Genomic DNA, 121723 nt, shown 5'->3' with positions numbered 1-121723 from the left:
TCTTCATTACTTTTGTAAAAAAGTCTGATTATTAATTACCTCAGCACAGTGGAGAAATACGAAAAGTCCATGGAGTTGCACCTTGTATCATTATGTTATGGGTACATACCCCTTCAGTCCATGGAGTTGCACCTTGTATCATTATGTTATGGGTACATACCCCTTCAGTATAGAGTGTCCCTGCTTTACAAAATTAGGTTGAACTTTACAAGAGGTCCTACTGGCAAACAAGGATAAGTTGGACCAGCGCAGAGAACGCATTTTACGAGAAGTAGGTGGTGCACGGCAATGAGCAAATCTATTTGGTTTGTGAAAGGGAGATCAGATGTAGGCTAGTGCACGTGCAGTGTATGACGATGAAATTGATTCCGCGCTGAGACAGGCCATGCACATCACCCATCGCATTACACTTGATCGCGGACAACCTGGGGCCCCTTCGCTCACAATGGCAAGCACCAGTGGGTGGCACTCATACATTTTAATATGGGTCAATTGTCAGGTCGGTGCTCAACTTATCCTTGATTGCCAGTAGGCTCTTATGAATTGAGTCACGGCAATTTTGATCAAATTAATACAATTAATGTTTTGTCTGCTGACTTCAATTTAAGTAATGATGACTATCTACACATTGGCAGTGACAATATTCACTCACGTACAAATTACATGGATAGTTCTGGACTGGAATGACAAGACACTTGGCCCATCATTTGCTGGTTTAGACAAAGTACATGATAATGATGTAATTGTTGACAAAGTTCACTCAAAGGTTGTGTCATGTATGAACTCTTGAGATGATGCATTCTAATCTACAAACTCAAATTCCGAACCATGTGTATCAGCAAGAATGGACTAATATGTTGTTTGCACACATACAGTACACCAGTTGCACAGATTGATGCTCATGCTGTTGATCACTGGATTGTCTGGTCCAGACTTGATTATTTACAGACCGCTGCCATATAGCTGGAATATTGCTGAGTGCTAAAATTAAACACTCACTCACTCATACATTTATATACATTTGTTTATTTATAAAACTTTATACTTTTGAGCTTCATCTGGGCTAGTACAAGCAGCCGCACATTCATACACACGCATGCATCTTTTGAGCATCAAAACCACACAGTTGTGATACATGTACATGGGTGATGGTGCACCACCTTGTCAGGAGCTTTTACAGTTTAAGAAACCACACTGTCACAGTATTTGCAAACCTCTGCCATAGAACCACTTACAGTTGATTTATATATATTTAACAGTTGTGTATTCAAGAAAACAGTAACACTTCACTGTGATTTCCAAGTTGTTTTGTAAAATCTAAAATGTGTCAGGAATGTGTATGGAGTGAAAATAAAATGCATTTATTATACAGAATTTTGATATTTTATTCTATATTTATTGATATGCAGGGTATAGATCCACAAAGCGTTCATAATGTTGGGACCTGTCGTAACTCTATAGTTTATCATAGGCTTACGAATGTCGTAGCACTGCGAACGTTTTGTGGATCGGAACCAAGCGCACCGTCCCACAAAGCGGACGTAGCGCTAAGATGATCGTAACTCCCACACTTTAACATAGACTTACGAATGTGGAATGTCGTAGCAATGCGAACGTTTTGAGGATCGGGACCCAGGATGCTTGTGTGCTGTCTGGGCTGTATGTATTCTCTGCACACACAGAGCAATGTTTCAATACGTAACTGCATCATGCCAAATGATGGTATTTGTTGTTGCCCTGCCTGCTGCTCAGCATTATGAGGACATAATTTGCCTACGGAGTGTCACATTGTGCTCGTAGAATTCATTTTGTACTCGTGAATGTACCATGATGTCTGGTGTCGTGGTAATCTACAATTCTTGCAGTAACTAACGTAGATAGAGTAGATTTCAACAAATCAACAATGCGATATGAAGTGAAAGTCCCTGCAGAAGTCATTAGCAGAATCAAAAGTTGCATATGATAGACTTTAATTTCGTTTGGTTTTACTTGTGTTTGGCGCTATTCTCGTTGCCCAGCGGCACCTATCGCAGATCTAGAAGTTAATTTATGTGCACATATTCCAGATAATGTCAGAATGTGTTCGTGGAATCATTTACTAGAAGCAAGCAATTTAAAGTGTGCATTATTTGGGGTATTGCGACAAGGTTGAAAACTGCTAAACGTAACCCACTCAGTGACTGGCTGATCAAGTTCAATCAGTGGTTCTGGTTGTTGCTAGCTGTTATTTAGAATAGGGTCCCTTAGCTGTGCCAGGATGCGTTTTCTTTTATAATCCTACATTCGTCCTGATGATGATCTGTCAACGACATATTCGTGTGCGTTTATTTTACTTAAGTCGTAATATGTAAGAACAATGTCACGTTTTGCTCTTCAACTTCATCCGAGACTGACACGTCCAGATCATACGCCATTCAAGGTGACATTAAACACAAATCATCCTCAAGGAATGATCACGATCTACTTGTCCCGACTCGCATTATGTGCACACCATCTAGACAAGCGTTGGACGAATGCACTGTCCTGCGGTCACAACTGGATAAAAGTAGTCACAACTGGATAAAGGTAGTTACAACTGGATAAAGGTAGTCACAACTGGATAAAGGTAAAGTCACAACTGAATTGTGAGAGTCACAACTAAGATATCCCGTGAAGATACGGGTTAGAATTGGTCTACAGCAACCCATACTTGTCGTAAGAGGCGACTAACAAGGTCGAGTGGTCAGGCTCGCTGGCTTGGTTGACACATGTCATCGTATCCCAACTGCGTAGATCGATGCTCATGATGTTGATCACTGGATTGTCTGGTCCAGACTAGATTATTTACAGACCACCGCCATATAGCTGGAATATTGTTGAGTGCGACGTTAATCATATCAAACAAAAAAACACGAGAGATAACAGGCCCCAATTTCTCGAAACAAACTTAAGTTTTTACTCAAATTTCAAACTGAGTTTGACAAGTTGAAACAGCTGAATTTTTAATTCAACTGCATTTTTAAATTAAAAAAGGGGCAAACAACTTAAGTATTGTATTCACCAAACTCAAACCGTCTACTATGTTTGAGTTTTATATCGATTTCAGTTCATTCTGAGAAATGCGTTTTCTCAAATTTGAGTAAAAACTCTAACTTAAGTCATAACTCAGACTTAAGTTTGTTTCGAGAAATCGGGGCCAGGTCACGTCGAAAAAAATACAACACAAATCTGAAATTTTCGTTCTTTATTCCCCGTTAGAACAAAAAGCAGGGATAGTCGGTCACACAGATTGCGTAACATTCCCTGCACGGGAGCAGGGCGCCCAAACACAACAAAATAAGTTAACCTGAACTAATCTCTTAGGGCATGCTTCCTGTAAGCGGAGATTAATTGAATGCATTTATACAGTCTACTGCAGCTATGGTACTGATTGCAGCTGCCCGTATTATGGATAATGTATAATTATTTCAAAGTTTACATACGTTCTCAAGCACTATATTGTATTGGGGTACAAATATGCAACGAAAGAGGTTCTCAGAAATATTCTTAAGGCTGTGGCATATTTTACTGAGAAACGCCGTTTCCTGATTTGTCGAGCTGACAAAAGACAGAAATTACAATTGATAAAGGCTTTCACTGTGCATGTTAAATTATCGTTGTTCAATCCTAGCTGCTGTTCGATAGGTACAAATCCTTATGTACACGTGATTACACGGGTATATGGCACAGCAAACGATACAATTCAACACAAAGGTTTGTACAAGACACACAGACTTGCGTAAACAATCACAGTTAGAGCATATGTATTATTAGTAACATGTAGAGACAGTTTCACAGTCATTGCTTGGTAAATGTAAAATGTAACACAAATGCTTTTGATAGGCAGAACGCGATATATACGCTACATAAGTACATACCAATCGATAAAAGGTACTGTTACACGCCAATCGAAAAAGAATATTGTGCCGGCAAAACGGCATAATCGACTGGTACGCCTTGTCCAAGGTTCCAGTAGTGGGTTCTATCTATAATTGTGTACAGGTATATGAACAATGTATTTTCAGATTTACGAAAAGTGCTTGTGCTGTAGCTTTAACTGAAGTTACGAACACAAGATAATGTCAATTTCTTTTTACCACTCCACACGTATACCAGTATAGTTAAAGATATTGTTCATTTTGAGGGTTCCCGTTTTGGTGCGCGAAGAGGTTTGAGGAACTATTAATCATTTGTTGAATGACAGTGTGACACACCTGGGCAGGTGAAAGACACCGTGACACACCGTGACACACCCTGACATTGCAGTACAAACGACGTACATATGTACATGTGCACAGCTCAACAGCTTCACAAACTAGAACAGCTACCGAAGTACTAACTGTTTAAATTACTGCACTGCACACTAATTCTTGCATATCCACAAATGATACAGTTTGTATTCACTGACGGTTCGAAAATGTCTCTGGCAATGTTGTCGCCATGTTAATGTATTGGATGGTTATAAACCGCTGCTTTCTTCTTAAGTTCATCTTGCGTATCACTTCAAACCGAACGAAATATATATTCTTTTAACTAGATTTGTCCACTTGGCGAAATGTTGATGACTGATAGTTCTTAATATTGCTATGTTGTAACACACAAACGCTGGCGAAATCAGGGTTAGTTCAATCATGAACCCTCTGAATATGTACAAACCCCATCTATTCCAAACACTCATGTCATCCACCACTTTCATCAGAACCGCGAAGAGTTACCTCCCCATACACAAACATCCTTACAGGCCTATTTCTATCGCGTGTCTCCGACAGCACGTTTCTGACGATGTAATCCATGTGTACGTCTATCTCGATGCCAATACTGGGAGGGAAAGCCTGGGTTCAAAGCGCTGAATGAACTCTATTGGAATATGATGCAAGTCTGAAGAGTCTAGTCTAGTCTTAAGTGGATATACGAACCCAAAACACAGCACATGGTGTCTCTGGTTCATATATTTTTTACCTGCACTGGGTATTTTGTGAATCAGAGAATTACTTCCGTGAATAATTAATAAGGTTTACCGATATAAACTGGCTGTGGGATTTATGAAAACAAAAATATAGAGATCGAGGAGGAAGCACCATGTGACAATTAACTAATGGTATGGCATAATCCACGGCAGCAGCACCACCAGAACATGGAACCATGCCGGATCCATTCTCCAGCGCCAAGAATGGTACACCACCAGGTGTATAGCTTCAATGGCAATGACAGAAGCACCAATGGCGATGACGTTCGCATTGTCCTGAACATCCACTGCAGTACATCCAGAATGACAGAAGAACACCATGATGATGGTCAAATCACCTCCAGTGGTCAAAACTGGTCTTGCAATTCACTATCGCAGGACCCTTTTGACGTGGTGAAATGTGTGACGAGAGTATTTCCTTTTGATGTCCATCTGAAATGGATCCAAGATGGCGACCAGGAGGCTTTAGACCACTAGTCCTGTTTGCGGTTTTTAGAAATCCGTGGCCCCACTGGCGGTCGGGGGAGGCTGGGTGATGACCTTGATCTTCGGCCTGGAGGAACCCTGGCTCGGAGTCTGGTTGTGATTATTCTGGGTCGGAGGATCTGTGGAAGAATGATACACTGAAGCATACTGACTGCATCATCATGATCAACATAGGTATAGGTGTACGACAGCAGTGTTCAAGCAATATCATTCCCTGAAGTCTCTCGTTATGACAATCACCAAATAAACTCTTTTGCTTGTATGAAAACCTTATGTCATATGTACCCTGACGGCGCGGGACGTTGTTCATGTTATCAACCACTGGTTGTTGGCCTGGTGTAAATCCCACCCCACCACACCCCAACACCCATTCATCCACTTTCGAAATATCATCCTGTAAATACCACCTTGTCTCGATGACACTCCACACTAATGCTTAGTCTCTGAATATATATATTTTCGATAGAAACATGTAATTCCTTTAAAACAGAAAAGGAGCGCCAGTAAGATGGGAGAGTCACTGACAAAATCTAAATCTAGACATGCTTCATTTAAGTCTTTAGCATTGCAGAAAAACTGCGGTACAGGGACTGTGAGGCGACTCCTCTCAAAACCGTAATCGGTGAACCTGAGGTGATCTAAACTTGCTTTCTTTCTGGCTTTAGCATTGCAGAAAAGGCTGGGCGGAAGGGAAAATTCTACGGTTCAGACAAGACAGAGTTGCATACAGCGAAAGAGTGAGTAGGTCAGCAGGTTTCCAATATATCACAGTCTGTGTTCAGGCCTGGATCGGCCAACCTAGCTACAGGTGTGGGCATGTGGTAGGTCTGTCAGAACACTTAAACCTGAATACCCCAAAGGCTCTGAATCATGAAAATCCTTAAACTTGTAAGTTTTCCCTCACTAAAAGTCATGCATCCCCAAAGAGAATGATTCCGCTGTGACAGCTCCTTCACCCACCCGTACACAAACTGCAGTGAAGTATCCACACTTACCATTAGGATTCTCGGGAGTATCATCCCCTACGGCCCTCTGCAGGGACTTGAAGACGCGGGAGGGGATATGACCCCCCTTATAACGGACATCCCTGATTTCATCTGGGTTGAGCGTCTCTGGAAGACCGTCATCCTCATCCTCATCCTTCCGGGACGACTTCACAGGCATTTCTGGAACGTTGATAACACGCTAAAGACATGTTGGGATGTCAATTGATAGTAAAGGCTCTAGAAGAAATGGCCTTTCTACAATGTTTATCTCTCTTGATCATACGATCTGCAATTCGGCTATATTAATGAAAAATATATTTTAGTATTTTTAAAACAAATGCAAGAAATGTTCACTGTAAATTGCAGTAAAACATGTTCAAAGCATTTCAGTTTCAAAGTCAAGCATCACGCACACACGCGCATGCACACACTTACGTTCTACTTGTGTATCGAGCTCAGCCCATGATTTAAGAACGCGGAAGGAGGGAGAAGGAATGTGTTTTCCTTTGTATCGTATAGAAGTCTCGTCATAGTTGCCCACTCGTTCTGGTTGCTGCTCTGTAACTGTATAAACACAATATAACACCATAGTACAATCACAATATGGCGACACTTAACAAACATACATCTATCAACATTTTACAAACAATATATCAACAAGAATGAGGACAATTTTTATGGATATACAACTTCTTTATTCTGTTTAGGCGACGTTTTGAGATCGATTCTAATGTCGTTGTTAAGCAAGTAGTGTATATAGAATAAAGAAATTGTATAAAAATAATTGTCCTCATTCTTCATCTCCTCAACTTCTAGAGTGCCAATCAAAGACATATATACAAACTCTCTACAATCACAATATACCACCACTTTACAATCACATAATATCAACATATTACAAACAATAAAAACCTTACAATCACAATATACAAAGCTTTACAATCACACTATGTGAACACTTTACAAACAATATTTCAACACTATACAAACATATGGCGACGACATTTAGTGTAAACTATAACCTAGTGCCTTAAGTACAAAGAGAAGACAGACCGACTATCATTACCAATAAGGAATATATCGTGAATGAACATCGAAGTTTTGTTACACTTATTGTTTATTCAGTCGGACACATACATTTGTCTTCTTTGAAAGGAGGAGTTCATTTATTTTCATAACATCCTACATGATAAAGAACCTAAATTTGTTTCGATATTTTGCAAAACACTACACAAAAATATATTTTCAGACTTTCTGGCACACATTGTTCTCTTTAAAAATTCCAGGCCCCTCTCCCGATTTTCAGATGGTCGGTTCCTTATATTTAACATAGAAACGTCCCTGGACAAGAAGATCAGAACAAGAGAAAAAAACACGAAAAAAAAGAAGAAAAAACCAACATGGCAGCCAGGTACAATTATGAAGCAAAGCGGAGCATGCGCATTGTTAGTCTACAACTGATGATCAGTCACTGTTGTTACGAGCCTCACATGTGATAACATTACACATATGACGATTTCACGTTTCCAAGCGGAAATGACGTAATGGTGACGCCGTCAATGACGTGTCCTAACCTGATTGGTCCTCTTCACTTCCGCCTTGACTGTCAGTACCGTTTTTGGTAGCATACTTATGGAGCTTCTGGAAGGACCGTGACGGTATGTCGGTCTCGTTGTTGAGTCCTGAAAACCTCATTTCATCATCTTCAGAATTGTGGCGCAACAACGGGTTCCTCTGTCGTCTAGGCTTGTCTGTGGGGAGTTAGCCGAAAGGTAAGAATAAGTTCAAGCAGGACGGCTCCAAGTTAAGACGATATGAACATTTCAGGCATGGGGATATATACGTGAATATGGTAATTTGAATATAACAGTTAGTAAAACATAACACCATGCTTGAACCACACCAAGACAGCCAAACTTTGTTTGTCTCTATGTGAGCTTTTACAACGAGTATTATATTACAACAGTTTTACTAGGATATAACCTCTACGGTATTACTGGAACACTTCTAACTAATGATCCCAAATCTAACGTTGGACATACTTTTCGGCATATCTGAGATCTGACCTACACCACCTTATCTGAATGACACAGGGCCAAATTCTCAATTTCAGGAGAGAAATGATTCCAATAATTAAATCTAAGCCATAATCATATCTCACCACCTGTTTCCTGTGATTGGCAAGAGTAGAACCGTAGCACATGCTAATACAACACGAGCCGTTACCATGGATACTACACTAAATGGCACTCTGATGATTACGATCATATTTCATCAAAAGTGTTTCCACTGAATGGCCAGTCTCATCTGCCATCACCCTTGTCTATTTAACCAGCTGCGCATGACGCATCTGCCGGCTCTCAACTGCTGAGATATTGTCATTCCTGCTATGAACATTATTCACTCACTCACTCCGATACCACAATGCTGAACTCGAACTCTCAAGACAACCCTCATACTGTCGAATTTAAGGACTGACTGACTGAGTTTGATTTTACGCCGCTTTTAGCAATATTCCAGCAACATCACGGTGGGGGACACCAGAAATGGGCTTCACACAATGTACCCATGTGGGGATTCGAAACCGGGTCTTCGGTGTGACGAGCCAACGCTTTAACCACTAGGCTACCCCACCGCCCCGAATTTAAGGAAATGTGTGTGCGCACGCGTGTGTGTGACGATAAAGAGGATAGAAGAAGATATAAAAACATCAAACCAGTGAATGTAATGATTAGACAATACAAATCTACCCAAACGTTTAACCGAAAATGTTCCGAAGGCCATTTAAATTAATCCCGAGGGCCTATGTAACGTCGATTTATGCAAAAAAGAAGAAGTTGTTATCCATAAAGTCGTACTCAAAGTAACACCCTGGCAATGAACTTATGATTTAGACATGCATTTTAAAAATGAACTTATTTACCCCGAGGAGATCGTAACTCTTGCATATACCTTGCATACACAAGAAACCCAAAAGGGCCCCAAACGTACCGGAACATCAACAACTCTTGCATACAACTGACTCACACAAGAAACCCAAATGGACCCAAAGCGATCTGGAACATCAACAACTCTTGCATACATCTTGCACAAAGAAGAAACCCAAAAGGGTCCAAAGCGAGCTGGAACATCAACAACTCTTGCATACATCTTGCACAAAGAAGAAACCCAAAAGGGTCCAACACGAGCTGGAACATCAACAACTCTTGCATACATCTTGCACACAGTAAAAACAGAATCCCAAAACGTGCTGGAACATCAACAACTCTTGCATACATCTTGCACAAAGAAGAAACCCAAAAGGCCCCCAAAACAAGCTGGAACATCAACAACTCTTGCATACATCTTGCACAAAGAAGAAACCCAAAAGGGCCCCAAAACGTGCTGGAACATCAACAACTCTTGCATACATCTTGCACACAGTAAAAAAACAGAATCCCAAAAGCCCCCAAAACGTGCCGGAACATTAACAACTCCATCATCAACATCAACGCAGTCCTCACCTTCTTCTACTGGCCCCTGTTCATCCTTCTCTGTATCAGTCATCCACTGCAGCACCTTGAAGGACTTGGACTGTTTGTTCGGGTTGGAACCCACGTTGAACCTGACTGGAGTCTCCTCATACTGCACTGGCTCAGGCTGCTTGCGGCCCTCGTTCTCCTGGAGGAACCGGTACGTTGGGGAGTCGCTGAACTCCTTCTTTGGCTTGTTGGGGAGTCTGGAGGAACAATCAACAAATGTGGGAATAACAGTTGATGCCGTTGTCGCATATGAAGTTTGGCCATCTCTTCTGAAAGGTTAGTTGCTTGGTTGTTTAACGCCGCACTCGGCAATATTCCAACTATTTGGCGGCGGTCTGTAAATAATCGAGTCTGGACCAGACAATCCAGAGATCAACAGCATGAACATCGATCTACGCAATAGGGAAACGATGACGTGTCAACCAAGTCAACGAGCCTAACCACCCGATCGCGTTAGTCGCCTTTAGGCAGAAGTTGCTGAGGAACAAGGACCAAATGCTTGATAAAGGTATAAGAACCTAGCACCTATACTTTGTAAGAATATAGAAGTTGAAATGCATATGTCTTCTTGGATGCTACAGCTTACGACAAAAAGATGTCCATCTACATTCAAGTACTCAAAAAACCCATTTGTAACGTTTAACGTTTTGACTACCCGAAATGCAATTACAAGGATGAATAGTTTAGCGCGAACAATATCTTTTTTCGACACAGACAGTCTTATCTAAAGTTTTATCATGATAGCCTAGACTGTGGTTTAGGGTATAGATGGCACGAGTTGCGACCATTATGGTTCATCATGGCCATCACGGTACCATGAAACATAATCATCTCAAACATTGTAACTCCTGTCGGTCTGTCCTTCCGACAGGTAGGAGGTACATATAAGGGGAATGTTATTCTGACATGGAAACCCCAAGGTACTTATGCCTAAGACACCCTCCTTGTTAAATAAACAATTTAAGGGGCATCATTGGACCTGGTCAGACAGATAATCCACGGACCTTTGTTTCCATGAAAAGTCTGACAATCCTTTTAACATTTAGACTAGTTTTGAGGAAACAAGTTTCACATTTCATCAGCAAACCTTCACGAAATAGAGGTACAATGTTACGTTGAATCCCATGCCACTAGAAATGCGCCCCAACTGATCACTGGCCAACAGACATCTGGTATACGTCAGGGTAATAGTGGCCTGTACACAAATCTTCCCTGTGATCGTTATGTAAGTACATATACATTTCATGTTCCTATCTTGACATTTACCTGAAGCTCAAAAATGTTTATACACCTGCACATGAATTGCGGCAGCTAAAAACGATCATAAAACAATAAACCAGATTATCACACTTCATATTATGCCTATGATCCTAAACCACGTAAAAACGTCCCTAAAGTCTATGTTTTATTTTTATAAATAGGTGACTACATTGAGCAAGAGGTCGACGACGTGATTGATTGCGATTTATCGTACCCCAACGGCGTTGCTCATAACATCAACCACTTGTTTGTCTGGGCCAGACTTGCACATTAGTGAGTGAGTGACTTTAGTTTTACGCCGCTTTTAGCAATATTCCAGCAATTTCACAGTGGGGGACACCAGAAATGAGCTTCACACATTGTACCCATGTGGGGAAACGAACCTGGGTCTTCGGCGAGACGAGCGAACGCTTTAACCACTAGGCTACATTGCCCCTACTCGCACATTAATAGGTCGTTGGATGAAGATGGACTGTAACGTTTCCTCGTAAACCTACAGATGCTGTCCCATAGTAAAGATACTCTAGTTCATACATGCTGCTCTCGGGGAAAAGCACACGGTGTTTTCTATGCTGTTTTCTAGTAAATGTACATTGGGTCGTATCCGACGATCTGTTTCCACAGGTACTCTACATACTCAAGCAAATGTCAGACCAGGTTCAGCAGCGAGATTGATATCAGACGCCATCCTACACCATCGCTCTTCTGGCACATCTCCAACATGCCTACGCAGTCACACGTTTAGCCTTACTCAAAGTCGTCCCAAACTGACGAATACCATTTTATCCCTCTAATTCCTTCATCACGAGTTATCTTTGGAATAAAGAAAAACGCACATCTACACTCAAGATTCACCGGTCAGGTTAGTATAAATAAAATGAGGTCGGTGTTTTATGGAGTTGGTTCCTAATGTTAATTGTGAAAGTCTAAGTACGTTTCACTAAAAGATTGAGTATTTTCCATATTCCATCATTTCAAAGGAATGTAGTTTTATTTCCATCCCACGTTTTTGGCAAGCATCTGTTTCTCCCAGAGATAGCACCCCCCTTCTTCCCCCTACGTCTCTGCCCCCACGTCCTAGATTGATACTAGGACGTACAGATAAGCAGGGGTGGTTCCACTGACCAAATTCCTCCATGTCAGCACGATCGTTTAGATGTGCATAAACTTGACTACTTTATGACTTCAAGGCAACCAAAAATACATGAAAATGTTGCTCTGATCGATAACCAAGTTCTCTTTAGATGGAAGGAGGGGAGGGTTAGACTCGACACCCATAGCTACAGGCGATGAGTTCAGCAGCCCTATCCATATCTCAGATAACAGTAACGTGTTCCTGTAGGTTCAGGACCGCACGGAGCACCTCCACATAACTCTGGTTTTACGTCGTTTTAGCAACATTTAAGCAACATATCTCCTGAACAAATGCATTGAAAACTGTGACTCCACCGCCCTTCAGATTTCGACATTATATACTAAATACAAACAATCAATATTTTCATGACGTTCATTCTACAAGGTTATAATACAAATTCTTCATAATTGTCCTGGTTCAAGAAAATATATACAACTAAAAAATTATTTAAATAAAACAAAGCAATAACAAAAAAGAACCCCCAAAAAGAAGAAAAAAACAAAACAACCCAAACTCACAAAATTAACAGTTGATAACGACGTTGTGTTGTTGAGGGATTTTATGAGTGCTTTAATGGAACGGATTCTCACTTAATTTATACATGCTTATACCTTCAGAGTCATGACCACCTCTTGCGATCAGTATAGGTTGTAGGAGGGCAGTTCTAACCCGGAATCCCAGCGGCAACATTTTTATAGTGTCTTCATGACAATGACAATATACAAACATAAAAGACGACTTTATTCGTGATCAAACTCCACTGGTCTAACCAGTAATACATTTCACATGGAACGAATTTATATAAGACACATATGAGGGGCTGAGAGAGAGTGACCCTACAGCCAAACCATCTTTCCACATCCTTATCTGAATGTCTACTTACCCGCCAACTCCTGTGATGACCCCACCAGACTGCCCCTTGAACGACTCCGCCACGTTGTCGTTGGAGTACATGTGCAAAGGGGAGTTGTATTGGGCGTGAGAAAACACTGCCGTTCCGGGGCCTGAAGGGGCCGCCATTTGGGGATTCTGACCTTGACCTTGACTGCTCTCCACTGGCTTCTTCTTTTTGGGAGCAACTGGGGGAGCTCTGCGTCTACAGGAAAAACATGGAGGTCAGTTGGTCCCCATCATATTTGTGTAAACATTCTGTAAACCAACTGGTTGCAGAATTAAAACAAATCGCTCCAAGTCATAGCACTCTATCCGCGACTGGTAAACTCCTTGAGGTACAAACTACATGTACCTTGTACCGTCGTCATTTAGGTACTGTTATCTTTCAATAAATACAAGACCTTGCGCTTGGAGGGAGTAAGAGGGAAGTTTCTAAGCATGTATCTCACAAATTCATCTTCTGGACAACTCGTAGCTATATTTATGGCTCAAACAATACCGAAGCGACGATAAATTTTGACTCACGCTGGACAAATAGGCCTTTCAGGGCAGATCAAACACAAACATCCACAATACAATAATAAAATACCCATAAGATATTTGGCCTACGTTCTGTCCATCATCCAAAACCTAGAGCTTATGTTCCGTGATGAATGGTCACATGGTAGTCAGGATAGTGAGATCAATGCCTACTGGAAACAGGATTGACCTTAGATGTTTGGAGCTTTATCTTAGTCATAGAAATCATCCTCAATGATTCATGTGCACCAAATATTTCCAGCGTCAAATCACCGAATAAATATACATACATTAAACGAAAAATAAATCAAACGCACCTGTTGTTTAAAGAGGACGTTGCTGGGTGGATATACCTCAAACAAATTACGCTGACGGACAAGATGAATTACAGAATCAATCCAAGTCGCCATTTACTCGGCGATTAGCAGTATTTTAGCCTTGCTCCAAGGCTGTACTGAATGCTGTGAGCACGGATGCATAGTAATTCTACTCTTTAAAGAGGCAAGACAAGATAAGCGGACAGTTCAGTCTTTAAGTCTGTTTGAGGGACACTGAGGGAAATTATCATTCAAACTATTAACTATTACCTTAGAGACCTGTGGACGTTTACAGTCCTTTGGATTCACGTCCATGAAACACAATTATGTGTTTAATCGCGGGTATTTGTCCAGCATTAAAGAAAATACGTCGATATTGAACAATAAGTAATTATAGCGATTAGATGGGCCCTTTCTACTCGTCAAACAATGTTAAGATTTGTTTGAACGAATCTGTTTTGATGAAGAGTGTAGACAGTATTTCAGTTACATCACATCGTGTCAGCTTGACGTGGGATTTAAACCCGAAGTAATGCAATTTTAGAGTGAGTGAGTGAGTGATTAAGACTTTTAGCAATATTCCAGCAATATCGTGGCGGCGGGAGCTAAAAACGATTATAAAACAATAAACCAGATTATCACAATTCATATGCTGCCCATGACCCTAGACCAAGTAAAAACGTCCCAAGTAATCTATGTTTTTATAAATAGGTGACTACATTGAGCAAGAAGTCGGCGCTGGGCGCTGCTCGTGATATCAACCACTTGTTTATCTGGACCAGACTCGCACATTAGTGAGTGAGTTTACTTTTACGCCGCTTTTCGCAATATTCCAGCAATATCGCGGCGGGGGACACCAGAAATGGGCTTCACACATTGTATCCATGTGGGGAATCGAACCTGGGTTTTGGGCGTGACGAGCCAACGCATTAACCACTATAATCTACCCCACCGTCCCAATAGTTAGGCGTTTACAACTTAGATGAAATCCAAGAGCACTAATATGGTGCTGACCAACTACGAAACATAATTCGGGCGAATACTGGACTCGAACCAACGATCATAGGTTTCTAGGATGCCCAAGGGACGCAACTCTGTTTAGGGACTGAAAAACCTTCTTCCCGACTCTGCCACGAACTACTTGTTTAATGCTATATATAAATATATTGTAAATAGAAGCAATATAATCCTCATATAAACCAACTTAGTAACCCGATGAAAACATTTAATCGGATATGTTAACATTGGACACGGGGCCACTTTTCAAAATTGTTTTGGGCGCGGTTAAATTATAACTAACTTTAACATAAGTGCAGTAATTTTTAGAAATAAAGCATATCAAATAAGGCTTGTCCACATTCCAGCTGTTGTAAGCGCGTTATCTAAACCTCATTTAATGGCTCCTCGCTCTGCAACAAAGGAAGCACTTGACAGGTGCCTGCCTCGCCTTTCATTCAAACAAACGGCATACAGCAGTTATTATGTCACACTGAACATTTTGTCTTTGAACCATCATATTTCAAGAGGAGTGTTTCATAAACGACTGTCTGATACGTGTCAAGACCACCAGTCCCTTAGACATTTCACATAATGTCTGTGATTTCCCCTTGACACAAATTGGAAAACTGTTACAATACCGGAAACGAGTGCTTTAAGCAACAATTTCTGTTATAAGCCACAGGGAGCATGTTGTCCATATGTCTGCTCTGGTTTTGAATGAGGTAAACATAAATCGTAGCAAAGCGGGTATGTTGTTTTACGCCGCAACCAGCATTGTACTTCTGCTGTGAGTGAGTGAGTGGGGTTAGTTTGACGCCGCTTTTAGCAATATTCCAGCAATATCCCGGCTGGGGACACCAGAAATGGGCTTCACACTTTGTACCCATGTGGGGAATCGAACCTGGTTCTTCGACGTGACGAGCGAACGCTTTAACCACTAGGCTACCCCTACGCCCTATTTCTGCTAACCAGCATGTAAGTCTATGGCGTTAGTTTTAGCGTCTTGCTTTTATAATATGCTCAGAACGAAGCTTTGGTAGAAAATGGACCCAGGGTATTTATCAAAATTGAAACGGGAAAAACATTAAATACACTAGATAACCGAGGATGGTAAAGTGTGTGAGTGAGTATGGTTTTACGCCGCTTTTAGCAATATTCCAGCAATATGACGGCAGGGGACGCCAGAAATGGGCTTCACACATTGTACCCATGTGGGGAATCGAACTCGGGTCTTCGGCGTGACGAGCGAACGCTTTAACCACTAGGATACCCCACAGCCCCGAGTATGGTAAAGATATATATCCTGATTAAAAAACATTTCTATCCATGATACTGCAGTCTGTACATAGTGTTCATCTTAATAACTCACTGAGTCTTTAGCTTGAGTTCGTCCAAATCTATTCCATACGAGAATGGTTTAGCCTGTCCAGGTTTGGACATAGCATTCAACACGCCATCAGGGATTTTCTGGCCTCCACCAGACTGACTGTTCCTGTCATCGTTATTCTGAAAGAAATACGCCATGACTGGGTAACTTAGAAACCAATACATCCATCGTTACTCATTGTCATAACACTCTTCTTAAACATGGGATGTTTCTTTTGAGATTTAAAGGACTATGAACCAGCATGCCTTTTATTTGAAAATGAAAAGAGACGTTACTTTATTGTTAAAGTACAATTAAACAAAATCGGTATGAAGGTACTATTTACGGACATGCGAAATCATTCTAACGAGCAGGTCTACATGTCAAGACTTAGGCAAATACTACAGCATGGGTGGCAAGTAAGAGGGCGGCTTGATGTGAAAGGCAGGGGTAAACATCAGATAGTATTAGGACTATTCAAGACTGAGGACATTCATGCAGGAACAATAATTCAGGTGTTGTGCAAATAGTGAAAATATGTGCAAATACGTTGAGAATGAGGCGTTGGGAGTTTCACGTCACCTGTCAGAATCACACGTTTACTGTCCATGTCTTTTGTTGAGCAGACGACATTTGGCGGCCATTTTGAAATACCACATTTCATGACATCTTTTCATTAAAGTACAAACGACAAAGATCGGGATCAGTGGGGCAGCTATATTATTACTTTATGGATTGACTCTCAATCTATTTAATATCAATTTCGCGGTGTGTGGATTTCAAAATAAATATCCAAAGCCTCTTGCAATATAATGGCTCTGAAAGAGAAGTACTGGGTGTGGCGATATGGAGTATAGGAAACCCGGCATTATCAACTCGCCTTTAAGTCCTAACATCTGAATAGCATTATTTCTCCTTAATATCATGTTCTAATAATAAATAAACACATGGATAGAGCTCTGTTTCCACTGATCGCAACACGCTCAAATATAGCCGTGCTCAATAGCTGGTCTTTACACAATGTGCGGTATTTCGGCAAGATTGCTTCAGATATCTCGGTGTCTATTACTCATAAGGCCAAAACATATTGACATATCCCACCGGGACGTTTTTAAAGAAACTATCACTGCATCGTCTTTGTGTTTCCAAACACCAACAGCGACGCAAGACCCGCGGTGATTCAATGACTTCGTTGGGGGTAATAACATCTATATAATGTTGACAGAGGCAACAAAACAAACAAATAATTCTCGGATGTGTCACACACAGACATGCGCGAAAGGCTAACACAACCATAGTTTGGCGATACTTGTACACCAGGGACATTTCGCTCCTGGCGTTTCTTGAGTGCAGAGAAATATAAATGTGAGCGAGTGAGTGAGTTGGGTTTTACGCCGCTTTTAGCAATATTCCAGCCATATCAGAAATGGGCTTCACACATTGTACCCATGTCGGGAATCAAACCCGGGTCTTGGGCGTGACGAGCGAACGCTGTAACCACTAGGCTACCCCACCACCCCGAGTAATATGTTGTGACGGGGTATTGGTGGTGCATGTACGTGTGTAGCGAACATCACCCGGAGGTACAAACATATTTATGAATATTCGCATATTCAAGGGTGTATTGCAACCTATCATAATTACACGTGTACATACCGTTTTATCATTTACTATATTAGTCTGCTTTCGTGTCTTCTATTCTTCTGATGAGTATGATAATCTAATTATCATCATTAGTATTATTTCATCATGACTGTCATCATCTCCGATCGTCTTCATCATCATTAATGACTGATTACAACTTCGTTTTTAAACGATACTACCGTTTCGTGGATTGTTAACACAAACTTGACCCAAAGTGAGTGAATGAGTTTAGTTTTACGCCGCTTTTAGCAATACTCCAGCAATATTACGCCGGGGACACCAGAAATAGGCTTCCCACATTGTACCCATGTGGGGAATCGAACCTGGTCTTCGGCGTTACGAGCCAACGTTTTAACCACTGGTCTACCCCACCGACCCCTGAGCCAAAGATGATAAGTGGTAATATTATCATGTGACAAATCAATAAACACGAAAAACGCCGTCCTACAAATAAAAGTGCATTCACAGCTATGTAGGCATGTAGGCTTGTAGGCATGTAGGCATGCGCCAAGTAGGGATACACTGTGCTACTTCAACACTGCATGTCAGCAAGTAACGCAGCTCCGCCTTTGAGCCTTCAACGATGTATTTAGGTATATCCTCTGATGTTCGGGACATCCCTACAACGTCCTACAATAACATGGGCGGTACATACTCGCTCATAATGAACCGGCCTCTCACCAGCAATACGCCATGTTCCAATTATTAACATGCTCACGGCCAACTCACTTTCCACAGCATTTCTCAATGAATGTATACAGGTGTACACGCTCAAATGAGTTCCTTAATTGAAGATACTTTGTGACATTAAAGCCCGTGAGAAGAAAAATATCAGATGCTGGAATGCCATGCCAGAATGCCATGCTATTGATTACATGTCACATAAGCTACGTTTAAGCTGAAACCAGGGGCGTGGTTTTTCTGAATCAGTTTATTTATACGTTTATGGCAGATTACAAAACGTTTAAAGTTCTCTAAATTTAAGAAAGTTTAGAAAAGTTACGAAAGATTCGTTATAAGACATTTATAAATAATAAGTAGGAATCTCACTAACAAAATATGTGTTTTGGAGATGTGAAAAATATCAGCATTAACATAAACCCAAAAATCCATCATGTACATACATACGTAACATACATGTTCAAAACAGACCTTTAAATAAAATAATAATAAACATGAAATAAAAAAGCTATAAAAATATCGGATTAGCTATCATGTAAAAATCCAAATCCCTTACCGTTGAAACAGAAGCTGAATATGTGTATGCACGGAAGATAACGACACAATGAATAAGCACTGTCCAGAAAGTTGTGTGAGCTTCCCAGAGCTCAAGGGTCGAGTTTAGAAAGTCGCTGACAAACGTCTTAATAATGCGTGTGAAGAAAACCCTTGTGAGGTACGTACACAAGAGCTGTGTTACACGGGTCGTGTTGTATCCTGCCACGCCAGCCAGTGGCTAGACCGCGGGGAGGGCAGTTATGGGAATTATTTCCATATCAGTAAACATGTAGACCAGGTTAATATGACATGGGCTGAAAAGGATTTCAACGCTATCAATCATGTGTATGTGTTTTGTATACATGTTTTATCATCAAAGACTGGACAGCTGTGTAATAAAACGATAATTTCTTTAATCCTTGGATCAGCTACCGGTGATGACTCATGCACGTATACCATGACAGGAGCTCGTATATATTTCCTTTTAAAGGACTATCGTTTTATCAAGGTTTCCGAAAGTAAAACGCCCGTCTCGTAGTTCATCGTGAGTAATACTGTCAAAACAGGAACTTGGCTATTTAACACCGATCTCCTGCAGTGAGAGGCAGTATGGAGACAGCAATCTACATCAGTGAAATAACACTGTTGTGGAGTCTCGCGAGATTTAAATCTTGTATGACGTCACTACATGGCAAAACGTCCTCAGGGTAGTTAGCGTTCACAATTAGTTGGTTAATTATAATTATTCAAACCGTGAACTTAAATGGATTGTAAAATGCAATGATCGGAGGGAGAATTGGGAGGGTTTGAATTAAACTTGTTTCAACTTATCACACCGTGTCTATTAATTTGTCTGAAGGTCCAAAGTGATAGCAATCGTGTACATTTAATGCTATGATGGAACCAACGAACACGATCATGTTGAGAACAAATAACTGAGTATTAATGTGGTGAAGTTGGATTGGAAGCCATGAGCATCTGATTTTGAGAAGGAGCATGGTAAGAATCTTGGTGTTTACGATATTCGTCATCAATATTACCTTCAGAAAGCTTTTTCATTTTTGAAGTCATGAAAAGATGCCAAAAGACATTGTCCGTATGGTATTTGAACAATGACCGAAAGGGAACGTGGGATATTTTACTATTATTTTTTGGGGACATGACAATGAGGGAATATCAACTATCTAGGGAAACATCACCCCTTACCGTACCATCCTAGCTTATTCCACTGAAGATCTGAATCCAGTGTTTAACGGAATACAGTACATGGACGCTGGGCGTCGGCCACTGAAGGGAATGATATGTGTTTCTTTCTGTTATGGTTGGAAAGGGCAGAGCGCTTCCTCAAAAGCGCGAGCCTGGCATGCGATCAGCGACTCGTGCCGAATGACGACATGGGAGCCTGTGATTCATTCAAGCCAGCTGCCGGGCTAGTTGGTTCCATCCCGTATCATACACGTAATAACATCGCATACGATGTTCATCTTATAATGGGTGGTTTGTGTATGGAAGGCGAACGACAGTCTCAATGGAAGCCATGGAAACTGGTGCACCGGAAGTTTGATTATCGTCACTTCCGGTTGAGGCCAATGGTTGATTTCATTAGAGTTTGTTTGATTTTTAGGGTGAATCGGGTTCAAATGAATGTTTCTGAATGGCTCCCTGATTCTGTGGATTGAGGCCTGGCTGAAAGGTTGAGGTCACCTTTCACATATGTATGGGATCGTTCCACTATTGACGGGGTCTGATGGCCGGCTGACGTATGGATCATACCACTATTGAAGGAGGGGTGTGATAATGGGATGTGAGTGAATCTATCCGAAAACACTACAGGTGAGTATGTTATTATGTCAGTATCTTCTTGCCACGTATCTGGTATAGATCTTGAATGAGTTTGTGAGGACGTAAAAGTAAAGGTCTCTCTCAATCTGTCATAAGAACAATGGGTCATACCTTCTGTTTTCAATGATCACAAGAAACAAAGTTTCAACCTAACTCGCGAAAACAAATAATATCTCCATTGTCTCACTATTGGCCCATAGCTAGTGATTAATTAGGTGGACCTATCTAAATTAATACAAATTCAGGCATAAGCGGGAACATATTCAGTCATATCTACAAGCAGTCTATATCAATCTGGCAGTATATTTAGAATATCAATGGGACTACACAGACGAGGTAATATAAGGTGCCATGCCTATATATCTAGCACAGCGTCTACTTACAACCATACGATGCCATCACAGGTTGGTACAGGCACTGGAGTCTATAAGACACGAGCAAGCAAAGAGACGGAAAGTCTTACCTGTGAACTGTAGTCAGATGCCTTTGATGGCCAGTCGGAAGTAGGTAGCGGTGGTGGGGGTGGTGGTGGTGGCGGCGGTGGAGGTGGGGGAGGCGGAGGGGAGCCACAGGTGGAGGTGGGGGAGCCTCTGACACAGGGGAAGACATTGACAGACCAGACAAATCGGCACTTACAGAAGCAAAGGGGTCTGATTGTGTTCTAGCAGGGCTAACAGGATTAAACACATTAGAGCCATCGAACGACGATACCGGCGGACTCCTGGGAGTTGAGGCAATTCTGGGAGAGCCGAAACTATCCGCTGGTTCCTGTCTGGACGCTGACGGAGAGTAGGTGGAGCTGCCGTAGCTCATGTCCTGGCGGGACTGTGGGGGAGAGTAGGAAGTTCCATACCCCATGGATGGTTCTTGTGACTGAGAAGGGGAGAAAGTCGTGTTAAAGCCAGAAACAAATTGTGGAGGCTCCGACCTCGTATAGGGCGAGGTCGGCTGAGACTCCCTGGCCGGGCGACTGCGGTAGCTTGACTCAAACTGAGGCGTGTCATCAGTCTGGCCATAGCTTGTCACTGGCTGGAACTCCCTGCTGGGCCTGTAGGCCGACTCAAAGGATGGCTGATCATTTGATTGTGAGTAGGGAGAGAAGGGTTGAGCTTCTCGACTCTGGCTTCTGCTGTAGGCTCTCTGGGGTTGAGCCTGCCGATACGAAGGTTCCTCAGCACCGTAGCTCTGACTCTGAAACGACGCCGGTAACGTATTGTAGTGCTGGTTGTAAGACGGCTCGGAACTGCCGTAGGACGTATTTCCATAGGAATTGGTTTCATACACAGTCGAAGGAGCAACAGACCTCGCATAGCTTGGAGCACTGGTCTGAGCAGACGACGGACTAAACGGCTGTCCGGAATAGTATGTATCCGAATACTGTGCAGGCGAGTCTCTGGAGGTATACTCATACGAACTGGGACTATATGGTCTCGGCGCAGAGTTCTGTCTCCCATACACTGATTGCACATTAGAAGACTGACTGGACAACACCCCCCTCGATGTCTGTCCTACGTCCCTCGGGAGGGACATTGAACTGCCCACTTCATAGGCAGGTTTATACTGAGCTTGGTATGTGTCCTGACTACTCTGTGACTCGTAGGGGGCGCTCCTATAGCCTGCAGTGTAATCCGGGTAGGCGCTGGAGCTAGAGTAGGTCTGACCTTGTACATCCTGGTCATAGTAACTCCTTGTAGGTTCACTTGGGTAGGATGGTGATCGGCCCTGTTGAGCAGAGATTCTGTTGCCATAGGGATCTGACGTGTTGAGATTTGATTGGCTGTAGGTGTTTGTCTTTGGTGTGTAGTCGTAGAGCTGAGCATTGGCCTGACTTCCGTGGTAGGCGTAGTTGGAGTCTGGGGGAGCAGCTGAAGCCTCACTAACTCTGCAACAAAAACAAGAAAGTTAAAAACCATCTCGTCTTCTAAAAGGGACCCTTCAAGCGATATTCAGCGACTGGGGGACATACAGTATCACGTTATCGAAACGCAAGACAATTGGATTCCCATAATGGCATATGTAACAGTTTGAACTAGACGTAGAAAAGGATACAGAATCGATGTGAGAAAAGCAGCGGTTGCAATGAACGCTCGAAGGCAACCTTTAGGTCACACTAATCAGCTGATCTTACACTGGCCATAAAAACTCAAATTTACAGTGACAACCTATTGGTTCATTCGTCAGTTACTCGTGTCTCCGACCCGTGAAGATCCGGGTTAGAATTGATCTTCAATAAACCATGCTACTCGTTTCACACGACTAACGGGATCGGGTGGTCATGCTCGCTGACTTGGTTGACATATGTATCACAGTTGCGTAGATGTATCCCCGATGCTCATGCTGTTGATCACTGGATTGTCTGGTCCAGACTCGATTATTTACAGACCGCCGCCATATAGCTGGAATATTGCTGAGTGCGACGTAAAACTAATCTCACTCATTCGCTCGTGTCTCCTCAAACCTAAGAAACATCTCAATGTCTCAAACGAGGTTCACCATTTTACACATTAACAGATTTTACGCGTACGGTGCGGATTTTAAATGATATGACAGATTATACGCAACAAATATCACATAGATGCACTCAATCACTTCATAGATCAATGAAACTGATAGATATGCTTTACAATGTATGTCAACATATAGGTGTACTAAATATCACCTGTATCATTAACATAGATCTACTTAATGGCGTCAGTCTGATGATATTGATGGATGTACAAATGTTCATATAAATGTTCATATATAAAACAGATAGATGCGCCCCGCGGCGCCTGTTGTATTGATATAAATGGACATTATAGATCTACACGAGAAGTGTTTAATATAAACGAAGTAGCCGATGTTGTTTACGAGTGAGAACAATGACTAACGACACAGTGTCCGGAGAGTTTTCTTCTGGTATACGGTATATTCTCGTACATTTTGTTTACACACATGCGTTCTACTTGTGGAGGTTCGCCACACTTTAACAGGACAATAACCTACTTTACACTGTATTTCACGGGTCGTTTTGTCAGGTACATGTGCAGGAGATTGTATCTGAATAATCGCTGTAGGGGAAACATTACATAGAGGCCGGGTGTTGTGCAGAGAAATAGCCAAATAGGTCATTCTAGGGCGTGATCGAAAGTTCGTTTTTGATATAAACTGTGACATTTAATATTTTACATCAGTCCATGAATGAGCAAGATTCTATCGCAAAGTGCTGACATGGTACTTTTCGACCAAGGAAATGTTAGGTGTAATTATTGTGCCTTAGCCTCATGGAGGGGTATGGTTCATATAAGAACATCTCAAACATACTTTAATTAGTTGTATATATACTTACATTTCCAAATGTGTTTATGTTTGTTCCTCGACAGTTTAGAATTTATTGAGTTATTGAACATTCACGATGCGATTTTATCCCGCATCATGCATATGATAAAAACGAAAATATACCTGAAACTTTCTGAATGCCAAAGAGTTGATACGCGAGAATTGTCGGATACTATTTGATAGCAATCCAATTAAACACATCGTAATAACGTTAATACACATTGAATCACAGATGGGTAGGATTGGGCTCAATGTTCATACCCGCAGATGTGTTATTCAGCATCGAGTGCAAGTGCAGGGAAAAACATACCAGTTTGTACAGAAACTTAAACACACAACCTATAACCCACTTAAGAACATACCAGTTTGTACAGAAACTTAAACACACAGCCTATAACCCACTTAAGAACATCCCAGTTTGTACAGAAACTTAAACACACAGCCTATAACCCACTTAAGAACATCCCAGTTTTGTACAGAAACTTAAACACACAACCTATAACCCACTTAAGAACATCACTTACAGAACATACAACAGGTCAGAAACTTAAACACACAACCTATAAACCCCTTCAGTTTGTACAGAAACTTAAACACACAACCTATACCCACAGGTCCAGTTTGTACAGAAACTTCTTCTTGGGTATAATCATAAGATTGAGCAACCTGATGAGACCTTTCTTTATTCATAACCCACTTAAGAACATCGTTTTGTGAAACTTAAACACACAACCCCTTAAGGATTGTAATCCCGACAGGTCCCCACGTACAATATTCCTGGGACAACAATATCCCTGGGACAACAATATCCCTGCACGGCGCTCGCAGCCAACCTGCATCTAATTTTGGGGTGACGCCAACCAAATGACTGAATGGCTGACATATGGTTCTAGTTGAAGAAAGGTCCTCAAAAAGGCATCTAGGGACGAAATATGTTCGTGGATTTATTTTCTTTGGAATATTTTTGATATAGAGTTATTAAACTCTAACCCGCGTTTGTTGATGTGGGTGCGTTTTTGTTCCATGTTGCTTGTATTATGGAATATACTATCAAGGTTTAAACAAATATGTAAAGAGTGAATACAACATGTAACTTTTGATGATATTTGTTGTGACCTGAAAATTAACATACCTGGTTAACAGCAAAATTTTATTTTAAATTGTTTTTTGAATATGAAAAAATTTACACTTTTTTTGGCATATAAATTAAAAATACTCATTTCAGCCTTTTAAAACAAACAACCGCCGCATTGTATCCATATGGGGAATAGAACCTTGGTCTGTGACGAACGTTACGATTCAACCACTAGGCTACTCCACGGTCCCCAAACTAACACACGGCCACTTCAACTCGGGTTCTGTATATATTACCGGGTTAGATTTGATCTTCACCAACCCACGTTTGTCGTAAGAGGCGACTTACGTGATCGGGTGGTCAGGCTCGCTGACTTGGTTGACACATGGCATCGTATCTCAACTGATTAGATCGTATCGATGCTCATGATGTTGATCACTAGACTGTCTGGTCCAGACTCGATTCTTTACAGACCGCCGCCATATAGCTGGAATAGTGCTGAGTGCGGCGTAAAACAACAAACAAACAAAACAGACAAACAAACGGGGTCTGTATACTGCCAGTGAGCAGTTTGACTGCCATGTCAGTGCTCAATACAATACGGGGCGGTAGGTTAGCCCATTGATTAAGGCGTTCGCTCGTCACGCCGAAGACGCGTGTTCGATTCCCCACATGGGCACAACGTGTCAGTCCATTTCTGGTGTCCCCCGAGTGATATTGCTTGAAAATTGCTAAAAGCGGCGTAAAACTAAGCTCCTTACTCACTCACACAATACAATACGTTATGCAAGCTGCATACACATTTAGTCATTCCATTCCCTGTACGAGTCAGAGTGACTCCAGCTAATGATATACGTGTGTGTTACGGACAATGGAGTGTGTGGGGGTAGGTGAGGACGGGATGCGTTGCCGTCTGTTGTCGTAACCTTTCTACGGGCTCCCTGCCAGGATCCAGGATCCTCTACCCTGAGAGCCGGGGCGCAGGGGGCCTACAGGTGTGATGGTATTCCTTCCCCTGCATATGGTTGAATTGTAAAAATACCGGGATACAGACACGAAAAAATAACCATTTTGGCCAAAAATAGATTAGCGCGATCACACGTGTTGAAACTGGACTTTAAAACAAACCGTTACATGGAACTCTCGACGAATTAAGGTCTAAAGGAGTACATTTATTCCTATATTTATCATTTAACGCCATCGTATACATATATTTAACTACAGAAATAACAAACACACGCATCTCTTCCATTTGGTGTGGGGCAGGTGGGTAGCCTAGAGGTTAACGCGTTGGCTCATCACGCCGAAGAACTAGGTTTGATTCCCACATGGTTCACCCATGGGTAATATTGGTGAAACCCATTTCTAATATCCCAAGCCGTAATGAAGCTGGAATATTTCTAAAGGAGCGCAAACCCCATTAACTAGAACTACTTGTATAATCTATGATAACGATGATAACGTGGGATACTGGCCGCACTTGCATCCGAATTACCATGAAGAATGACCATGACCTTGTCATCATCAAGGTCACACGACATCTCACGATCATCTAATATCCCAAGCCGTAATGAAGCTGGAATATTTCTAAAGGAGCGCAAACCCCATTAACTAGAACTACTTGTATAATCTATGATAACGATGATAAACGTGAGATACTGGCCGCACTTGCATCCGAATTACCATGAAGAATGACCATGACCTTGTCATCATCAAGGTCACACGACATCTCACTACTTGTATAATCTATCATAACGATGATAAACGTGAGATACTGGCCGCACCTGCATCCGAATTACCATGAAGAATGACCATGACCTTGTCATCATCAAGGTCACACGACGTCTCACTTTTTGAATATATCCAACTTGCTCAGTCACAAACAAAACACGTTCCATCATTCAAATACCTGTCTGCACTCACATAGAAACTCAGGCCATGAAACGAGGGACTTTTTCAGACAGATTGATAATTTTGGTTCTGTCCAGGTAAAAATCAGGGTTTACAAACACCTAGATACTCCGGGTATACATGGAGGAATTTCCATTCGTGACCAACTCATGTTATTCTTCTTGCAGTTTACGGAAAGGGGCGAAAGGTTACCAAATACCTTATATAACCTATGCGGCAAGTGATTCTATTGTTATGCCATCGCCTGTATCTCCAGGGCTCGTGTTTAGGTAAACCTACACTATGTTTAACGTGAGCCGTGGTGATATATAGGACGCTGTTATGTATAATGAGATGTAAACAGGGGAAAACAAAGCCCGGTACACGATGTATCTGGCGTGATGCGGAATGGCGCACTTACTTCTTGATAGTGAGCTGCAGCAGGTTGCCTGCTCCTCGGATCAACTCCTGGCCTTCGTTGTGGGAGAGGTTCATGGCGTTGACGTTAGCAATTTTCATAATGACGTCACCACACCCTAGACTGCTGGCAGCAACGCTCCCGGGGGTTACCTGCAACACAACACAGACATTACCATGACATTACATACAGTACCATGACATTACATACAGTACCATGACATTACATACAGTACTGTGACATTACATACATTACCATGACATTACAGACAGTACCATGACATTACATGCAGTACCATGACATTACATACAGTACCATGACATTACATACAATACCATGACATTACAGACAGTGCAATCACATTACATACAATACCATCCCATTACATACAATACCATGACATTACATACAGTACCATGACATTACATACAGTACTGTGACATTACATACAGTACCGTGACATTACATACAGTACCATGACATTACATACAGTGCAATCACATTACATACAATACCATGACATTACATACAGTACCATGACATTACATACAGTGCAATCACATTACATACAATACCATGACATTACATACAGTACCGTGAAATTACAGACAGTGCCATCAAATTACATACAATACCATGACATTACAGACAGTACCGTGAAATTACAGACATTGCCATCACATTACATACAATACCATGACATTACATACAGTACCGTGACACTACATACAGTACCATGACATTACATACAGTACCATGACATTACATACAATACCATGACACTACATACAGTACCATGACATTACATACAGTACCATGACATTACATACAGTACCATGACATTACATACAATACCATGACATTACATACAATACCATGACATTACATACAGTAACATGACATTACATCCATTACCATGACAAAACATAATATGCCATGACATTACTATGATGTTACTTTTGACATTACGGACACATCCGTGACATTACATACCATGTCATTACATACAATACTATGACATTACATACAAAGGCATGACATTAAATACAATACCATAGCCGTGTAGACATATCCGTGACATTAGATACAATGCTATGGCATCACTGGCAATGCCTTAACATTACTATGACATTACAGAACATATCATGGCATCAGAGAGGGGCATCCATGACATTAACTGCAATGCCATGACATTAGAGACCTTACCATGACATTATCATGACATTACTGACAATAACATTGCAACAGAGACAACCAACACAGTGGTATTACTGTACAATTACTATACACATTACTATTACAGTTCACACCAGAAATTGGCTTGACACCTTGCACCGAAGTAGGGGATCGAACCGGGGAGTTCGGTATGACGCTTTCAACACTGACCTACCCAACCGCCCCTCACATGTTTAACTCTACGAGTAATTACATAGTAATCACTTATGATGGGCATGTAAACCAGGGCCTAGATTTTCGAAGCTCTCTTAGCGCTAAGATAGTCGTAAGTTAATGTTAATGTATGGCACTTACGACTATCTTAGCGCTAATAGTGTTTCGAAAATCTAGGCCCTGAGCTCAGGCTCTCCGCTGTCGCCATGGCAACACTAACAACGAAATCGAGCAGCATTACTCCACTCAGACAGGGGAGCCACTTTGTTTGGAGGGGAGGCGAAGTGGGAGTTGCAGGGGGAGGGTGTATGAAGGGGTGGATAACCTTGAGGGAGATTTCATCGGGGGATAATGTATGTGTGATGTTTGGCAAGTGAAACGCGATAACATGCCTCTCAACAAATGTTTTCTTTTAAAGTTAAAGTATTTACTTTTGGATGACGATTGTCTTACAATGGTATTTGTCTTGTAACCAGTGTTTACTTACCGATCCTGGCACTCGAACAAGGCGTAAGAGCAATAACACAATAACACAATTAAGATTCCGGACATGGAATGCAATTGTCGGAGATGTCGATAACCTCATTACATGTTCCACGATCTATTTGGGTCTTTCATTTATGAAAAAAGAACACGAATGCTATATATGAATGTAAGATTAAATGAAGTTATGTCAAACAGACATTACTCCATTCGGTCTGTGTATGATTCTTGAAGCCCTTGTAACATAATACAATTTTTTTGGAATACACATGTTGGAATTTAGACTATTCCAGATGCTGCCAATCCAGACTTGGGGGTTGGTGGGTGCACAAGGGTTCGAATCACTGGTTTTCCATTCACCTTCCATTTTATGTAATAAGGGACCGTTCATAATTTATGGCTGGGGGTGGTGGTGATGATTTTATGGAGAAGCATGTACAATGTGAATGACCCCCCCCTAAAATTTATGCACAAATAAGTGACCCCCCTGCATGTCATGTACAAAATCAATGACCCCCCTTCCCTTCCCATAATTTCTAAGCATAATTTTAAACATATTTGTATGTTCAAAATTGCTGACCCCCCTAGTACGTGTGTACAAAATTTCTGATCCCCCATAGCTCCCCAGAACAAAATGGGTGACCCGCCCTTAAAATCATCCTCACCCCCCCTAGCCATAAATTATGAACGGTCCCTAAGTGCGGTAGAATTTTCTAAAATCTTTACTTCTTCACCGATTTCGTTCAAATTTGAAATATATGTTAATGATAACATATAAAAACAAATACATGATTGCAAAAATCTAGATTTTAATTGTGTGGGTGTGTTATCGGGTTTGATTGGGCCGGGATGAACGCTAGTCAAAACTATCATGTCATTGATCAGATATGTTTTAATGTAAATCACTTTTACACGATTACCATTACAGATGGAAGATAAACACAGTTTAAGCATTCAACCTTCAGTGATATGTACATCTTGGCAAGTCACTTCATGTTGATATATTATGTGATTCTCATACTTTGAGACGTTAGATATAGTATGACCAGAAATTATTGAGAATTTTAGGAATATGTTTAATTGGATTTCTAGTATAAACAACCTTGACCATGGGTTGGCAGAAAAGTCGAGGAATTCCATCACCGATCATGAAACCTGAACAAAACGGTTGAACTGGTGCTGACAGCATAGAAATTTTAACTGGGACAATGTGATTTTCTCAGATGAAAGTTCTGTGTGGGTGTTTCCTAATACACTGAAATTCTGGACCAAACAAACTGAAAAATCTTTGTATCAGCGCCCAAAGTACAGTCCGAAATTTAACGTGTGGGGTGGCATATCTGTGTTAGGGGCAACGCCCTTCTGTGTATTTGAAGGGAATATAAACAGTGACCGGTACACAGATATTCTCGAGGGACATTTACTTCCATCTGCTCACGAGTTCTATGGAAATGTTTGGATTTCCAGCAGGACAACGACCCAAAACATCGTTCAAAGCATTCACAGACCTGGTTTCGGACCCAAAATAAGACATTATTAGATTGTCCAAGCTATTGCCCTGGCCTAAATCCAATAGAAAATGTTTGGGGACTGATGAAGGACAGTGTCAATACGAAAAATCTGACAAATATTGCTGAAATGAAAGAAGAGGTGGTCCGATATTGGGACAGCATGGACCACGACTTTCTAACTTCTTTGATCAGTAGTATGCCCCGCCGCATTGAAGCCTGCATTGCTGCCCATGGTGACTTGACAAAATACTAACTGTTCGCTTGCCTTTGAATCTGGAGTTATGTTCTGCTAATATTCACATTTAATACGTGAGTAATGAGTGAAATTTTTTAAAAATTACAATCTTTAAATTCTCAATAATTTCTGGTTGTACTGTACTAAGCGAGTATACCCACTACAGTTTGTTGCTTGATGCTTAATTCACAAACTGTTCAGCAACATGTCGAGTCTTCACATCACACTAGCTTAGCCAGATGGTTAACATGCACGTAGATATTGTATCAGTCATGCTTTAAGCATCCGCTCAGGTGAAATCCCTTTTCTGGTAGCCATGGCAACAAGATGCATTCCCCAGTCAGATGATTCGACGAGAACTCTTCACCAGCGAGTAAACAATCTGGAGAGCTGTAACCCACTTAGTCGCGCAGAAAGTAGTACCATGTCAGAACAAAAGGTCAACCATTCTCCTTATTTCACCGATGGAGAACGGGCACTATTTTTTGGTAGGAGCGTGTTACTTTACTATAGCAGAGTACAGTTGGCGCGGTGCCTCACTTAGCGAATTATGTCACATGACGGTGCCGTTAAATAAACGTTTTACTACGGACTAATTTTAAAGGAGACAATCATACGGTTTCTTGCTGCATCAGTATAAAGGTTTTGTTACACTTTTCACTCAGTTTTGTGACAATATAATTTGATTTCCGAGGCAACAATGTCAGTGGCTGTTTGTATACTCACCATCAAAAGTTTAGACTCACAAGTGTAAATGTAGCCATTTACTTAAGTCAACTCTTCTAAACTAGATTGTGCAAAATTTTCCATACTGTTTAAAGGTACTGTTTACACATGAACTGATGTATTGTAAAACAAATTCGTAACGTTGAAAAGATTATTATCATGGGTTTAAAAACTGGTGAAACTGTGTGAAAATTGGCGAATTTTTAACAAAGTTTTACACCTCAACACAGCTGTTCATATGTACGATATTGCACATGCTTTTTAGCAATTTAATGTATGATCCTCGTGCAATTCATCTGCATAAAGTTTGCAGTTGGTTCCCCAAAGTTAGTGGAGAAATTCATCTTCGATGTAACCACACATATATGCATAACATATAGTGAGTGATTTAAGTGAGTCTAAACTTTAGATGGGTAGTATATAAAGTGTATGCAGTATGTATAGCCACAAAAGTCACGCTATACACGGTCTGTAAATAATAGGGTCTGGAGTCTGGACCAGACAAACCAATGATTATTATTAGCGATGTCCGTGTTGTATGATCAAACATTCAACCAAATCACTGGTCTGACCATCCGATCCATTTAGTCTCCTAGTGCAAGAAGCATGGGTACCCAGGGACCACTTCTAACCAGGAATTCCTACATTGCAGACACCAATGAACCTCCTGTTTAGCAACTTAACAGATTAGATTATATCATTCAAAAAGAAACTGTTGCTATTTTCCACAATAAATAATCCCTATGAATTCTGAAACGCATCTATATCAAAGACGTTCTGGTTGGAGAGTATTTCTCAAAATGGCGCCGTAATCACGGATAATGCACCGGGTATCAAATATAGGAACTATGTTATTTACATCATCTTGTACAAGCAGTCAAAGGAAAGACTTGACCGAGATAAGCTGACCCAATGTCCGGGCAACAGGAATCGTCTGCTCGCGGTGGTAGGTATCCATCACGTGGGTGTACGACAGCGCATGTGCAATGGCGTCTGGCAATACTCATATATACAGATCAAGTTGCTGATGGGAAAGTTCCCCACCTCGTGTGGAGAAAGCACACATAAGTCATGAAGACGACAGTCTGGAGGTATCGCTGGAGTTGAAACCGAGCTATGCCAGTTGGAATTGGTAGAATAACACTTTGTCTCAAATATGAAGAAAAGAAAGTTTATTCGTATTCAAGGCCTCGTGGCCAAAAGTACAAAGGTGTATATACATAATTTCAGTGCGCATGGACATCGAAGTGATTATTTACATGTAATACAAATCAAATTGGTAGATTTCGTTTCAAAAAGATTGCAAGATTTTTTAAGCATTCTAGATTTTGCGAAGACATTAACAAATTAACCTTTTCATGAGTGGGATAGGTATAAAAATAACTTGGTAACAACAGTTTTCTGCTTTCATCATAGTATGGACAGACCAATAAATAGTGAAATTCATCTTTGATGACATTATAATTACATTTTGCACACTTCAGTAATTCAGTATTTACATTTTATCATATCGATATTGCTGTACATTAAGTTTAAGGCTCATGCATCTAAACTTACACAGAATACGTAGTAGGTCTCATTTCGGAGTTAGTTTCAAAATTTACAGCTCCGGTTCAAGAACAGTCAATATGAGTCTGATAGAAACAAATAGTTCCATTAATATTGCAAATGAGCATCAGGGAGATGGGAGATTCACTGATGAAATCTAGACTTGCTTCATTTAAGGCTTTAGTATTGCAGAACTAATGTGGTTAAGGGACTGTGAAACGTAAAAGCCGTAATCGCTGTCCGGAAATAGCTGATGCAGCCTGAGGTGGATTACCGTCACCTTTACAATGTTTTGTAATATCGAGTGTTCCATCTGATCCTCGATCCAGCCCAAGTTCAAGTTTAAATTCAACAGGGAACAATGTGGAAGCGAGTTTTGTTTGGTTGAGAACAATATACCCTTCATATTACTGTCACTTCAGTGGCAACCAAGATATGTTTTACAGAACACCTTCTTTTAACGATAAGTCTATGAAAATATCATATATTTTGAAACAAACAAATAGTTTAAATGCCCAGGAACCCAGTGAGATGGGAGAATTAGACCTGAACATCTAGATTTGCTTCATTTAGGACTATGGCAATACAGTTAGGGCTGGACAGTTGGGAAATTATGGGTTCAGAGACTGATAAACTAACATCTAGTCTCTGAAATGAACATATTTTACAGAAATAATGGTTTCTAAATAATGTCCATAAAACATGAGTAAAGGAGCCCAGAGGGTTTCTTCATTTTCAGAAACTGTGCTAATCTAGACTTGCCAAATATTGTAAACTTGCATGGGCTGCATTGGGTATATTGGTTTCAGGGTCTGTTTGGTAGACTATCAAAGGGCATGTGATCAGAGTGTAAGCAAGCACCAAGAACATTCAGGGGTCCAATATACTTAAAAATTAAAGAAACAACAGATCCGAACTACCCAGTCGGATCAGAGTCTCTGGCATGAAAAACCAATCACCAGCTACTCAATCTGGTTATAAACTATAAGGCTACCATATCAAACTAGCAAGTCTGAACAACTTGGGTTTCATTCCTATAAATCATAATTATATTGGAAGCTACAAAACATTTTCCATATTAATTCCTTTGAAATCTATAAAATCAGTCATGTGTTTGTCATCGCTAGTATCAAATTGTGATGATAAAAGGTGTTCGCGAATGGGGAGCGATTTCAAACTCGTCACAAACTCATGCAAAGGCACGTCAATTGTTGGAAACGGAGGGAAGATATTGTACAAGTTAAAACAGGGAAGTGCATCTGACACATTTCTGAACGTTCACGAAACACAATAGAACACGGCGATACGACATTTTCTTATTCGTATCTGAAACAAGCGATTATAAACAAACTGAATCATGGAGAAACGTACAGTTCGCCATATCAGCGAAACCTTACATGCCCCAGCTGGAGACGGACATATGCCCACCGTCTGCTGAAACTGTCTGAATGTGACATGGTGCAGACTGAAGGGGTTTATTTGTTTTAAGTAAAACTGTTGCCTCCTGGTATACATCGCGTCCTGTGAATTGATGTCGCAATTTTTTTAACAACATTATTTTTCCTACTGCTCAGCAATGCTAAAGTCCTAAATGAAGCAAGTCCAGATTTCCTCAGGTTCTGAATTCCCATCTCAATGGGGCTCCTTTTAAATTTAAATGGGTTTATGTGTTACTATTATACATATTCAGGGACTAAGTGTCAGTCTAATGAGGTACCTAAGGCGCTGCCTAACTTACCCCTGCCCTAAATCCGATGTATGAAGCCATAATGGCCATATGTCTTATGTATAGTGAAGCGGTATCAGAGACCCGTCAGATGTCGTGATACCGGACTTTTAATGAAGCTAATCTCACAATGGAGTATTCGCTGCACTATACACAAGGGTTACAAGGCTGGTCTATTTGGAGCTGTGATCCTGTTCACTCAGAAGGATTCTGAAGTAGTGTTGGGAAATGTGTCATGAAGTCGATACCGAAGACATTCTTAAGGGGAAATGCTTCTTAAGTTTTCCCTGGCTTTTGGGAAATCCTACATATTGCGGTATGCCAAGATATTACATATGTGTCATTGCGATATCTCAATGCAGCGATTGCTACAATTCAAGTAAGAGTTAGCATTCCTTTAAACGTGTGTGTTTGCGTGCGTGCGTGCATGCGTGCGTGTGTTTTGAATGGGGGTGAGGAGGGTAGAAGGTAGGGGTGAGGGTATCAATAGGCGTCGCGATTCTCTGTGCAGGGTTGTGTCCCTTAGACAGCGCAGAAGACCCTTAATCGTGGGTTCGAGTCCCGGTTTGCCTCGAATATGTTTATCGTCGATTTTTCACCACCACATTCGTGTTCGAGGCTTTTACCAAAGTTACTTAAGGATCTGCATCACTTCGGGCTTTCTTGACATCTGGCCGCAATATAACTGATACACTGTTAGAATTAGGTGGTCAGTTCACTCTCGGCAACAATATTAATCCAGGGTATTGTATCTCCATTATTTTATGACAAATAGTTCATCAATTACCATCCACTGTAAAATCGATGACTATAACCCTACATATTCGCGGAAGCGAACCTGGGTGTGCGGATTCGCCTAACGCGGTCACCGGTGTTTCTATTCTCAACATATTCTCGTACTATTCGCATACATTGTCCTTCAAAAGAAATATCAATAGAGAAAGTTTACTTTCACAGTGAATGTATTGACACACACCTCTCCATAAATAAAGTGAGTGAATATAGTTTTACCTCGCATTTAGCAATATTCCAGCAATGTCCCATTGAAACCATTGAACCCAGGAAATAGAACCCGGAACTTGGCGTGACGAACAAACACTTTAACCACTACGCTACACAACACGACTCATATATATATATATATATATATATACACGACTCATATATATATATATATATACACGTTATGGCTCTACATATTCTCTGTCGTCATAAACAATCACAACGAACAGGAATTTACCTATTTTAAAAACAATTTGACCTTGATTTCGATGGCAAATTTTCAGCCGGCAAATGACCAACATGATAAACACACACAAGCAACAGACTACATGAAAACACTCACACAGGAAGGAGAAGTAATCCTCTGGCGGTTCACGGGGAATGGTGGTAGAGGTGGACACGAAATATTAAACTGGTTCCTTGTGAGCACTGCGCCAGCTAATAAACTCACTGGTTGGATGTTACAATGGTGTATATAACCCTCTTACGCCACTGAGCCTAACGTTAACATAATAACACCTGATATCCGTGATATCATCATAATTATAACCATCTGTTATGAGAAGCAACCCTGCAGCCCGTAATAACAGTGCTCGTGGCGCAATCAGATGTCTGCCTTGTGTACAATATAGTCAGTTAACCCACTGCTGCCTCCTCTGTAGTGTATCTCCACTGTTGGAGTACGCAACTCGATGTAATTTGTATGAATGTGTCCGATCGCTAGATATTAGTTGATCCTGTTCCTATTACAGACCAAACATTCACCCCGGCCATATGCTGGAAGCGGCATCATGGTGTTTGTTCATGATCTGTTGTTTGTTATGACCGGTTAGTCTTCCCCAAGACCACCAACGTTGCCAGTCCGTGGTTTACCACTTAATACCGAGCAGATTCTTGACATTGAAAAATGACCATTTGGCTAGAATTCCTCAAGTATCATATGTTTCGTTTGGTCACTTTCTAAATGGCATTGTGTATTCATAGAAGTTCTTATTGCTGAGTGCGGCGTAAAACTAAACTCACTCACTCATAGAATTTCTGTATAATTAATTGAGATGGACACGTAGTCTCTAAAACAGACACTGAAAAAAATATCCAAAAATTCTCAAGACAAGTCTACCATAATTTGGCAGTTTAAATTCTTCAGTTCCTGGGGATGAAGAGGGATATAAACAATCTTAAAAGATAATTAAGAAAACGTTTTAAAATATATTCATTTCAGATACTTAAAGTTAGTCTAATGCAAATGTTGCTCATGACACAATCAGAGTTGTTTCAGTGGAGTGTAAACAACCCAGTGGTTGATAGCATAAGCACCGATTCGGGTCGACACAGCCACGTAACACAGTGCAACCACCCACTGCACATTATCTTATATGACCCAGAATCTCCAACACGGAGATAAAGCATGGAGTGCTTGAAAGATTATTCTGACCCCGACTACAAGACGGAGACATGGCCGGTACTAAAGTAAGGCCAGAAATGCTTGGAAAATGCCTTTTGGCAATTATTTGATAATGGTTGATATTTCAGATTCAAAACTCATATATAATCATTCATACCACCTCGACCTAATATGGTATATGAGTAATCTACAGTTTGTACTTAAAATATTTACGAATGTTGTTGAAACGCCAAAATTTCCTCCTGTGAAGTCACCCCCATCTGAGCTTTAATATCCAACTAGGTAGAGTCGTACATGTATCATATATGTGCTTTTATCTTGTGTCAAATTCATCCCTATTATTGATATTGAAGCCAAAAAGCATTTTCCAAGCATTTCTGGCCTTACTTTAAAGAGAGTATTCTGCCACCGAATCTCCAAGACAGAGTAAAGCATGGATACCCGGGTTCCTGGGATTAACTTTATCCCAGATTCTCTACAGAGGTTCAAATACCACCATGGTGAAGTACTTCCAGGTACTCAATTAACGGTCAACTGAAGAAACCTTTTCTCCAAACATACAGTCCAAATTATGAAAAAAGACACCATACCGAACGAACTAACAGTTTGTTACCATTTTACCAGTGCCTGTTTAATACCAGTGACAAATATGAGAACGATTCCTATTTAGGTCCGAGGCTGGATGATGATGTTGTCTCATGGAATCAGATCCACGTGCATTCCATGTTGCACGCGCTGATGACGCAGTGCACCCAATGACCCTAGCAATTAGCCCATAGTGTAAACATTCTCGCAGGATGTTAGTCAAGCATATGATGTTATGTACTGTTGAATGTTCCTATAAATGTCAGATGAATTGAATAATTCCGGCCATATTGAATAAGCCGAGGTGCATGGAGATGACTGAAATATGAGAAAGTCAAAATGCCTCGCCAAGAATGTGTTTTCAGTTGGAACAATTTATGAGGCATTGTATTTTTTAATTTGCTGCAACTATTTTTATGCATATGAGTGTGGTTTTTTCGCAATCAGAAAAACAGATAAATATTTTGGGTATGACAGATTTAATGATCGACAAAAATGACTACTTGCTACAATATTTCTATAGATTTATACCAAGTTATCTCACGACAGCAACGTAAGGGAAATGGTAAACAAATGAATTAGACACCAGTTACTCCCCTTTGTACAAGGATACCAGTAGGTTCATGACCTCACAAAACCACGTTGGGCCTGACCTTGACAGCTGGTATACCTGTCAGTGGACCATACCCAATGTTTATATACATTCATCACCTATACATGGTCAATACAGTGATAGTAATGTCAGGATAACTATTGTCATGGTGGTTGCTAGGTATGAGTTCGTGGTTTATATGGTAAAGTTCCATCCTCAGTTCAGTCTGTTACCCGCTAGGATGTTTGTGATCGGTTGTGTCATCTGTATGAAAACATTTCACATGTGACCAGTGAGAGCCTTTGTTAATTATGAGTGATTATTTGTGCATTAACATTAGTGAGTGAGTTTAGTTTTACGAGGCACTCAGCAATACTCCTGCTATATGGTGGCGGTCGGGAAATAATCGAGTTTGGACCAGACACTCCAGTGATTAACGGTATGAGCATCTATGCAACTAGGATACAATGACATGTGTCAACCAAATCAGCGAGTCTGACCACCCGATCCCGTTAGTCGCCTCTTACGACAAGCATGGGTTACTGAAGATTCATTCTAACCCGAATGTTCACGGGTTGTTAACATAAGACAAATCAAATCACGGCAGGGGACACCAAGAGTTGGGTTTGACATGTATTCAGTTTTATCATGGTAGGTCAAGTGAATGTGGGGAAAACACCTCTTTGATGAAGCGTACGAGGAGGGATATGGTGCTGACAAACTTGGAAACATTTTCAGAGAAAATCTGGCTTAAAACCAAGAATGTAACTCACTTATCTCACTGTATCCCCACTAACACGTGTTACATGTATATCGTTCATAGGAGTCCTCTCTGACCCCGTCCAATATATAGTCATACATGTCGTCCTTTACTTCAAATGCTTGTCCAGAAACATTTGGCAATAGGCAATGTGCCCAGCAGGTGTTCCGTTAATCACACATCCTCCCTCTGTGCTGAGGAGGACTCGCCACGCTTCCAACCCTGATAACACCCCTCGAGAACTATTGTTAGAACTCGTGATATACGAGAGCCACCTCGCTCCTCGGATATATATAGTTCCCACTTGAATACTTTTAAACATGTTTTTCAGGACACTGTGGATGTAGTGGTAACCACCCTTCCTGCGGTAGAGGGTGGTGCAGGCACGACACAACTCATCGTAGAGATATGCACTGGGTTTTGCTGAGTATTTGTAGATATGTTTAACTTCCTTGTATACTCTGTGTATAGTTATCTACATGCAAGCCATTAACATACTGGGCGTTGCGGTCTTCAGACAGATTACATGCATGTAAGTTTTAACGGACAAAAAAATCGTATCAGAGTTTTATCTTTTACATAGCTGCTATGGATGTATATGTGTTGCGTAGTTGGAGATTTAGATTTGTGGGCAAATACAGAAAAATGTAATCATAAATTGGTATGTGAAGACTCATTTTGGTGAATTTACGAAAGACGAGAGAGAGAGAGAGAGAGAGAGAGAGAGAGAGAGAGAGAGAGAGAGAGAGAGAGAGAGAGAGAGAGAGAGAGAGAGATTGAAGTGAATATGTACAGGTTTGAAAGAGATTAAGTTAGAACGGGTGATGATGTCAATGGTGTACAGACATATATAGCTCTGCACTTAACCATCATAATTCATGCAGACGTAGCTTCTATATCAAAACATTCAGTAGGTTAAACGATTCGCCAAATTCACAAGAAACCGAAGCATTAACAACTTCATGTTGCAGTTACTTTTTGCGATGTGAAATCTATTCCTGTATGACCTAGATGACTTTTGCTTATCGTTTGCAGCCAAAAGCGGCTGAACGAGTGGGACATAGATTCAGATAAAAGTCTTACCTTGAGCAAGATGAATTTCCCCCATGATCCAAACTTGTTCAAAAGTCAAAACAAAAACCGAAATCTTAGTTTGAATTTTCTTCTTGACAACCCTTCTAATGGAACCTGTGCCCCTGCTTTTCTACAAGGAAATGTTTCTCTGAACTTAACTCTGCTTACGTCACAGCCGCGATTGTTGCTGCCAGCTCACCGCCTTCTGAAATCACTCCGCACATTCCTTCACTTTCATCTAACAGCGAGCTGTTGATTTTTTATCATGCCTAGCAGAGTCTATCATCCGCGCCCGTGCTACAACTTAGAAGATCCCACTTGTTTCTCTAGTACTGGGTTTTATTACTCGGGTTTTATCTATAAGTGTGAATAGCATTACCAGCTAAAGACTACCAGAACATTATCATAGAAGAACATCTGCCGGTGCAGGCAGATCAACACGTTGTATCTCCACCGTTAAGGTCACCTTGCCTGAGGGTGAGGACAAGCGGCCCGTGGGTAGTTGGTACATACGGTTTGACAGTTTTGTCAGTAGTCATTGCAAACCATTGTTTCCAGCAGCTAACCAATATATAAAAGGTTGACCAGTAAGCGAGTGTCCGGCGGAGCACAATGCGATAACGGCCTAGTTCTTTGGGAGTAGATTCCAAGCATACGTTTCGAAATGCCACGAAAACAAAGGAGATTTGCATAAATCGTGTTATGGGCTACGTTTGACCCAGGAGTGTACTTTTTACTAGAGCTATATTGTACCGCCATACCGACGCTGAAACATGCAGACGGATCATCGACAGTACAAACAAAATATCAGATCACTATCCATAAGTCCAACATTACGACATATTTATCTCATGGGATTTGGAAGTGGTTTCTCTATCTTTTTACGAATATTGTACGGAGCACGATCTTCTCGTTTAAATTGCCATTATTCCCGTCTCAAAATTTCTGAAAGTGGCATACAAATAAACGATCTCGGAAATATGTTATATATCATTACTATGTTTATGTTTGGTTTGTTTGTTTGTATTTGTGAGTGGACTCAGCTTCGTCATGTGAAGCATGCCATTTATGCGAGAAATGTGTACATACAAGCGGTTATAGGGAGTAGTTGGAATGTTAAGAACCGGCACTCGTCACACGTGATCATTTGTTTTATTTAAAGAAAATGTTTGGTTAGTTTGTCCTGGCATTCCAACAGTTATTTAAAACATATTCGTTAAACGTTTTTCATCTTGATACCTTTGGGGCGGTGAGGTAGCCTAGTGGCTAAAGCGTTCAGTCGTCACGCTGAAGTTCCGGGTTCGATTCCCCACATGGGCACAATGTGTGAAGCCCATTTCTGGTGTCCCCCGCCGTGATATTGCTGGAATATTGCTAAAAGCGGTCTAAATCCAAACTCACTCACTCTTGATACCTATTGGGTAGGTGACACTTCGGCTAGTTTAAACTATAGTTTGCATACAGTAATTATCTACCGAGCATACATCATCAGGAGCACTGGCACTACCGCCATATATGTATACATGACGACGATTGCTATGTATTGACAAACACTATTTTTCGTCGTGGTTATTAAGAAATCATGACCCTGTTTGAAAAGATATAATGGTCCACAAAATAAGTTAAAGATCATGTCGACACGTGCGGTTGTAACTTTGAAACAATCATAAAGATCGGGTCAATATGGACCGTGTACAACATACAACAGACTGACTGACTGAGTTTAGTTTTACGCCGCTTTTAGCAATATTTCAGCAACATCACGGCGGGGGACACCTGAAATGGGCTTCACACATTGTACCCATGTGGGGATTCGAACCCGGGTATTCGGCGTAACGAGCCAACGCTTTAACCACTAGGCTACCCCACCGCCCCGTCACCAACAGAATACGTGTGAATAAAACAGAGTTGAATGCTAGTGAGTGACTGTGGTTTTGCGCCGCTTTTAGCAATATTCCAGCAATATCACGGCGGAGGACACAAGAAATGGGCTTCATACAGTGTACCCATGTCGAGAATCGAACCTGGTTCTTCAGGGTGACGGGCGAATACTTTAACCACTAGGCTACCTCAGCGACCGTGGAATAATAAGTTCTAAGAAACGTAGATGATAAGTTTACTTTGAAACAAACACAAACACTCTGGACAGACAAAAAGTCCTTATGATGAAGTGGAACAAAAAAAGACTAAAGTTATAGGAGAGAAGGTTATACCTTGAAAGAAAACATTCACATTTATGTACAGTTCATAGACACGAACACTGTGATCTGTAACCAAGGTTACCGAATACACTGGATGAAGTAGGATAAAGCCGATTTCAATCTTCTGGAAATACTGGTATGTAAATTAACATATTAAACGTGGCGGACCCAATCTTGCAAGCTTTGAGCTTCTGATGTGAGCTTAAAAATCTCCTGAAAAATCGAAACTCATAAATTTATTCAAGTTCCATTTATCAAATAAACTTAAAGCCTGTGAAAAAACAAACAAACTTCATACGGTTATTGACATAAATGATGGAGTGAGGTGAAAGCTGACTAAACTTGACACCTCCGTTTACAATATATTGACACAGACACAATTTAACTCATATTTACAACACATATGAGGAAATAATATGAAAAATACATAATTCTCATTGCCCACAATGATAGATAGGCGGTTTTACGCTTGATCAGCCTTCTATCACCAGATACAATCGTGAACGCATGTCCTGTGTACCAGGATCAGAGGGTGGACGAGGATTGAAGGGCCGCATCACCCATCTCGCGAGGCCGCTGTCGACAGAGGTTTGTTCGCATTGGGATAATCTACAACGTTATATAGTCTCCCTGGTGTAACATTAGACAGGTTTGTATAAAACGTATTATTGATAAGAGTTAACAAAGATCATGTCAGTCTTTACAAGTGTATTTTGATTAAATTGTCTTTTAATTTATGACATAAAGAAGCCTATATAATCTTTTCATATTCAGAAACTGTGAATAACTAAACTTTTTAGAATCATTTTCGGATGTTCGGTTTCACTCTCTGTGTAAGAGGTAATAATTTCTGGCTTCCCTCCCACGTCAAACTGACACACAGTAATATAAATATTGTAATTCTGTTCAAAGCAGTGTTAAATCTACCTCACTCACTCACTAACTCGGGGAAATAAGTATCATCGACATAAACGAAATTGCCTGTATGGGGGATGTTAGCCTTACTCCAAGGTTGTCCTGAATGCTAGGCCCATGGATGTAAAGTACTTATGTCTTTGTAAAAGGCAAATCTAAATAAGTGGAGAGTAAACTCTAAGATACTTTTGACAGAAACAAATAATTCCTTTTGAACTCAAAAGGAGCCTCTGTGAGGAGTGAGGAAGAACCTGGGAAGTCTAGACTTGCTTCATTCAAGGCTGAAGCAATGCAGAAAGGGCTAGGCTGGTGGGAAATTATTGTGGTTCAGGGACTGTGAGATTAACTCTCGTCTCTTATTGTGACTTGTTCATTTTCTATATATTTTCTAGAAATTATTATTTAAACAAATGCCTTAGAGACTTACGCAAGTCGACGTAAATGTCTAAATCTCTCCATATACGGGTCAAGGTCTTAATGTGTTTTAAACGGGCGAATTCACCTTGCCATGAACACAACCCCATTCAGCACCTGGTGATTCTCTTGGCGTTGAGTGTTATTTGAATCACGGTATCCAGTAATGGACGAATAGTGCTTGGCAATACTACCAGGTCTCGGTGACCGCTGTGAAGGAATTTAGATTGGCACCTTCGCCCTTAATTAGTTACTTACTTCTGGCTCCTATCCCTGACTTTTACAATTTACAACTTCTGGCACTGTTTCAATATGCAGAGTTTATGGATGGATAGATGGTTTGATGGGTGGATGCCAGCATTGTCTCCCATACCCCAGAACATACGTTAACACATTCAATAAAACATTCACAACAATCCACTCTCCACCCATTTTGAGTTCCCTTAATACTCGTGGGTTTCCTTGGCTCGTGATTTTACCTAGCTATTCCAGGAATATTGTTTTAATAATTGTTTTTGCTTCCTGTTAAATTTTTTAAAACTATATTTTCATATTAATGTACGTAGCGCCGTGAACAGGCGGCAATGAGCATGAATAAGCGGACTATTATTTGCACTGAATCGGTATATCCCCTGGGAGACCAGAGATTCAGAACCTGGGGAAATCTAGACTTGCTTCATATAGGGTTTTAACATTGCATGGAGGGCTAGGCTGTAGGGAAAATAATATGATTCAGGGACTGTGAGACGGACTTGAATAGTGTGTGTTTGTTTGTTTGTTTGTTTGTTTGTTTGTTTGTTTGTGTGTGTGTGTGTGTGTGTGTGTGTGTGTGTGTGTGTGTGTGTGTGTGTGTGTGTGTGTGTGTGTGTGTGTGTGTGTGTGTGTGTGTGTGTGTGTGTGTTCATGGCTGTTTCTGTTGTGTTTCATGGATTATAGTTTGGTGCAGAATAAGGTGTGTAGACAAACATGATGTTATATTCCGTGTCTACATGTAGGATTACAAAATAAACACATTTACAGTATGTCTTCAGGAATATCCATACGCCATTACGGTACACGTGTCTAAACATTGCAAGTCTCGTAATATGGTAATCAGTTTGTAAATACAACCCTCAGGCATGCACGTGGAGTTCGTGTTGAACATGTAACCTGATACACACAGCTCCCACGCCTTGAATGGACCGACTGACCACAACACCGGCCATTACCGTAATACATCCAAACGAAACAGTACAAACCAACAGGAATACACGCATACTATTTTAACTAGATTCACAATTTCGTTTGGCGTAATCCAATATTTACTAGATTAAACACTAGATTATAAAAGCGACTGGTATATGTGGAAAGAAACATATGCTATAACATGTATACTGCAGAAATCCGAATATCCTAATGTCTTAAAGGCACTATATCACACCACCCTTCTCTAAAAATATTACTATCAGCCCTCAGGGAAGCTACCGTATAATTCATTTTTAAAAATACGTATTTAGATTACAATATTAAATTAAAAAGTTCTAATAAATTAATGCAACGTTGCAAGAATCGACTCTCGTGCCCTCTACCGGCCGAAAATTATTTCAAGCGAAGCCCATAGGGTTATGTCCCTTGGCAAATACCGACAACCCCGCGTGCGACAGTTTTCGATGTACGGAGCAATTGTTTACATTCCATTAGCAAGTGTTCTCCGTTTGGAAGCGGTTCGCCTCGAAGTTTCAATTATCGATTTCAGGCAAGTCGTGAGGGATAATAAGTTTTTTTATTGCATCAATAGGAAGCTAAAGTGAGTGCATATGGCCCAATATATATAATATAGGCCAAAATAGGCATATAGTCGCAAATGAGTGACATTGTGCCTTAAATGAAAGCCATAATATTATTTATAAAGACAGTGTGTTATGCTCCGACTGAACTGGAAACGGAAAAGCCATATGGAAAGTTTGTTGAAACATATGTAAAACAAACATCCGCATTTGAAGGGAAGTTCAGATGTCTTTTTTCAGGAAATACGGTACTTGAGTTCGGTCGGTTGGCCCGAGACAACTGTTATAAATGAGCCCCTTTGATATCTGTGGGTGGTAATTATGTCCAAACAGACGCTAAGTGGACGGTAGTGGCCATCTGTAATCGGTATCACGTGGTGTATACGGTCAGCTGTAGCGCTGATATGGCAAATAAATGGCAATGGGGAAATATCATGACTCGACTGTAAGCCAATATCAGACCATATGTAAACATGTGGTAGAAATGTGTTAACGTTCTTATCAAACATTACAAAATATATTATGTGAGTTAAATATTTATACGAACTTAAGCAGCCCTTTCTCTGTGAAGTTTTGATGAATACACTTACTCTGTTAGGGACATATGGGTGATATAAGAAACGCGAGATGATTACAAACACGTTAACCGAGGTATCTAGCAGGTCAATGACAACTCCGAATGTTCCAGTTATTTACGAAGATAAATGTGGTTTTCTTATGAATGATAAAATCTTTTGCTTCAACACATTTTAAGAACAGTATGATAACGTATTTATGAATAGATTAAGCTGTTTTCAGTCACTGTATATTTCAGTGCATCCTTTTCGTGTACACACTCCAGTTTCTCATATTCTCATAATCCCATGTGTATATTATATGCATGTTTACTACTACTACTACTACTACTACTACTACTACAGGGACCCGTGAAGGTACTGGTTAGGATTGGTCTTCAGGAACCCATGCTCGTCGTAAGAAGCGACTAACGGGATGGAGTGGTCAGGCTTGCTGACTTGGTTGACAGATGTCATTGTATCCCAACTGCGTAGATCGATGCTCACGTTGATGATCACTGGATCGTCTAGTCCATACTCGAATATTTACAGACCGCCGCCAGAGTCAAACAACCGAAAAACCAACCAACCAACCAACCAACCAACCAACCAACCAACTACTAAAGGCATTAATTAATGTCCATGCCGTTATGAAATACACGAAAACCGATGAACCTGCACACAAGAAGAAATACAACACATCGCATATTGTTTAAAACATGAATTATGGTGAGAATCCGTTGACCTCAGTAGTAAGGATGTCACGATACATAAGTTTCATGAATCGATACGTATCGATACGTGACCCATGTCACGCTCTTCTGTAAAGGAGATAATTTTATGAATGGTTGTTGACACATCTCAACCTTCTTAACAACAAACTACATGAGTGCAGCGTAAAACAACCAATAAACAAACACGCTGAATACAAATCAGTCAATAAATAAACATCAAACACAATAAAACATTTGAAATTAGTACATGTACAATATAGGCCTATATCTGAACTCAATCTTGCCACATCAGCTTTTTTAAAGGCCTGTATTTCTTTATCGGCGAGATAGGTTATTATAGTGTAGCATTCGTAGTAGACTGTGACGAGATCCTGTTCATGTGTACTTTTATCTGCACCGACAGCCGGCCGGCCGACTAACACAGTCCGACCAGGTGTTCTGGAACAGCCGGCCACAATTAGTATAGATGGGTTGCCATAGTAACAAAAGATATGCATATGAACCCCCCAGTGTCGGACCGTGCAGGAACGGTGAGTGGCACGTGTTACTGCAGAAGGAACCAGAACGTGGAAACGACTATGGCGGTGTTTCCCTTTGGAATTGAAATATGACTCTCACCTGCCTTCAATGTCAGAGTTATTGCAGCTATGCAAATGGTTGAAACATAGGCTTATGTTCACCCCCTGTATCGTCAGATGTATCTGGTATATACGGGGTACCGCGTGTTGTAAAGGACAACAGAATTGGTTGGCGAGGTGCACATTCTAGGCGGTGGGGCAGATGGCGGAACGCGGGGTGTATGTAATGTTAATAGTCTTTCCCTACAGAAGAATGTATTCCATTAACAGAGTCGGGGGGTAGATGACTACACCAACAGGTGTCGATACACGGAATGTCAGCTGAATATAAAAGCGATGTGGGAAGTATGTGTCCGTGATACGTTATATTAATACCCTCGGATATCTGCATCAGTGAAATTACTGTATTTATATAAACATTCGGGCAAAAGGAATTATTCTTTTAAACACTGGATTAGACTCCATATTAGAAACGTAACTAAAACGTCACTAGGCTGAAGACAGTCGCCGCAAGACTACAAACTCCGGTCTAATACACAACTATGATTCTCATAGCAAGTTTAAAAATACACTTAATTTGTCACCGGCCTTTGGTACATTATTTGGTCCAACAGACTACAGGACTCGTAGTTGTAGTTGCAAAGAAGAAGTCGCTGACGTTGCTGTATTGCAGGAAATATGAAACGTTACATTTTTGTTAACAAGACTCTTGTTTAGAAGACATACGAATACTATATTTAGCTAGCTGCCTGTATAAAATACATCACCCTTACCATAGAACCATGGAACACAACGATTCTGAATATATCCTTACTCCTTCATCAGGTGAATGAAGGAGTAAGGATATACTCCAAAACGTTGTGTTCCTCATAATAAAAAAGTTGACATCCATAAAAACTCTCTTCCTTGCGGTAATATCTGGTGCGCATGGATTTGCTGTCTTCGTGGTATTTAGACAGCCTTCTTGGTCTTGTGGATCGAACTTCTATCCGGAGAGCGCTAGTGCGATCGTCCGCTGCGTCATACCAAAAGAAGGTACTTGTTGTTACCCTGGCTTTATTGGGATAAGACAATGACTAGTTGGCTCGGAGCCAGTATATTATGTCTTAAAGGGGCATCCATGTGAAACAGCTGGCTAGCTCAATATAACCAGAGCACTCATACATGCACGTCGCAGTAAAGTGATTGAGTGAGTTTAGTTTTACACCGCACTCAGCAATATTCCAGCTATATGGCGGCGGTCTGTAAATAATCGAGTCTGGACCAGACAATCCAGGGATCAACAGCATGAGCATCGATCTGCGCAATTGGGAACCCATGACATGTGTCAACCAAATCAGCGAGCCTGACCACCCGATCCCGTTAGTCGCCTCTTACGACAAGCATGGGTTACTGAAGATGTATATTCTAACCCGGACCTTCACGGGTAACGTCGCCGTAGAAGTACAACAAGTTCGAACTCGATAAGAAACCTCATCTGACCACGAAGCATGGTGTTTTTGCTGTATTACCCATCTGGAAATTTCATAGCTCGCCTAGCTCGATATACAAAAATCAACACCATAAAGTATTATTTTCATCCAAGACGTCGAAACATTCAGATTATACATCTGCACATCTCTACCACCGTCTCTACGACCACAGTGTGTGTCATCAAGTACGACAGGTTCTGGTTGGCTGGGTTCCAGCACCACGTGATACAGACAGTGGAGCATGCGCAGAGACAACTGTCTGTTATATCCATCAAGTGATAGAACGCCACTGCACGCGGCAGTAAAAGTACAACGAGTGCTGATAGAACAGCCTGGTTGCTATACACACTATGGGTTTTTCGCAAGCATAAGATTGACACCTGGGTCGTGGTTTCAGCATATAGTCTGGAAAACATTTAGGTTATCTGAAGATGCTTCCAGTACGTGAAGCAGCACTGATGGCCCATCCTCGTTTATCATGTGTTCCATCTCTATTACGTTATGATAAGTCGGAAGGCAGAGTGGTCTGTAGACTAACAACTAGTCTCTGAAATGAACATATTTTACTGAAAAAAGTTCAAAGTAAAAAAAATAATAATGTAATGAAAAGGAGCCCTGAGACTTTCTTAATTTTCAGAAGCTGAGGAAATCTAGACTTGGCACATTTTCTAGACTTGCGTGGGCTTTCTAGGATATATTTGCTTCAGGGTCCACGTCTGTACGACAGACTAAGTGGTCTGAGCATTCGTATTATGTCGAAACGACATAGACTAACATCTAGTCTCTGAGATAAACATATTTCACAGAAAAATATTCATTTCCTAAATTATTTTTAAAAATATAATAAAAATAGTCCAGAAATATTCTTCATTTTCAGAAACTGTGGTAATCTAGACTTGCCACATATTGTAGACTTTCACTGGGTATATCTGTTTCAATGTCTCTATGCCAGACTAGCAAGGTCCCCGAAGCTTGCGGAAAGATGCCAGTCATGATAAATGTGGTCTACTGTGGAGTTCCAGAATTATGTCCCTTAGCTGTCAGGATCCGCTGTCTTCGTTAGGTCCACACCGTACGATGTGATTGTCATATGGTTAAAAACGACACAAAACAGCATCACTCCCAGTGAGAAATATGACATGTTAACTTGAGGTCATCTATATCGATTCCACACCTCTACATATATGTAACACAAAAATGCGTACTCATCTATTGTCCATTTTCAGTATTGTCGATAGACCCGCGAAGGTCCGGGCGAGAATTAATCTGCAGTTACCCATGCTTGTCGTAAGAGGCGACTAACGGGATCGGGTGGTCAAGCTCGCTGACTGGGTTGACACATGTCATCGTATCCCAATTGCGTAGATCGATGTTCATGCTGTTGATCCCTGGATTGTCTGGCCCAGACTCTATTATTTACAGACCGCCGCCATATAGCTGGAATATTGCTGAGTGCGGCGTAAAACTAAACTAAACACACTCACTCACTATGATCGAAATATTCCACACGACGTGTACAAACATATGTTAATGCATCATTTGATGTCATCTGACCTTTACTGCTATTTTGTCTTTTGCGCCCATTGGCCTCTGTTTGGGAGATAATCGAGACTTTTCTCTGGCGTTGACGTGGAATAACATTGTTATTACATTTTTAACATGAATATTAGTAAACAAATAGACATATTTGGGTGGTTATCTTTGGGTGTGCACGTCATCGTATAGACATCTATCACCTCCTTAAGATAACTCGGCAGCTAATACTGAAATATTAGAGGTCTGAGCCACATTTCACTTCCACAAGTAGTTTGATTACCGTCCCCCGGGCTGAGCGCTCAGCATCCCGCGAGACTTCCTACACAAAGTGAATACACCTTAGATATAGCAGGTACGGTGGTTTCGCCTGAATCTTAGTTCGGAATAAATTCCATTCTGGCTTTTATCAATCACCAGATAGTGTCATGGCTGCCTGCGAGGATATTGCCTAACATGTGGTTACAGAACCGGTGCCAAGGGTGAAGCACACTTAAAGCCAGAAAAGATAAAAAATTACTTTTATAAAGCGAAATCTAATTCAGTCCCATGTTCTTGTCTCAAGTGCTTGCCAGGAGTTAAATCCGCGTCTGGAAATCCAAAAATAACTTTTGAAAAAACACACAAACGAGTCAGTGTTATGTGTTGGTATGTTTAGATGTTCTGTTAAGAAATAACCAGGGATAATAGTGGCAATACCTTTCCTCATTGAAATAAGATATTTTCACATTTTGCTGCTCACGCTAGCTCTCACAGCCTCTCTATAATAATCTTCCGTATATCTGTAAAGTCAGGCCGACATACTGTAAATGCAGAGGCAAGCGCTGGGTGTGGTGTGGAGGTGCTGACGGTAGGGGCAACCCTTTGTACGTAACAGCGTTCGTGAGACAGGCTACAACAATTTCGACAAGGACTCTACCTTTGTCCTATCGCCATCGCTGCACGACTGACGTCTCCGTTTGTATTGTTGTTAAAGACGGAGGACGATAAATTACACATTATTACAACCAGGCGACATCATATTACATAATAATTTGGTTCGATTGACGTCAGTTAAAATATGAGAGAAATGCATTGGCATCATGGCATACAAAAGTTATCAATAGATAGACGCGACAAAAACCCTTTCCACACCCATAAGAAATCTCTGCTAAAAGCAGAGTCGATTGTACAATTGCGACTTTATCATCAGTAAATATTTGTTTCAGCAGTATTACAGCTGTATGATGTTGTTTGTAAACAAATCGAGTCTGAACCAGACAATCCAGTGATTGTTGTACTAACACTCTTAATCTGCATTAACTCACCACAGCTATTTTAAGTCCGCGTCGACTCATTCTGCGTATGTCGAGACACCAGCCGATGTTACCAAGTCCTTGAAGAAGCCTGTGCGAAGAGTCCACGGGTAACTTGAAACGTTTGACCAAGTGGACTCGTATTGCAAGGGATGTAAATATCCCCGTGGATGGGATATAATTCAGGGATCGAAATAGCTGGAAGTCATTGAAATCATCTTCGAAAGAGCGAGTGACAGGTCTCCATGCACCAGTGCCAGGCTGTCATTGCCATGGTAATAGGTACTGGCGAGCATCCAACGACAAATGTATTAGTCAGCCATGCGGCAGATCCTCCCAGAATGTGCATCATCTCGGTCCTGTTCTGTTAAAAACTCGTGTCGTTGTATGTATGTCTCCTTGTACCCGGGTACGACATTGAGACTGTATGAACTGTGTTAATGTACTATGCAGATGCATGTTAGTCCCGAGCACAGACTCGAAGGGAGCTGTGACACTAATGGGCGAGTATGTTGGCTCAGAACGTTGCATATATATATATAGGTATTTACTGAGTACCAGCACGGGGACGTGGCCAGTAACGTGGACGTTGGTACTGAATCGACAACGCTGCTGGTCCTATGGCCCGTTACCAGCAGAAACAGCAGAGGATAGTGACGTGGGGAATGAGAAACGTAACTGAGTCGACAAAGCTGCTGGTCCTTAGACCCGTGACCAGTAGAAACAGCAGATGCCAGTGGTTGAGGATGAGAAGTTTACTGAGTCGCTATAGCTGCTGGTCCTAAGGCCCGTGACCAGCAGAAGCAAGAGTCATCCATCGCTTGAAGTCAGTGACCAAGGAGACAGTTTCAAACTGACCGGGGCAGCTTGGAGAAGACGGAATATGAATTTAATAATTAAAACAGGCTTGAGATGAACAATTATATACCTTTTGCAGCACATGTTTTCCATATCAACCACGTCCAACAACAATTATTTTTACGTCAAACAAACACAATCCCCCTCCCTACAAAGGCATTCGATATGATGATATGGAGTTAAAACCATATCTAGATGTCCATTGAGTCATCGGTTAACTTAACATTAGCACTCAGATGATCTTAAGTTGTAAGATTTGAAACTTAAGCCATTGTTAAAGTCAAACCTTGACACAGACGACGTAATGAGCAAGTTCATTGTGGCACGATTTCAGTGTATGTAATTTGGGAATCTTATTTTTTATCAATTGGTGTTTATAACAACGTCTAAATGCTGAAGTATATAGTGGTATATCCAGTTTTGTCACGGTAGCTGCAAAATAACCCAGCCTTGGGCGGCCAAATCAGTGTTTGATAGCAGCATCACGATTCACAGCCACATACTGAGACCACCGACGCTCGTTGTTGGATACTCAGAAAGCTGAATTCTGTTCTGGTCCCAGTTTAATACAGTCAACACTTATGACGCAGAAGTATACTTGATCAGCTAATAAAGCCTTATATGATAAGATCCTACCTGCACTAACACTCCACACCCCTTTAACGCTCCACGCCAGATCACATCAGACATAATCCACACTGGACCAGTGTGTGTTCAGCTTGTTGACTGTAATGGCTGATAAGCATCATGTCGTAAACACAATATGTCAATGACGTTTTGCCCGGAGGCGATCCAGCTTATTATTTTGTATTCTGCACATCATACTTGGGTATTTCTAAACAGCGAGCCTCGAGTTAAGAGGTATTTCTAAAAAAATCCAAATGTATCTTGCATATCTACAAGAAATGCCCAGAACGCTCAAGGTTTCAGTATCTCATATCCAGATTTATACACCGGCAGAGTTGTAGCAACGACATACATTTTGAGGTTCAGTTAACAGTAGTCGGTACCACTCAGAACCCAACAGTTGGCGTGACACACAACCCGGAAATATGCCTTCCTCAGGGATGTGAATCGTGTATCAGTTACTAGATACTCATCATCTTGTCAGTTTCAGCAACCAATCTCGATAGTATTCAATTTACACCAACTCTGGCACTGATTTAGCTTCAGCCATACCGGTGTCTCTATATAGGCTACGATGATGATGACGATGATGATGATTGGCGATGATAATGATGGTGGTGATGTGGTGATGATTCAAGTACATCTGAAAATATGACCTGTGCTAACATTATAGGACTGTAGTCTTGCTTTGCCTAAATACGTCTTGTATGCGCACAATGTTCGTCTAATCTACCTTCACTGGGTGCCTCAGAGTTACCAACTACACGGCTCAGGTCAAATACTAGTATGTCTGAACATAACAATTTTTTTACCCTGCGTACACAATCCTTGTCACTAAGCACTCAGCCTCTTTGGGGAACAGCCCTCGATTTTCACCTTTACCACCCCAGAGTAAATTACATAACCCCCACAGGTCAACAATCCCATTTTCTCCGACCCCCCCTCCGCCACCGGCAGCGCAAGGAGAGCAGTAGACTAAGGCTTAGTCTCTGAATATATATAATTTTGATAGTAACAAACAAGCCCATTTATATTGAAAAGGAGCCCTAGGGAGACCAGAGATTCCTGAACCTGAGGAGATCTAGACTTGCTTCATTTAGGGCTTTAGCACTGCAGAGAGGACTTGGCAGTAGGGAAATTAATGTGGTTCAGGGACTGTGAGACAGACTAGGAGAGCAGCAGTGCAATCACACGTAGATACAAGACCTGTAATAGATGGTATCCCTATCAATAACTTTAACTCGCCAGCCACTTGTTTACTTAGAGACTATTTTCGTCATCGCAGACATCAGAGCCAGGGAATTTGTTGTGGAGGAAACTGAAATGTGGGGGCGTGAAAACATTCCTTGTCTCGTCCCACTTCAAGGCTTTGGGAATATTAATGAAATCTTTTCAGAACAATGTTCTAGTGTTAAACTGGCACAGGTTACGGGGATGTTACGGCGCCAAGTATAAATGCCCCCCTTATCGTTATCGGGCATGGGTTACGCTTGTTCCAGATTATATTTCTCTGCTATGGGACCCCCTCGCTACTTCTCACTCCAACTACAGGGGCAAGAATTCGGGGAAGGCGAGCGACAGACGCTGTCTATAGGTATCCGGTTACCCCTCGCGGTGCACTCAAAGCTGTCAAAGTTTAATCACTTAATTTTACCTGAGAGGAGAGGAAATTGCTGTATACTGTACATGAAGTAGATTCTTAGCTCTTTTACCTATGAGAGGCTGACCTTGAAAATATTAACAACGACCTAGGCACGATCATATATCATATATGTAAATGAAATACGATATGATGGGAGTCTTCTGGTATCTCTTCATCAGAGGCGATGAGCACAAATTAATGGCCAGAGAAAGACAGAATCTGAACCTGTGTTTTGATCATACGCCGTAAAACAAATCTTGTTTAGAAATCTTGACTTTGTTCACCCTAGAGTTTACAGAAACGGTAAAACATGTTTAGACAGACATGCGTAATGAGAAGCGTCAAGGGTTAGTTCGAGAGAGATGTTGAGAGAGAGAGTCTTGGTTGGGACTTACCCTTTGAATAGCCAGTGATTGTCCAAACTCTCGACCCCCTTGAAGTCGGAACCCCCATGGGACATTGGGTCCCGACCGTTGTAGCCATATTGTCTCCATGACGGAACCTCTCCCCTCTCCAAGCCGGCTGTTCGGCCGCTGAAAGTAAGATGGTAGCCACTGTTAAACTGACGAAACGAAGAGGTGCAGGCAGAAGATGCTCCTCTGTCTAAATATAGATGAGCCGGTTTCCATGGAAACCCTTCCCGTGTACTTACCTCTGATGCGTTTAAGCTTAATTTCCTTATATTACTAGTTCACCATTTAGCGGCAATGTTGTATAAACAATTGCGTCGTGATACATTGAACGTCAATGATGTCACTTCCTTCAAGCCAAAGTCTATAATAACGCTTTAAAATGCTCCGTCGTTATGAACAGCCCTCCATTTGTTCTGAAGACGTGTTAACTGCATCCGTTTAAAAACATTTTGATAACAGATCCTCGAGGTATCGTTCACAGCAAGTTTGTCTTACGTAACTCCCAACTCTTAAACACCACACTGTTCCGCAATCATTACACAGCCTTTCGCCAGAACAAACTCATTTCAAACATGGCGTTTTAGACACGCAGAGCATATTGGCACCAAAACGTTGTGAAATGCAAAACAACAATTGTTGATTTCACACTCTTGCAGTCCTTAGCGCCATGTTAAGAAGACAATAGTGTGTAGGGTTCCTCGCTGTAAGAACAGAATATATACAATAGCGTCTGTGGTCCGGCTATAAGAACACAATGGCTATGACGCGAATCATTTGGCACCTGGTGTAGACTGTTTAGGATCTACCACGGTGTTGACAGATTGTTATGTATTAGGAGGTGGTTGGACCAAGTGCTTCTACTTACATTTGGTGCGGTATTTCGCACCTCCCGTTTCGTAACACGTGAACAATTGCATTCAGACGTTCAACCAACCGTGGAATTAATCCAGTGAGTGATTGGACCGTGTAATTAGAACAGGCTTCGTGTTTCAAATAGACCCTATTACCATACATGGTGATTCTTTGATGACGGATTTGATCAGGGTGTGGTCATCTCGTATTGGGTTTAGTTACGTACGGTAGGGGGAAGATCTATCTTTTCAGAAAGAACCCCAGTATCCTCTGCAGATGTTGATTTTTAAATAAGTATTCCTAAGAGTCCAAATTAGTTGTTCAATTACGGTACGTAATTATTGTTCTCCACACACACATTACACTCAATAATCACTCACATATTCTCTCTGCAATTTCTTCAGCAATATTCGCTTACTCTCTCTCTCACTCTCTCTCTCTCTCAGTCATCCCCGCCTCTCTCTCTCAGTGTCTCCCTCCCTCACTCACTCACTCACTCTCTCTCTCTCTCTCTCTCTCTCTCTCTCTCTCTCTCCTCTCTCTCTCTCTCTCTCTCTCTCTCTCTCTCTCTCTCTCTCTCTCTCTGCTCTCAACACCTTACGGGCATGAATGACAAGATACCTCCCATCATTTCTAAACCAGCGTGCACTTACATCACTTTAGTGATTATATATTGTTTTATGCCGCAGTCAAAGCAGTTCCAGAACTGATAGTTGCCTCGTCAGCATGAACAAGGTTCTCATTAATTGTCTCTGCAGTCATTGGGTACTGAAGGTACACACCCTGATATAAAGCGATATATAGATAACACTTTGCATGATACAGGTTGGAAGGTTATCTTGCCCCTACAGCGAGTGGTTTTAGGAGTTTAAATGATAAATCGAGTTATATTTCAGTTCGAGTCAACGACGGTATATCATATATTTGAGTGTGTAATGTTTTCCGTATTTTGGTGGGGGACACCAGAAATTTGCTTCATTGTATCCACGTTGGGAATCAAACCAGGACCTTTGACGAGCGTAAACCTTAGCCACCACCTACGCCCAAAACATACTTAATATGTATCAACATAATTAATATGATTGCCTTCTAAGTATATGTTTACTCGTTTTCACTTTTAACCTTAGTAAATACTCATTCATAACTTAAACTGTAATATCTAATAGTAAGTGAGTGAGTGAGTATGGTTTTACGCCGCTTTTAGCAATATTCCATCAATATCACAGCGGGGGACACCAGAAATGGGCTTCACACATTGTACCCATGTGGGGAATCGAAGCCGGGTCTTTGGCGTGACGAGCGGACGCTTTAACCACTAGGCTACCCCACAGCCCAAAATAATTTGTAATTGAAAATTTGGGAATATGTTTCTGATGACTTTATCTTTCACCAAGCAAATTATTGCAATTCACTCGTATTCTCCTTTACTAAACACAACCAGGTTAAACCATTACGATAAGGTTCAACCATTACGATAAGGTTCAACCATTACGTTTAACTTATACAATCATCCCAGCCCCACCAATTGATTGACATTGATCACATATTTCACATAGCGACATGCAAGCTGTGTATGTTATCAGTACAGCTGACAGGTGCATACACATTTCACTACACAAACAAATTCCTACAGCGTTTATCACTGGTACGCGACGTGACGATGTGAAACAATTTCAACAAGTGTATGCTGCCTTTGTCCTGTCGACGTCGCTGCACGGCTGACGTCTCAGGTTGTATTGTTGCTAAAGACGGCGGCCGATAAATTACATATCATTAAATCAAGGCGATATCGGGTTACATAATAATTTGGTTTGGTTGACGTCAGTTAAAATATGATTAAAACAGGTTCGAAAATATTTTGGACACTTTCGTGTAAAAATAAATCTATGTTTCTTGTATAAAGATAAATCCCATTAGGACTGTTATAAAACCGAGTTGGTTTGGATTTTGCCTTTTGCATTGAACAAATGCTATTTTAGGCATTGTGTAATGAATAACTTTGTAGGCATGTGGTTCTAACATCTATATAACCCGTGTTGATTATAGCTGCATACTTTGTCTACAGGGGACATATTTGACTAACGCCTGGTCTCTTAACATACTGAACAACATTAGAAACGCACCACACTAAAATGCACCGACGATGCTCAGATATCATGAGTACATTTCAGTCTGACGGGGATATTTCGTATGATATGGGCGGTGCGTTTCAAATGTTGTTCAGTATATATAATTTTCTTTGTAACAAATAAACCAATTTAAATTGAAAAGGATCCCAAGGGAGACCAGAGATTCAGAACCCGAGGAAATCTAGACTTGCTTCCGATCATTAACTGCAGGGAGGGCTAGGCTGTAAGGAAAATATGGTTCAGGGACTGTGAGACAGACTAGGGACGTACCAGTTGTTTTACATATATACTTGTTCATGTATGCTGATGTTTAGTATTTAGCCGGTCTGTACTTGTATTCAATGTATAGGTCTGTGATCATGAGATATTTGTGTTGAGTTTAACGGCTGTGACACTAGTTTGATGAAAAATCAATACCCGCTTTGAGGTAGAGCGTATATATGTATATTAAACAATAACCGGGATAGGTCACGGTGACTGAACGTTAGTGTAGCGCACTGATGATCAAGGCGAGCAGGTTAATGTAGTTGATGGAGCGGGGCATTATTTAAAGACAAGGACCATTACATATAGTGAAACCCTGTTAATCCATTCCCTCGGTAGTCCCGATTAACAAAGTTCCAGATTAACCAATTATTAGTTGTTGTCCTATATACGTATAATGATAACACTGTCAATGATAGTAATCGTTATCATAACATATTCATCTAGGACCTAAATCTATCAATGTGCTTTGTACCTCCCATGCACCGTATAAATGACATCTGTCAATTAGCTTTGAGATAATGTTGTATTTTTCAGGGACAGAAGACACCATATGGAAGCATTACCTTCCACGAATGGAAACATCCAGGTTATACACAGTTTTAATGGTAGTTCTACTATTTGGCGTAATTTCGTTTGTACTTTTCTAAATGGGTATCACATGACCACTCGTTGATTAAAAATCTACAGCAAACAAACGATCAAACAATTCTGTAAAAAAGCATAGACCCAGATGCTGTCCTTGGCTGACGGCAGTACTACCACTGTTCTAGATATTGTCATTGTGAGTGAGCTGACTCCGCATACCAGCTGCAGCAGCACATCTACCTCAGTGACACTGTCATCTATACGTCGGCTTCAGTTGTTTAATTGACCATATTGACATTGTATTAAATTTGTATCTGTCTGCCAGACATAATACTGACTGAACATAAAATGCCTACATCAGTTTTGACACAGATAGTATTATAAAATGTTCTGTTGATAATATATATATTATTAATATGAAATAGTTACATCAGATGCTGGACGGTTGAAAGTGGACTTACCGCTAGTACGTGATTCTCCGCTACTCCCATCAGTAGCGTTATAAAGAGACGTCAACAACTGATGCGGGGATGTCTATCGCTCGTTGAGGAAACACACCTCAGGAATAAGAGAGGTCACGTGACCCTACCCAGGCAGTTCCGCTCCAGTGCTCACCAGGAAATAGCTCTTTAATCGGTTATTGTGAGGTTGTGCGTAAGAATGCCGCCTTCAGACACGCATTTTCCGGCGACTGTTCGACTCGGATCAAAGTTGCATGGCTTATGTGAGTGGCGACGGAGACTATAGACTCCTCTCAGCGCCGTGTGACACTGGGTGAGACAGAGTGAGATATTCGCCCCGGGGGTTCCCAGGGTACAACGGCAGTCCCGGTAGCGGGGGTGTCAGCTTCTCTATCACGTGGCGTAGTGGTCGAATTCCAGAATACTTTAAGTAAAGCTTTGATATTCTACCATTGTATATTGAAGTGACTGGGGTGTTGGAATTCCTTTAAGGATAATGCTTTAATACCTTGTCTTAACTTGGCACAGATTCTAGCCGAAAAGCAAATAGTTATTATAGATATAATCTTTGAGATTTATTTGTTTGGGTGAGAGGAGTATGGTGTTCAATTTACAGCTGGGAAATGATCTAATATTAGAATGGATCCGGTGGAACTCTGAATGATATTCACGGATAAGTCCTGGATGTCTGTATGTTGGCAGTGGTTGTGATCTACGTAGGTATTTTATAAGATAGTATGGGGATGTGTATGAAACAGAAGCCCAGGTCACTCAACAAAAGGATTATCTAATTGCCTTGATCAATATGAAACAGAAAGAACGAAAGAAAGAAACTAGTTTATTAAAGTGTCACAAGTTGTACATCTTAAAAGGCATAATAAAATATAGGCATAACATTGAGTACAACATCCGGCCAATACGGCCTATGAGACAATATATTGCATTTATAGACAAAAGTTAAAAATAGATAGTAAAGTACTAACAGCTATTAAAATAGTGTAGTGTTACTGGAAATTAGAAATTGGTACTGATAATGAGGTGGGAGTATGTGCGATTATGTGCTATGATTGTGAGGCTGACGGTGGGTGTTGGGATGTGTTGGTGATGATGTGAGTGGTGCTATGCTTCTGAGGTTGAGGGTGTGTTGGGTGTTGGGGTGTGTTGGTGATGATGTGAGTGGTGCTATGCTTCTGAGGTTGAGGGTGGGTGTTGGGGTGTGTTGGTGATGATGTGAGTGGTGCTATGCTTCTGAGGTTGAGGGTGGGTGTTGGGGTGTGTTGGTGATGATGTGAGTGGTGCTATGCTTCTGAGGTTGAGGGTGGGTGTTGGGGTGTGTTGGTGATGATGTGAGTGGTGCTATGATTGTGAGGTTGAGGGTGGGTGTTGGGGTGTGTTGGTGATGATGTGAGTGGTGCTATGCTTCTGAGGGGCGAGGGTGTTGGGGTGTGTTGGTGATGGTGTGAGTGGTGCTATGATTGTGAGGTTGAGAGTTGGGGTGTGGGGATGATTGTGAGGCTGAGGGTTGGGGTGGGATATGTTGGTATGCTAAGGGTTGGGTATGGTTTGTGAAGGAGTGTTGACAGTGGGATGGTGTGAGTGGTGGTGCTGAGGTGATGTCTTGGGATGGTGCTAAGACTGGGAATGTCTTGGGATGGTGCTAAGACTGGGAATGGGAATTCGGTGGTACTGGGGGTGGGATATGTTGATGATGTTAAGGGTGGACTATGCCAGGAGAGGCTTCTGATAATTGTGTTGAGGGTATATGCTGGGGATGGGGTATTCTGGGGGTGAGGAATTCTGGGGTGGGGTATGCTGAGGGTGAGGTATTCTAGGGGTGGGGTATGCTGAGGGTGAGATATTCTGGGTCTGGGGTATGCTGAGGGTGAGGTATTCTGGGGATTGTGAGGGTGCGGTATGATGAGGGTGTTGGGGATATGCTGATGATGTTGAGGGTCAGGCTGGGGGTGGGGTATACTAAGAGGGGAATATGCTGAGGGTTTTGAGAGTGGTCATGCTGGGGTGAGGTATGCTGAGGGTGAGATATTCTGGGGGTGGGGTATGTCTGGGTATTGAAGATGTGGTAGTGCCAGGGGTTGTGTGGTGTTGGGTGTAACATGTCTTGTACCTATATCGGGGCGGTGGGGTAGCCCTAGTGGTTAAAGCGTTCACTCGTCACGCCAAAGACCCGGGTTCGATTCCCCACATGGGTATAATGTGTGTAGCCCATTTCTGGTGTCCCCCGCCCTGATATTGCTAAAAGCGGCGTAAAACCAAACTCACTCACTCATTCTACCTATATCATGGGATGAGAAGTCGAAGCTAAGGCTCTTTTAATTGTACCAACACACCTGCTAACGTAATTAAAATACATGTACTCGTGTTCTTCAAGGCCTTTGTCCTTAAAGGGCGTATAATCCATGTTGCCGAAAAAGACATTGTTCGTCTAACACAACGTAATATGTTGTCATTTCGTACGACATGGTTTATAAAGGCTAATGTCATCCCACCTAAGGATTAACATTTCACTTCCATGACACTTAAAGTGTGTTAATCATTCACTTGCAGGATCTTCATGAAAGATCAAATCACTTATACCCGGGGGTGAAAAAGCAGAGTCTGTCAATAAAGGACCCCCTCGAAAACTAATTGATCCCATTAATGTATATGCGACTCACGTATATGTTCAGTCACAGAGGTTAAACGACGCGAGACAGGTGATAGCATTCCCCGAAGCCTGTACGGACAATATGTACCCAAGTGACGTCATCAAGACTCATGAAACTGAGACGCTGCCACCCACATAGTCTGTCTCACAGTCCCTGAACCACATTGATTTCCCCACTGCCAAGCTCTCTCTGCAGTGCTAAAGCCCTAAATATAGCAAGTCTAGATTTCCTCAGGTTCAGGAATATCTGGTCTCCCTAGGGCTCCTTTTCAATATAAATGGGCTTGTTTGTTACTAGATCTATCAAAATTATATATATTCAGAGACTAAGCCTTAGTCTACCACCCACACTACAGGGTACCACTGTGCATGCGTTAATATTACCCCGCTTGGGGTCGCCGAGTGCACATTCCGATGTGACATCGATGACCCGAGGTCATGGGGTCACGATCATGTTATGGTTGTTCGTAGGAGTGAGCAGTTTGTATTTTCACTCACAAAGAGAGTGATTTGCTTTAAGTGACAGTGTATGAATCACTTGTTGCACGTTTTCGCGTGGTCTTTACAAGTCAGGAAATGTTTTTGAATTGGTGACACTTGATATTGATTGATTGTTTGATTGATCTTTGACTTTCTGTTTTGTTTGTAAGATAAGCTATTGGTGGAAATGACTGACCTGGCCTTCAGTGAAATGTGATACCTTGATTAGTCATGAACACTTATGTAATGTGTAGATTCCGCCATTACATTTACCGGTCGTACTGACCCTGTGGTGATTAGGATTAGAACTTGTTCCCGGCAAGGGCGGTGGGGTAGCCTAGTGGTTAAAGCGTTGGCTCGTCACGCCGAAAACCCGGGTTCGAATCCCCACAGGGTACAATGTGTGAAGCCCATTTTCTGGTGTCCCCCGCCGTGATGTTGCTGGAATATTGCTAAAAGCGGCGTAAAACCAAACTCCTAGTCAGTCAGTCAGTCAGTGTTCCCGGCAACCTATGGTGGGCGGTGTCAGTGAGTGAATATGGTTTTACGCCGCATATAGCAATATCCCAGCAATATCAGCGGGGGGATACCAGAAAAGGTCTTCACACATTTTACCCACATGGGTGAGTGAGTGAATCTAGTTTAACGCCGCTTTTAGCATTATTCCGGCAATATTACGGTGGGGAACACCAGAAATGGGTTTCACTCTTTGCGCCCATGTGGGAAATACAACCAGGGTCTTCGGCGTGACGAGCGAACGCTTTACCCACTTGGCTACCCCCACCTCCCACGTACACTCATGGGGAATGAAACACGGCGTCACGGACGAGGCTTTAAACACAAGGCTACCAGTACTGATCACCGCATTGTCTGGTTCGGGCTCCATTGTGTACGGCTGGAATATCACCGAGCGTGGCGAAAAACAATAGACATACTAGAGTGAGTATGGTTTTACGCCACTTTCAGCAATATTCCAGCAATATTACAGCGGGGAACACCAGAAATGGGCTTGGGGTTGTACCCATGCGGGGAATCGAACCCAGATCTTCAGCGTGACGAGCGGACGCAGACATACTAGAACCGAGTGTAGTGAAGTGGAAGCAAAGTCTTCTACACTTATCGCTCAATAAGTTCTTTGACGATGTCTTCGACGGTGTCTTTGACAGTAGTTGGCAGCGTCGTCTCTGGTGGTGTGTCAGTGGTGTGGTTCCTGTTGTCGAAGGCGCAGTCTGTCAAGCGGAATGGTAGTACAACAGCACAAAAACATACTCGTTTTCTTTTCAATAAATTACTTACCAGAAAAGAAAAAAAATATTTAAAGAATATTTAAATATGTTTTCACCTTCTAATTTAACCGGTATGTATCATATAGCATTACGCCTATCAGCAAGTCTAACCATTGTTTAACCGACTATGATGATGATGCTGATAACATCTTACAGATACAATTAATCATAACAATGACAATATCGCCATCATTATGGCGCTGTGACGATAATACCGATATTTACGAGTATCCGTAGATTTACCCTACGGATCAACTATACTGAACAGCTAAAAGAAACGCAAGTTTCGACCGAAAAATGAAACCTTCATGAAGGTAAGCGTTCATGATTTATGGAACGTTCATGGTAAAGTGACGTAATGATCCCAGATGAGATGATGTCATGCAATTTGACGTCCATACGAACCATTCGCACAAACACACCAACAGTGCAGCAAAACCATAATTTTAGCACGTGCATCGACGGTTCTGGATGGAAAGCATGCATTTCACTCTGAGGTATCCTTTATAAAGGTTTGTGTGAAAAAACAGTTCAGTATTGACGCTAGGAGGTGTACACGCCACACAAACGATGCCTAGACTAACGACTGAGCAGAGGGGAATGACCATTGGAAAGTTGCACGGAGGTAGCTCTGCAACCGCTGTAGCTAGACAATTGGGCTGTCATCTTACCACCATTACACGACTTGCTCAACGTCATCAGCAAACCGGGGTTGCTGCTGATCGTCCCCGTACCGGACGGCAACGAGTGACAACTCATACGCAAGATCGGTTCATCCGGGTCACTCATCTAAGGAACCGAACTCAAGCAGCAACAGTAACAGCAGCCTTAGTTCTTGGGTCAAGGGGAGCAGTGTCCAGCGATACGATTAGGCGTCGTCTTCGGGCTGCTGGAATCCACTGCCGAAGGCCATATGTGTGGCCAATTTTGGCACGTCAACAACGCCAGCGACGTTTGCAGCCCTCATACAGCAAGGGTGTCGATAGATTATCTGGCTCAGAACAACATTAACATTTTTCCATGGCCATCTCTTTCCCAGATATGGCTCCCATTGAACATTCTGGGACGAAATTGGACGGAGGATTGGTGCAGGTAGACAGCCACTCACACTTGCACAATTGGAATAGAGATTGGTGTTTGAGCGGAACCAATTGCCTCAGGCATTCTTTCAGACTCTAGTGAACTCAATGAGGCCACGTTGCACGGCCTGTGTGCAAGCTCAAGGTGGCTATACGCGCTACTAAAGAGACTGTCACTTTTCGCGTTCAGGGGTATCTCCATTTGACGGACTGTGATCAATTTGAACTTATTGCAATTCAATGTCAACAGCAACTTTTAGCTGTTAAATTGACAGTGTTTTCTATAGAATAAATGATTAGACATAATTTTGGTTGTCTTCTATTCAAACATTTGACAAAAAGCCAGACTTGCGTTTCTTTTGCTGTTCAGTAACGGTAATTTTAGACGAAGCGAATCCAGAGTGTTCACTGAAGCTAATGGACACGTAATACACCGGTTTTCGGGTGTGGCACTACCTATGCTGTGTCTGGTATAATGCACAGTTTGCTTGAGTGAGATCTTAGCTGTAGTAGTGTTTCAACATGTGGACACTGTTAACCTATAGCCCAGTGTCTAGTGGCTTACTCTTTCCCGGCATCACACGAACCCGACTCCGTTGTTGCGGAAGGCTAGTGTGTGATGGCTTCTGGATGTTGAAAGACTACAGACTACAGACTAGAGGAATGACCAAACGTGTGTGCATGCTCTTATACTCCGCATTTAACACTGAGTACTGGGGACAATTGCCTGAATCTGAGCCTTGGATAACGAAAACGTTCTTAACACTACAATGCTTGACGAAAGAGACGAGTAAAAAGATTAATTATAGCTGTGAATGAATGAATGAATGAATGAATGAATGGATGGATGGATGGATGGATGAATGAATGGATGGATGGATGGATGGATGGATGAATGAATGAATGAATGAATGAATGAATGAATGGATGGATGGATGGATGAATGAATGAATGAATGAATGAATGAATGAATGAATGAATGAATGAATGAATGGATGAATGAATGAATGAATGAATGAATGGATGGATGGATGGATGGATGGATGGATGGATGAATGAATGAATGAATGAATGGATGCATGGATGGATGGATGAATGGATGGATGAATGAATGAATGAATGAATGAATGAATGAATGAATGAATGAATGAATGAATGAATGAATGAATGAATGAATATCTTTGTTTCCACCAAACTTCAATCCCAAGATCATATACATACATACATCAAATATTCATAAGGCGGGTACACACATGCACAGAGCTAAGGCAAGGAAAGATCTAATATACACACTTGAGTGACGATACCATGGAATACATCCCTCCATCTAACTGATATTTCATCTATGTGCTCAGTAACCCGTATTTCACCTCCAGAACAGAGAGACAGCATTTCATCTTCTGGCAGTAATTCCATTTGTACAGACACGTTGACATGAAAAAGACCTAAAAGTTCCGAAAAGACCTGATTTATGTTGTATACATATACTGTTCACAATGTAGAATTATATGGCATTCATAGTCATTACAGTGCCTTTCAAAGAGTTCACAATAGTTTGAAAATTTTGTTCGAGAATTGATTTGTACACAAAATTGTAGGATAGTGTTGGGTGCGGCTGAAAACAACACCTAAAGTAGCGATATTTCTAACGAACAGCAAACACGGGCCCCTTTTCCAACGTTTCTTGGGTAATTCTTAATATTCGTAGACCGTCGGCTCCTGACACTATAGTAAAGGGTACTTAAGTGGGGACACACTAATATAAGTAATAGTTAATATAATTAATACCTCCAACAAGTTTTCTTCATCACTGCTCCACGATTCGACCCCTGAATGCGAATTTATCAACTATTCACACACAGCATCGTCTATGAATGTTGTTCAAAGTTCTGATTTCAAGTAATTTTTTATTTGACATTTATTCCCTATTCTAAAAGGGGCGGTGGGGAGCCTAGTGGTTAACGTGTTCGTTCGTCACGCCGAAGACCCGGGTTCGATTCCTCACATGGGTACAATGTGTAAAGCCTATTTCTGGTGTTCCCCGCTGTGATATTGTTGGAATATTGCTAAAAGCGGCGTAAAACCAAACTCACTCACTCACCTATTAAAAAAACGTAAAATTCTCGTACATGTAATTAAACGTATAAAATTCGGATTTCTTGTAATAGTAATTTTACATTTTTACAATTATACATTCTAAAAATGTAATGTTCGGCTTCATGTTAACGTGTATAATTCGGATTAATTAATACAATACCGGAGTGTAACACAATACAACAACAACAACGCCATCTGGTGTTAGTTTCAGGCCTCTAATATTGCTTTATTAAGACACAGCTTCCTGTTAATTATCCCCCTTTATTATGACATACTGAGTGAGTATGGTCTTATGCTCCTTTGAGCAACAGGCCAGTAATATCACAGCGGGGGACCCCAGAAATGGGCTTCACACATTGTACCCATGTGGGGAATCGAACATGGGTGCTCGGTGTCTAGCGAACGCTTTAACTATTAGGCTACCCCGCCGCTACCCCTTTATCATACTGAATAGGACGACATCAATCATTGCTTGTTGGCAGCACCCCAGAATAGAAGGGTAGTCACAACTGCGGATGGGAGCGGCGGAGTAGCCTAGTGGTTAAAGCGTTCGCTCGTCACGCCGCAAACCGAAACATGACTCTGATTAACCAATTCAGACAATGACCTACTTTTCATCCGATCCGAATTTTCTCGTGTGAAAATGGAAAGAGACACTACAAACAATTATGGTTACACTGAGTTCCAATTCCTTGTTTCATAAGAAATTGGTATTTACAAATGAATTTCAATTTTAAACTTTAATAAAATCGTATTTCTATATTTTATTGCCTTCACTAAGACGTCACAGACTGCCCCTGTTTGATGAGGTTGTAAAATGTTTCACAATTTATCTGGCTTACTGGTTACACCTGTTATGTGTTCTTTGCGCTTATTCGGTGTCTTTTTTTAACGCACAGTGTGATTGATATAATATCAAGTCAGTACCAGACCGCCAAACTTTTCTAGCGGCCGAGCCTCGTTTTGAGATTTCCACGATTTCCTGATTTCCGTTTGCAAGGATTAGAAGGGGCGCAGTGTTGCAATACACAAGTGCTTAGATGTATCAGATAATACTGATTAATGCTTATAAATCCAGTTGAATGAATTGGTCTCAAAATTCTGGACTGGTTATTGTACTAAGTTGCGCAATAGGACGAAACCCAGCCAGCACGAAACAAGACTGTTGTGTAATCAATGTTTTGACTTGAGACCCGGGTTCGATTCCAGACATAGGTACAATGTGTAAAGCCTATTTATGGTGTTCCCAGTCGTGATATTGCTGGAATATTGCTAAAAGCGGCGTAAAACCAAACTCACTCACTCACCTATTAAAAAAACGTAAAATTCTGGTACATGTAATTAAACGTATAAAATTCGGATTTCTTGTAATAGTAATTTTACATTTTTACAATTATACATTCTAAAATGTAATGTTCGGCTTCATGTTAACGTGTATAATTCGGATTAATTAATACAATACCGGAGTGTAACACAATACAACAACAACAACGCCATCTGTAGTTAGTTTCAGGCCTCTAATATTGCTATATTATGACGCAGCTTCCTGTTAATTATCCCCCTTTATTATGACATACTGAGGGAGTATGGTCTTATGCTCCTTTGAGCAACAGGCCAGTAATATCACAGCGGGGGACCCCAGAAATGGGCTTCACACATTGTACCCATGTGGGGAATCGAACATGGGTGCTCGGTGTCAAGCGAACGCTTTAACTATTAGGCTACCCCGCCGCTACCCCTTTATCATACTGAATAGGACGACATCAATCATTGCTTGTTGGCAGCACCCCAGAATAGAAGGGTAGTCACAACTGCGGATGGGAGCGGCGGAGTAGCCTAGTGGTTAAAGCGTTCGCTCGTCACGCCGCAAACCGAAACATGACTCTGATTAACCAATTCAGACAATGACCTACTTTTCAGCCGATCCGAATTTTCTCGTGTGAAAATGGAAAGAGACACTACAAACAATTATGGTTACCCTGAGTTCCAATTCCTTGTTTCATAAGAAATTGGTATTTACAAATGAATTTCAATTTTAAACTTTAATAAAATCGTATTTCTATATTTTATTGCCTTCACTAAGACGTCACAGACTGCCCCTGTTTGATGAGGTTGTAAAATGTTTCACAATTTATCTGGCTTACTGGTTACACCTGTTATGTGTTCTTTGCGCTTATTCGGTGTCTTTTTTTAACGCACAGTGTGATTGATATAATATCAAGTCAGTACCAGACCGCCAAACTTTTCTAGCGGCCGAGCCTCGTTTTGAGATTTCCACGATTTCCTGATTTCCGTTTGCAAGGATTAGAAGGGGGCGCAGTGTTGCAATACACAAGTGCTTAGATGTATCAGATAATACTGATTAATGCTTATAAATCCAGTTGAATGAATTGGTCTCAAAATTCTGGACTGGTTATTGTACTAAGTTGCGCAATAGGACGAAACCCAGCCAGCACGAAACAAGACTGTTGTGTAATCAATGTTTTGACTTGAGACCCGGGTTCGATTCCAGACATAGGTACAATGTGTGAAGCTCATTTATGGTGTTCCCAGTCGTGATATTGCTGGAATATTGCTAAAAGCGGCGTAAAACCAAACTCACTCACTCACAGCAGCTGATGTGTGTCACCATACTCAGTCAGGGGTGGTTGGGGGTCATGTTATCAACCACTGGTCTTCCTGGACTATTTATAGACGTCTGACCGCCTCCGTGGTGTAGTGGTTAGAGCGTCCGCCGGAGGAGCGGAAGGTCGCGGGTTCGATCCCCGACCGCGTCAAAATACGTTAAAATATGGTACTTGTTGGTCCCTGCCTGGCGCTCGGCATTAATGGGTACAACAAGGACTGGTCGGCTCGGAATCAGTATAATGTGTCTGAGTGGGGTATTCATGCTTCACTGCGGCATGGTATCTCAGTGGGCTAGCACTATAAAACCAGCTTCAGTCTGGGCTAGTACAAGCAGCCGCACATACACATACACACGCTTGCACGTCGTCATATGAGCGAAATATTCTCAAGCACGACGTTAAAACACAATTTGACCTCACCTTATAGACGTCTGACAGATCTACATTCTCTTATTATCGTATAACGGTAGGGATACAGTGGACAAAGTGTCACGGAGACTGTATGGGACAACAGTGAGTGGGATCAGGCGACTGGGTACATCTAAATACGGCGGGACGACTTTCCCAAGGACCTATATTACAACGGCGGAAGACACGTTCCCAGATCGTGCTCCGCCCGTGAACGACGTTTCCTTCCGTGTAACAGATATTTCTGCTTCTGCGTCTCTTGACCACATTTCACAGAGTCTGTGAATAATTTGTAGATATTAAAAATGATATAAATAAGTTGAATTACATAATGAAGACATACTGTGTCAGCCTGAGACAAAGCAGGCACTATACTGCAAGGCATACATCAATCGAAACCTATTTACTATAACGGTGTACACATAGTTCCTGCACAGAACAAGGTGAGGTGAGGTGAAATGCGCTCAACGTACTTAAGAATATTTTGCACATATGACGACGTGCATGCATGTGTATGTGTGTCTATTTGTACTAGCCCAGACTTAAGCTGGTCTTATATTGCTAATGCCCCACTAAGACACATTATACCGACTCCGAGCCAACCAGTCCTTGTTGTACCCATTAAATGCCGAGCGCCAGCATAGAACAATATCTCAGTATTAAGACCCATATTTGGTACAACAATCATGGCTGCATATTTACTTTCTGTCTTCTATTTTGTGGAGATGTTTGTCAGACGTGGTCATTCCCGTTCCGCTGAGTTGGTGAATGAGTTTTACGCCGCATTTTGGCAATGTTCCAGCAATATCTAGGAAGGGGTCACCAGAAATGGGCCTCATCGTAACCACGTAGGAGATCGAACCCGGATCTTCAGCGTGATGAGCGGACGCTTTAACCATTAGGCTACCCTATCGCCCCCTTCTGCTGAGAGGTTGTAGTCAATAACTCAAATAGTATTGAATGATTTGTCTAGATTGCCTCGGCTCCAGGAAAAAAGATTGTTCTGAGCTTCATTTGGATTTGTTTAGTAGATAATTTATATGTTTTATCTTTAAAATGGAAACTTTCACTCTGGAACTAAAGTCAGTTTAGAGAAGCTGCTGCAGTCTTGCCGATGTATATCAAAATTAACCTTGAACTCGATTTCCGAAGTCTGTCGTGATTTTACAAGCGCATCTTTTCTTTCAAAATACAATTTGCGTTTTTGTTGGGTTCCGATAACACAACGAAGAACACCTACATAAATTTATCGTTTTCATATTTCTGTCAGAATGCGTGGCATGGACGACATTTGCCCAACATACCATATATCAGACAAACCCATGAACTCAACAAAGGAAACTTATTAATAGAAGCGGCTCTTAAATATGCAAAGCCTGCATTTAACTAGCAGTATAGTCTGTGGTTTGTGTATTTCTTGCATATTCACTGCATGAGGATATCTTTCGTTTTATCAAAATAAATATTTCTACAAATATGTTTTAAGAAAAAAGTTGTTTGTGTTGTCAAGCGCCCGGTAATTATCAATTATCATGTGTATTAAATCGTCATCCTCATTTCCATTTGGAATAAATCAGGTCAAATTATTTTTTAGCCATATGAAATTGTGACATTTATTTTTGAATCGATGGAATCTATTACTTCAGCGTACGTGAAGATCCGTGTTAGCACTGATCTTCAGCAACCTATACTTGTCATAAGAGGAGAGTAACGGAATCGGGCGGTCAGGCTTGCTTACGTGGTAAACATGTCATCGTATCCCAGTTGCCTAGATCGAGGCTCATGATGTTGATCAATGGATTGTCTGGTCCAAACTCGCTTATTTACAGACCGCCGGCCACTTATAGTCTGTTTGCAGTGAAAACGTACCGATGCATTTCACTTTAAACAAAAAAGTAAATCAAATAAAGTGAAATTAAGATTGCGAATCCTCATAATTTTACCTTGCCAATTAAACATTTAAATTTCAGAATTTTATTCAACTTATGATAAAAATTGTTTAACAGACGATCATAGATTCAAATCGCTATTATTGGTTTGTATTACAAGGGAGTACACGCAGTAATTGGAACAGTGATACAAATGCACGTGCAGTACGTGATGAGCGTTAACTTAGACCAGCCCTACTTGTTCTCGGTGTTTCATTTAATGTGCATACCCCCTTGTAATACAAACCAATAATAGCAATTTGAAACTATGATCGTTTGTTAAACAACTTTTATCCTAAGTTGAATAAAATTCTGAGATTTAAATGTTCAATTGTCAAGGTATAATCATGAGGATTCGCATTTCTAATTTCACTTTATTTGATTTACGTTTTTGTTTTAAGTGAAATTCATCGGTACGTTTTCACTTTCACAGACTATATCTGGAATATTGCCGAGTAAGGCGTTCAATAAACAAAAAAACAAACAAACAAACATCAGCGAACGTAAAGGTGGATTCTGCACTGACTGAAGCTGTGGCGTCCGTAAACGTCATACATGTCACTGTACGTGCTCCACGAGTGACAATTACGGGCGCGATATCTTGTTGGCAGGATCGTGAAAGTGTGCAACACTTAAAAAATGACATCCTGGGAACCTGATGTTTTATGACAATGGATATAAATCTACATCATGTCAAGAAAAACTCGCGTATTTTGTCAGTGTTACTTCAATACAGCAGATCTGACGTCGATACGTGGCAGCTGTGAGGGCACGCAGCTACACAACAGATACAGTGGAATTCCGTGTGTTCATCTCAACACCTGCTATTGTGTTTTCCAGAGCTCCACCGAGCTCAGCTGTTACGAAACTGTTCGTGGATGTCTTGATATCTGTCCCCTCTCATAAGGCTGGTAAATCACACGCTATCAGAACATTGTATTTCAGTGGGTGATAAGTGTAAATTTGTCAGATGTGACTGGCCTCACCTCCTTGAAGCCATCCCCGACCGCGTCATACCAAAAGACGTTAAAATATGGTACTTGTTGGTCCCTGCCTGGCGCTCGGCATTAATGGGTACAACAAGGACTGGTCGGCTCAGAGTCAGTATAATGTGTCTGAGTGGGGTATTCATGCTTCACTGCGGCATGGTATCTCAGTGGGCTAGCACTATAAAACCAGCTTAAGTCTGGGCTAGTACAAGCAGCACGTCGTCATATGAGCGAAATATTCTCAAGCACGACGTAAAACCCAATTTCACCTCACCTCACCTCCTTGAAGCCCATGTCTGGTGTCCCCGCCGTGATATTGCTGGAATATTGCAAAAAGCGGCGTAAAACTAAACTCACTCACATCCAGCAGTGGTTAGAGTGTTCCTTTTCCGTTTTGCTTCTTGGCAGTAATCTTGACTACGGGTCGCCCTTTATTAAAAGTCTTCCATCGAAAGTAACTATAAATGAGTTTATAAAGGGATTCAGCATGGACAACAACAACCGTAGTCTGTCTAGTTCCTGAACACATTATTTCGCTTTCTGCCTTTGCCCTTCCTGCAATGGTAAAGCCCAAAATGAAGTGAATATTTCCTCAGGTTCTGAATATAAATCTCCCGCCTCACTATAGGACTCTTTTTCAATTCATATGAGATTATTTGTTACCATCAGAATTATAATAAACTTATATATTCAGAGACTAAGCATTAGTCTGCAACAATCCAAGTCGATTGAAACCTGATTTTGACCCACAACTAAACGATCTTGACATAAATGGCTGACGATATATCCGCACAAAACGGGTGTGTGGTCGAAGCAAGCCCTCTGGTTGGTCAACGCTGCTAAATCTGCACATTCTTTATAAATTCTCGGGAATTTTTTCCTTTCATCGACTGCTTGACTTGGAAGAAATGTAACATTTTTTTTCCAGCTATGGCTTCTCAACAGAAAGCATCATTTGTAAATGTCTCTTTAACAAACATCAACCAACCAGAGGACTTGCTTCGACCACACCCCCGTTTTGTGCGGATATATCGTCAGCCATTTCTGTCAAGATCGTTTAATTGAGGGTCAAAATCGGGTTTCAATCGACTTGCAGAAATAACAATAAAGAACTGGTAGGTGTCATGAGTGGTGCTCGATAGGCCAATCATTCATGATTATGTTTACATTAAGTTTTAATCGATTGCATGCGATGGTAGCGTCGCGATCGGCAAAGCTAGTCGGGTGGGGTACACCCAAGTGTCCGGCCTTGTTATAATGTATTATACTGTGAAGCATTTCGAGTCGGGTGTCATCTCAAATTTTTGTATATAATTTATAAAATCTTTAATCCTCGCAAAGACACGAGGGCCTGTGGTCGAGACTTCCTCTTCCATTTGCGCATGCGCAAAACCGAAGTTGCGGGCTCCTCGTTTTATGCATTCGTGACCGACTCGTGTTATTTCGGGACAAGCCGAATAGCGAGGTTAGGGAAAGGGGCGAGTGGTGACGAATGCGTTTTATGATGCAGTGTTAGCGATTTAAAGTTGCCGTTTTTACTGTTTCAGTAGCGAGGTATTATGTTTATGTTGCTATTTCCACGATTAATGTGGGCTTTTCTGCGTTTTTCTGCACAGTGGGAAAGTTTTCTTTGGTAGGCCTGACATTGGCAGACATTTATCCACACGACAATCTGTAGCCCTATGTGGTGACTGAGAAAAACTGATGTTAAATGAGGATCTGATGAGGGTGTACAATAACCGCAGCTGGCCGACCACACTGCCATATGTTATCCCGATCGGCATTTGCAGGAATCCATACTAGAGCTGCTAGTACCATCGTTCACGTTACATATTTTGCAACGCCATCCGGCAGCAGTCGCGACCCTCGAAATGTTACTCGATATCAAATTATTTGTCTATTTTCTTTTAACCATAATTCTTTTTCCGGTATCAATGTCTGTTTTGAACATTAAAACATCTTCTCATCTGTTGGATCGGCGAACAGTGATATGCAACATCAGTACGTTTTATTTCGGTATTGTGTAGGTAACGGAATAAGACGAGCGATCCCGAATGGTAGCGATATAGTTACATTACAGTTACCTCCCTTTGACAGAACCATGGCTTCATGTTCGCCCTACACGTAAACAAACGTTGTATTATAATACCATCGTTGATCAAACGGAAAACAATGCTTTTACTGTTAAATAGTTTAATTTGCTGCTAATGCAGTCATACTCAGTGATACATTCAAGCAGTGTTGTTTTAAAGTCAAACCAGACCTAAAATTTATACGGTTATTTGCTGTTTTCATTCATATTATCGCGAAGTCCCCGTCAAGTTATATATACTCATTGTGATGATATTATTTGTTTATTAATTTCTTGATTGGTTCATAGAACGAAAGGGAAATATTTTCATTGCGTTTATTAACAATATCTAAAAATATTTTCAACGATGAAAGCGAATATTTCATAAATGGGAATATTTTGTTTTTAGCGTTCTAAATACTTTCACGAAGCAAATGCTTTTTTCCTTACATTACACATATTTTAAAGATCCAGTTATTTATAAACGTTTACCGTCAATGGGCAAAATGTTTTCAGTGATTTCTGAATACAGTAGGTATGGGAAATCTTTGTATCTAATGTTTGAGATGTTGACAAAACTCTCGATGATCAAACAATTTTCAGTGATGGGAAGGCTTTGATATTTAAAACCTATTTGTATTCCATGATATTGGTGTATATCAGTTGGAACCGTCATCTGGAAGTAAAGAGTAATGTAAATATGACTTGTCTAGAAATATTAATGAAAATGGCGAGTTGATATTAATCAGTACATCTATCTTCGATTGGTTGTACTTGCTGAAGAAGTTTTCTGTATACGGAAGAGGAAAGAATGCTTGAATTTGAAAACGTATCTGATCTCTCAATCTTTCGTAATGTAATGTGCGTTACTTTCGTAATGCATGTTTTTTTAAAATTCTGTCGACTAACCCTGATACTTCACAGACAGTACAGAAACAATTCTTTAGAAAGAGAAAGTCAGATATTGGTGCCATTCTTTTCGTGAGACATTCTTACATTCAACTACGAATTATGCCACTTAAACCTCCACCAAAGCTGGGTTTAGAACGTGTTGACAAATATTCACGCACGGTGGCTAGATACGCGTTTGACCTTCATTTGCAATAGCCACAGACGAGTTCGACCTTCACGCACAATGTCTAGTGGAGTTTACCGTCCACGCACAATGTCTACTGGAGTTCACCGTCCATGCACAATGGCCACAGACGAGTTCGACCTTCACACACAATGGTTACAGACGAGTTCTTCCTTCACACACAGAGGCCACAGACGAGTTCGACCTTCACACACAGTGGCCACAGACGATTTCGACCTTCGCACACAATGGTTACAGACGAGTGCTTCCTTCACACACAGTGGCCACAGACGAGTTCGACCTTCACACACAGTGGCCACAGACGATTTCGACCTTCGCACACAATGGTTACAGACGAGTGCTTCCTTCACACACACTGGCCACAGACGAGTTCGACAGACGAGTCTTCGACCTTCACACACAGTGGCCACAGACGAGTTCGACCTTCACACACACACAGTGGCCACAGACGAGTTCGACCTTCACACACAGTGGTTACAGACGAGTTCACACCTTCACGAGTTCGACCTTCACACAATGGTTACAGACGAGTTCGACCTTCACACACAGTGGCCACAGACGAGTTCGACCTTCACACACAGTGGCCACAGACGAGTTCGACCTTCACACACAATGGTTACAGACGAGTTCTTCCTTCACACACAGTGGCCACAGACGAGTTCGACCTTCACACACACAGTGGCCACAGACGAGTTCGACCTTCACACACAGTGGTTACAGACGAGTTCGACCTTCACACACAATGGTTACAGACGAGTTCGACCTTCACACACAATGGTTACAGACGAGTTCGACCTTCACACACAGTGGCCACAGACGAGTTCGACCTTCACACACACAGTGGCCACAGACGAGTTCGACCTTCACACACAGTGGCCACAGACGAGTTCGACCTTCACACACAACAGTGGTTACAGACGAGTTCGACCTTCACACACAGTGGCCACAGACGAGTTCGACCTTCACACACACACGAGTGGCCACAGACGATTTCGACCTTCACACACAATGGTTACAGACGAGTTCGACCTTCACACACAGTGGCCACAGACGAAGTCGACCTTCACACACAGTGGCCACAGACGAGTTCGACCTTCACACACAATGGTTACAGACGAGTCCGACCTTCACACACAATGGTTACAGACGTGTTCTTCCTTCACACACAGTGGCCACAGACGAGTTCGACCTTCTCACACACACAGTGGCCACAGACGAGTTCGACCTTCACACACAATGGTTACAGACGAGTTCGACCTTCACACACAATGGTTACAGACGAGTTCGACCTTCACACACACACTGGCCACAGACGAGTTCGACCTTCACACACAGTGGCCACAGACGAGTTCGACCTTCACACACAATGGATACAGACGAGTTCGACCTTCACACACACAGTGGCCACAGACGATTTCGACCTTCACACACAATGGTGACAGACGAGTCCGACCTTCACACACAGTGGCCACAGACGAAGTCGACCTTCACACACAGTGGCCACAGACGAGTTCGACCTTCGCACACAACTGCCAGTTTAGTTCAATGTTTACGCACAATGGCGAGAGATCAGTCCACCCCTCCACCCCCATTTCTAGAACACCTGGTGTCATTACCATCAGCATGTTAAGTGCCTTGCTATGGTATCTGTCTCATTCTCGCCTACACACATAGTGTTTATACAGTAAACCCATACACTTATATATCTACCAAGCCGGTCTCCAGTGTTTTCAAAGTACCAACCATGTAAATAAACTTACCAACACATCTCAATCAGTGCCAAGACCAAAACACCACAACCCACGGAAGATGGCAAATTACGTCATCACCCACTGCAGATATTATTCTAGCCTGTTTATTCTCGTATAGCATCTTCGAGAAGACTGAAATTCTAGTCTACTCTGGTACCGTTCTTTTATCAGATTCAGATAACCGGAACATATTCTGCGCACAGTGTTCGTATCTCTTGGAGCCACCACTACTCGACCGCTCAGTGTAACGGTAAAGGATCCAATGCCACGCATTGTTGGAGTTGATTGCTACTGACAGTCAGTTGCTTAGCTGCCATGTGTCTCTGACCCCCCTCGCTGTAGTTTCCTACCCCCCTTCAAGGACTAGTTACCGTTCGCTTGAGACACTGTCTTCGTACACTCCGGATAGGAGCACGTGGGTTTTCGTCGCAGGTGAGTTAATACCTCGAAATGACTTCTATAGATACGTTCTTGCATTTCGGTGCTAATGATGTGATTTTGGAAAGGTTCCGATATTTCTGGGTCTGAGATAACTTGACCCGAACAAACGAGAAATAGGTACCAAGGCTATGTTGCCATGGCCACTAGAAAGTACTGACAGTGCCAGAGGTAGCAGCGCAGTGTGAGTCGAAGATGTCTTAGTGATGTTATGTAATATGCTGACGATATTCAGTTACCATTCTTACGGACATATGTTTCAAGTTTCTCTGATGTCTTTCTGCTCAGTTAATGACATGACTGACAATGATGCGTTCAAACAAACACATGGCTTGGCGGCATCGCAGCTACTTTATTGGGCACGTACACATTGTTTTCGGTGCATTACCCAAGGCCATCTTCTCTCGACTTTCGTTAAACAACACAATACCTTTCTTTCGAATTGCATTGTAGACGATGTGTATCTGAATATATATAATTTTGATAGAAACAAACAAGTCCTTTTATCCCCAGTTAGACGGGAGATTCAGAACCTTAACCTGAGGAAATCTAGACTTGCTTCATATAGGGCTGCAGTATGCAGGCAGAACAGAACAGAAATAAAATTCTGTTCTGTTCGGCATTGCAGAAAGTGAAAATAATGTGGTTCAGGGACTGTAACACAGGCTATATTGGACACATTCACATCGTTTTCGGTGCATTACCCAAGGCCATCTTCTCGAGGAAAACTGTTTTTACATAACAACACGAGCGCTTTTCTTTAGAATTTGTCATTGGTAACGGTGGTTGTGACATTTACTGCCGTGATGCTCTGGCTGCAGACTAGGACAAGCGCGCAGTCTCTGAAAATATATTTATATAGAAACAAAGAACTCCATTTAAATTGTAACGGAACCCAGTGGGGTGGGTGATTCAGATTCCTGAACCTGAGGAAATTCTAGACTTGCTTCATTAGTGCTTTTGCATTACAGTGAGGGCTGGCTGGAACAAGTCCTTGTAATGAAGATGTGAAAAATAATACGTGTTTTGTGATGATGTACTAACACATAGTCAAAACATATAACTATGTCTTCAAGTATCGGAGAAGATGTGAGTATGTCGTCATGACTATCTCGAAATATCGAATGATAATTACATCCCAATTTGATTTTGTGTCCATTTTTCCAAATATGAAACAGAAATTAAATATGCAGTTTGAAAGGATGTCAGTATAGGTTCGTAGCTGTTTAACCACGGCGGTAGCTGACTAGACTAGAGTGAATAAACTTTATAACAAACGAGGCCATATGCACATTAATCTACAGAATAAGTTTTCATGGTTCTCTTTGTCCCTTACTACACACACCACAGAAAACTTCACTTGCCTCTATCGATTTTTTTCCAATACATAATGTTTATAACGCGAACCCAATACCTATAAGAAATGTTAAGATGTATGCTACCGAGACGCAGATCAACAGCTATAGCATAAACATATGTGTGGCGGTAGGTATTGTAATGACTATCAAACGTACACCCTGTCCCCCCGCACACCGTCTTGGTGTCGCCATGGCAATATTAATACCTACAAGTACCTACATGTGGCAGCCATTATCTGCACAGCGTCACTGCATGGGAACTATGTGGCTAAAGGTGGGTCTGATTTAAACAGTGCTGACAGACCATAATCTGGAACAGCGGATCCTGTCACAGCTAAGGGACACACATATCTACAATTGCAGCTAAGCATGTGTTAACCGATAGAGTAGGTAAAGTAGGCTTCCACAAAAAAGATTTGTGGATACCAGTTATAATGAATCAATTGTTAAAATAGACTTGGTAGTTCTAGGACTCCTTCTGGCGCACACGACTTGCATAATTCCAGAAATCGGTATGGAAGGTATCAGATATGTTCACGTGGAAGAGAATAAGACTTTTTATATTATTACCTGAATGATTAGAATTTAAAATAACGCTGAATGCAAGCTGAAAAGCTTCAACGTGCCGAAAAGGTCAATTTCAGCTGTATTCGGGAAGCATTTTTAAGATATACCTCGGATATATTTCGGTACAGAATAACTTAGCAGCCCCGTGTGGACCTCACTGTCATGATGAACGGATGAACGCACTCGGAAATGAACACCATCACCCCGTGAAACCCGTGCTTTGATGTTTTGTGCAGAATCGTTGCACATCATTATCAGAGAGCACAACAACACATGCTTCTCAGGATTGTGCGTATGTTCCCCCAGCGTCAAAGACAGCGTCGTTTGCGGACTGAAGAATGCTGTAGATGCATAGGCATACTTGAAACTGAGTCAACACAGCGCCACGTTGTAAACGTCTTTGGTTTCAACCAAAGTGTGAATAAGACATGGAAATGATGTCAGACTCTTGGATCGGTTACCCAGAAGTAGAAGGTTGAAATCGTTCCACCAAACCAGCAAGACGTCATTATCGTGATTGCTATCATGCTCAGAAATGACCTGCGGAACGTCAGTGGCGATAACGTTTCTACTGTGCCAGCTTCCATGATATGGCGAGCGTGCATTCGCATTAGACTGACGCGACATCCTGGGCAAAAATGTTTTGATTGGGCTGAAAATCACGTCCACTTGTCTCACCAGGGTTGGGCTCCTTTTTTTCTACTGAAGAATCAAGAAAATATATCTACGCTTCTCAAAGTGTGGTTTCTGAATTCCAGTGAAGCCGAACATGGTGGCTGTGGAGGTTCCAATCATGATTTTGGGTGGACTCAGTAGAGCTAGAAGGACCGATGTCCATGTCTTACAGCATGATGACAGGTGTGAAGGGGGGTTGGGGGTGGGTGTGTGTTGCATTCCTATGTATACGTGGGGCCGATGCAGTCGGACCAGGCTCTCTCCTTAAGGACAATAACATCATCGTCCCAGGGTCCCTGATGCCTGGTCAGCAGACTTCAACCCTATCGAACACATAGGAGATGTCTGGCAACTCTACAAGAACTCGGCAATGCTTTTAGTGAAGAGTGTAACGATCTTCCATTAGCAACTATCCAAACACTTACTGAGAGCATTCAGACGACGGTGCCAGGCTGTGACCTCATTACGTCGGTCCCATCTGGGCTACTGATAGTTGATTTGTGACAATGACTATTTTTCGTGATTTTATGACGTTTAAGAATTGGTCAGACTGGACATTTCGAGTGGACCCTTTAGCAGTTATATTTGATCTGTCATTTATCATGTATCAATGAAAAGAGGATGTCGTATCTGTCTAATGACGTCATTGCAAGAAGGATGTGCTCGAATGTCTCATCTTGGTTCAAGAGACAGTGCCATTGGCACACAAAGCTCTGATCGTTTGAAGTAAAATAATGAATCAGTTATTCTGCTTCTGCCATTGTCAAGTTGTCATATTGCTTGAAATTAGGACAACAGGAAATTAGTGGATCTTTCCAAAAATGTGCAACACTGCACATGAGATTTATATGTCTAGTTGTTGCGGTGGGGTAGCCTAGTGGTTAGAGCGTACGCTCGTCACGCCGAAGGCATGGGTTCGATTCCACACATGGTTACAATGTGTGAAGCCCATTTGTAGTGTCCCCTTTCGTGATATTGCTGGAATATTGCTAAAATCGGTCTAAAACCAAACTCACTCACTCTTGATACCTTTTGGGTAGGTGACACTTCGACTAGTTTAAACTCACTCACTCACTCACTACATGTCTAGTTTTGTCATTGACACACGCCCATCACTTACCCCATTGGCTACGTACGGCTAAATACAGTGAGGTTAAGGGTTAAAAGGTTTTAAAAACACAGTCTAGATTATAAAAAAGCAAGATTAGGTTTGAGATATAGTGGTACAAAAGATTCCATTGGCTATGTCAGTATCACTACTGGCTAACACTAAAGGCAACTCCGTGATGCATGCCTCGTTTTGATATTTGGCCATTACAATAATCTGACCTTTGCTTAATATTATATACTAGGCACATAAAGAAACTGTGCATACAAAAATTTAAAATCTAAATTTATCAAACCTGTGTAGACACATAAGGATTTAAACTCAGAGATTAGTGACATGTATCCAACATGCATGCACGTGCCACGTTCCGTGATATCAGTAGGTTCGTCCTTGAGACGTGCAATACGTTGTTGCACGTGCATTCCGGGAAAGAGAAACAGAGCAAATGAATGCCACACAATTCTGTCACTTTGGAAAGCTCAACCCCTGCCCTTGCGATCGTACAAAAAAATAAACGGCTATTGAAACGCATAGCATGCCAAGGCTCACGTCTGCACAACGTCATAAGGCCATTGGGATGGTCCGTGGGGGAATGTCTCAACGACAAGTGGCTGCACATTTCAACTGCCACCGAACACCATTTCTGCACTGGTGAGACGCTACCAGAACACAGATGACGTCATCGATCGGCCACGTTCTGGACGTCCACGTGTAACAACGCCAAGACAGGACAGATGGAAAAGGGTGACCCATCTTCGCCACAGGTTTCAGACTGCAGTGATGACTGCCCCAACCATCCCAGGACTTCGCCGTATCCATCCCAACACAGTTCGACAACGTTTACGTCATCACGGGATCAGACCACGACGTCCCGCCATACGGCCTATCCTAACACAACGTCATCGACAAGCTCGCCGAATGTGGTGCCGAAATCATGTCCGCAGACCCTTGTTTTGGTGGAGAAATGTTGTTTTTTACAGATGAGTCCAGGTTTAACATTTCGCATAGTGATGGACGTCAACGTGCTTATAGACGCGTGGGAGAACGTTATGCACAGGCCTGTGTTTTGGAGAGGAATCGCTTTGGTGGTGGTTCCGTGATGATTTGGGGTGGAATAACAGCACGCCAAAGAACTCCTTAGGTGATTGTTCAGGGCAACTTAACTGGTGTGGGCTACAGGGATCAGATTCTTCGACCTGTGGCAATTCCTTTTCTGCAACGTCATGGCCCTGATTTAACATTCCAACAGGACAATGCCCACCCTCATACGGCAAGGGTTGCTATGGATTTCTTGCAACACCACAACGTTGACTTATTGCCTTGGCCTGCAAATTCACCGGATCTCTCCCCGATAGAGCATGTTTGGGACGAGATGGATCGACGTCTACCCCGTCTTCCTCATCCGCCAGATAACGTCCTTGACCTTGCAACAGAACTTGAGAGAATCTGGCGTGACATCCCACAAGCCTTCCTTGCACGTTTGATAGGCTCTATGCGTCGTCGATGCACTGCTGTTCTCAATGCCGATGGTGGACATACCCGTTATTGAGCTTGTGACATGGTCGTTTGACCCCTGTCCCGCTTGTGGACTCGTGACGTCATTGTGATTGACTTTTCAATTGAAATTGTCCCGACTTGTTATGGTCTCATGATCCCTCCATTAAAGTTTATATGTACCTTTGACATTGTTATCGTACTTATCAACTGGGATAATATTTTGACAATGCACAGTTTCTTTATGTGGCTAGTATAGTTGCTGTAGGTAATGACAAATCCGATATAAATTTGGTGCTCGTCTCCTTGAAATTCGCTCATTTATGAATCAACGAATAATGCCAAGGACATCGGGTTTCCCGAAAAGGAGGGTGCGTACCTTGCCAAAATGTAGCTCCGGTCGAGTATGTCAAGGCCTTTATGGTTGTACGAGAAACGTGGATGAAAACACGTTGAAAGAAGTTGCCTGTAATCCACAATAAGGCTATCGCTTTGAAAATAACTGTCGTGAAGTTGTTGTAATATTGGTGCCTAATCCAACCAATGATTAGCTTATTCATGGTCCAGTAAGTCGATGAAAATATATGTTAATAGCCGAGGATGAATCCGCAGAAAGGAATGTACCAAGCATCAGTTCCACAACAGATGCACATGCAAGATGCTTCCTTCCTCACAGAACAGCGGTGTGCGGGACAAGCATGTGTTTCCCATTCCGCTATACATATTGATATAGTATTCAGCATGCACCTATTGCTGCACCAGGTATTGTGTACACAAGGCAGTGGCAGGCACCTTAAAGCATCACACAGCAAGGGATGTAGTCCGTCACACAGACCCTGAAACCAATATAACCAGGAAAGACCCTGCAAGTCTATTATATGCGGCGTCTAGATTACCACAGTGTCTGAAAATGTAGAAAGTCTCTGGTCTCCTTTTCATTATGTTTATCATTATGATTTAGAAACCGTTTTTTCTGTAAAATATGTTTATTTCAGAGACAAGATGTTGCTCTACAAGGGATGTTACATCTTTATATGGATCAATTTCTTGAAACTTGATATTCGTTGTATATCATTTTATATTAAAAGCTAGTTCGTTTCTATTTTTACATATGTTTTGTTTGATATGTTTTGTATAAAATTATGTTTGTAAGTAAAGAAATGGCTACTGTAGGGAGTCAACTAAAGCCATTCAGCAATATTCAACGTAACTGAGGTGATGTTCAAATTCTCATCGGGCCTTGTACACATGGTCTTAGTTTAAGCGTCGACCCTGGTGGTTCCGTGCTGTGATACACTTTATCAGTGAGAACTGGTGCCTAGCCATGCCTGTGGTCAAGATGAAGGCCTGGTCAGTGTGCTAGCCGGTTGAGCCTGGGTCAGTGTGCCTCGGAATGCACACACGTGTGCTGAATTACCTATACAACGACGGCTCATCAGGTTGAATCCGGTCAAGTTTCTTGCCATGATAGCCGGGGATAGTTTTGGTGAGATATCCCAACTCCTCGATCCCAACGAGTGTCGGGTTGTTACTTACAGATTAAAGTCAATTCTGGCATATGTAATATGTCAAGTGAAAGAAATTTCGCGTTTATTTACAGATTGAAGTCAATCCTGGCATATGTAAGTCAATGCTATGTCATATGGCAGGTGAAAGAGGCACTCGTTTTAATTACAGAGCGAAGTCAATCCTAGCTTATGTAATATGGCAGGTGAAAGATGTTGGGATATTTACAGACTAATATCAGTAACATATTATGTTTACACATATCTCATTCGAACGTGCTAGTCTATATGCCAAGTCAAATCTATTTCTATGGCAAGTTAAAGAGGGCTTGGGGTTGTTTTCAGATTGAAGTCAATCCTAGCATATTTAATTTGTCAGGTGAAAGAGGTGAGGACATTTACAAATATCAATAATTAAATGTTGTCATAAATATATAAGGCTAAAGAGAGTGCCAGACTGTATGCAGCGTGTAGCCTATCATTGTATAGCAATTTGGTAAAACCTCCTTCACACTGACTCCAATACATGAGTGTACTTAATGGGATGCTTTGATCGTTCTACCAGACTCCTCAACATGTGTTACACAACAAACCTGAATTACAGCTCAACGTATTGACTCTAGTTCATTAATTAATCTCATTCGTGTAGCTCTGTGAAAGCAACACAGGTATAAATATAGTAAACATGTAAATTAGTACTTTGATCTATAAGACATAACTCCAATTTGTAGTACATGGGCAATTATCTTTGCCCTCACCCGCATATTGATGATGATGCTCAAATAAACCAACTTTTATTTACACCCGGTAAACTTGGATACCTAGATTCATTGTGCTTTGTGTGTTGATTGTGTTATTGTAATTAGACATAACCTTTGAACCGACATGTTTTTTACTCGAAAGAGGCAAGACTGGCGTCATTGACGACCGTACAATATATGCTGTGACGCTGAAGATAGGCGTTGAAGGGCATAACATGCTTCCTGTCTCGCTGACACAAACCGCTGTTCATTAGTGTGTTTTATAGCGTTTTATCTGACCTAGTTTTATCCATTATGATATAGATAGGAGTGGACTTTGGTTTTATTGAGTATGACAGAGACTCAAGTGAACTTTATTTCAGAATACTTGACTTTGATTCAATGTGACAGATAAAAAAGTTGAATTTGATTCAATCTGACTGATAAGATGGACATAAGAGCTTCCTCTGATTCATTATGAGAGAGATAAAAGTATAGGAGTGGACAGATTCAGTACGGCAAAGATAACTTTTGAAATTTAATTCAGTATGACAGATAAGTGTGCTCTTTTATTCAGTGAGTGAGTGAGTTTAGTTTTACGCCGCACTCAGCAATATTCCAGCTCTTTGGCGTCAGTCTGTAAATAATCGAGTCTGGACCAGACAATCCAGTGATCAAGAGCATGAGCATCGATCTGGGCAATTTGGAACCGATGACATGTGTCAACCAAGTCAGCCAGCCTGACCTCCCGATCCCGTTAGTCACCTCTTTTATTCAATATGACAGAGATACAAGTAGGCTTTGTCTGGATTAAGTATTGCACTGATACGAATTGATTTTGATTTTGTGGGACAGAAAAAAACGTTGGGCTTTGATTATCTACGACTGGGATAAAAAAGACTACGAGTAAGTATGACAGAAATAGGGGGGAGGACTTTGATTCAGTATGACAGGATTAAAGTGGACTACGAGTAAGTATGACAGAAATATGGGGGAGGACTTTGATTCAGTATAGCAGGGATAAAAGTGAACTACGAGTAAGTATGACAGAAATAGGGGTGGACTTTGATTCAGTATAGCCGGGATAAAAGTGAACTACGAGTAAGTATGACAGAAATAGGGGTGGACTTTGATTCAGTATAGCAGGGATAAAAGTGAACTAAGAGTAAGTATGACAGAAATAGGGGTGGACTTTGATTCAGTATAGCAGGGATCAAAGTAGGGGAACTACAGTATAGCAGATAAAAAAGTGTATGACAGAAATAGGGGTGGACTTTGATTCAGTATAGCAGGGATAAAAGAAATAAGACTGTGAGTACGTATGACAGACAGAAATAGGGGTGGGGCTGGACTTTGATTCAGAAATGGGGCTGGACTTTGATTCAGTTTGACAGATAAGTGTGTGAGTCAGAATATCAATAACATTCAAATTGGTGGGATGTCTTCTCTTAACCGTTTCGTCTTTCTTAACAGAGCTGAACATCGATACATCGATTCAGAAGGAGTGATAGCATGCAAGGTATATAAAACATAATACGAATGCATACGCACAACTGATATTCGCGAAAATATATATTAATAATTAGCGCAATTTTCATGTACATTTACATATTTCATTTCTCGATACATATGGACACGTTGCATGTGACCTCTTGACGCCTATGGTACGCTCATTATTCCCCAAGGTCAAGTGGAGAGCCTAAATCGGTTTATTCATAGAATCGACTCTCATATATCTGTTAACATACCTGGCAGTTTACCGTGTTTATGTACGATATATCCTACTTAAGTGTATTTATACACATACACACTAGGGTGTTTATTACAAGTAGTTACCGATAGACGCAAAATTGTCAATTACGGTATTTCGACCGGAGTTGGTATTCGCAGAATGAGTGGTTCACGGAACATGTGAGTATTCCCCATACGTAATATATTTAGAATATGACTTTACAGTTCAGAAACGTCTCAAAACTACGTCATTTACAACATCCAAATACATACACACGTTATTCTTAGAATACATAATTTTTATGAGGAATCGTGAACGAATTCAACACCGCTTTGAAAGCCATGAAAAAATAAATGAGTGAGTGTGTGAACGGGAAACGATGAGTTCTAAACGTTCACGCAGGAAATGCTGTGGTTCTCTGCTGAGAAGATTCTGGAAGCAAGGAACACGTTTTTGTCTTAGACGCCAGACTTTGGTGGAAATATCAACCACATACAAAAGACATAGGAAACAGCCTAGAGGAATTACTCTCAAGAAATGGATGACTCATTCATCACATATTAAACCTTCTTGTTGTCTTTAACACATGTTCTTGCATGGTATATGTTTTTAACTATGCTATTCATAAAGTATATTGTACATATTAACGCATCCGTGATTATGCAGGCAAACATAACTAATGTCATTAATGGTAAACAAGTGCCAAGACACATTAGTTATCCCATGCTTAAGACCATACCACTCAGAGGAAAATCCGCCTTCCATTAACACATTACACAATGATGGGCCCATATGTTAAAGATGATCGACACTATTTTTACCTTGAGGAATCGGAAAAAGGTTTAGGTTTACGTCAGCTGGAATGGAATCCATGCATTTTACAAAGTGTCGGTTCCACTGTGAAGAAATTAATGGATAATTTTTCCCCCCTTCTCACGAAATGACACCGTAGCATATTTTCGGGATTAGTTACAGACTTTTCGCACTTATACATCATTAACTTCATTCATTCAGAACTATATATTTTCTATTCCATTTTTATTCAATAGTGGAATAAAATAAGGAATTATGAAAGGCATGTAAAATCTTTTCCCCTTCTCACGAAATGACACCGCAGCATATTTTCACCATTAGTTACAGAGACTTCTGGCATTAAATACTCGAACCTCATTCAAATATAATATTTTTCATTCAAACATTTTCATTCAATAGTGAAATAAAATAAGGAATTATGAAAGGCTTGTAAAATTCTTGTTGCTTCAAGGTGAGTTTTACTTCTCTCTACCCTAGTCTCGAACTACCGATAACTCGATGTATGTTTAAAACAGTTTTGCTGAATGATACTACCACCACTACTACTACTACTACTACTACTACTACTACTACTACTACTACTACTACTACTATTACTACTACTGCTACTACTACAGACCTCACTAAAATCTACGTTTGAGATAATAGAATAGCAAGTTGAATGGAGCGAAGTCTTCTTGATTACTTTCAGATAAATGTCATCGTGCCCAAATGGGTTTTGACGATTCTCATGCTATCAGTGACGGTTCTACAAGGTCTAGACACAAGTACTAACAGATCGTCGTGATAGAACTCTGATATTACTGAATGCGGCATTAAACAAGATTCAGTCACTCTCTTTTGACCTTAAAGAAACTCCACGAGGAACACCTGACATTTTCCAAGATTAACTGGGTCTACGTGCAAAAATTCTATTGTTTCCACCTGGTCTTGAAGTTCTGAAACTGAAGATACAAACGAACCCTCAAGATGAGAACGTGCAAGAAATCTTGTGTCCACCCGTATACATTGTAACAATACTGAATCTGACAAAACTGTTTTGAAATGTCTGCTGGAATCAGACAGCTGACAGCAGCAATGGTCCATGGGCAACAACGCCAAAAACGTAGACATGCCACGAATACAGTCACTGTACCATAATTGAATATATGACTTATTAACTGAGAATCCCTTGCTATGCAACTTTAAAGATACGCCGAGCCGTGATCTTTCTTAACCCCTTGCATGAGCTGCACTTCCTTCTAGAAGACACATGTGTGGGTGGTTGTAATGGAGGGGGTTAGGGGAGGGGTGGTGGTGTACACCGGGATTATTGGTGTAGAATTACCTATCTCCGCTCCGCTTGTAACCTGTTCGACACTGTTTATCTGACTGGGCCAGATATTACGAGATCTTACAAGGATCAAGTTTCAGACTCTGCATCGTCAATCTTGGACTTTGTTGAGGCAAATTTCAAAAGAGTGTAAAATAAATGACATAAACAGATCCTATCTAACTATCGCCAAACTGCACATGCAGCAGCTAGTGATGCAGGCTCTGTGTTCCACTGCTCATCTTGCTTTCGCTACCACGTGGGCACACTTTCTAAATTGGGCAATGCCGAGCGCAGCACGGTAGTTGGGGGACACCCGATACCTTCTCCCACCACGTCACAAGTGAAGTATATTTGGACCAGGAGCATCTTCGCGAGCTCCTAGCTTTCTTCATCCGAGGATATTGGCATTCGCGAGATTCCATTTCTCCGAGTGTCTGTGCCTCGCTCTGAAAAGTGGCGAAGGTATTTCGGCTGATTTCGGCCCGAGACTATCGCAAGGTACCAATCACCGTTGTGGCGCGAGTGTCGCCTGCAGCCGTCCGATTCACCTCAATGATGGCGTAGTGGAAAGACAAAATGACAGGCTTTAACAAATTCCAGGTTCGACTCTTCAGAGATTCCTTCAACACTCCGTGGGGCTTTCGGCTTCAGGGTGGGAAGGACCTGAATCAAGCCCTTATCGTTCAAAGGGTAAGTGCATCCATTCGTCTGCTACCCGTGTGCACAAGTGAGGTGAATATGTTCAGAATACAAACCCCCTTACCTTTTATAGTAGCAGACGACTCGGTGTGCAGAGCTTAATGAGCGACGGAAAAACCGTCAACATACGTGTGTTGTTCCTGGATTAGTAGAAAACTCGCAGCCTCATTTCCAATTTTCCCGGGTTCCGGTTGTAGGTAAGTTTTCACCTGTAATGGAAGGTCATCCGTCATGCTTTGACCTTCATCATTTAACCGGACAGGTGGATGGTCAGTTTATATTTACATATCATATATGTTTATTAAATAATCAAAAGATATTTTTATACCGGTAGGGCTTCCTGAATCTGTGGTTGTAACCCAACACCTGTTCAATCGGTGCTTTATAGAGTACTTCTGACGGCCTAGAGGCAGGAGTTGTAGAATATTCTGAGCGCTGTGGAGCAATTACTTGCCGACGTCTGTAGTTTTAGCAAATCGGGAGGTAGGACCAAGCTGCCTCTTTGTAGCAGATGACCTGCTCATGCATTGAGTGACCTTGCAGGTATTGACAGGTAGGTTGATCGGCATCTGTGGAAGGTCTAATGACATTGCAGCTTTTTCTCGCCTTACCTAGTAGCGTAATCGTAACCTTATGGGGTACTGGTAGATGATGGGTATGGGGCTCTTACCTTTCTGATTAGTGTGATAGGGAGAGGGGGATATGATTTCACTCATAAATGCCAACGCGTACCTGTCTGCCACTAAGACCTTACGGGCACTCTCCGGTCAGAGAATTGATCACGATTTATTTCTTCCCAACTGAAAATGTCACTGTAAATGCTGTTATTTAAGTAACGAAATTTTAAAAATGAAAAGTAAACAGTAAAAATGTGTCTTTAATTTAGTTTGATTTTTTTCTTCCCAACTGAAAAGGTCACTGTAAATGCTGTCATTTAAGTAAACAATTTAAAAAATTAAATAAAAATATACTTTGAAAATGTGTCCTTAATTTAGATTGAAATGAAACCATTATGCATGCACCACTTTTTATATGAAAACAGTATTATTTTTGGATAAATCTCACTACTTTGTGGGTTTTTTCGGTATTTATAAAATTCCATTTGCTTATATGTGTATGTAAGACTTGGCTTATTTTGAAAAGGATATATAAGCAAACAGTTTTCACATATTTGAGATTTTGCATAGATAAAGTATATACCTGCAGGCCACATGTGGAAACCGTATGTTGTGACATTTACAAAACTGGGCCAGGTCAGGTCGAATGTAAAGGTCAACCCATGACATACTAACCGGATGGGTTTGCCCGGAATCTTTCGAAGATTTTCCATATGAATCAATAATTATTCGCACTTTTTGTAATCTTTAAACAGTCATTTAATTATATCTGTTTGTCAAAACTATTGACTTAATTTTACCTTATTGTGTACGTTGTTTTTAACGAGAAAATTAAATTCCGTCGAACACAGGTGTTAACGTTTTCGAGGAATGTATTGTTTTGTGATAACATCTTTGAGATAATTGTCACCTGATGGATACATTAGACATATAGACAGTGTATTCCATCAAATAATATGACAACCACCTGATTATGTGGAGTTGTCAGAAGTTCGAGACATGCGGAGTACCGATATTAGTGCCGATATAATAGATAATCATGGTATCAAATGATATCTTGAGATGTCAATTGTATTATACACCGTGTGTGCATCGATATTAGACCACAATGCTGGCAAGGTATATAAAAAGATATATCAAGATGGCAGACCTCGTGTTCAGTAGGTTTTACTGTATCGATATTAGACCAATGGTACATCCAGATAAGGATTTAAGGAGTTAACCAGAGATTTCGTGTACCGATGTTTGTGATCGATAAACAATATATCGAGATAAGGGAGTTCGAGTTAACCAGGTTTTACTGTTGGTTTTCCAATGTTTGTGACCAAGATACGATGTATCGAGATAAGGGAGTTCGAGTTAACCAGGTATTGCTGTTAGTGTACCGATGTTTGTGACCGATACACGATATCTCGAGATAAGGAAGTTCAAGTTAACCATATTTTTGCTGTTGGTGTACCCAGGTTTGTGACCGAGGTACGATATATCGAGATAAGGGAGTTCGAATTAACCATATTTCGCTGTTGGTGCGCCGATGTTTGCTATCTACAAGCGATATGTCGAGTTAAACGAGTTCGAGTTAACCAGTTGAAGGGCAGTGTCACACTTGCTCCATGCTGCTATATTTTATAGAGATGACACTTCAGATTTAATGTGATGTTTCAAAGTTTGACGTTTATTAAAGCGCGACTAGAACGATGCACTCCAGAGACAGCGATGCAATTTTGTGTCTTCATCGTTAGTGTAATTCAGCTTGTTTGTTCTCTCAGGTGCTGGTATAAATAGGTTAGTTTGTATGTTGTTTCAATACGCTGTTTGTGCTATCCCTTTCTATCAGGTATACGGTATCTCTTCATCTCACCTTACGGATATTTTTGGAATCTATTACGAAACACGTGTTCTTCATACTGAGATACCGAATGATGCGTGTAACATTGTACCATTCGATAAGCCTGGCAAGACATGCACTGGTCATACAGTGCTGCCTCTTTCCATATGCTACTGCATTGCGTCATCGGGAGACGGATGCATTTAGAAAGAGCGGGTAATGATATTGCTGTGAGCATTCTATTCTAACGGGATATAAGGAGATATCGGCCCATCCGTGCCCGCGCTGCGTATCTGGACTAGATGATAACAGGTAAATTGATAGTATATACCTGCAGATGTATAAATACCTGTATATTGTGTCAATTCGGTTAATGTGCCCACCGTTATCAGTGAGTGAGTGAGTAACTGAGTATAGACTTACGCCGCTTTGAGCAGTATTCCAGCAATATCACAACGGGTTATTATGATGATATATGTTTGGTACGACGCACTGCAGTTTGATGTATTCTTCTTGCAGTGAAAGGGGGTAGGGGTGGTGGGTGGGGGTGGGGGTAGGTGAGAGAGATTGGGTCACACTACGGTGTGTGGTCTGGCAAGTAATGGGTGCGTTTGCTGAATTTAAAGTTCGTTCCATTAATATAGGATTTGTTATTAAATGTCTAGCGTTACCAGCTCGGGATGTCATGATAGAGGTTGTACTTAGGACAGATACATTACCCATACAGTTTTAATTATATGGATTAATTTAGGCCAAGAGATTTAAGGGAAGTTAGTCTGTCGTATAGACCCTGAAGCAAATATATCCAAGAAAGCCCACGCAGGTCTAGAAAATGTGGCAAGTCTAGATTTCCTCAGCTTCAGGAAGAAAGTCTCAGGGCTCCTTTTCATTATATATGTATTTTTTTCACTATGAACTTTTTTTTCAGTAAAATATGTTCATTTCAGAGACTAGTTGTTAGTCTAAAGGGAAGTATGCTTCACAGTATGTTGCCTGTATAAGCAAACGTGCTAGGGAAGTCTGTGTCCAGATCTTGGTACTCCTTTAATAAGGTTTCTTCTACAAATGGTTCACATTAATGCCTCATCGAGACGTTATGTTGCAGCTGTTTTAGTAAACGTTTGACCTCAACAATAACGTGTTTAAATCCAGAGACATTAAAATGTATCAGTTCTCTTTATGGTCTAATATAATCGTTGTACGTGTGTGTGGATATGTGTGGGAGGCTCTTTAACGTTGTCCCCGAGGTTTAACAGTACATTCACTCGTAAATGGTGTCATTATATTATTTTTTGAGTTGCTTAACTTATTTCAAAGGCATTAAGAAGTTGGTCTGCTGATCAAGGGAGATAATTCTTTCTAAAGAATTTCTAAATTCTTTCCACCCAGCAATAATGCAATATGGTCATCGTCCATAGATGAGCTGTTATCCATGAACTCCAGCTCGACTGTTTCGTTTGCTTAATCAGCATAGTAACATCACTGTACCTCTGTACGTGTAGGTAATACGGTATCATCACTGTACCCCTGTTCGTGTAGGTCATATAGTAACATCACTGTACCCCTGTACGTGTAGGTCATATAGTAACACCACTGTACCCCTGTTCGTGTAGGTCATACGGTATCATCACTGTACCCCTGTTCGTGTAGGTCATATAGTAACATCACTGTACCCCTGTACGTGTAGGTAATACGGTAACATCACTGTACATCTGTACGTGTAGGTCATATAGTAACATCACTGTACCCCTGTTCGTGTAGGTCATACGGTATCATCACTGTACCCCTGTTCGTGTAGGTCATATAGTAACATCACTGTACCCCTGTACGTGTAGGTCATATAGTAACACCACTGTACCCCTCTTCGTGTAGGTCATACGGTAACATCACTGTACCCCTGTACGTGTAGGTTAACGGGTAACACAACTGTACCACTGTACGTGTAGGTCATACGATAACATCACTATACATCTGTACGTGTAGGTCATACGGTAACATCACTGTACCCCTGTACGTTTAGGTCATACAGTAAGATCACTGTACATCTGCACATGTAGGTCATACGGTAACACCACAGTACCACTGTACGTGTAGGTCATACAGTAACATCACTGTACCCCTGTACGTGTAGGTCATACAGTAACATCACTGTACCTCTGTAAGTGTAAGCCATTAAGTAACACCAATGTACCTCTGTACGTGTAGGTCATACAGTAACACCAATGTACCTCTGTACATGTAGGTGATATAGTAACACCAATGTACCTCTGTACGTGTAGGTGATACAGTAACACCAATGTACACCTGTACGTGTAGGTCATACGGTAACATCACTGTACCTCTGTACGTGTAGGTCATACGGTAACATCACTGTACCTCTGTACGTGTAGGTCATACAGTAACATTGTACCTCTGTACGTGTAGGTCATACAGTAACATTGTACCCCTGTACGTGTAGGTCATACAGTAACTTTGTACCTCTGTATTTGTAGGTTATATAGTAATATAAATGTATCTTTGCATTATTCGGCCTTTGTTAAGTACATGCAACCTACATACGGATGGTCGTAAGCTGATTTCATGTGGATTACACTTGTCTGACTGTATTTATCATCTTAACTGGTCATCATTGCTGTTTTTAGATTAAATGCAGATATCTCACAGCTAAGATGCAAAACCTATTTCAAAGCTGAACGTCTCAAATATAACTTCCTACGTTCATGTCACATGTTATCAATATTATGTACCACGAATACTACTTGTTGCATTTACTACAGTACAAAAGGAATGTAAGAAATGGCCAACAGATTCAGCGCAAACATAACTCAACCAAATATTTACCTTTCATATTACCTTTTACATTCAAGTTAATGGGTAAGGATTTACTCAGTCTTTAGCAATATCCCTGCCATATCGGTTTTTCACATTGGTCCTGTTTGAGGAATAGAACCCAGACCTTCGAAATTGTATAGCGAGCATGTTAACCTCTAGGCCACCACACTGCCCCGTAAACAATATAAAACATGGGAACTTGAGCTGAAAAAGTTAAACGATAATTACTCCTGCACCCAAGGCAGAAACACACGTGCTGGTGAAGTCGGTAACATAAACAGAGCTTCCTTATATCGGAGTTGAGTTAATTGGGAAACAGATCACGTTATGTGTATACACTAACCTGCGTTGGTGTTTACTACTGTGAAAGTCAGATGAAGAGAAGGAACTGGCGTCTGTGCAGCGACTGTTGGTGATAACACTTCAGCTTCATCAGTTAAACAGTGAGCATCCACTCGCGTGGCCGGTCTTAACAAGGGGTGTAGACTAACGGTGAAACGGTGTATATATCGTAGATAGAAACGTAGACTAACAACTAATAGAAACGTGCAGCTAGATTTAAATTGGAGAGGCACCCAAGTGCGAAGTGAGAATCTAGACTTGGTTTATATAGTGGACAAAATAAGTTAGGGATATTGGTATTTTTATGATCGATATTTTATCAGTGTGTCAATGAATAAACAGATCATTATTCATAATTTCAAAATTTACATATATCCCTAACTATTTTTGTCCAGTATGTATAACTATAGATTTAGTAAGTGTCTGGGAAGGGAAAGAATATGGTTCACTGACTGTGACATCAAAGACGATGATCCCCATCTATTAGTCCTTGTTCTAACGTCTGTGAATAGGTATTTTTTATTGTAGAAACAAATAATTCTCTTCACCTTAGAGTTTGGAAATTAAGAAACTGGATTCCTGGACCCGAAGAAATTCTGACTTGCTTCATGTAGGGCTTTCGTATTGCAGAAGGGAAATTGAAGGGAAAATAATGTGGTTCAGGGACTTTGATACAGACTACTCATTTTCAGACCAGCTGCGGATGTTGAAGTTTGTTCTATAACTGGAATTTGAAATTTGAACTTTGTAATTAAGGTCAACCTTAACTGCTTATTCATATTGTAAATTTTACCAGACAATCTGGTGCCCGAACGACTTCAATCCAATTATTCATTTTGCCTCAGGACCCAGTCTAGATTAAATCCTAATTGATCCGGGTTTTTAAAAAAGAAATACCAAAGGAATTTATAAATATATACCATTCAGTGGACAAGCTGGTTAGCTTCAAATATATTTGTTTCGAACAATTTCATTTTTTATTCGATAGATGTTTCATAGAAGTAAAATGAATTCTAAAACTTTGAGCGAAACAAATATATACAAGTAATAACAATCCAAGTTCTCTCCCCCTGCCCCCTCCCCGTTGTTTCTCTCTCTCTACACACACACACTCCCGCACTCCCCGAATATGAAATGGGGATTCCTAACGTGATAGATTATTCCGTTGTACTCTTTCAAGAACATCTTCAGTCTGAGAAGTGGACCCCCTGATTGATTAGCTGGTTGTTGAGCCGTGTTCCATGTTGTTTGTATGTTGGCTTTATTTATATCCTTTTCCTGATGGCATGGCGAAGAATTCCAGTAACCTTGGCAGGGTGCATGTGTTGTCATGGTAACAGCAGACGGATGTAAGTGAGGTGAAGGTCAGAATAGATCCTCAGACAAACTGTTCTTGTCATGAGTGAACATTTGTACTTCTAGCACCACGTTGCCATGGTTACAAGTGACATATTGGTTCCATCAGTACCTATCTAGTGTCCTTGATGCCACTCTCAGACCAGCTAGCTTCTAGTTGCCTAGGCATGGCTTCGTTATGTAAATATACAGGTGTAAAGAACATGTACTTTGTAAACTAATTGAACCTGTAAAAGATCGTCAGACTGTAAACTATTTCCGGTCTGTTTTGCTGATGTTTTAATACATTTTTAAAGTAACTTCCTACACATAAAATAGGTATATCACCAACGTGTATTCAAGGTAAACACACCACTTCTCAAGTTCTTCATGTGAACAAAAAACAGTTCACCTTGGAGTTTTCATATCTCAATACACGTGTTTGCCAAATGAATCTGTCTCACAGCCTCAGATCTTAATAGTTATAGCTACGTATGAAAAAAGGCTTCCGGGCAGACTTGCAGTAAACAAGCAATCTTCACCAGTGTTTCACGTACACCATCTTGGATACCAACGACTCAAATGTATTTTGATCGTGTATGAACGTTTTGTATACAACATTTTAGAAATGTAAACACACCTTAAGCAGCGTTCTCCCGAATAGTCTCAGTGTGGAGGATACATTTTAGAATGAACCCCAGCTGAGGTATGAAGGTTGTGTGTGTAGACTGGCATACCCAAGTGTGTCACATGTTCTCTGGAGCAGTCTGAAGAAACATGATATGTTAACACACTCCATGGCACGTTCAGATATTACGCCTCATTATTTCTGGTTCATTCCTGTGATGTACGTGAATCCATGCTCGTGTAAAATGTAGCTTATATGAGGAGCAGAGGTAGAGGGTATGGCTTGATTGTTGTATATTCCGCACAGGAGGGTCAACAACCCCTGAAAGTTGCCCTTATGTATGTATGTATGTATGTATGTATGTATGTATGTATGTATGTATGTATGTATGTATGTATGTATGTATGTATGTATGTATGTATGTATGTATGTATGTATGTATGTATGTGTGTGTATGTATGTATGTATGTATGTATGTATGTATGTATGTATGTGTGTATGTATGTATGTATGTGTATGTATGTATGTATGTGTGTGTATGTGTGTATGTATGTATGTGTGTGTGTGTGTGTATGTATGTATGTATGTATGTATGTATATGTATGTATGTGTGTGTGTATGTATGTATGTATGTATGTATGTATGTAGGTATGTATGTATGTATGTATGTGTGTGTGTGTGTGTGTATGTATGTATGTATGTATGTGTGTGTATGTGTCTGTGTATGTATGTGTGTATATGTATGTGTGTGTATGTGTGTATGTATGTGTGTATGTATGTATGTGTATGTATGTATGTGAATGTATGTATGTATGTGTGTGTATGTATGTGTATATGTGTATGTGTGTGTATGTATGTATGTATGTATGTATGTGTGTGTGTGTGTGTATGTGTGTATTTGTCTGTCGGTCTGTCTGTGTGTGTGTGTGTGTGTGTGTCTGTATGTGTGTGCGTGCGTGTTAGCAGTAAGTATCACATTATTGCAGAGTTGATACAAAAATCACTCTTTCCTAACAAAGTACAGACTTGAAGATACGAACAGATAGTTGTTATAGGAATCGGATGGATACAATGTCGGACCCATATGGATATGTACCATCACGCTGGACAGCACGACTCACTAATCGTGCTTACAGTCCTTTGTTTTTCTGACAAACTATGATTTTAGATTTGATATATTGCTGACTATGGCATTAAACAACGCTGACCCTCGTCAGTACACACCTTTGATAACCCCACTATATACATAATACACTGCATGAATCTATTCCTCAGCCGACCACAATGTGGTGCAACCTTACCCTTTCTTTTATTGTTGTTTATTCTCACGTTGCACGATGGTTATCATCACCAACACGGTCTTTTCCGTATTGTATGCCGCCAGCGTACATTACTTGCGCTCCACTACAGATGAACCAGTCATTATCTGACAAAGTTACTGGAAGTCAAAATCGAAAGAGGAATTAAAAAGTATAAAATATGAAGCACACATGACGTCGCCCCTGCGTGGTGTTTAGGACACTGTGATATCTACGATGGTGGTGCATAGTCCAGGATCACCCTGACAACGGTTCTTGCGTTGTGAGCACCACCTCGGGTTAACCAATTTGGTAAATGTCAAAGAGATGCATACCAGGCGTCGCTGTTCACTGACACCTGTGCGTTATTCACCTCAAGAAAACGTTTCCGTTCCATGACGCCTGTGCGTTATCACCCTCTAAACGAGGTGTCACCGTTCCCTATTACAAGTGGGAATAACCTCTATACCAGGTGTCAGTGAGTGAGTGAGTGAGTTTGGTTTTACGCCGCTTTTAGCAATATTCCAGCAATATCACGGCGGAGGACACCAGAAATGGGCTTAACACATTGTACCCATGTGGGGAATCGAACCGGGTCTTCGGCGTGACGAGCGAACGCCTTAACCACTAGGCCACCCCACCGCCCTTCACCGTTCCCGAAAACCCATGAGTCATTACTCTCTAAACCAGGTGTCACTGTTCCCGAAAATCCATGTGTCAATGCCCTCAAAACCAGGTGTCGCCGTTCCCTAACACATCTGTGAATATACTCTAAACCAGGTGTCACCATTCCCTAACACCTGCATGTCAATACGCTCTACACCAGGCGTCATCGTGATCATTCCCTATCATCCATGTATTAATCACTCTAAATCAGGTGTCACCGTTCCCTAACACCTGTATGTCAATACGCTCTAAACCAGGCGTCATCGTGATCATCCCCTTTCATCCATGTATTAATACCCTCTAAACCAGGTGTCACCATTCCCTAACACCTGCATGTCAATACGCTCTACACCAGGCGTCATCGTGATCATTCCCTATCATCCATGTATTAATACCCTCTAAAGCAGTTGTCACCGTTCCCGAAAACCCATGAGTCAATACCCTCTAAACCAGGTGTCATCACACCCTTGTGCTCTTACCTTTATACCAGATCAGACGTCACCTGGTTCCCTCACTGCACAGCACGGCACAGCTGTTGGTTGTACAGCGGTATTGCCTCTAACCCAGTGTTAATGGAAATACTGCCAATGAGCGCGATATGCACGATATGTTTATAAACACTGATGGACATGACTGCGAGTCAACACAGCTTTACACCGTCGACTCAACTCTCATCGTGCTCAACGCCATCATTGATTGGGGAGTCTGATACATTTCTTGCATAATCGTTGTGATTTCGTTTAAAAATTCATATACCAGTATTTGTACTGGATATTTGTACCAGATATACTGAGGGAAACAAATCACGGATCACATGAAAGCACAAGTGTTCCTTTTATTTTTTTTCCAGGTTTCTTCACAAGATGTGCGATACAAAGTTTGTGAAGATACCTGGAAGAAAATAGAGGAACACTTGTGCTTTCATGTGATCCCTTATTTGTTTCCCTCAGTATATAACCTGAACAGTCTGTAACATACCATTATCATTAACGAGTAAATTATTCCAGCTAAATCACTGCAGCCAATACATTATTGATCTGAATCAGTGATTGATATTATGAGCATATAGGCACGATAACATGCAATCATGCAAGTCACTCAGTCTGACTATTGGACTTCTTACAGCAATAACCACTAAGGATCCACTAAGTTTCTTTGGTAAAACGGAATGACAAATATTCATTTGCTTGAAGGCTTCCTTCTGTCAGACTGATTCCAAGACCATCGACTTTAGTGTCTTTCTGACGCAGCAACTTGTTGACTTTGGGCCTTTCTAAATCTTTTCCTTACAGTCGTGTTACAGATACTTCTGAACTGCAGTCTAATGGTTACAATCAATGCAACTGTACTTTCACCGCGGTGCCAGCTGATATCTTCGTAGGACTAATTGCCTTTACCCGCCGCATACAAGAGCCTGACATCACTAATCGTTGCAATCATATATGTCAAAACATCCAGCTAGGAGTTTGTCTGGTGGCCTATAGATGCCAAGAAAGACATTACAAGTTGTCAAATTGAACAAATGCCCTGCAAGGCAATACCAATGTGTATAATTTACTTGTTATTGTGGAGCGCAATAGTGCAGTAGTAAGGCGTCTGCCTATCACGCTGAAGGGCCGGGTTCGATCCCCGGTGGAGGCACCTTTGCGTAGTATCCTTGGACAAGATACTTAAATCCACATTGTCTTAGTTCACCCAGCTGTAAAATGGGTACCCGTGAGGATGTGCTCGCAATGTGAATACTTAGTTCATTGCGCTAACACGTAGCAAGGCTGTATGATCCCCAGGGAGTTGAAAAAGTATCGGATAGTTAGATGGTGTCCTATGACCGGGGATAATAATGTACGTAGCGCCGTGAGCAGGCAATGTGCCAGGATATGAGCTCCATATAAGCGGACTATTACTATTACTATTACCGGTTACTAGTCTGTCTAATTAACTAGATAATCAGCATGGCATTACTAGTCAATCCAACGGGTCAGATACCAGACAAACCATTACGTTTCTTCATAATGAGCACAGCAAGGCATTATTACTTTGATTATTAGACAAGATATTAAGCAAGGCATTACTAGTCCTACAGTAAGACTAGATATTCAGCGACGCAAGGCAATATTAGTCCGTCCACAAAGCAATATATATTCAGCAAAACATTACTAGTCTGCCAATCGGACTTGCTTCCTTCGTATTCCTTCTTTAGTCACTATTTTGCGGTTGTATCGAACTTCGGATATTTCGAAGTATTTGCGTCGGTCCCTTCCATTTCGACACACCGGTTCAAGCAAGTCATTACTAGCCTGGGACCCTGTCCACAAAGCGTTCGTAGCACTACGACATTCGTAAGTCCCATGAGTTACGAAAGGTCGTAACGCTACGAACGCTTTGTGGATCGGATTCCTGAATACTAAACAGGCCAACCGGAAGTCATTTCTAGTCATTAACAAGACATAATGACTACGGACCCGACCACATGACTAGATCTCCAGGTAAATCACTGTACTACTTAGCCAGATACCAGTACCCTGCTCATTTTCAATCTGCTGACTCAGTAGATCTACAGGATATGACAGCGCTCTACAAGGGCTATCCCTGGTCAGCCTAATAACTACAAGGTGTCTGAACGCCTCTCTGCCGGAGTTTACATCACGGGGTGGTGAGAGAAAGGTCGGTGGTATTTTGGTAACAACTTGCTCCACACAAGGATAGGCTGGATCCTGTACGTTAGGGGAACAGTATCACAGTTTATAGCCTCAGACATCCATGCTGCACCTGTCCTGTAACATAAGGTTTCAGATTTCAGGTTTAGCTGTTAAAGGTGTACTTTTTGGCCAATCGTAAAATATTAGAAAATAATTCGAAAACTAAATTTAGGACCGATTTACCAAACTGAATGTACAAGATCATGTCTATAGGAATAGAAACCTTTGAAAAAACAATACCAATACAAACTATAAACAATATACAATACAAAACATAACGAATAAACACCAAAAATAATTCCACCAAAAAATCTAAAACACATTCAAAAACAACCACAACAAAAACAAAAAAACTACCAAAAATCCCCAACAACACCCAAACAAACAACAGCAGCAAAGAAACAAAAATATAAAATATAACAACAACAACAACAACAACAACAACAACAACAACACAAACCAATCCCAAACATGTCTCACTTAAAGCAGAGGCAAGCAATACAACAATATACAACACAATCATCAAATGAATTACATGGTTAATAACAAATAATGCATAAAAGACCCTCTTCATCTTTCGTTTTAAACACACGTATATCTCAACCGACTTAAGCCTTCTTCAAGTCATATCATTCATAAGCAATACTTAAAATAGAAATTCTGAGGCCGGTTTGATGCAGTAACATGTATAATGATGTGAAGGCAGACACGTGTACTACAAAGAATTATTATATCTTAATTACATCCCTGTGAATGTTATAAAGTTAAAAACATATCAAACGACATTCTTTATTGTATCACACGTTCCAATTCAAAAGAAGATAAATCAAACTTTAAAAAACAATTACCATGTTTTTAAACTCATTACACAATAAGTGTATCTACTTCCTGTATATATTTACCAATATCCGCACTGAAGTCTGAAGCTGGTAAACATCATCGTCATGTAACAACCTGGTTTACTTGCGCAGCCGTGCCGTCTTGGTCGTCCACGCGCACACCAATTACAAGTGGCACATAGACCCTCCTATTACCCCAGCTGTCGGGATGGAGGGAGGCGAAAGTATTTTTGTTCTCCAGTTAAGCCGCTCCACCATATCTCCGAAATTTGATGGAATTAAGATACACGCAGTTGCGATTTAAGCATTTTATTAGCTTTGGACGCGTCCTGAAATTCCTTTCGTTCATCAATACTATTATCACTGCTCCTCATCAGATTCGTATCTAAGTACTCGATAAATGAGTTATATATGTTACAGAATGTTCATGTTATAATTACGGTCTAGCCTTGTGCTCTGCAGTAGGGCTAGTGGGATCAGTCGAGGCGGAACCTTTGCCAAGATGATTGTCGAAAAACGAACTCTCCGTACAACTCGCACAATTACCGAAACCGAGAAACGGACTGTGAGAAGGACGAGTAAGGTATGATTGATGTTCAATGTGTCATATTGTCTGCATGTCGTATCTAGTTTTGGGGTTAAAGTACGAGCCGACCGCACCTACAAACTCCTTTAACCTGTGAATTCCAAGTATTAAACTTTAAATCTGCGTCAAGGAATCGTGACACATTTGACAACGTAAACTGGATTGTCCGACGTGCTTCCATAATGTTTCCAGTATCAACCTTTAATTTATGTGTATGAATAATTAATGTCTATGAATCAGTATGTTCTATTCCTTAATAACTCTTCTACAAGGGTTCATCGGAATGAGCTACAAAATCCATTGAATCAAAATGCCAACAAAGACGTATTTGACCCAAAATATATGCATTTTATTAAAACACCTCGCATGCCGATATACCACCTTCCTTGCCTCCACAAAGGTAGACAAGATGTGAGATTTGGTAGGCTGCCAGCGGTAAGGTGAGACCGACCTCTACTGTACTGGCTGTAGATGAACACTCCGGGGCTTTCACTGCCGCCTGCAGCAGCAGCAGCATTGGTTTCAAGGTTATAGCAATGCTGCTGCCTCGGCAGTTTTTGAGCAGGTGGAACAAGCGTTTCTAGCGATGTGGTTATGTGGTGGATTATCACTACACATATGTTGGTGCTTTTTGTTGTAAAATAAATAGGTGAATGAGTATGGTTTTACGCCATATTTAGCAATATTCCTTCAATATCACACCAGATATTTCGGACAAAATCATCTTCACACATTGTACCCATGCGGGGAATCGAACCCAGGTCTTCGGCGTGACTAGCGAACGCTTTAACCCCACCGCCCCAATTTAAGTTTCTTCTGAGGGACTTATGTTCTGGCCTAGAAAAGAGACGTAACCAACATATCATGGACTATCATTTCTTATTATGTATGTTATAATTTTTTCCACACATTATGACTTTTTAAAACAAACACGAAGGATCTTTGTGATCTAGATTAAAAGATTATAACTTTGCGTCCCCGTGATATAATTATAATATATCCCAAACGAAGTTTAACTAAACCATCCCACACCCTCCGAAGGTAATACGAAGCCTCCACTTTAACATTCCATCAGAAAATAGTTGAGCAAGGATCTGTCATCAGTCCCTCTCTCTCTATGGTAATGCACAATTTATGCTTCTCCGTAAACTATGTAAACAGTTCCATTCGGTTACCATCAAACGGTTGGGATCCGATTCCCCTGGTTGTGATGCTGCCAATTGTTCTAAATACAACTCTTAAAATAAATTCCCAAGCTGTAAATCGTGCTAATATCCCCTCCCCATAATAACACATAACGCCAGGTGAAATGTGTTACTCTAGATTCCGACTTTGTATAAACCTCATTAGTTCAGTCAAACAAATCTGAAGGCTGACGGGAAGTGATTGTACTTCAAAATAAATGTTTTCTACCTGAAAGTACTTGAATTGCTAATTGAGGGAAGCAAACCCTCTCTGTTTGGCTATCGGTACCTCCTTGTCTCACCACTGACCTGGGACGACCGCAGCTATGTTGTAATCTCAGTCGTGATATGCGTGGCATGGTTGCCGTCTTAATGACTTCCATGTTTATTTCTTAACTATCATCTGGTACGGACCTAAATTAACCAATTACTGGAAGGACCGCTGGAAGAGGTTGCCGAATTTGCTTTGATGTATGGTGCGAGTGCGTGCTTGACGAAACTTCTCGAGTGCTAACAGTGGGTATTCTATGGTCGGAGGGGCTTTAAAGATGTTTAAGGGGTATTTGGTATATGAATGTAATTAGCACTGTCACTGTGAAATGTTCTGCAGTAACTATTTTGTTCATAGAATCAGTTTTATTCACATGTACTTCAAACTGGCTTATTTTAATGTTATTTCAAGAAGAGGCTTATTGCTTATTACAGTTTCTGGTTCAGTGGTCATATTGGTATTCCAACCATGCCATATTTATGCTCGCATGTTTGGCGGTTAAGACGTCGCCGCGAACAGCTGCAACATTGCTGATGCGGCATTAAGCAATATTCACTCACTCACTCGGCGGTTAAAAGACCAGAATCGGCATCGACGTGTCAATCGTTAGACTTCGAGAAATTAGTTAGAAAACCCAAACAGAGCAAATGATTTTCTGAGAATGTCTACTGATATTTCCTCAGTGAATATGTGTCACTTTAAACGCAAGTAATAACTTAGTACCCAGGGGTCCTTTCACGAAGCAACCGTAATAAAGGTTAACCTTAACTCCCATTCTTTAACATTGCACTAAGGTTGCCTTAGTGACTTAGTGCTTTGTGAAAGGAGGCCTAGGCCTTTAATGCCATTCAGCGACAGGACCAAGGGTCATCCGTATCCCACGTAAATGTTTAATAATCATGGCTTTTCAATGTCCTCGGTGCCAATATATTGGTTTCCTTGTTTGCAAGGATTTCCTGTTGATTTACTGTTTGTTGTTCTCACCCACATGTATTCATTTAATGGTTTTTAGAGCCACTTCGTAGCAGTTGCTTAGTTTACACCAGAAGTTTGAAGAGGTCAAGAGATATTCATTTCACAGCCTCATCACTGCTATATCTGTAGGAACCGAGAATGAAGATAACATGGAATACTTAAACGCCTACTGGGATCCCAACGAAATGAAAGAAAAGTGATTATCACACATTTTTCGATAAGTTTTCCGCTTACAAGAAGTTACATGTGTTGAAATAATATGCAGCTTCGCCTCCATCATCTCGTAGGTGATGGTACTGGCAATTGAAAAGGATGGAATAAAAGTTGAAGATAGAACATTGGACGTGTGCCCATTGCTGGTGTAGACGAGCTGTGTTCATTGCGTTGGTCTGCGGCAAGGTTTTGCCTTTTGTCTTCTTGGAACACAAGGCGAGGCATGTCCTGGCAAAAATTATGGCCAGAGAAAACATGTAAATTGTTTATCTATCTGGATTGGATCTACTTGTGATATATATATATGATGGGTTTGACGTTATTATGCAAATTTGTTAAAAAAATCAATTATCCGTCCGATAAGGTACAGGTAGCATTTAATGACTGGTAGCATTGAATGATATTTAAGTATAAAAGGTTTAAAAGGATAGGTTGTCATTGAATGATTAATTTTGAATGTATGACAGAACCATTTTCGACCGATGTCACTTTCTGATTCTTCAACAATCTTTTCTCATGGAGAACCTTATCAGATAAAGAAAGATGATCCATTTACATTTGTTGTCCCAGGTGCAAACGTCTTGACAACTTTATAGAACAGGTAAATTGTAGGTTAGCTTCTAGCTCAAGTGGGGCGGTGGGGTAGCCTAGTGGTTCAAGCGTTCGCTCGCCACGCCGAAGACCAGGGTTCGATTCCCCACATGGGTACAATGTGTGAAGCCCATTTCTGGTGTCCCATGCCGTGATATTGCTGGAATTTTGCTAAACGCGACGTAATACCATACTCACTCACTCACTCACTCACTCTAGCTCAATTGCAAATACCGAAGCCATACACGACAAGCCCTCTTAAAAAGCTTAATAGTGTTTGTCTTGCTGATGGTGGAGACTTGAGCTAAGACATCAGCAACTGTTGTCACGGGGATAGTCCTATCTGATCCCTCGTCGTTTGTAGTGAGAGGTTTATCACCCTTCTCCTAAATCTGAACAATAGCAAGGCTGTAGATGTTTGTAAATATTTTTTGTGCGAAACACACTTGTTTATATACTGTCAAGGTATATTCTTTCAACAAACCCTTTCAATCGACGCTTGTAATAATGATACTGACGACGTGAAATACTCGTCTCTCGAGGTACAAGGAAAAATATGACATCACTCGGGAACACTTTGTATCATAAAATGACTTCGACATAGCATATGTTGTTTATTAAACCTTTATTCGACTTAAGAAAATAGAACCAAGTCTAGATTTCTTCAAGTTCTGATTTTCTCATCTCACTGGGGCTCCTTATCAATTTAAAAGTTTCTTTGCATCTTTCAAAATTATCTCTTGTCAGAGCCATTGTAACAAAACGATGATCACAGGTGGCCTTAATGTTCTTGACCCGTTCGCTATGCAGTTGCGTCCCTTATCAGCTAGGATTCGATGATCGTGGGTTCGAATCCTAGATTCGCCCTGTTTATACATGATCCTTGGTCCATAAGCACTCTAAGTACAGCAATATGTTTCACAAAGGGGTAGATGTCATCTTAACCCAGCTCCCTAACCGGAACCAGTTCACTCACACCTTATAAAACATTCCGAAAATGACTTTTATTGTTAAATAGTTGTAGGTTTAATAGATATAATATTTTTACATGTTTAGATTACATTTTGTCCAGGGCCTCGTTGTACAAAGCTGCCATAGCACAACGTAGCCGTAAACCTGTGTTTAAGTACAGCGATACGATGGTCTGATTGCTATGATATCTTTGTTGAACGGACCCCTGGACTGAAGCCGAGACATATAGGTGGCCTGGCCCTCGGGGAATTTGACTGACCTTGACACCGTAACTGCATCAGTCTGTGGTTATTGACTGACGAACGCTTCACCTGTTATTCCACAGTTGTTCACATCGCATCTTTCAGCATAGTGTGGCAATTAGAGGGAAATACTTTATCAGCTGGGTTTTAAAAGCCAATAAGCCATGTTAATGTCGGAACTCAAACTGAATTAAGTGCTTTGTGGTTGACCCAGTTTTAATATAAGTGAATTTCTGTCTTCGACACAGATCCGTGATTGGTTTGAAGACGGATTTCTTTTTCCGTGGGGTTATGAAACAGGTTTTCATGCCGATGAGGTGCCGGAAAGCGTTTCCTTACCTTGGGATTTTGGAAAGGATTTTCTGTTAATGAGATCATAGAAATCTTTTTTAGTCACCTGGGTCATGCAAAGAATATTAATTCTTTGTGAATTCCAGAAAGAGAGAGCATATAATTTTGGTTTAGTTGGATAGGGTCATCGGTTTTCTTTAATTTTTACGTATATTGGACCTCCAGCATGTTCTTGATGTTTACACTCTAATCACATGCCCTTTGGTAGTCTGCCATACAGACCCTGAACCTAATATATACAGGAAAGCCCATGCAAGTCCAGATAGCCACGGTTTCAGGAAATGAAGAAAGTCTAGGCTGTTGGCTCCTTTTTATTATGTTTTATGTATATAATTTAGAAACTGTTATTTGTTCGGTAAACTATGTTTATTTCTGCGACTACATGTTAGTCCATCTCGGTGGGAGAGGATGAAAATATACTGCTCTTCAAGTAGAATCAGTATAGTTCAAGGTCATTTAAGAAGTACCGAACCCTAGAGCTCTGGAAATGAAGGCTCCCAGTATAGGTAGCCCGTACTTCTCTTAGTATACTATAGTGTTTCACTTAACCAAATTAACGAAAATACCCGATGACAAAACAAATTGTACTTCCTTGCAGATTCCTCAGTTCGTGACGTCTTTCATAATCCAAATCCACCTTCAAGTCACTGTTATTGCCAAAACAAATACTATTTCAGGTTGGAACTAAAGAATTCCCGTGTGTGCAAAAAGACGTTTCTGACTGGTATATGGGGGGCCTTCTTTCTCGTTAGGAGCGCCGAGTTCTATTCATATCTAAGCAAGCCTGGTTGGTACTTGACGGCGAGAAGACCAGTGTTGGTGGAACTCTATAATCACTTTACCGGAGCAGTCAACAAATTGCTCTGTGGGAGCTCGCCCACCGCATACCAACCTGTTACAGGCCTGGGGTCTGTTATAGTCTGTCTTTCCATGTCAGCGATACATGTAGGATAGTGAGGTTGCCTTACTTAAAGGCGCCTTCGTACGTCGTAACGGAAGGTATTATGCTGTATAGGCGTGACAAATATGGGTGAATCAGAATCTCATTTGAATCTTTTTTGCCCGGCAATAGTGTTTACTCAACAGTTTCTTGACGTATTGGTGTTTACGACCTGAGCGTAATTTGTTCACGTTGTACGGCCTTCACTCGTACGTATTTTATTACCATTGTACGGTATTCACTTAATGATGATTATTGCTTCCAGTTTTCAGGTAACTTGTTTACGTTTTACTGTCTTCACTCATAGGTATCAATTTTTTACCATACGATATTCACTCAAGGATGATTACAGCTGAAAGTTTTCACGTAATTTGTTAACTCTGATGATACTTACATTATACGTTCTTCGCGTTGTTTCGTTTAAACCGTGCGTTTCAACTCATTGTTATTTGTATTTTACGGTTATGACGATGTTTTGTATATTTACACCTGTATTGGTGCTTCATGTGATTATTGGACTTCGTGTTATTGTGATTAGACTGCTTCGTCTTCGTGTATTTGTGTATTTGTTTTCATGTAATAGTGATTGGGGAAATAATATTTAAGCAATGTTTAGACTGCATTGTCTTCAAGTAATGGCGTTTATGTTACATGGTATGTTTTCTTGTACCCCTCACGATCTTTCTGTGATAATATAGTCTATTGTACTGGATCCTCTAGATTAGTGTATGAGTGAGTTTAGTTTTACGCCGCTTTCAGCAATATTGCGGCAATATCACGGTGGGGGACACCAGAAATGGGCTTCACACATTGTACCCTTGTGTGGAATCGAACCCGGTTTTTCGACGTGACGAGCGAACGCTTTAAGCACTAGGCTAACGCACCGACCCGGATCCCCTAGACTAACGCTTAGTCTCTGAAAATATACAATTGTGCGAGAGACTATGGATTCCTGAACAATCAGCACTCTACAGCATCGCTGGAAGAAACATTACCTCGTTACCTCAGAGGTCAGAGAGGTCATGGTCACGGAGAGGTTCGCACGGTAGACTTGTCATGTATGCGATGACATATCAGCAGATCTGCGAAATGTTTAGCTTGTTCTCCCGAACTAGCAACAGTGAAATATCAACAAAAACAATACTGATCTCCTTATCGGATTCTGCAAATTCCGAGTCAAAATAACATTCCAATACCCCAGTGCCTCACATAGTCGATGAAACCGGACATTGGGCGGTTGTCTTTGTGTCAAAGACCACAGCTGACGCTGTCAACCTTCGGTTTTCCTTGGTCAGGCTCGAAACGTTCAGAACGTAGTGATGTGAAAATAATGTTACACATTTCGAACGTTAAAGCCCATTCACTCTACCATATCATGTTATTTCCCAGTAAATCTCATATTCGAACGTCACGCCAAGGATCGAGTTCGATTCCACACATGAGTGCATTGTGTGAGCATCTAATAGGAACCATGAATACTGTACCTTCCTTTACCCACTGAAATGACTTGATGTAGTGGAACAACTAGACTAATGCTTAGTCTCTGAATATATATAATTTTGATAGTAACAAACAAACTCATTTAAATTGAAAAGGAGCCCCAAGGAGACCAGAGATTCAGAACCTGAGGAAATTTGGACTTGCTTTATTTAGGGCCTTAGCACTGCAGAGAGGGCTTGGCAGGAGGGAAATAATGTGGTTCAGGGGACTGTGAGACAGACTATGGAACAACTTGTTGTCCGTGTGTTCTCGACGAAGTCTCATCAGTACCAGCTGAGTACATGCACTGACATTTGATAGGGGTTAGAGCAGTGTGGAACATCATGCTTAAAACCTGGGGATATCCCAAGCATCATGGGCAGATTGTTGGAGAATTACTAATGATACTGTAGTAAGTATATGTTACATTAAGGTTAACATAGTGCAATATACAATATGTGGTCCAAAGGTCCGGTCCAAAGGTAGATCTATAGACTTATACAGGAACTTAGACCGGTTGTGCTTGTTCAGTGCACTCACCTTCCGAACGTTTTTGTTCATCCCAGGCAAGTCTACAATTCTGTAGCAAGTCAAGATTTCTTTAGTTTGTGAGAACTAGCGGATATACGAATAAGAACTGTTTCAGTGCTGGTGTAAATAAGCGAACTGGCTGTAGAGGCGCCATCTTGATGAAGCAGCTACTAGCTGCCACGAATGACTGATTGATTTATTGATTGATTGAGTGAGTGAGTGAGTGAGTGAGTGAGTGAGTGACAGTGTGACTGAGTGACTGAGTTTATGATATATGCTTAACGCCGAATCAGCTATATTCTAAATAGGATCCTCGACAATCAAAGCCTAGTTTCCTTGACGTGGAATCACATTAACTTGCTGTTACTATTCCAGGTGTTCTCCAACAGCCCTGCGGAAGGTGTGCTCCAGAGAGGTGACGTCATTGTTTCCATCGGCAACAGGAACGGCGACGAGTTGACACACAAGCAAGCCAAGGACCTCATAGAGGGAGGCGGAGGACAGATCAACCTTGTTGTTACCAGGTAACCATACCTTAATGAGTCCGATATACCGGTATCTGATTGGTTGCATCTCTATTCTCTAATGATAAATACTGTGAACGCCGCAAGACTTTCATTCCGGAAATGACATCACAAGTATATATTTCTCACATGGTATCAGCAACCAATCATCTTGTTTCTGGACTCGAGTTAGGCATAGATTTACGTAATTCTGTTGCCTAATCGGTCACTCAATTTGAGAATTTGATTCAACGTCTACGTTTACAAAATGTGTCATATTAGAAAATGATTTACAGTAAACTGTGTCAACGCCATTTTGTCAGATATACAACTAATAATCTCTTCTCTTAGTCGGTAACAGGCGAAATTTAGCTAAACCGACGTACAAAAGAAAGTACACACCTGGTGTTTTGGGATTATTTGAAAAGTGTTGTAATTTTGACTGGCAACTTTGCAATTGGGCACGATATCTGTGGTGTTTTGGCAACTAGGAAAGTGTGTGACTTATATATCACTGTAAAAACTCTCTTCAAACCATTTACGTCGCTCTTTGGAAAGTAGTCCAAAAGCACCAGGTGTGTACTTTCTTTTGTACGTCAGTTTAGCCTGTTTTGGCTTTTAGTGTTTCCGTTAACCCGAATACTGATTGACCAGATCAAATGTTCAAAATTCATATTTTTATTTATCAAGCTCTGGACATCTTCGTGAAGATACAAAGCTTTGCCTACTAGGCTTACACTCACAATATGGAATCAAACACGGGCTTTCAGTACACAGAGTGGACGCTTTATACACTCGGCTACCCACTGACCCACTTTACAAGTACTACAGTATAACACTCAACCTCACCATATTTTCAAGAATTAGGTTTTTTGCTGTAAAGCCTTGTTTCAAACTCTGCTGAGGTCGACACGTTATAACTCTCAGAAAATTTGATTTGGAAAGCATAAACTCTCATCTTCCTCTTCCAGAAAACAATCTGAGCATATTAGCATATTTATCATTTAGGTCATTTGGGTTGTAAGGGACGTAGAGCGAGTATATTTTGTATAACAGACCTTGAACTTAAATCAAGGGAAACAACTCTTGAAACAACTGAAGTACATAACCGACCGTTAAAAATTCTCACGCCAGTGACTATTGACCAGTAAACGGTCAATTGTGACTTCAATAAACTGTTATTTTTTTCCAGAACGGGTAGTCCGTCCACCGTGTAAGTATATATGTGTAGATAGGTAAACTCTATATGTTTTGTTTGCAAAGAAAGTGGATGTGGTGAGTATTTGCCTGTATATATCTACAATGCACACTGTCCACACTGAAACACGTAAGTATCCCACGTAGTTAGCTGTCCGCACTGACCACTCTGTCACGTGGAGTTAGATAGGCCATGTCCTTATCTCATGCACTGACTCCATTCTCTGGAATCTCCATAAGCATGTTCTATATCTATACAAAGCGATATACAGGTGTAGATTGTGTTTATCATAATATTCAACTGACCATTTGATATTCTTGGGTGCCTGGGATCTTCCTGGAAAAAAATAATTTGTTCCAGAAAATACTGTAAACAATATGTTAACTCTAATTAATTCACTGACTCCTCTTAAACATATGGGATATAAAAACATATTCTGTCTTCAGAAAAAAATAACAGGTCCCTCTTCCCGCACTCATAAACACCACTCCTCACCCTCAGCAGAATATCACATGGTCAGTAGCTTATGCGAAATTTCATCAACAGAAGCAAACTAAGCTGATAAATAAACAAATACGATAATTCTATATGGTCACCAAACACCATAATACTTGATGTTGTTGATTAAAATAGGCATGTTGTACACTTGTTGTTATCGTTATTTACAACATTCCATAGATCATGTAGTGTTGTTAACTCGTACACATAAGGAGCAGTACTTTGATACTCATGTCAGTAATATACGCAACGCAGTATAAGTTTAGTCTGTCTTTTTACGGGGTTATCAATGACGATTAATCTAAACCGGTTTCTCTGAATGCAAATCACCCGAACTCATCGCAGTGGACACTTTGATTGACGTGTCAGTCGTCGTGTTCATGTCATGTAAGCCGATTCATGTAGGTTTGTCCTAGATTTCAGAACTGTAAAGCGCTCTTGCCGGAAAACACATTGAAAATTGCCCCTATTTGGCAATCAAATAATTATTGAACTTGTTCGTTTCAGACCTCCTCCAGGGCGACACGATACGCAATCGGTATGTAACAATATACAAGCATTGGAATGTAACGTGTGATATCATCCCCGATATACAGGAATTGGAATGTATCGTGTGATAGTATCCTCTATATACAGGCATTGGTATATAATTTGTGATATCATCCTCGATATAGAGGCATTGGTATGTAACTTGTGATATCATCCCCGATATACAGGCATTGGTATGTAACTTGTGAGAGCATCCTCGATATACTGGCACTGGTATGTAACTTGTGATATCATACCCGATATACAGGCATTGGTACGTAACTTGTGAGAGTATCCTCGATATACAGGCATTGGTATGTAACTTGTGAGAGCATCCTCGATATACAGGCAATGGTATGTAAGTTGTAATACATACGTTATGCAGGCATTGGTATGTAACTTGAGGTGCCTTTTACGAAACACAGCTGTCGGTTTTTTACACCTGATATACACGACATATTAGTCTGTCGTACAGACCCTGAAGCAAATATATCCAAGAAAGCCCACACAAGTCTAGAAAATGTGGCAAGTCTAGATTTCCTCAGCTTCTGAAAATGAAGAAAGGATCAGGGCTCCTTTTCATTATATATATATTTTTTTTACTATGAACTTTTTTCAGTAAAATATGTTCATTTCAGAGACTAGTTGTTAGTCTAACGACATATATACATCGGCATATAACTTGAAATATCAAATACAATATACGTCACTTGAAACATGAGAATCATATGACGGTTGCACAACAACTTGTTAGCTCAATGTGGGATGAAAACTCTCCGCGACGAGCATGGTGTTTTTCTGAAAAGAAAGCCCCAAACAAAACAACAACAAAACATAACCGGTTCTCCAAAGTTGAATGCAGCGCATATTAACGACTTTCATCAGTCAAGAAGATAGTTCCAGTAGTTCAGGGATTCTTTTAATTGTTTTAAATGGGGTAAGGGCCCCAGTCACCAATTCATATGTTAAAACAAATCTTGTTGGAAATATTTAAGCATTCTTCGCAATTAACGTTGTAATTCTATTTACCAGTCATTTCGTACCCCGGCGCCAGTTGCACCACGAACCAACCCGCCTAAAGCAATGCCTTCCTATGGCGGTGGCGGTGGATCAGCCGGACACAAACCCAAGAAGGTCAACCTGTCCAGATTGGGTGGTGGCGGTCCTGACTTTGGTTCCGACTTCACGCGTCCAAACCTCCAAGCTCCTCAACAAGCTTCAAGGCCATCGTACCGTCCAGTTGGAGGTCAAGGTCAAATGCTGAACAAGGTCCAGGAGAGTCTAGACAGCATCATTTACTCCCCGCGCTCCCCCGACCCTTATCAACAGGCTCCTTTCTATGGCCAGCAACAGCAACAATCCTATCAGCAACCTACTCAGCAACAACAGATTTACCAGCAGCCAGCCCCGCCACCACCCTTCCAGCCCAACATGTCATTGGGAGGTCCCGTCTCCCCAGGGGGAGGCTACCGACCAACATTTGAGCAGATCGACAGTGGACAATACGCGGAGGATGAAGAGGATTTTGTTCCTGTGTGGGAGAGGAGGAAAACTTTCCAGGACCAGAGGCCGGCAGGTGAGACTAGAGGATGGATAAGTAGGTAAAACAGAATATCTTTTAAAGCGCTGACTGGCATTCCCTTTATCTGGAATATTTGTATTACGAATACAATTGTATTAACCACAATACAATTGTATTAACCACAAGGTAGTTGTGAAAGGTGCTTGCAAATAGGAATAAAAAGCCTTCTTGATCAGAATGTTTGGACATACGAGCAATTTGATGAGTTCCTTTTGTTTGGAGTGAGAGTTTTTGACCCCTGTGATCTGTAAATCGGTTAGATTACGGCGAGGCAGCTGAAGTTGAAAGAATGTCTAACATGATGCTGGCTGTCACAGATACAAGCAACAGATGGACAAATAACAGTTCATAGATGTTGCTGACAAACGATGGATCATAATTTAGACAAATACAGAATTCGAACTGCTAACAGTTTACAGTTTACAGTTTGTTTATTCTCAGAAGAACCCACCAACGGTGGTACATGAGAAAAGTTCAATATAAAATTACACATGATAATATAATCAAGATGACAGGAATATAAGGTCAATACATATGGTGAGTGAGATTTTCAGTGAAATATGGCAAAATTAAGTTACATGAGTTCCCATAACCAAGGGAGGCAACTCAGTGCCGAGAGACGTGGCCCCTTAACCCCCTGGCCACCATCTCAGTACGCGATGACGTGGAACTTTGAGGTTTTAACTTCGGTGCTATATTGTACCTGTAAGGTTGTCGTGATACTTTACGAATAATACACATAATTGTGGAACATTGTCTGAACAGTGCGATACATAGTCTGTCTCACGGTCCCTGAACCATATTATTTTCCCTACCAGCCTAGCCCTGCCTGCAATGCTAAAGTCCTAAATAAAGCAAGTCTAGTTTTCCTCAGGTTCACCGATTACGGATTCCTGCTACATCTTTTTTCAGTTACTAAATCGGTGAGGGCAACTCCAGTACCAAAAGTACCAAGACCGGTGGGGAAGTCCCCAGATGCGCCTTCCTTTGGTATAGACTACTCCGCACCAGGGGCACGGCCTGCCAGCGTCAAGTGGACACCCCAGAAGGCACCCCCCAGGCAGTATCAGCAGCCCGTGCAGTCGGAGCCACCACGCTACCAGAACGAGCCCGAGGTCCGAGCTCCCTGGAGAGAGAGTCTACGAAGCACTGGAGTAAAGCCTTGGGATGTAGACTTGGACTACACAAGCCAACAGCCTACCCCCAGGTCTGGAGCTTACAATCCTATGAGTGATCCTCAGACGGCCACTCAATTCGACCCCAACCCTGCTGCCCCGTATCAGGAGGAGCAGGGTGAGGGGCAGGATGTCAATGGCCCAAAGGTTGTCCATCTGCAATATAACTCCCCTATGGGCCTGTATTCAAAGGAAAATGTACAGGAAACAAAAGCTGGTCAGACAAAAGCGTCGCTGTGAGTTACTGTTTGTCCACCCCTGCCCGCGTTGAGAGTGGCGTCGTGTAGATGCTGCATGTCCTCTCGTTCCTGTGGTCTCAGCAGCTCCTCTCGGTACCCATGTAGAAAGCCAGTGCTTGGTATAAGCAGGGAGTCTATATAACTGTTATGTAGATCCCCTGCTAGCTATACTACGGTCATATCAGTCGCAGTAACGCTCGTAGAAAATGGCTAGAGATAACTGCACGTTTAGGAACCGTTAATAATTTATGTCTAGGGGTGATGATGATTTTTATGGAGAATGTACAATGTGAATGACCCACCCCAACAATTTATGTACAAAGAAAGTTACCCCCATGCATGTCATGTTCAAAATCAATGAACCCCTTTCACATACTTTTTAAATATTTTTATGTACAAAATTGCTGCTCCTACCCCCACCACCTAGTACACGTGTCAAACATTGATGACCTCCCAAGAACAAAATGGGTGACCCCCTTAAAATCATCATCCCCCATCAAACCCCAAGCCATAAATTATGAACGGTCCCTTATTGTTGATTGCAAGTTTTCATAGTAAAAATCATCATTGCACATAAAACCTTTTATAAAATACGTGTATTAACTGTCACAAATTCAATTATGATCACCTAATTAGTAAAATATACCCGTATATGAATGAAAGTAGATTATTATTTATTCGTCACTGTCCTTGTAAAGGGAGATAATAGCGATATACCAAGCACCTGCCTTTACTGGTCTCGTACCAACATGATGTCCACGTTCTTCTATTGAGGGTTCAGCCTTATTTGGAATATAGCAACCCCTGAACCCTAGCCTAGAGCCTTTGTCTTTTCTGACTGGTTAATACACATACCGGATATGACGTGTCACCCACCAATGCACGTGCCAACCTTATCCTGTAAATAGCATTGAATGAGTTTGTTTATATTATTGAATGCATCATCCGAATCCATTATATGAATACCTAATTGGTAATACAAATGCCATCTGCCTTCATATGTTAACCATACTTTAAATATCCATCACGTTCATCTATGACTGTTTTTCGATATTAACGTTTTGACTAATTTGTTTATTGTCATTTCATCAATAATTTACTTTTGAAAATCTAGGCATGACTGTTCTCTTCTGACTACATCTCAACAAACTAAACTCATATTATTTGAGAATAATAACTCGTAAAAAAATTGCACCTTTCCATTGGTAACAGAAGTCTATTCCAGGTGTATGCGATGATAATTAATGTTTCAACTTCACATCTATTCATTTAGCCAAACAAAAACCCAAAAAAAAGAAAAAAGGCAATCGTATGTTGAAATCAATCAGTGATGACATGACTTAAGTGGTTTAAATCTTAGGCAAACACATTCGATGAGAAATCGTTGATGACGAGTATGTAAGAGATCCAGTGTAACCTTCTCTTCCCTGTTTATACAGCGCCCAGCCACAGGCACCACAGGCACAAGGTAAACCAGCCAAGGAAGGAGATCGGGACTGGAACCAATCAGCTGTGTTTAGAATGATTCAACAAGAAGAGCGCCGCCCAGGACAAGCTCCTGCCAGGGCTGCCCCAGCTCCTGCCCCTGGTAGAGGTGCTCCTGTGCCACCCCCGCCCCCAAAACCAGCCCCTCAGTTCCAAGCATCTGCCAAATTCAGCGCACCTGCCCAATTCAATGCACCTGGTCTTGAGGATGAGTTGGGGGTGTCTGACTTCTAAGGCTGCGGATGAGGAGCAGGGACAAGGAGTTTGAAGACGTTGCTGTACATGTTCCAAACACTAACTAATGATGGGCGAATCTACGCCAGTCTGGCCCATCACGGCTTTGTGATGGTAGAGTCATTTTGTTCTAAGTCACATGTACTACTAGCTACTACACGGCTGGTTACTGAAGTAGAGGGTGTAGAATATGATTATACGATGTTTGGTGTTCCTTTTTTTGTTTAATTTATTCACTACGGGCCGAGGACGCAAGTGCAATATGAGGTTTTATACCCTTTATTTATTAGTCCCCTTGGCAAGGTAGACTTTTTTGTACATTATCCCACAGGTGAGTTGATCGCCATGCTGATGATACCACATTGTGTTCCTATTGTACAAAGTATAAATGAAGCCAGATGGTACCAATATATAGCGTCGGGTGATGACGCTTTACGTCAAACTCAAGGTCAAGGTCAGCAGAGTTGGTTAAAAAGCTGGCAGAATGAACGGCATTCCATGGTTGGAACAACTCAGCTTTATTTGTTAAAATAACTTTCGCCACAGCTATAAAATTATCGAACATGTACCATGTCAATTATATGCCATTCGTCATTCAAGCTGGCTTTCACTACTAACTTCAATGGTCGTTTTGATGAAGAAACCACGTGGTTAATCTTAGAACCTGGTCTGAGTTTTCGATATTTTTGGAGTGTTGTTGTGTAGTCCTATAGACGATCAAAACCATGCTGGTGCCTTGTTTGGTGATTTGATATATATTGTGTGAAGACTATGTAATATTACTCATTATCATAAGAGGTTGCAGGACAGGATACTGCCATATGGAATATATTGTATTAACAAAACGTTGTAGTAAGTTCCACCGCTCGCTAAGTCTCTACCGTCCTTCAAGGAATAAACTGTGATCCATTGAAATTTGAATTTTTCATTTTTCTATCAGGGTGAAACGTGATCTGGCAATGGCGCGCAAGACCTAAAAGATATCCGGGTGGTGGGGTAGCCTAGTGGTTAAAGCGTTCGTTTGTCGCGCCGAAGGACTGGGTTCGATTCCTGAGCACAACGTTTGAAGCCCATTTCTGGTGTCCTCCGCCATGCTCTTGCTTGAATATTGCTAAAAGCGGCGTAAAACACAACTCACCCACTAACAGACATCCATGTCTGGACTTAACAATAGGAGTGAGTGAGTGAGTCAGTGAGTGAGTATGGTTTTACCAATCGAACCCGGCTGTTCGGCGTGACAAGCGAACCACGAACCACTAAGCTACCCCACCGCCCCCTTTACAATAGGAAAACATATGGCAACAATACATTATTTATCAGATTTTCATGCACATTTTGACAAATGTTTTAGAAAAACTGCTGAAAACACGTGTATCGAAAGATGAGATTCAGTTCAGTCTAAGGACAGAATGCCTTTGAGATTTCAATACACAGGAGTGTTGAATGTATTTGGTCGCCATATAGATGGAATATTACTGAGTGTATCGTTAAACAGCAAACAATCAAAACAACACACCTATCAGCCGTGAATGCATACCGCCACTATTTTATCTCGAGGTTTAACCAACGAAATGGAGATGAGAACTGGATCATTACAGTGAGGAAAACCATGCCGCCCAAACCAATAAGCTCTCTGACGGCAACATCGGTAATATTAACCTGCAACATAAGATGGCTATCTAGCCTCTACATTGCTTCTGTATCATTGCAACGATAGTGAGTGAGTGAGTTTAGGTT

At 41.2% G+C, this 121723-nt stretch overlaps 2 protein-coding genes across 5 annotated transcripts; one reads left to right on the top strand and one right to left on the bottom strand.

The window, feature by feature from the left end:
- Positions 1 to 3208: 3208 nt before the first annotated feature.
- LOC124289310 (SH3 and multiple ankyrin repeat domains protein 1-like) lies at positions 3209 to 60444 on the bottom strand. Its single transcript, XM_046725918.1, is given in 12 exon segments — positions 3209 to 5589; positions 6466 to 6636; positions 6892 to 7020; positions 8031 to 8207; positions 9960 to 10174; positions 13256 to 13468; positions 16471 to 16607; positions 21635 to 21745; positions 21748 to 23053; positions 27876 to 28024; positions 55893 to 56030; positions 60205 to 60444. Coding segments are annotated over 12 exon segments (2889 nt in total). The 5' UTR covers positions 60235 to 60444; the 3' UTR covers positions 3209 to 5476.
- Positions 60445 to 90870: 30426 nt separating this feature from the next.
- On the top strand, positions 90871 to 120901 carry LOC124289323 (PDZ and LIM domain protein 3-like). 4 transcript variants are annotated; one of them, XM_046725935.1, is made up of 7 exons: positions 90871 to 91116; positions 112920 to 113068; positions 114240 to 114260; positions 115251 to 115281; positions 116304 to 116847; positions 117766 to 118264; positions 119707 to 120901. In XM_046725935.1, exons 1-7 carry the CDS (start codon positions 91003 to 91005, stop codon positions 119984 to 119986), a joined length of 1638 nt encoding a protein of 545 aa, XP_046581891.1. In that variant the 5' UTR covers positions 90871 to 91002; the 3' UTR covers positions 119987 to 120901. The 4 variants fall into 4 exon arrangements, with proteins under 4 accessions (XP_046581891.1, XP_046581894.1, XP_046581892.1 ...); XM_046725938.1 differs by having other exon boundaries at positions 90872 to 91116; positions 117766 to 118060; XM_046725937.1 differs by lacking the exon at positions 90871 to 91116 and adding an exon at positions 104675 to 104792.
- The last annotated feature ends 822 nt before the right edge of the window (positions 120902 to 121723 follow it).

This window comes from Haliotis rubra, unplaced genomic scaffold, assembly GCF_003918875.1.
Source record: "Haliotis rubra isolate DU_JTF1 unplaced genomic scaffold, ASM391887v1 Scf44, whole genome shotgun sequence".
Taxonomy (NCBI): domain Eukaryota; kingdom Metazoa; phylum Mollusca; class Gastropoda; order Lepetellida; family Haliotidae; genus Haliotis; species Haliotis rubra.
The sequence above is the reverse complement of the archived record's forward strand: the minus strand, read 5'-3'. Positions and strand labels throughout refer to the sequence as shown.

Excerpts from the sequence above, each read along its gene's own strand:
- LOC124289323 (XM_046725935.1), top strand. The coding sequence starts at position 91,003 with ATGACAGGCTTTAACAAATTCCAGGTTCGACTCTTCAGAGATTCCTTC. Across the intron at positions 91,117-112,919 it reads AAGCCCTTATCGTTCAAAGG|GTGTTCTCCAACAGCCCTGC; the intron begins GTAAGTGCATCC and ends TTACTATTCCAG. Across the intron at positions 115,282-116,303 it reads GGCGACACGATACGCAATCG|TCATTTCGTACCCCGGCGCC; the intron begins GTATGTAACAAT and ends TCTATTTACCAG.